The sequence below is a fragment of the Chelonoidis abingdonii genome, chromosome 4, assembly GCF_003597395.2.
Source record: "Chelonoidis abingdonii isolate Lonesome George chromosome 4, CheloAbing_2.0, whole genome shotgun sequence".
In the NCBI taxonomy this organism is placed as follows: domain Eukaryota; kingdom Metazoa; phylum Chordata; order Testudines; family Testudinidae; genus Chelonoidis; species Chelonoidis abingdonii.
This window is the reverse complement of record NC_133772.1, coordinates 22,154,385-22,278,934: the sequence shown is the minus strand read 5'-3', so window position 1 is coordinate 22,278,934 and position 124,550 is coordinate 22,154,385. Positions and strand designations below refer to the sequence as shown.

The following is a 124,550-nucleotide window of genomic DNA, read 5'->3' as shown; positions in this document are numbered from 1 at the left end:
GGATGTGAGGGGAAAGGTCCGGTTCTGGGATCCGATGTGGGGGGTGTGAGGGGGCAGGTCCGGTTCGGGGATCCGATGTAGGGGGTGTGAGGGGGCAGGTCCGGTTTCGGGTTGGGGGGCGCAGATCCGGTTTGGGGGTGTGTGAGGTCGGAGGGGGGGGAACCTGTCCCGTGTAGGTTGGAGGTGGGGGAAGGCTGGTGCCAGGGTAAGGGAAAGTCTGGTTCAAGGTTGGGGTACAGATTGGAGTGAGGATGCAGTTCTGCTCCCCAAGAGACCCTTTTGGCGGCTGATCTAAGGCTTGGTTTGGGAGGGCCTGGACATGAGGGTGGGTAACTGTAAAGGCCTGTGAAGAGGCAGCATGTTCCCTGGGAGTGGGGACTACAGGTCTCAGCTGAGCTGGCCACCTGCTGTGCCTCCTGGGTTGCATTAGGGGATGGGGGAAGAGCAGGAGCCCATGGGATGTGGATGGGGGAGCTGTTGGCAGGATGGGGTGTCTCAAGGTACAATGCACAAGGTTTTGAGGGGAAGGTGCGTGGGGGAGTTGTGATGACCTGGTACAGATATCTGTCAGGAGGGAGGTGCGCAGGTTTGGGGGTTGGTTAGAACTGGGTGGGTTATCTGCTGTGACTCTGAACTCAGGGTCAGTAAGAGGACAGTGTTGCAGTGACTTGGAAGGGTGGATTTGTGGCTGCATGAACTGGGGCATGATAGCAAGGTGATAGCAAGGTGCTGGGTGGCCCAAGGGATGTGATGGAATATTCAAGGGGTATTTAGAGAATACAGCAAGCCAAGCATTTTGGGGAGCAGGGGAGGCCTGCTCCGTGTTTGTGGGTGCCGTGAACAAGCTTGGGGAGCTAATGAGAGGAGAGATTTGATGACAGTTTTGAGGGAAAGACCAATCTGCAGGCGGGTTTGTGGAAATGTAACTCAAGCTTCCTGGAGTGCTTGCTGTGCTCAGCATTCCCCTCTTCTCCAGTCACCCTTAAAGTGACTGAAATTCTCCCATGGGCTCCTTATTGCTAGCAAAGGTGAGAGCCCTCATGTAAACTGGTCACTCTGCTTTTACCGCTCCGTCGTCTAAATTCTGTCCGAGTAGGATTAGACAAGGGGGGTGGTCAACTCTTTGCTACTGCCACCATTGGTAGAGTTGCACTGCTGGTGAATTTCAGATCTTTGCCTGTGTAGATGCAGCTGAGACTCTGGGATTTAGACTTGCTGTGGAAGGTCCCTGCTGTGTTGAATATCATGTTCTCTCCTAGGCTGCTGCCACATGCCTCAGTGTTAGGACTTGAACAGTGTAGATGGGAAAAATGCCAGAGCCCTCAGCCCCTGGAAATGCAAAACCTTCCTGCTGAGAATTTTTTGGTTGTTGACATAGGTGCTGGAATTTTAGAGGGTGGGGGTACTGGTTTCATCTAGAGGCCATTTAAAATCATTTGCATTTGAGACATCTCCTCCTGCCCAATCACCTCAAATAACTAGCATTGTGCTGCCAGTAACAGAGGAACTCAATGGATCTATCTGTTATGCAGACTGTGGATGTAGCCCGGAGGGAGGAGCAGAAGAATGCAGAGGCTAAGAGCTGCTTCTTTCCAGAGGTGGTTCTGCAGCTGTAGTCATGCTTTTGAGAGAACTAAAGCAAACTATTTTCTTTTGTTGTTACCTCCTTCCAGTCTTGCACGATGGATATGAAAGTAACAGTCTGAGGCGTGTGACCACATAAGCTATACTATCAGAGGGGTAGCCGTGTTAGTCTGGATCTGTAAAAGCAGCAGAGAATCCTGTGGCACCTTATAGACTAACAGACGTTTTGGAGCGTGAGCTTTCGTGGGTGACGAAGTGGGTATTCACCCACGAAAGCTCACGCTCCAAAACGTCTGTTAGTCTATAAGGTGCCACAGGATTCTCTGCTGCTTTTATAAGCTATACTGTGGCAGTGATGTGGCAAACGAATATACTGTAATACTTAAGCAGCCCATGGGGCAGGGGGAGTTGCTGTGGTGGTAGTGTGGGAAACTCCTTTAATGTGAGGATGAGGGTATGTAGTGTTTAGCTCAATCCAGTGTTCGTGTGGGAGAGGCTCTGGAAGGGCTGATGTACTTGGGTGTATGGGAGGTAATAGTTGCCCCTTGAAACTACTGCTGTAGTTCTAGGCTTGTTTCATAGCTTGATGTGCAGTCAACAGGTTGCAATGCTGCCAAGGCCCTGCCGGGAGCACTTCAGGACATGCAATGAATGGCCTTTGAGGCGGATAACATCAGTAGCCAGTGAAATCTTGAGTGGCATTGCCATCAGTAAGAATGAATGCTTCAGGCCACCATTTTCCCAGCCCACCCGGTGATTGTGAATAGCACTGATAGCAGAGGCGTTGGCAAAAACTCCAAAGTATACAATGCTAAGTGCCTAGAACTTATCTCAGAGCTCAAGGCATTTTCAAGTTGCCTCATAACAAAATCATAACCATTAACAGGCCTCTTTCCTTCTTGAGACTTGTATTTATTTCTATTAATGCAAAGCTGATGTGACTTGTGTGTCCCTTTTTTGTGCTTTGAAACTTCCTCCTTTCATACAGCTCACCCCACCCCCCCCGCCCCCAACCTTCTCTCCACATCTCAGGCAAACAGCTGAGAGTGACTCCCTGTATTGGCCAGGAGAGAGAGAGTCCAACAGCAGACTTGCTTTGAACAAACCATTCTCTAAAGGCTGGTGGTCATGAAGATCAGACATAGGGGGAGGATGGGAACATCTGCAGGATTTGAGAGTGCTGGTACTGGCTCTGTCTCCTTTGTACTAACCATTCTAGAATAGCTTTTCAAAGAGCAGTCGTGTGTCACTTGCTGAGAAGTGCAGTGAAAGTGCTGACAGGAATAAGCATCTTTCAGTGTTCATTTGAACAGGCTGCAAATGTGTTCAGTTTCCCAGGCTAAGTGCCTCACTCAAGAAGCTGGAGGGATCATTAGCAAGAAGCAACTCTGATAGGAACTGTGCTGTGGGAAGAGTAGATGTGTTCCTCATGTTTGATCAGCCCTTTTCTGGCAGCCTGAAAGAGCCAGGTGGTGAGATCCCTGTTAGCTACATATCCTGGCCTTGAGGAGCTTCTGTTTCTTCTCTTGTCATTGAGTTGGTAAAGGTTAAAAAGTGAAGCAGTACGAGGTAAGTGATTAAGGGATTAAATGTGATCAACTCTGGGTTTAAGTACAAGGCCAAAGAAGGCGAGGTGAACTGGCATTCGATCCTGCACAGAAACTTGTGATCTCTCCCCCCAGTAGATTGGGGGAGCTAGTTTAGCTGAGGCTCCCTCTTGACTGCAGGCTACTTAATGGAACTCTTCTTGCTTTGTCTTTTCTGTTAGCAAACTAACACCAGCTTTGTTCTCCAGTGATACTACCACAGTGCAGTGGGCAATTGAAGAAAGGCGGAGAGGTATACTTAGTCTAGGACATTAACCACTGTGTTCTGTACTGTAGTGCCTGGATGTTAGTAGAAACTTTAGAAACAGATGGATTGCCACCAACAGGTTTCCCTCCAGTGGTAAATTGTGTTGAGGGTTTTATAGATACATCCAGAATGATATTCTTGTAATGGCTCAGGAATCTTACCCCATTAGCAAAGAACCGAAATAATCTCTTCCCCACAGCTCACTGTCAAATCAGGGGCTGTTCAGTATAGGGTGCCTAGTGGTTTGAACTGTTTTCACTAGGAACACCAGTTTCCTCAAGTCCATTCTATTCAGTGAGCAGGGCTTTCTGGGGCTTTGGCTCATAGACTATTTCAGGGACAAGTGATTGTATATTCAGGTGAAAGTGATATCTGCTGTTTGATCTAAGGTGGGATGAATTCTAAGTAGGGAAAATGTGCTGAGACAGTAGTGATGGGTAGAACATCAAGATCAGGAAGCTCTGACCCTAACTAGGGCTGAATCCAAAGCATAATATCTATTCAGGGTTTCTATCATGGACTGAAACAGCAGCAGCTTAGTGACATATCTCTGCAGTATCCTCTTGTCACGCCACCTATGAATAGGGCCCTACCAAATTCAGGGACCATTTTGGTCAATTTCACAGTCATAGGATTTTAAAAATCATAAATCTCATGATTTCACGTCTTTAAATCTGAAATTTCACAGCATTTGTAGGAATTCTGATTCAAAAAGGGGGATGGAGGTGCAAGGTTAGTGTTGGGGGGGTTGCGATACTGCTACCCTTACTTCTGCGTTGCTGCTGGCGGTGGCACTACCTTCAGAGCTGGGCAGCTGGAGAGCAGCGGCTGCTGGCCGGGAACCCAGCTCTGAAGGTAGAGGCGCCGCCAGCAGCAGCGCAGAAGTAAGGATGGCATGGCATGGGTATTGCCACCCTTACTTCTGTGCTGCTGCTGGCATGGCACTGCCATCAGAAGTTGCCAATCTCCAGCTGCCCAGATCTGAAGGCAGTACAAAAGTAAGAGTGGTAATACTGCGATTCCCCCCCCCCCCCACCAACCTTGTGACCCCACTCCCCGAACCTCTCTTTTGGGTCAGGACCCCCAATTTTAGGAACACTGGTCCCCCCTGTTAAATCTGTATAGTATAGGGTAAAAGCACACAAAAGACCAGACCTCATGGGGGGAGACCAGATTTCACGATCCGTGATGCGCTTTTCATGGCTGTGAATTTGGTAGGACCCTACCTATGAAGTGTAACAGCCTAGCTTACACCTTGATCTACCTTGCCAGGTGTGGGCTACTTTTCATCAGGTTGAACTACAGTCAGTTATGCTTATTCATGCAACAGAACTGAAATCTTTTCACATTTTGCAAGGGCTAAAAGCTCTCTCATGCTCCCTGCTCTGTCAGGCAGACTGGAGCTCACAGCACCTGTTGAAGACTCTGTCCTCCTTGGTCTGAGAAACAGGTAAGTGTGGTATTTCTCCCCTCTACTTCTCCCAATTAAACCAGCTGCACTGGCCCTGTGGGTTTTTTGCTTCTGAACCTGTGTATGATGGCATCAGTGGAATCCCGCTGAGGCTGTGTTCCAGGGGTGCCAAGGAGAATACTAATGTACCGCTGCAGCTTTGCAGTGGTACAGACTCAGAGCTACTCTGTGCATGATGGGGGAAGGACAGAGCCAGGGAAGACTGGGGGGTGGGGGGAAGGGAATGAGGCACTGGGAGGACTGAATTTGGGGCGGGTGGGGGGGGTTGGTATAGGCGTAAATGGGATCCAATTAGACATGATTTAAATCCCTCTGGATTGCACTCAGTGCATTCCCTAGAGCTTTTGTGTCTGTTGCTAATTTTTGAGGTCACTTGCACAAGCTGCTCTGGTGCTTTCCCTGGTGCTGGCTAGCCTTGCTAAAGAGGGCCTGTTTGCTCCTGGGACATCAGTCCTTCTGTGGATGAGTTTAGTTATGCCCTTCCCAGGGCAGAATTGCCACACGCTACACAGCCCCTTTCCGTAAATACAAGATTACTCCCAAGGGGTATGATGTACTCCATTAAGCCTGTGCTGGATTGCTGTCTGTCTGCAGGATACCAGTGAATCAAGCTACTCTGACAACCTGGGAAGGAAATGTGTTCTGGAATGCAGTTCTCGGAGTGTCTCAAGTGAACCAGAAATTAGATATGGAAAAGACCACTTAGCTCTCCTGCCCCCTGCCAGCGATAAGATTTTTCCCTCTAGGATCAGTACACTTTGGCGCTTCCTCCTTTGATCCCTGAAGGCTGTCGCAATCTAGCCAATAGATTTCCTTTTCAAATTTTCTTAAGAGTCATTCTGAATTTCTTTCTGACATAGATTTGCTGGGATTAAATTATCACCCATAAATCTTCCCCCACTCTTCAGCTACTTGGAGATGGTTCTGTCTCCACCATAGGTTCTGTCACTTCCATAGGTTATGTCTACACTGGACAGTTAACCCAGGTTATTGGCCTCCACTCTGAGGAGCTGGGTTAGCGTAGCCAAGATGGGAGCAACCTCACTGCAAAGTCCCATCTGCCCACTGTTTGCATGCTTGCCGGTTTGTGGCTGGGAGAATATCCCATGGTTCTTTGTGTTGAGATGCTCTAGGATTCTTTCCTAGTCAGTTGTATTAATTGCGGGAGAACTTGTCTGTCCTTCTGAGGGAATTGTGGGAAGCCATTAAAGGACTGTTAGCACTTGAGTGATTTTTCCCGTTTTCTCAGTGCAAAGTGGGCAAGTTTCAGCCTGACTTAAAGCAGAGCTTGCTTTCTACCCCACATTCCCAGCTGAGTAAGCAAGCCTGAGTTTAAAGTACCTCCAGACCTGTGTCAGAGGTTTTTCTTTGGACTGGTAGGAGGGTTAAGGCTAAAACCCAGGTAAGAGCCCAGAATTAACTCTGCAGTGGAGACATACTATTAGACACTGATTAGCCAGACCCTGCACATTTAACTGTCATTCTTCCTTAACTGTGGGTGGTTTTTGTTGTAGCGGTTGGTCCCAGGATACGAGACATGCAAGATGGATGAGGTAATATCTTTTACCAGGCCAACTGCTTTTGGTCCAATAAAAGATATTACCTCACTCACCTTGTCACTCTTCCTTAAGTAATTCTCTGCTGCCTTCTGAATTTCTTTCTGATCTTCCTGCAATTTGTTTGTTTGTCTGGTGACAAGGTGCCCAAGCCTGGATGCAGTATTCCAGGCGCTCTTCCATGAGAGAGACAAAGAGAGGGGGTTGTCACTTCCCGGGTTCTGTACTGAGATGCTTCCATATGTACAGCCAGCAGTTAGTGGCATTTCTTCTAATTGCTGTCTGCTGTAAGTTGCTCTCAGCGTTACTGCTTTCTAGGTTAGTCCCATTACTGCACAGCTGTATTTTTAGTATATTTTTTCTAAGTATTAACAGCACTCGTCCAAACTGAATCTCATTCTGTTACCTTCCGTATTTCTGATATTGCTAGAACTCTTTATATGTCTGCCAGCCCTGGTATTCACTACTCCTGCTGGTCTGTAGTATTGTCCGGACCTTTCATTAGCATACTCTTTACCTCCTTTCCAAATCTGTAATGAAGAATTTAAATAGGACCGGACCTTGCTTTGATCCCTATAGTAACCTACTGTAGGTTCCCCCAGGGGGCTGAGCATATCCTTCTGTATATCTTTGTTATGTGTGGGCTGAGGTGAGCGGTGATTACTGTTATAAGTCCTGTCAAGAGGCCCGAAGGCTCTTCCTGATGGGATTCTTTCCAAAGGGAATTCTATTGTGTCCCTCCAGTGATAAGAGGAGAAAGTGATCTGACACTTTGGATTCACCAACATAGATTTTGAAATAATTCTACACAAGTTTAGGGGAGGAGGACCGTAGCTGATGTGGAGAACCTGAAGGGGGCCCATTCCTGCACATCAAGATGATGGTGATCTTTGGGGTCCACTTGAATGACACATGCATCCTTTCTGCTTTGTCCTTTGGACTGACATTCCAGGGATCAAATCCATTTGTTCTCCATATATTCTCTGCTGTGGCCTTTGGAAATAGGCTGAGTTTCCAACTTTATGACACTTCAGCCACTAGAAGAGTGATTAAAATCCTCCATGTATTCCCTGTCCTCCTTTGCAGCTGCTCTGGCAGGCTTCTCAAGAGTCTCTTTGTAAAAATGGCAGTTCCAAGTGATTAGGGATCACAGATCATGCAGGTACAACCCTTTTTGAATACTGCAAGTTTCCCTTTCTGCTCCATTACGATTACTGTTACCAAGTCCAGTCAAGAGGCCCTGAGGCTCTTCCTGATGGGAACCTGGTTCTGATACAAGCAGTGCCCATTCTCAAACATAGGAGATCTAGTGGTGATAGTTTTTTAAAACTCTTCCTGAAATGGACGGTTGTTTTGCAATATGGAACAGGCTATAACAATACTTTCTTTGGGATCCTGACAATTCTTTCCACAGTTGGATTCCAGCTTGGACAGTGTTTACACCCCTTTGTTCCCAATTGCTAAGCGTTTCTCAATCTTGCTATGGGAATCTGCTCTCCAGGGCCAGGTTTGAGCTGACTGTTGGAGATAAACGTATGACATTTTTAGCAGCACATTGTCTATTCATCTGTTTTACATACAGAAGATCCTGTTTTCAATGGTTACCCAGCGGAGCGGCAAATCAGTTGCTTAATGGAAGAGATTTAATAAAGGGGGAACAGAATTGTGCAAATAGAACTATGCTTAGTATGTTTCCCTGGTTTTAAGAACAGGATGTTGTCTAATAAAGGATGCCCCTGTTTTTGTACGAGTTTCAGTGCATTATAGTATATTTATGTGGTCTCCAGTGAAGGAGATGTTACATTTTGTGGTAAGGTTCTTGAATTTCCCATTAAGCTCTCTGATCAGTTGAGCATTCATAGGTGTTTTGTAATGGAGAGAATCAAACCCTAATACAAAATGTGCTCCAAACTGAGGGGGCAACCATATGTAAGTGGGATACTGAAAAGATATTCACCTCATTTGAGACCAGCGTGGACTAGAACTTAGCAGGTTTGAACAGTGCCACCAGTGTAGACTTAATGGCTTTATCAGTCCATAAGCCATAAAGCTAAGCAGGGCTTTATGAAAGTTTACTTATGCTCCGACCGTATTCATTTAATTGTCATTAAAAATGTCCCTTTTTCCAAAGCCTAAATGTAGCTCAGTGTTTTCCGCCCAAGAACAGTTGTTGACCTAGACTCCATGGGATACTGGCAATGTGGCAGCAGACGTTGGGCAGAATGTGGAGACTCCAGGCAGAGAGGTGGTTCTGAGCCTTGCAGAGTGTATAGAGTGAATTCTGAGCAGCAGTCGTGGCAAATTTGTTCTTGAAATTGAGGCTGCCTCTGCACTAGGAAAATAGCTTCTGCTGCACCTGGAGTCTTGTGGGATTTGTGCCTTTGAGAAGGCACGACACAGATGTTGCAGCTATTCATGCTTCTCCTGGGGCTACCCAGCTGTCCTGTCACATTGGGCCAGTTGAACTGTGAATTTAAATTACACTATCTGATCAATACCGTGACCTTGGTTACGGGCTCGTTGCTGCTGTAGAATCTGTTTACTGCAGGTTTATAGCAGAGAAAGGACTTTGCTGGCCAGGGACATGGTGTTCGGATTAGTCAAATAGGCAGCATTGTAATGGAGGGTGGGAAGCTTGCTGCTGCAGGGGAAGTGCGTATTGCCTCGGTGCTGCCTACTGTTATCCTTGAGAGAGCCATCAGATCCCAGTGCTATCCTAGCTCTCACTTTGTTTTTCCACAACTTGAGGAGTCCCTCTACCTATTGGGTTCTGCCCGCCCACTGCTTAAGGATCCCCCCCAGCCTAAGGGGAGGATCTACAGGACCTCAAAACCCAACTGAGTTTGGGGGACAACTAGTAAAAGAACAGGGACAGGATAGGGAATAGTTTAGTTCATAAATACCAGAGAGAGGCAGCAGGGGCCTGTACCAATGGGAGGATCTGTCTCTCTTCAGGCTTCTCGGGGTGGGGGAGGTGGCTGGAGCCTGCCTAAGAGCAGCCTGGAGGCAGTGCCCTCAGCTCCCTCTCGCAGAGATTCTCTTTGCGTTCCTTTCATTGAGTGACTTGGACCTTGGTGCTGTGGAAACTCTGCCACTTGACCCTGATGTTTTCAGGAGTTCTCCCCCTCCCTGCCCTTCATCAAAAGTCCAGATCAGAATATTGCACATTCTTTTCTGGTACCACAGGGAGAAGATTAATTCCAATCTGGGCATGTTTGGAATGAGAGCATTTTGCCAATTCCTATTGCACTTGGATCAAGAGACTGTATGCATATAGTGTGGCCGCAGTCTTCCCGTGTAAAACAACCTATTTGCCAATAATCTCCTAGATGCAGTTCCATGAACTATTGTATTTCATTCCGTCATCAGGTGGAGGCAAGATAAAGATTGACTCCTGATGACCCCTTTTACTTAACTGGCAGGAAACCATTCATTCCCCAGCTGGTGGAGGAATTGCAGTGCATGGCTGGTTCTTCTTCGAGTATGTGTCGTTATGGGTGCTCCCCTGTAGCACATACGTGCCCCTGTGTGCTCTTGACTGGAGAATACGAAGCAATGGCCGTGGGCCTCCCCTGAGCAGCACCTTGTGCTCCCAAATGAATCATAGAATATTAGGGTTGGAAGAGACTTCAGGAGGTCATCTAGTCCAACCCCCTGCTCAAAGCAGGACCAATCCCCAACTAAATCATCCCAGCCAAGGCTTTGTCAAGCCAGGCCTTAAAAACCTCTAAGGAAGGAGATTCCACCACCTCCCTAGGTAACCCATTCCAGTGCTTCACCACCCTCCTAGTGAAACAGTGTTTCCTAATATCCATCCTACACTTCCCCCACTGCAACTTGAGACCGTTGCTCCTTGTTCTGTAATCTGCCCCCACTGAGACAGTTTAGCTCCATACTCTTTGTAACTCCCCTTCAGGTAGTTGAAAGCTGCTATCAAATCCCCACTCACTCTTCTCTCCTGCAGACTAAATAACCCCAGTTCCCTCACACTTGCCTCTGAAGTCATGTGCCCCAGCCCCCTAATCATTTTTGTTGCCCTCTGCTGGACTCTCTCCAATTTGTCCACATCCCTTCTGTAATAGGGGAACCAAAACTGGATGCAATACTCCAGGTGTTGCCACACCAGTGGCAAATAGAGGGGAATAATCACTTCGCTTGATCTGCTGGCAATGCTCCTACTAATGCAGCCCAATATGCTGTTGGCCTTCTTGGCAATACTGCTGACTCCTATCCAGCTTCTCGTCCACTGTAATCCCCAGGTCCTTTTCTGCAGAACTGTCGCTTAGCCAGTTGGTTCCTCTAGTGGTGCATGGGATTCTTTCTTCCTAAGTGCAGGACTCTGCATATAAGGAAGCATGGACCTACCACTGCTCAGGTCTTTCTCAATCGCCTGTGTAAGTGGTTTATTTTGATCACTTAGGTCAGCTGCAGCAAGGAGCTTTGTTGCTGAAATTCTGTCTTGTGTGTGGTATCCCACTGATCTAAACAGGTACAAGAGCTGATTCTGGGGCGTGAAAGTAACAAAACCAGAGACGATTTGATCTGCTGAATTAAGTTCGTAAAGATGCTAATTTGTTCCTGTAAAGAGTGGTTGCTGCCTTAGGAGATGGAAAATCTATTCATCGTCCCATAAACAGCAGTGATTGGTGGGAAAACCTGCACATTGGATCCCAATGATGGACCTAGCTAGAGACTCTAGCTCTCCTGAGAGTGAGAAATAGCTGAATGAAGGGTGAGTCAAGTGTTTCAGGGAGAGAGTGTCTACCACAGTGTGGCCATGGGTTGCAGTCAGTCTGGGGTAGTCTTGTGGCCAGTCAGGCTCATGCTCCTGGACTTAAATGTAATTTTCCGGTCCCGATGAGTTGCACCCAGATTGCACTGGATGTGAATGAGACCTCAGCACTAGAACATACCCTCACCTTTGCCTGAACTCTGCGCTGATATTCTGCCAGCCAAGATGCAGTTTCAGCTCTCTCGCCAGAGCAGTGCTCAAATGGTTAGGCCTGGCTGGATTTTACGTTGTGTAACACACACATTAAGGTTATGCTGCTTATCCTGATACTGGCAGGCTGCTGTGGAAGAGCTGCTTGCTTCTAAACTGGCACTTTGCTTGTCTTTCTACAGGTACCAATCGCAGCAGATTGGCCAAAAATCATGTCAGTTGTTGTACGTTTTTCATCTTTGTCCCATTTCAGGCTGCTGATATTGCAGAGCTTTGTTCTCCATTTTTACGTTTATTTTACAGTTTTCCTAAGATAGGAAAAAGTACAAGGATATCATAATGCTCAATGTCCTTTATAGCCTATAGCTACATAGTCAGATGAGGGCCGTTGAAGTCTGCTTGGTATTGAAGCTCATGCAGCTCATACTGCTTTTTGTTCTGTTTGTATACCCCAGGTACTGTAGAGTCCTGGTCCATGACCTTATCACAATACATATAAGGCCTGAAAGGTTACGGTAAATAACTTGTACTTGTGTCTATCCTGTAAGACTCTATGAAGAACTGGAGAACTAATAAGCTTATAGCATCATAGATACCAGGGAAGTGAAGTCCTATTACTTGGGAAAGGAAGTGACTTAATCACACTGTTTAAAACGTTTTTGTTTGTTTGTTTGTTTTGTTCTACCTATGTAACTTAAACACCGAACCCAGAAGGGAGGAAAGTTATTTTGTTAAAGATTCAGCACCTCTCCTCCCTTCATCTAACTTTCTAGCCCATCTCTGGGTCTTCAAAAGAGAGCAGAACCAGGGAGACTCAGAGTTGATATGCTTGAAATCTCTAAAGTGTAATAACAAATAATCAAGTGGAAAAGATCTCTGGTTTTTCAGCCTCATAACAAAAAAGGGCCCAGATGCTTGTGTTTTTTTTCCTTTGCAGGTCACCTTTAAACACACTCTCTGCTCAGGTGCTGATCAGCATTATATTGCAGATACTTTCCACGCTGCTGTCACCATTCAGCCTGAATAAGAAATACAGCAGGTTTGGCAGCCTGAAGTAAATGGTCCCCAAACAGTTATAAATTAAATACTTAAAATTGCATTAATGCAACACTGAAGACTTTACTGCCTCAAGGTAAAGAGTCAATGATTATTGCTACAGCAAACTCAGCCCAACCCCCTGGGATAATTGCAGTGCTCTGTATTGAACTCTGGGGTCTGGGAGTCAGGAGACGTGACTGCTGCTCACCAGCAGTATGACTTTGGGCTCTCCTAGCTTAACCTTGTGCTGACTCAGTTTGCCCACTTGGGAAGTGTGTACTGATGCAGTTGTATGCATGTGTGCAGTATTGTGTAAATGCTTTGGGGGAAACTAATGGTGTGGTTGGAGAGCAAGTGTGAAATCTTCAGTTCAAAAGGCAGCTTTTATAAAAAGCTCTTAGCCCTTGACAGCTGGAGCTTAGTGGCAGCACTTTCCTGGACCTCTCTGACAAGGGAGTTGGTACTGCAGTACGATACTGATGAAGAACTGAGTAGAAGTCCCAGTTCTACAGTCCTTCTGGCTGTGTGTGTAATTTCCAAGTACCATTATTTATTTAAAGTCACTTTGCTTTTAGTATGTGGCATAATGGGTAACAGTTCCAAAAATGACTGTGTAAAGGTAGACATCTAAGGAGCTTTGGGATAGTGAGCTCTCCTCACCCACTGACTTTGGTGGGTGGTGGTTTCTGTTTCTGAAAAACAGACCCTTTATTTAGGGTTGGGCTCTTCCAAAGATCCAGAGGTGGGTAAGAGCCCAAGTCACAAAATGTACACTTCACTTTCTTGGGTCTTGTTGACATTCAAAATTGCACTGGTTTAACTTTAAATTAGTTTAAAAACTGATTTAGTTAGAAGTGGATCCTCTATAGGCTGAGTTTAAATCAGATTAGGAGTTGGCCTACACTGTTGCACTAATTTAACTAAATTGCTTTAAACTCTAACCTGCAGTTACAGCTTGTCTTTGAATATAGGCGAGGTCTCACTCTCCTTTCACAATTCCAGCCTGGGCGTTTAACCTTCAGGCACACTTTTAAAAACTGATCCCTATACGTATAATCTATGCAATCTCCAGCTCTAAAATCCTTCGCAGAGTCCAAGGGCTGTATATTTTATCTCTCCTTTTGGTAGCAAAACTTTGCCTATGCTCCTTGAGGAATGAGTTACTTTGACCCTGAGTTTTTTATAAAGCAGTAATTGTTGTTGTTCTCAGTTACTATTTAACCATCAGACCCTTAAGATCACATTTATTTTATTTAATGTTGTGTTCCGTTTATTATTCCCTTATCCACCTCTTCACATGTATCATTATATGACGATTAAAAAACAGAAGCCGTTTTCACCCCATTAACCTTTGTAACTTGCCTGCTTCGTTCAAGAGCATCTTAATCTCTGTTGGGCTTCAGATTCTTGTGAAAGTCTTTAGACGTTCTCTGAGCAGCTTTTAGCTGCAGTGACACAAAATCAGAGCAAGGAAGCCTTCATGTTAAACACCTAGACCTACCAGTGTCTGAAATGGCAAGTGTGCCTTAGAATTAGCATTATTAGGAATGGAGCAGTAGAAGGCCCCAGATTGCAAAACTGCTAGGCAGTCATCCTAGCTTTGGCTGTGATTTGTCTGAGCAGGGCATTCTCAGACACTTGTAAGAACTATCCAGATGATTCCTTCAGGAGGTTGTGGGAAAACAGAATTGGGTAACCCCGGCTCCACAATTAGGGCAGAGTGGGCCTAAGGACATTGGTGAGCAGCTGAGTCTTTTCGGGGGGAGAAGGGGTATGGCTAAGTGCGAATGGTCAGGAATGCTGCCCTGGCACAGCACAAGCAATATTTCATGTATTTGTCCCTTAACTAAACCAGCTTTGTGGTAGTTGGATGGAAGTGTCATCCATTCAGGGCTCCCACTGACCCTGACAAAGGAAGGTCAACTGCAGTTCTTGTTCCCAGTGCCAGCAGTTAGCCTGGAAGAGTCTAGAGTAGGAAACTTACTAAAGATCTGTGTCATAACGGGTTGCTATTGAGGCTTCTCAGTGTGCTCCATCTGTGTGAAGCTACCAGCCCCCTCCATTCAGAGAACAGCAACTCTGAGGACTCTGTGACAAGTTATAGTTCCCTGTTTTCAGGACTGGGGAAGAAAGCAGCTGATAAATTTTTATTGGTTTAACCTAGCAATAGATACTTCACGTCTGACCCTACTTGGATAGTATTTAATGAACTGCTTTCTGGAGAGACAGTCCCTGTTATGGCATGTAAGGGGTATTGGGACATGCCATGGGCAGGAATTACCTGGAGGACTAGACTCTCCTGGGCAAGATGAATCAATGGTAGGTGTGGGTCATGAACATTATATCAGTAGAAAAGAACAGTAGATGACTATGCACAGAGTGCCTGACACATAGTATTTTAACTGGACTCTCATTCGAAGTGGAGTTAGGATGATCTCAGATCTACATCCTGGGAATTGGTTACTCTGGTATGCGTAACGGTGTCATTGGAGGATGGGAGATGGCCGCGAATTAACCTGCTTGTTTGGTCCTGCTCTTGACCTAGAAAAAGAAGTTGCATAGCAGCCAAATTTCTGCCTGTCTGAGGATTCACTAGGCACTTGTATGCCTGAAATGCATAGTAATATTCCTCCTTCCCTTCCTCCTTGTGGCTAGAGTTAACAAACATGATGATTTTCTTCCGAAAATACATGAATTCAAACCATCACAGTTTAAAAGCTTCTGAACTCACAAGCACAGCAAGAGCCTGCTGCTTAGGAGAAAACAATTCCAACCTCCCAGGAGGAAATCATGCCATGGAAATAATCTTTCTGTAGACTAATTAATCACTGACGGGAGCAGTAGCATTTCAGGACAGTTTTCCAGGCCTGTTAAAATCAGTAACTGTAAATACGAATTACAGAATCAAATCTGCAGTTTTCTAAGCTTGCTGCCGGGCTGTGTGTCATAAAGAGGATGGATGTAGGTTGATACTGAGCTTTTTATTCTTATAAAGTTTACAGTCCTAGTTTTGGAATGAAAAAATAACACGTAAAAGAATAGGTAGTCTCCAGGCATCATGGATGTGACCTCCAGAGCAAAATGTGCAGCCAACAGTCTCCAGATCCACCGAGCTATTGTTAGGGCCAGCAGATTAAGTCAAGGAACACAGTGCTCACAATTGTGTCCTGATCTCTCTGTTGCTGGGTTCATGCAGGGTCCAGAGAAAAGGTCCCAGGATCGCTGATCTTGAGGCAGCAGTTGCCTTGTTCTCTCAAGCAAGTGGAGAAAGTGCCTAATTCACTGACAGTGCCAGAATCCTGGAAGGACATGCAGACCCATTTTCTCCTGGGTGGCGATGTCAATCTGGTGCTGTTTGTTGTGAGTCTCTGTGTGTACTCTTGGTGTGATTAATCTGACAAGCGATTATAGAGGAATTTTTGAGATTCCACATTCGTGTCTTAATGGCATTTTCTCAGCTGATGAATATTAAAAAACACCTTTTTTTGTCTCCCAGCCACACTAAAGCAGCCTGGGATATTACAGACTAGCAGGGTTCTTTCTGGTTAGCATGTTATCACCCGTAATAAACCTACTGACAGCCAAATTTATCCCGTAAGTGTAGGCTTTACCAGGAAAATACGCTTTTTATCACATGGTAGCATCCTAATGTAGCCAAAGCAGTATTTAGTTTTCCTGTGTTAGCAGGTTGAGGTTTGCCCTGGGGCCTCTGTAGAGTTTACCTCAGTCAGCCAACAGATGTGAAAACTTAAAACCCTTGTCCAAACACTGAATTGCCCTCTTGCTAAATTGTCATTGGACACTTGCCGGATATTTTCCCCCATTCCAGTCATTGAAATTGCTGTAGACTCACTTTTTCTGCAGTATGGAACTCACTCAGACTTGCTAGATACTAGTAATTGAGAGTAATCCTGGCCCCCCCCCCCCCCTTTGCAATTGGTGCTTTGGGATCGGTTTGTATTTTCCCTTAAACTCCAGTTTATTCTGGGAGAACGGACGCTGGGGCTGGTTTCTGGGTGCATTTATAAGAACCATGTGTATAAAGTTAGATCTGTACATTGTAGGACCCCTAGTATGTATCAGGGACAAAATCCAGATGGCTTTTAATCCCATGAAGGGTGACTATGTTGCTGGAAGAATTGAGGGGGTCAGTCTGAGTTGCTGGTTGATTTGAGCAGCTAGGTAAAACTGCCAAAGAAACTTCCCAGCCCAGGTACAGAACCTACTTGCTTGCCTTTTGCTATGCTCATGAAAAACTAAGGCCATTTTACTCATCTGTCTGTTCAAGATTTGCCATGAATGACTACAGCACTGGATTAGGCTGTGGCTTACCTGTGAAGACTGTGGGCTATCCATCAGTGCAGAAGCAGTTAACATTGTAGTAAGACTGTAGTGTGCCATTGAGATTGGTCGGTAACACAGCTGCACAATGACCAAGCATGAAAGTATCTAATAGCATAGCTGACCTGTGTTTCCAGCATTAGTTTCAAATGGCTAGGGGCGAACAGGGGTCATTTTGACCTTTAAGTCTTAAGACACAGCACTATATCTGGAGAGGTCAGAATGTCTTTGTCTTCTGTCCTTCTGCCATAGACGGAGCAAAATTAAATACCGTTTGCATTGTTGCACTTAGAAATACCTGGAAAGCATTGGAACTGCTTGAAATACAGTGGAACTGCACTACGTCTCATTAATTGCAAGGAATTGTACCTTTCAGTTATTGACACGTGTAATTAAACTAAGGCCCCAGTGCTGCACTTGAGGTGTGCCTGTGCTCATCGGGGCCTATAAACATTGCTCAATGCTCCATACTAGACTTCTAAATATACTGTGGCAGATTTAAACATTGACAGATAAGAATCTTTCTTTTTAGCAAAACAGTCCCGCCCTTCTCCCTGGAAAGAACAGAGCTTGGTGCGATCCAGTGGATCGATCACTGGAGTGGACCTGGGTTCTGATCCTGACTCTGCCACTGTCTTTCTGGGTGGCGTTGGGCAAGTTGCTTCCCCGCTCTGTGCCTCAGTTTCTCCATTTGTAAAAAGAAGGCCATGCTGATCTTCCTCTGTAAAATGCTTTGAGCTGTATTCATAGAAAGCTCTGTGTAAGAGCTAAGTATTGCGTTGTTCTGCCTACTTAGCACTGACGTGCCGGGATTAAAAATATTTTTCTTGCTATTAAATGCTGTGCTCCACCCAATCGGAAAAGCCACTTCCAGCAGAGTGAGAAGTTTGAGTTCCAATAAAAGACATTTTAAAGATTGCTTTTGGCCTTGGAAGCCCGAAGCTGCCTGTATCCACAATGAAAAGGTGATTAGCTGTGCTTTCCAGCCCTTTCTGGGAAGAACCAGACTAGCTGGCTTGTGAGCCTTACAAGCAAACCTAGCCCATCCAAAGGAGATGGCCTGAGTGGCTGCATTCCACAGCAGTGCAGTGCAGGAGAGACTCTGCATAGTCAATATGTAATTGGAGTTTGAGAGATTATGAAGAGGATTGTCCCCTTAATGCCAGCTAGAGAGCCCGGCACATGAACAAGTAAGATGGCTGGAATTAACTGGAGGACATCACTGAGTGTGCAGTCAGACCTGGGTCTTACCCTTGCTTGGGTAAACTCGCCTCCCCAGCTCCCTTCTCAGCCAGTCAGGAAACACCCTGTTAGTTTGTTGCAGACGGGGTTTGAAGAGGGTTTAATGCTGGAATAATTCATTTGATTAGTAAGCTGCTTGCAATGTTTGATAATATTTTTAGATGGGGCAGATTTTGCTAAGCTGCAGAGTTCAGATGAGCTTCGTTAAAGCCGGCCCGGGGATTACTGTGGTTAATTCAGCACTTGGTTTCTTTAGCAACCAATTTCCCCTGGATCCAAACTCACCTTTTTAGAACTGAAAAATCTTGGTGCACATGCCAGGATGGGAACCCTTTTGCGAATGAAGATGGCGTTTGCCTACAACATGATGCAAAGGCACTGCCAGTGGGGGCAGCATTAGGAATTGGAAAAAGGGGTTGGTTGTACTGGTGGGGATGAGCCGTGCAGCCTTGTTGACTGCAAAGGGGCTGTGTGGGTTAGTGATAGACCATCATGGAACCTCTCCTGCTTCTGGTCAAATCCCAAACAAGCTTTTTTCAAGAGAATATTCATGCAGAGGAGGATTGAATTGGAAATCACTTTTGGACTAGAAAGAGGCTTTTCCCATGACTCTATTGATGACCATGCCATAGTTACAGTGAACTTGGATGATTTTGGGGATGAGAGCTTCAGAAGCAATGGTTCAAGCATATGCCAGGCACTGACTCACAAAATGAAGTAGTTACCTGCTCTTTTCACAAAGTACATGTATGTGCTTTTCCCCAGCCCTGAAAGCCTCTCTTGCCTTTGACTCAGTCTAAGAAAATTCTCAAACTAACATCTTAAGCCTTTTTAATGTCTGCAGCTGCTTTGGGGAGCACCCCCCTCCCATCTTGGTTTTAAATTCTTGTAGGAAGTGGGAGCTTGCATTTTTAAAGCTGCTAATCTTTCTCCCTAAAGTTATGTCAGTAATGTTGTATATAAGTTCCCCCCCCAATTAGCTTGAAAAACCCCACACCTTCTTTGAGGAAGATTGTTGCAGGCAACAGGCCATGAACAGAGTCCAACAAACTGTTCCTGGATTTAAAATTTAGTGCATTCTTTAACACCTGATTGTCAGCCTGCCAGCTCCTGATCTGCACACAGAGTACACTAATTCTACCTGTTTGTTCTTTATCTGTCAGTAACCAAATATTCTAGGACATTGCTGTTGTGATGTCCTCTTTATTATTTTCCACCTGAAATAAATCAGTGTAAAATAACTGCAAAAACAAACTGTGTAAACTGTATTTAACTACTCCAGTAAACCGAATTCATCCTACTGCACGCACGTCACATGATGTCTGCTGGTAAATCCAGACTCGAGGACATACCAAACTGCAACAATCCTGATAAGGAAGAGCAAGCTAAAAAAAGCTACTTTCTGCAATCACAGCTTTAAAACATACAGCCGCCTTGGTTGGGTCTAAGATTGTCTTAATCTGCTTCTAGTACAAGTGGGGTGTGTTCTGGGTTCTGGATGCCAGTACTACTGTTTCACTAGCCTGAGGGTTCCTTCTTAAAAGTTAGCACTCATTATTAAGAGCAGTGTCAAGGTAACTTACAAGAACATAGCACGGAGGTTGGAAATGGCTATTACTAGAGCCCTGTGTGGATACCAAATTTCTTTGTGTCCGATCCACAGATATCAGCATCCGCAGATTTGCAGGGCTTTAGATATAAAATTTAGTTCCTCATCCATCTGCAAGCTGCAAAGATGGTCCACGGTTTGCAGGGCTCTAGCTATTACTTTGCCTTGAGCCCTTGTCTGTTATGGACGAACAGAGGTGGCACGCACTTCATGTGGTAAATGTAAGCCCTGTCTACTAGCCTGAAAGCCCTGGCTGTTAAAAACCACCATGCTGAATACGTTTGTATAACTTAATGGTGGCCAAATTGTTTTCCCTGCTTGTGTGGAGAAAACCGCCATGGTTCAACCCTGGTAAGGAGTGAGCTTTTGTTGTCCCAGTTCCTACTATTGCTAGCACAGCTTCAACTCTACTCGGATAGTAGCAGTGGGAGCCAGACTGTAGATGACATGCTGGTGTCTGCTAACATTTCAAATAGTCACTTAGATGTTGGGCTGAGTGGCTCTGGACAATGTGGTGATTAAAACTCCAGTGGCCAAAGGAGCCCTCTCTTCACAAATGCTCCTGCTCTTGCTACCACAATACAGCCTACAGTGGTAACGACAGAAAACTATTGGTGACAATCCCTAATGTAAACACACTATAGGGCCTAATTCACAGAATCTCAGGGTTGGAAGGGACCTCAGGAGGTCATCTAGTCCAACGCCCTGCTCAAAGCAGGACCAATCCCCAGACAGTTTTTTACCTCAGTTCCCTAAATGGCCCCTTCAAGGATTGAACTCACAACTTTGGTTTAGCAGGCCAATGCTCAAACCACTGAGCTGTTCCCCCCTGATTCAATGACCTTTCTCCAGTCACCTCAAAAGAACCTGCATCCTCTTAGAAGGAACTAAGTTTTAGCCTTAAATTTGATTATGATGTCTGTCCATACTGACAAGAATAAACTGGTATGACATGGTTTAGCCACAACCATGTTTAACCATTACTGTTCTTGTGCAGTCATTTAGAACTTAGACTTTAAGTTCAGAAGGGACCATTATGATCATCTAGTCTGACCTCCTGCACAATGCAGCTACACAGTCTCACCCATCCACTTCTATAGCAAACCCCTAACCTATGTCTGAGTTATTGAAGTCCTCAATTTGTGATTTGAAGACCTCAAACTGCAGAGAATCCTCCAGCAAGTGACCTGTGCCCCATGCTGCAGAGGAAGGCGAAAAACCTCCAGGGCCTCTGCCAATCTTCCCTGGAGGAAAATTCCTTCCCGACCTCAAACTTGTTCCCAAGAAGGCATCCTAAAGTAACTGTACCTACTCGAGGGTTGATTTCAGTTTCAGGAATCTTATCACAAGGTTCTCTCACTGCTTCAAATCCTATTCATTGTAAGTTATAGTCCTGGACAGAGCAATAAGCCTGGCATTTGAGTAATGGTGGCAAATAAATTGCTCAAGTGTCTCATGTATGACAGTGACAGTGCACACTGATCAATCTGTCCCCTGTTACTGTAGCACCTCACAGTATTTTATTTCTTTCATATCACTTAACCTCTCTGCCTCAGTTCCCTATCTGTAAAGTAGGGATAGTAGCAATGCCCTGCTGCATAGAGGGTGATGAGGGTAAATACATTAATGATTGAGAGGCATTTAGGTACATGCATCCGACGAAGTGGGTATTCACCCACAAAAGCTCATGCTCCAATACGTCTGTTAGTCTATAAGGTGCCACAGGACTCTTTGATGCTTTTACAGATCCAGACTAACACGGCTACCCCTCTGATATTAGGTACTACTGTGATGGGGGCAGATAAGTACATATTAGATATTTATCCTTACAACCCCCCTCTGAGGTATGGCCATGCGGTTATCCCATTTTGTACAGATGGGGGATCTGAGGCAGATGGAGACTGAGTAACTTGCCCAAGCGCACCCAGGAAATATGTGGCAGAGCAGTGAATTGAACCCACATCTCCCAAGGTCCAGGGTAGCATCTTTCCCACTGGACCATCCTCTCTCTCTTGGCTGATGGCTTTCAGTCTTCGTTCTAGCTGTTATTAGGGGATTGAGACAGTGTTAGTTACAAAGGATCTATAAGGTCATTTGATCATTTTGATCACATCTCTCAAGCCGGGAAAACAAGCCTTGCAGGAGTTTGTCCTTGTTATGCTCTTCCTGTATTCCCACTTACTGAGAGTGGGATGTTCAGAGAAATTGAGTCAGATTAAAACCGTTTTCAACCAGGGCCTCTTCAAGGAAAGTCCCTTCATGTTGGCCCTGGTACGAACACTTCAGCTGCAACTCTTATCCACGCAACCTGCAACAACATGTACCCTTGCTACTGTTTATTTTCGCTATTTCTGTTCTGTTCATATTCTTATACCATGCCCATCCCCGTGGTATCTGAGCACCTAAGATGCCTTTCCCCTTGGAATCTGGCTGTGAACAGACCAAGATTGTTCCTGCAGAATTTCTCTGGTTAGAGCAGCACAGCTGTTCACTGGCCTGAAGGGCTATGATAGTGTTACTCCCATTGTGTATTTGGGCTCAGTGGGTGGGCTCTCCTTGGGGTGGGTCACCTTGGATTAAACATTTGTTCCTCCCCACGCCTGAGGTCCATCTCAGTTTGTACCTCCCTGCTTCTGAAAGCATCCAAGGAAGCTTTTGGTTTTAATGGTTTTGCAGGTCTAGTTTGCTGTGTAGAACCCCCCTAATACCACCTGTCTCAACTTTTTAATATCCTCTTCAGTACTCTCTTATAACTGTGCTGCACCCTGGCTCAGTGGGGGGCTTTGTTAATCTACACTCAGGATGATATTTCATCCCTGCTATAAGGTACAGTTAAATCACATGCCTCACAATCAATGTAGGGGTTAAACAGGGCCAGGGAACGCTTTGTGGGGTTTATCATCATATATGGGACTCTATGCTCCACTTCTATAGGCTGCAAAAGCAAACTAGTATTTACTGGCTTTTCAAAGCCAGTTTTATTTCCCATTTAAAGAGGTTCTGGGGAAGAGATTTTCAAATACTGTGCCCAAAACTTACACTTATTTCCCTTTCACATCTTTCTTATCACCTCAAGGTATAGAGCAAGAATGTTCTCACTCTGATCATACAGTATGTTCCAAAAGCTGAATTCTGGAGTAGTTTGGGACTAACCCTGGCACTTCCATTCTCCTCTCATACTAGGATTTTATGAGATAGCGGGCAATAGAGTCCTGAATTGAGTCTCGCTGCTGGATGAAGTGGACGGAGAGGCCAGCTAAGAGCTCTGATTACAATTGAAACATCTGTAATAATAGCAAAGGAAACTGAAGACTAATACGTCAACTGCTTTTTGTTGAAATGTTCTTACTTTTCAGCTTTTACCCTAGTGTGCCAGGTCCTCCTTTAATGTAATTTTTGGGATTGCAGTGTTTTTAGTCCACAGGATGCTTCTTCCCTCCTGGGGTAAATGTCTTTTGAGGCCCTGTTCACACTGCTCCAGCTAGTATCTCCCTTCTACCCTGATTCTTGCCATTGCATCTTCACTTGCTACCCAGTCTAACCAAATCAGTGCAGTGTGAAGCTTTAGTTTCAATGCGTAATCTGCTGCACGAGTGACACCTGTACTTTTGTCACCAGCAGGTTTGCCTATAAGGGATGATCACCCTGTGTTCTATGTTTGAAGGATTACTCTAACCATTCTCGGCTTGGGTCTCAGGGAGCCTGGGAAGGGTTCAAAGAGATGTTTCAAAGTTTGCAGGAAAGTATGCAGGATCCTTGCTTAACCTGGGGTGTCGGGTGACTAAGCTGCATTAATCTGCTGCTGCCAGAGATGACTGAAGAGAGAATAGCCATTACTGGGCAAAGTGTGACTTTGGTTCCTTTGAAGGCAGAGCTGTTAGCTCTGGTAAGGGAACATTGTGTAATGCTCCTTTGTTACTGCAGCAGTGGGGACAGAGAAAGGAGCCCATGGGCAGAGCAGAATGAGTCACTAAAGCGTTTCCTGCGAATTTCTGCTGTTAGCTCTTTCTCCTTTGTACTTCTCAGCAAATCCAGTTTGCGGATGATATGCAGGAGTTCAGCAAGTTCCCAACCAAGACTGGCCGCAGGTCTTTGTCTCGCTCCATCTCGCAATCTTCCACTGACAGCTACAGCTCTGGTAAGTGTGGGCCTAGCCCCACTCTAGTTTCCCTGCTACAGTCCCTCCCATCTGGGATTGGAAGCACTCAGCGGGGCTGGAGATGGGGTGCAGTATGCGAATAATTTTGGGGATTGCCTCCAGCTTGGATACTGGTCACATTTCTTCACTAAGCCAGAGAGGCTTTTGTCTTGCCAAGGCTCCTCTTCCCCAGGTACTGACTCAAAAGTCGGTTCGAACACCTGAAACTGACAAGTCTGTCCGCATTCTGGTACATCCTGAATGCTTTGAGTGGCCCTTACCTTCGCTGTTGGAGTGGGCTTTGCAATGAAACCAGACATCCTGAAAACAAGAGCATTTCTCTTGTCTAATGTGCAATTAAAGCCAATCTATTGCTGGGTTAGAGACTTTATGGGCTTCCTTCTTCTCACAACTCAAAACAACCCCTTTAACATTGTTTTGACCATTTTCAAGGCGTTTTAAAAATCTTAACAAAGCAGCTCCACTTATAGAACCTTTTGTTTTCTGCTAAATCGTAAAACCACCTTGTCCATGTCGGCATTTACACTCATGAATGATTAACTTGTTAACAGAGCTGCCTTTAAAAAATTAGAGAATTTAAATGCAAAGTTCTTGTTAGACGTTTGTTTTCCCTTGCAGTGTTGGCAACATAGACATTGCAGCCTTGTGCTAGCTCATGACAGACAGGAAGTGAAACTGACTAAAAATGCAGCTGGTAGAAGGTAATTGGTCTGTTGAGCCTCTGAGATTTTCATGTTGTGTTTCTTTCCTGGTTTAGCTGCATCCTACACAGATAGCTCTGATGATGAGGTCTCCCCACGAGAGAAACAGCAAACCAACTCCAAGGGCAGCAGCAACTTCTGTGTGAAGAACATCAAGCAGGCAGAGTTCGGGCGCCGGGAGATTGAGATAGCTGAACAAGGTAACAGGATGTCTTCCGAGCCAACTGGGCTGTATTCCTGCTTGGTACCATAAACCAAACCAGGGTATATCCTGAAACCTCCAGTTATGGTCAGCAAATATCTTGATGTTCTCCTTGAGGCATCAGCAAGCCATGTAGGAAAGAACTGAACTCCTCTGACAGGTGGTGTGTTAGTGACAAGCCAGGCAGGGTTTTGAGTACCCAGTCTTGTGAGCAGCAGGAATGTTCTGATGGATTTTGATGGGGAAGTTTGACATGTGAAGATCTCAAAGCACTTTCCAGAAAGAAAAACTGATGGCACCAGCAGGGCCCATTTCTTTAGATCTCATGAAAAGTGGTGACTTGTATTTTAAAGTGGGATTTGATGGTGCTTGGCTGGTTCAGGGAATGATGAAGGATGTGCCTTCAAACTCTACCCACCCACCTATTGTCCAAGCCACGGAAAATGGAAAAATTCCCATGGTAAAGGTACTTGCAGGGTGACCGTCTTGGGAGGAAGGACTACATTATAATATGCTCTTACCTTAAATACTTGTTTTAAAAATGCCCCACTCTGTTCCTGGGTGTGTACCAGTCTGACTAGATGGACAGGTAGGGGGGCAGGAGCTGGCCTGGTGTCCTGGCAAAGAGGCCTGTGTGGGGAATAACCACTGGTGGACAGAGACCTCGTTAAAAACCCTGTGTTCCTTTCACAGACATGTCTGCTCTGATTTCACTCAGGAAACGGGCCCAGGGAGAGAAACCTTTGGCTGGAGCTAAAATAGTGGGCTGTACACACATTACAGCACAGACTGCAGTGAGTACTCCTTGGGCTCAGGGCTTTGTGGGTGGAGGGAGGAGGAAGAACAGAGACTGGCTTTTCCTGTTTTCTGTTATCTGTGCGGATAATCTTGGGAACTTTCTCAGCCCTGGGGGAATACGAGGAAGTGTTTCAATATTGCATAAACACACATGAGCAAATTGTCTCCATTTTCACACTTCCTAGAGGGGTGTGTGTGGGTGTATGTAACTGCTCGGCAGCTGCATTTTCCAATATGGCAGCTCCAGGATCCTAATCAGCAGATGTTTTCACTCTTCAGTGCAAATGGTCTATGGTTGAGTAACACTGTCCCCTTCCTGCTCTGTGCTGGAGTTCCCTAAATCCAGACGGCCATTACAGCTTCCGCTTGGGCTGACTGTCGGTTTGCTTCTGTCTCCAGGTGTTAATTGAGACACTGTGTGCGCTAGGGGCTCAGTGCCGCTGGTCTGCTTGCAACATCTATTCCACTCAGAACGAGGTGGCTGCTGCCTTAGCTGAGGCTGGTGAGTACTGTGAGAGCAGCAGGAGGGGAGAGATATAAATGCAACTTACGCCAGTTTCGCATTGCACTGCCAGTGTTTTTGTAAATACCGTGCTCACCCAGACTCCTGACTGCCACTTCGCAGCCCCGTCTGGAGAAACATTCCAGGGAGTCCACAGAGCTCCAGGACTACTTAGGCATGACTAGATTACACCTAAACAAAGGGCAAGTTTGGATACTCTGGACAGCTTAGCAGCACCATCTCTGCTCCTGCCTATTCCAAATTAGTTGGCAAGCCAGAGCCGGTTGCTTTTACTTCATCATATATTTCTCTGGTGCCTTTCGAGGATTCCCAAACCACTTTACAGTCTGAATGTAGGACTCATGCTTCGTCCACCATGTCGGTGCAGTCTTTTCTGGAGTGGGAGACGATGGTTATTCAACAGTGCACTGGAACGTGGTCCAAGAGCTCAGAGCAAGTTTATACCACTGGCTTACCCTTGACTGAGTTTGCTGTTCACCTCTGTTCAGCTGTACCTTTCTCGGCAATGTTAGTGTAGACTTAGGGAGCTGGGGGAGTTCAGCAACACTGGAACCATCTTGCATGTGTTAGGCCCGGGCCGCGGTGTCTGCCGGCCTCGTTCAGCTCCCTCCCAACGGAGCAGCAGCAAATGTCTTTATTTGTCTCCTCCCTAGGTGTTGCTGTGTTTGCCTGGAAGGGGGAGTCGGAGGATGATTTCTGGTGGTGTATTGACCGTTGTGTTAACATGGATGGTTGGCAGGCCAACATGGTAATGGGAGGATTTCCCAGCCTTTCCTCTGCTCCTCCCACACAGAGAATTCCACTGCCTGGCTTCCTCCCCCAGAGCACTACTTTGGTTTCCAAGAACTGCTGTTAATGGAAAATATATTAGATTACCTTGTGGTTTTCACTGGCCAGTCGTCCTCTTGTATGACCAGTCCCTGGGTGTATCAGTGGAGCATTTTTCTGCCTCTGCATTGAACAGGGCTGAATGCTGGTCAGGAAGGGGAGTTCCCAGAGATTGTGTGCTTCTCATGCTGTGTTTTAGAGCCTGTGGCTAGATAGCTGAGGTGAACTGGCTGTGGGGAGGAGAGGAGAATTGCAGGGTGTATGACTAGGCAGAAGTCTCAAGAGGCCTATAGATATTATATGTATTGGGGCCTAAGCCACGCCCCAAATAGTCTGATTTAACTCAGTGACTGGAGTACAAACCAGTCCTTGTGGTCCGCAGCTCAGCAGTACATCCTGGCAGAGTCATGCTTGTGGGTTCTGTAAAACTCACATGGAGTTCATAGGGGTGGCCTGTCCCCTCAAGTCCAGTTTCTTGGGACTGCGCCTTGACTGGGATCTGTCTTCCTCCCTCACCTAGGAAACAAGCCTGTTAGCAAAGCTATATCTAAGCCTTTCCCCTGGGATGATTACCTTTTGAGTTGGGCATAGACTTCTCGGCTCCTGTCTGAGCATGTGCAATCAATGTTTAGATACTATTAATGTCTCTCAGGCCAAAGATTGGAAGTGGTATACAACCAACCCTTCCAGTCCCCTATGAGTCAGTAGTTATCCTATTTTACAGAGGGGAAACTGAGTCAAGTTACATGCCCAGAACCACACAAGAAGTCTCACACTTGGGAATAGAATCCAGGAGCAGAAATCTTATTTTAATGGGGCTTTTCTGTAGCTGACAGTGACCTGGCTTGCTGGCAGTGGAAGGACTGAATGTTCTTTGCTTTTCTCTGCTTGTTCCCTAGATCCTGGATGATGGTGGAGATCTGACCCACTGGGTTTATAAGAAATATCCCAATGTTTTTAAGAAGATCCGTGGCATCGTAGAGGAGAGTGTGACTGGTGTGCACAGGTAATGGACCCAGGGGCAGCCAGAATCTAGCCCTTTCACCGCTCTCTTGCTCATGGCAGGCAGCTGCTGCTGTTTTTATTCTCCATGGTATCTGCTCTTGCATGGTAGCTAGAAGAGACTAGCAGTCAATGTACTTTTTCTGGTTATGTGAGGTAAGGCCTTCAGGTTTCCCTGACCCTTAGTGTTCACACATGCACTATGATTGCCTTCAGGAAATGTCAGAAAATCATAAAGGACCTTAGGCTCTGATGTCAAGGTGCATGCTTTAGCTCGGCAGTCACTTCCTCTGCTGTACCTGTTTGGCCTTGGATTGCATCTGTCCTGAGAACCTGGGCAGCTGTGGAGCTGTGTGTTCTGTGGCAGTTTGCATCCTGGGTTTCCAGCTCCCCATCACTCGTGCTGTGCTAGAAGGTTACAGTGGTCCCATCTTTCTCGGGGGTATGGTGTTAATTTGGATCCCGCTTGCTTTGCTGTATGCAGATCTCTGGTTTGGCTAATGGAACGGTTTCTGAGGTGTCCTTTCTCCCTGCAGGCTGTACCAGCTGTCCAAGGCTGGGAAACTGTGTGTCCCAGCCATGAATGTCAACGACTCTGTCACCAAACAGAAATTTGATAATCTGTACTGTTGCAGAGAGTCCATCTTGGACGGGTGAGTCTGATCCTTAAGGATACACAGCCATTCCCGTCCTTTAACTCGTGCCAATAGATTGGTCTTTCTCTGGCTTCTGTGGTGTTTCAGTCAGACTCTGTCGTGTCCTAGTTGAGTGTTGCAGTGTCTGGTCACATGGTGGGTTGTTGCTTTGGAGTATCACCCTATGCAGACTGCTCTGTCTGGAACACTCGGAGACTGACTAATCCCAACACAGGTCTGTTTCTGTCTCGTAGCCTAAAGAGGACCACAGATGTGATGTTCGGAGGGAAGCAAGTGGTGGTGTGTGGCTATGGTGAGGTGAGTTTCATGCATGAACATGAAGCAGCATCTCTCCCTGATGCATAGTCAAGACCCATCCTTTCCCCAGTGTTCATTATCTGTCTTTGACTAGCAGTGACCTCTTACCCTTCCTAAGAGTAGGAGCATTAGGAAGAGTTCATACATAATAGAAGGAAATAGTGTCTCTCTAGACAGTTTTCCCTATGTCAGTGCATGGCTAACTGCTGATCTTGGAGGGAATTGTTTTCAAATCATGAGAAGATGGATGCCCACTCTGTCATGCTTGTGCAGGAAAGCCTTGCTAGAAGCTGCTGAGACATTATATACAAAGCCTCTCTGTTTCCCAGCTTGCTTGGAGGTTTGTCTGAATTGCTATTTCAACACAGTCATTGCTTGTAATGCTCTTGCATGCCAGTGTCAGAGCCATAAGGGTAATGGTGATTGGATTGGTGTGGAATGGAGCTCTGGACTTACTGCACCCCACACTGCTGTATCTTGGCTTTATAAAGCTGGGCTGTTATAATGAAATGATTCTCTTGTTGAGTGGTTTGAAACTCTCTGATGTCTACAGAATTCCTAGATGTATGTTTATGGGGCGGGGGGGTCATGCATCTTGCTTGTAAATCCTTCTGGAAGAGCCGGCACAAAGCAGGGATCTGACACCTTGCCCCGTTCACATGCTGTGTGTATGTGTGTTTACCTTACAAGCTGTGTCCACTGCAGTGGAGGCCCTGGCAGTAGCAGTAAATGCTCTTCTCCCCAGGAATATGCGTACTAATTTGTTTATACACCAAAGGAGCCCAAACTTTGCCCAACCAAAAGGCTGTGTTGGCAATCTGCCAGGGACTGAGGGTTGCATGTAATTGCCTGTCTGCTCAGAGCAAGCTGCAACATTGCATGCTGGGGGCTGTAGTCCCTCAGGGCGGTTTTGCCATGTTTAAATATGAGATGCCAGAAACTGAACTATGGGGCCATACTGACTACCCCATACATGTGCTAAATAAAATGGGGGGTCTGTTACAAAGCTACAAACATACCCATGTTCTCCTTTTTAAAAAAGTGCAGTTGGAGGTTAATCCTGGCCCAGGTCTGCATTTATTTATTTTAAAAAGAAAAGTTAGCTGTGATCTCTCCTCTCTGAACCCTTGTACCTGCTGGATGTTATGCCCAGGCCATGAATGCCAAGCAGGTGATCTTGGAATGACACTTCTGGGAAGGGAAGACTGGGCTGTGAGGGGCCAAGTGCCTATTGCCATCCATACTGTAAAGCTGATGCAGCACATTTGTGCTCCTGAGCCAGGCTTTGAACTGAACCTTGGCATTCGGCAGGTGTCTGCGATGAGAACCTTGCTCGTAGCGCTGCTATCTGTGTAAATAAACAGGTGCAGCTCGTCCATGGGGACCTACTGGGTCCTGTGTCTGGATGCTCTTCATTGCATTTCAGGTTGGGAAGGGATGTTGCGCCGCTCTAAAAGCCCTCGGAGCCATAGTCAACATCACAGAGATTGACCCCATCTGTGCTCTCCAAGCCTGGTAAGAGATGAACTGTTAAATGCTGCTGAGTGAGCACCTGTTCCTTTCACTGTCTGTCTGGTCTTTGAGCTTCATCGGAGGGCTGACTTGAAGTCAGGCTCCTCAGGAAAATCCTTCCTCCACCCGGAACCTCATAACCCAGGGCTAGTCTCATGAGAAAGTACACGTCTCTCGGAGACCTTCCATCATTTGAGCATGTGTATCCTTGGCCCAGGACATCCAACTGGCCTTAGAGACCTAGGTTCCTTAACATTAGCTAAGATAGAAGAATGGCATGGGACTCTATAATGCTCTGTGCCATGTTGGGTGCCCACTCCCAGGTCTCTCTCACTAGCGATGGCATTCACAACCACCCCTTTGCACATTGTCCATCTTGCACTTACTGCACTCATTGTGGGCGGGAAGCCTGCTATTCTGATGTTACCTGATCAGGGTTGATTTTTAGCTACTCCGTTACATTGCATTCCATCCTGGCTTCACCTTTCCAGGCTGTGCTGTGCAGGCAGGCGGGGGTGTTACGGTCCGTCTTCTCACTCTGCCCTTTTCCTTTCACCAGCATGGATGGCTTCCGGGTGGTGAAACTCAATGAGGTGATTCGCCAGGTGGATGTGGTCATAACCTGCACAGGTATGGAGATTTGGGGGGAAAGGTGGAGGGTGATGCTTGCTTCAGGCTCCATGGAACTGTTCCTGGGCCTGTGTACTCAGAACAGGAATCTCTATAGGACTTCCCTTTTCCACGCACATCAGAAAGTAGGTGATGGGCTCCAGTGACTATGTGTGGAAGATGTACTGATTCCTGTGCTTAGATACCTCAGTCAAAATATTGCACATGCAACATGGGGGGTAGAACTTGTGACCTTGGGCTCCCAAAACTCCCTGCCCTCTATGTGGGGAGCTAGAGCAGCTCCTCTTCTAGTTTAGCTTGTGGAAGGAGCTGATCATGCCTGAGCAGGTCTCTTCAGGCACTTAACGTAGCTAGGGCAGTCATGGGCATACAAGGGAGAAAACTGGAGTGGAGGGTGAGGGAAAAATCCAATCCACTGCTGTGTTGGTGTCAAAATGTGAGCTCCACCTGCTGTCCCCCTTACCTTGGGAAGGGTGACATTGTAGTGTAGGGGGTGGACTTTTTTCTTGCCGTTTTGTGTTCTCATTGCTGCCTGGGTGACCTCATCCTCCACAGCCACCAAAGGGAGCTCATCCTGGGAAGAGGCACTAGGAACTGATCTCCCCAATACCACAGCCAGCTCATGTGCAGAGACCACACCCATGGCCCTCTGATCAACAGAAAGCATAACCCCTCTGCTGCCAAGCACTCCAGCCAGCCTTGCCCTAGTGCATATGGGCCCAGTGCACCAGCTGTTGTGTTGTGGCAGAGCCTATGAACCTTGCGCCTGGCTTTGGGGCAGAAATCTTCAGCACCAGCCATAGAGAGAGGGATCGGGAGGCATAAGTTACAGCTGTTTGGGCTCATCTTAGCTTCCCCCTCTTTCTCTATAGGAAATAAGAATGTGGTGACCAGGGAACACTTGGACCGAATGAAGAATAGCTGCATTGTGTGTAACATGGGCCATTCCAACACTGAAATTGATGTGGTGAGTCTCTGCTACTTACCTGTCCAATCACCCTTTCCAGCAGCGAGCCCCTGGCTCACTGTTAACCTCAGACTAGTCCCAGGCTGCCTACCAACCTACTCCTGACAGTCCTATCCTCCATGCTCCTGGGTTACCTTCTTCCCACTGGGACCCACTTGCCTGGGATCACAGGTAACTGACTCCCGCTTGTTTCTCTCCTGATAGACCAGTCTCCGTACTCCGGAGCTGACCTGGGAGCGCGTCCGCTCACAGGTGGACCACGTCATCTGGCCGGATGGCAAGCGGGTGGTCCTGCTGGCCGAGGTATGTCCTGGAAGTCAGGCCAGAGAGGCTGCAGCCGAGCAACTGGGCTAAAGCATCACATTGTAGGTGGTCCTGTGTCTGTTCGTAGAGTGTCTGCAGCCCAGGAGATAACATTGTGGGCACTGGTTTGAGATTGGGATGTAACTACAGAGAAACCTGCATGGCTGGGAAGGTCTTTGAGCCTGGGGGGACCCTGTAACCACAGACTACTGCAGTCACAGAGCTTTCTTGGTCTGATTTTTTTTCAAAGGGGTGCAGGGTTACCTCATATATACTGGTCTCTCAGCAACACCGTTACTAGCTGGCTTGCTCTTGCCCATCCATGCAAGCCAGACCCAATATCTGTCTTGATTTGGGAAAGACCCAATGGCTACAAAACACTGCATTTCTCTTCCCTTTCCAGCTGGTCACTCCCACCTTCCTGGGCACAGCACAGGCCTTACAGTTGTTGTGACTCTGTCTCTCCCTTTGTCAGGACCACACCGATTCTCTGACCTTTAGCTAAGGACAGGAACTGCTCTCCCTCATTTGGGTGGGAAGTTAAGGTCTCCGGGGTAGCAGGATACTTCACCTTCTCGGATAGCTGAGCTGAGAGCATGACCTGCCCCTGCCCCAGAGAGTGAGACTAGATATGGAGTGTGGACCTCTGGGAGGGGTCAGTAACAAGGTTGGACTTTTTGGCTTCATCAACTAGTAACCCGACTAAATGGGGGAATCTGAAGCATTGGAGGTAAAAAAAAAAAAAAAAAAAAAAAAAAAATTCCCCCCATTTTCATAACTCTAAGCTGCCCCAGTGTAATGAGTTCATTGTTCCCAGCGTCTTCATCCTGTTGTCATTTTAGGGTCGTCTTCTCAATCTGAGCTGTTCAACAGTTCCCACCTTTGTTCTGTCTATCACAGCCACCACTCAGGTATGTAACTGGAACCATCAACACCTGCCCGCCTTGCCCATTGCTGTCTTTCGAGGTGTGGGCGTTAGTGTTTCCGGGCCTTGTGCAGTCTTGGGGTTCGACATAACCACTGAGCATTAGGAGACACTTTCTGTAACATACAAAATTTTAACCACTTGAGTTTGCATTTAAAGCTGTTAGAGCATTTATTTCTTTGAACTTTTCTTTGGGTCAAATAAATTCTCAAATCTGTTTTTGTGGCTCTGAGGTTAAAATGATTTACATCATCCTTGGTAGCAATATCACCTCAAACGGACAGCCATCACACCTCCCCTTGCGTTTCTTGGCACATGGCTGCCTCTGTAAACAGGCTTATAAACACATACAGCTATGAGTTCGGCTCTTTGCCATACACAAAATCAAGGCAGTCCATGCCCCGATCTAAGAGAAATGCAGGGAATGCAATACGCTGGGAAATCCAGACGTGGCAGATGGTTAAACTTGTTTTAAACGAAACTCTACCCATGGGCATTGCAGAAGGGAGTTTTGGTGTTACAGTAGCTGCACGCCTTATCCTTGATGCTGAGTTACTTCATGCCAGTTGGAACACATACAACGCCAGCATTTTGGACCAGTTGCTGTAAATTGGTGGAGCTTTAGTGACTTCAAGGGAGCTTTATATCAGCTGCAGAACTGGTCATTTCTCTTTTGAAGGGACACTGTCAGGTTAAAACGAATGTCCATTTCAAACGAATTTCCTTGCCTGTTACTGACAGTCTTACATTTTTACAAAAGATACTTTTAGCACTGATTTACTTTTCCACCATGTCCGAGGGCTGTATTTTTACCTAGCATTCAGTTGGGGGCACTGAAAACATGCTGGTCAATTTCTCTCTGGTTCTCCAGCACCAGGGATGGGATCGTGCAGTATCTGAATCACATGGCAAGGAGGGGAGGTTATCTTCCAAAGGGAAACACTTATCAGGGATAATATTGTAGAGGGTTTTTACAAAAGCTAGACCTTGGACCTCACTGTCCTGCATTGTGTATGGCTATTCTTGTGTGCTTGCATGTCATCAGTATCACAACATCCACACGTGTCGTGATCTGGCCTCTGGTCAGCTGTTCTCTGGCTCCATGCTGTTGGTGAGCTCTGTACTGGTGACTGACCTGTCCTTTCTGATCTCTGCAGGCTCTAGCTCTGATTGAGCTCTACAACGCTCCCGAGGGACGTTACAAGCAAGACGTGTACCTGCTCCCTAAAAAGATGGGTGAGTAAACGAATTACTTGAGCCCTGGGTTGAAGTGGTCCCCAACCAACAGGGCTGTAGAGAGATCCGATCAGGGCCAGCAAAGCTGTTAGAGCAGTGGTTCTCACCCAGGGGTATGTAGAGGTTTTCCAGGAAGTGCATCAACTCATCTAGATATTTGCATGGTTTTACAACCGGCTACACAGAAAGCACTTCCAAAGTCAGTACAAACTAAAATTTCATACAGACCGTGACTTGCTTATACTGCTCTGTATAGTGTACACTGAAATGTAAATACAATATTTATATTCCAGCTGATTTATTGTATAATCATACAGTAAAAATAAGAAATTTTTCAGTAGTCACCTGCTGTGACACTTTTTTAGTTTTTTATGGCTGATTTTGTAAGCAAGTAGTTTTTAAGTGAGATGAAACTTGGGCTACTAGACAAGACAAATCAGACTCCTGAAAGGGGTACAGTAGTCTGGAAAGGTTGACAGCCACTGTGTTAGAGAAATCACAGTCTCACCAAACTCTGCAGAGATCTCTGGTCCACGTTTACTGTTCCTATAAGGAGCAATTTATGCAAGCTAACTGTGCATGATTGTTCGGCAGGGATTGCAGGAGGCAAGAAGTTTGGGGTGATGCATATGCACTGTCAGTGAGTTGGCTGTTTTGTGTAACCACTTGGATTGGACCTGTTGCCTTTCACACCCAAACCTTTTCCTGAAACCCAAAAAGCTAGTGACTGCTTGTTCCTACCTAGCAGTTCTTTAAGCTAGATGCCCTGTCTGATTGTTCTTCCGACCGAGTGGGAGAGTCAACAAGATGCTTTTAAATATTGAAGCTGAGACTCTTAGCAGTAAACTGTAGGTGATTCCAAGGTCAGGCTGCCTTTCACATCGGCTTAAGGTGTGGTAGTGGAAGTGAGTGAGCTGCTCTGGACAGAGCAGAATGACTTGAGGCTATAGTTCTCCCCTGAACTTGCAGTTTCGATGCGTCAGCCAGCGTGAATGTGTTCGATCAACACTTACCATATTAACATAAACCCAGAAGAATAGTCTCTTTAAAAACAATTCTTCCAGGGCCTATGTGCAGTTCCCACTTGTGGGATTGGTGTCCTCAAGTAACGACACAAGTGGAAAGTGCAAGAGATGACTACTGAAGAAACATTTGCCACTAAGTGGCGTTTCTAGGCACACTTGAGGCTTGGCTAAATACATAATTTCCCGAGTGACCTGTAATTGCCCTGATCAGTCATTTAAATACCCACTTATTCCTCTAATGCATTGTAATGGGGTTGCACCCTGTGAATGCCCCCCTCTGGCTGAATGTGTCTGTGGTCTTTAAACTAGTCCTAACCTTGCCTTCAGGCTGTGTCCCCCACCCCTCCCCAAGCTTCCTCGCTGCAGGCAATGGTTTTGCCCTCTTAGTCTGTTTTGGCCCCAGTCTTCAGCTGGGTCTCCTGACAGTTCAGTCCCCTTCTGGAGGTTTACTGCTGTCTAATTGTAGGCCCTTCTCCAGTGGCCTGTAGGGGGACCTGGGCCCTCCCACTATTCCGGGCCCCGGCCTTCACCAGTGTCTTACCCTTAGCTCAGGGGTCTTTTAAGCTCAGGCCCAGTAGTCAGCCAGGAGCTCTCGCATGCTCCCTCTATCCCTTCTAGCACTGGGCTGTCTATTATGTTCCACTTCCTTCAGCCAGCCACATCATCCATGCTCCTCCAGCTCTAGTGAGGTCCTATGTTTGGTTCTGGCCTCTGTAGCTCCTTTTTGTATGGTCCTCCTGGCCGCTGATTGGCTGTTCCAGCAGCCCATCTGATTAGTTGCTTCCTTGCAACCACTCTAGGCTGCTTGGAGGACCTCTCACTGCTCCTTTCCAGGGATGGGTGTGGCAGGAACCTGAGACCTCCAGCTGGGGCCTTTGGGCCTAGTCCACCCCATCACATGCATATTAACTCTGAGTGGTGATACGGCTTTTCAGAGCTGTTAGTTTATTGTATCACTTAGAGCACAGGGTCTGCCATGCTGGAACACTCCGTTGATCAATCTAATCTGGCAGTGTCCAGTGCTGGCCCCCTCAGAGGAAGGCATAAAACTCCTGTAGTTGAAGCATCACTCCATGGAGCAGTTACTTCCTGACCTTACACTGGTGATGCTTTTATCCTGAAAGATGAGGACCGAGAGCCCTTGTAGTTTTCAGAGCTCAGTCTGCTTGTCTGTTTATATCCCTCTCCCCTGCCCTTCCATCTGTCATGTCTAGATTGTAAGCTCTGCAGGCAGGGATTGATTGTCTGTTACTCTGTTTGTACAGTGCCTAGCACATTGGACAGGTACTACCATAATGAACGTGGTTAATAATAATATAGCTGCAGATGCTTTCTGTATGAAATGTGCATTCTTTTTTTCGATTCAAGCCTACCCTGTTTACCCCATTGCATTAATATTAGATATATTTTGCAGGTGGGGTAGAGCTTGCTCCATGCTAACATTGAAGAGCTGAAAAGTTAGCTTCTAAAATTACTTGAGCTGTGGACACAATCACTTGAATACACTATTTTTTCCTGAATTCATTACACTGGGAATCAGTGAACAAGTTATTAAAATCTGTGCCATTTTCTCCTAGCCTAAGACCTGCCCTGCTAGGATATACCTTGGCCTTAAATTTAATTGCACCTCTGAACTCCTCATTAGATTTTACACTGGCCTTATCCTGAAGTCTAATCCCATCTGTTCTCTCTAGGGTCTTATACCTTGCCCATCACTGTAGTATCGAGTGCCTTCCAGTCGCGCATTAAGTGACGTGACTTACCATGGGTCATGTGTGTGTTTGTTGGTACTGTTGAATGTGCACCCGTGTGTAGGGCCACCAAACTCAATTGCCTATGGCTTCATCTTTACTTTTCCCAGATGAATATGTTGCCAGCTTGCACCTGCCTTCGTTTGACGCCCATCTGACAGAACTAACAGATGATCAAGCGAAATACCTGGGACTCAACAAAAATGGGCCTTTCAAACCCAACTATTACAGGTCAGATCTGTGTGAGGGGGATAAAGAATCCATATTCTGGTACCATCTTAGGCCTCTTCCAGCAGTAGCAGCATGGGTTGTGCCTCTTTATTGCAGTGGCATGTGGGTGTGGAGCTATCGTGCTGCTTGTCGGGGCAGGGTAATGCCATCTAGGTGGTTGGGACCATGGACCAGCTCTCTGCTTAGGTAGTTCTGGGTTGGATGATAGTCAACCAGACTGTGAGTACAGCTAGTGTTTGGCAGGGTGGGGAACACACTGCACAGGACAGGGGCAAGTACTTCCAGATACATAGAGATGATGGCTGCTCTCTGAAGATGCCAGATGTCTCATCGATGGTGTGGCTTCTAGTATGATACCTGTTGCCTGATTCTGGTCTCCTTTCCTTGTGTTTCAGATACTGATGGACCATAACACTGAAGGACCAGACCACACGAGACAACTTTAGAGAAATTATTTTTAAAGATCATTTTATTTTGTTTTATTCTTTTCTTTTTTTAAAAGCTGTTTTTCTTTTATCTGTCTGATTTTAATGTCACTTCATTGTTTTACATTTTCACGTGATCGCGTCTCTCTGTACGTCTGATCTTGGCAGACAATCTGGGACTTGCTTACTGCTTTATGACTGAAACCTGGCCGTGGGGTTTCAGGCTTTCACAGATGGGAAGGGTTTCCTTTCCTGACTATGAAGGGCAATTCATTCCCACAGTGGTTTTTTACCTTTCCAGTGCACCTTAGTCTTCGTTGGGATATTTGCAAACACTGAGATGCTGTACTGTTTTTTTTCTGTGCGGAATTATCTGCAACTTCTAAATTGCCTTAATGAGCCCAGTTTTTAGCTGCTAGATCAATGCACCTATCCTTGTGTTGGAGCAGAGTGGCACCTAGTGGTCAGTTAGTGTAAAGGTGTGTGACCCCAGACCGGGTTTCCTATGTGAACTTGGGATGGTGGTATGGTGCCAGGTTAAGGATAAGCCCAGGTGGGTGTTAACTAGTCTTTTTCAGGGTGCTAATCTAAATTTGAATGGGGATCACCTACCCATCAGACTCCTTGTCTCTCCTAGGTTTTAAACTGCATCTTATTTAACTTCAGACCATTTTTCTTTATTTTCGATTCTAACACGTTATTTTAAAGGAGAAAGTGTTTCTAAGTGGAAACACTGTGGCATAGTTGGGCAGCAGAGAGCATGCTGCAGCCTGTTTAGCCATGGGCAGGCCTGGCCAGAGAGGGGCCAATGTATGGCACCTCCTGTGAACTCCTCCAGGCTTCTGAGCACAAGTGTGTTGAACACAGATGACCCTTTCTGTTCCCGTCCCCTTAATGTGTAGAGTGCAGGGGATGTTCTGATGACATAGCAACTTTTCCATCCGCTTTAATGGCAAGCTCTCCTGTTGAAATCAAAATCCTCCAGTCAGTGGACCATTCTGTAAAGCACTTAGCTCCGCTCAGAGCCAATGACTCTTGGAGGTGGAATCCCTGGCTAGCTGCACTGCTGTCTTCTAAAGTGTTCAGCCAATCACCTCTTCCTTCCCCAGCCCAGAAGTTGGCAGGTTGTCTTATTTCATCTGGTTCCCCATGTTATGGTCTCACTATGGAAGGGCCTGATGCCCTATGGTTTTCAGGCCTGTGTTCCAGGCTTGCTCAACAAAGATCACAGCACAACAATCCAGATTCCAATTCATTGCTCAGTGACATGTAAAAGGGAAGGAGTTTGAGCTGCAGCGGCCTAAAGGCTCAGCTCCAGCTAACAAGGATGTTTCTGCTGAGTGTATGGCATCAGCCCAGCACTTCACGAATGTACAGGTACAAAGACAATCGAGATGCTGCAGTTGGGCATAGCAAACACCCTTAACTGCCAACCTTGTGCTCCCTCGCCCCCCTCGCCCAAGTACACAAGATTCATTCCTAGCACCACCTCTGAGGAACCTCCGTGTGTTTGTTTATGGGCAACCCCGGCTGCTATCCCTCTCTGGGAGCGAACAGCTCCTTGCTGAGGAGAACGGGTGGGATTAAGATTTCATCCCTCAAACCTTGCAGCACTTCCAATAATTCCCCCTTATTCCTCCATGTTCTTCTTCACAACCTTGCCCAGCTCCTTGATCATCTTCTTTCTTTCCCCCTCTCCTAGATAGATTCTTGATTTCTCATTGACTCACTGCTGCATTGGGCTGACTCAGACTGCCAGGGCTGGTTCCCAATGACCTTACCGAGTCCGCCCATGTACCCCCCTCTGCCCCTCATAACCTGAATTTCCAGCAAGATGCAGCTGGGTTTGGAGTGATGAGCCCAGGATCCTTTGGAGGCCCTGCTCTCCTTTCCTTGCTCAGGGAAGAGGACGTGGCCAGGAGCACAGGGAAGCTCCCACTCAATCATTGCTCTAGTCCAGGGGGTTTGCCCCATGCCACAACTCTCGGCTTTTTCTCCCTCTGCACTTCCTGCTCGCACAGAAGTTCTAGTATCCCAGAGCAGGCCTGGTTCTCCCATGCTAAGCCAAACAGTGTCCTATGTACCATCCTAAATGTTTTCTGTCATGACTGTCAGGAGGGGCCCCTCTGTTCCATTTGTCCATCTCAGTGTTACAGTGTCAATAGGAATAGCTTAAGGGCTCCATCTCTGTATAAGCCATGTAACGAAAAGGACACAGGGGAACATTTGGTCTTATGCCTAGAGAAGCCTTGATTCTGTCAGAGGGAGCATGTTAGCACCAATCCGGGTGGGATAGGTTTATTTTGTATATGAATGATTTTTAATGGATGCAATATTAATCCTTGCAGATGAGCAATAAATCGTTAAAGTCTAATTAAAAAATAATTAGAGAAACACTTCTCTTGCCTTGTGAGGTTTTGTTTAAAGATCTAACATGGTGGCCTTCAGATCAGTGAATCAGTTACTATTATTTCCTAAGGCACAAGAACAGAGCTACTTGTCTACTTAAAATCATAGACCATACAAACAAATTGTGTTGCACCTCACTTATGACACCTTAGATGGTGGCACATGACTGCAGTAATTAACTGGTCATGTCCTTGAAGTTGCAAGCTCGTCACCCATAGACCTAAAAATCTCTCCCTCGACAGTTGCTAGATTCATGAAAACACCGTGGAACTCTTCTGTGTATGTAGATTAGCACCAGTGAGAGAGGATCTGACATTGGGCTTTGTTACAATCCCACATAAGGATTTTTAACATCCTGTGTATTGGGCTCATACCATGGCCAGCAAATTAAAACCAGCCTCCCTTTGGGGTTGTCATCTTCTCCCCCTCTCCCGCCAAGGAATCTGCTGTTTAGCTCTGCCTTTGACCCACTGCCATCTGGTTTTGTATTTAAAGGGACAACTTTCAGATCTGTCTTGAGATGCCTGAAGGCCCAGGGCTTTGCAGTACTGTCACATGGGTGAGGGTTGAGCTGTCACTTTCTATGGACCATCGCTGATGAACAGTCTCCCTGAACTTCCCTGGGGTCCTTTCTGCTCTGCTGCTTTCGGTATGGCTCTGAGATGCTGAGGTACTAATCAGTCCCTCGTTTTGGTCTCCCTGAAGACAATGGGTTCAAAATCTCAAAACTTCCTTTCTCCCTGGTCTTGTTTTACATAGAACGGTTCAAATTAATCTGCAAAGCTAACCAACTCCCTGGACCCCTTTTGCCTAAGAGCAATGTACAGAGGGGCAATGTGCTAGGGGAGAAAAAGTGGGATGCGTGATCTGGTTTGTATTCCTGGCTCTGGTACTTAGTGTGCCTCAGTTTACCTGCTGTACAGCAGGGATAACTTTTACCTGCTGTAAAGCACTAATCTGTGCATAGACAATGTTAACGTGTTAACAGGTTCAGACTGTACTATCCCAAGGTAGATATCTAACAGTCTGGCTTACTGGTTCTATGCTTATTTTCCATGATGAAAATATGGGCATCCTAAAGCAACTTTGTAAAGAGGGTAGGAGTTTAGGCTTTAAAATGTTAACTTCAGCTATGCATGTGTCCTCTAAAACTATCAAACTAAACCAGGGCTGCTTATAGATGGAGCACTTAAGGCAACCCCTTAAAGTCCTGTCTGCACCTGAATCTTTTGCTGTTGCAACTGCCTATTGTTCCTGTGCAAAGCTGCCTTGCGTTCATGTGCAAAGCTGCTTCCTGTAGTGAGTAGACATTCCTACCCCCTCTGCCATTGCTCCAAACCAATGCAGTGCAATTAGAGTTCCCCTCTCCTAGGACTACGTCACTGGGTTGATCAGACACATGGTTGGCAGGGGTTAAACGTTACACAGGAAATTACTTCAACTGGAGGGGACTCAAGACCTTAGTTTTAATCCCAGCTCTGCCACTGGCCTGCTGGTGACCCTGGGCAAGTCACTTCCCCTTTCTGTGTTTTTTTTGTGTCTCAGTTGCCCCATCTGTAAAACAAGAATAATGATACTGACAAGTAGAAGTGAAGTGGAGGGGCCCAGAGAACATCCTTACTCTGAGCCTGGCCCAGGCCTGTTGCAGGAGCCCAGAGTATCTCGAGCCAGAGGGGCACTTAGGACAATAAATGAAATGGAGCTTGTAGAAATGATTGAATAAATAAAGGAAAAGGAACTCCCTTCCCTTGAGTTCCCAGCCTACCACTCCTCACAGGAGTGCCTCAGCCAAGCAGGCAACAGAGCCCTAGCACCTGACTACCTGGAGACTGAGGACCTGGGCAGGCTAGTGCCGTGCTATAACACAGGCTAACACAGCGGCTTTGTACCTTTCCAGTGGCTATACTAGGTCTGAGTGCTCCTGGCGCTGAGGTAACAGACCTGCTCCTGTTCAGTCCTGGTAAATGATCCATTCAGAATCAGCGCTGCATAAACCGATAGAGGGAACAAATAAATGTGCAGAGGTGTAAATAGACACTATAGACACCGCTGCTGCTCTAGAGAGAGGCACTGGGAATTTGGGGGTGATCAGCACACCTAGTATTGAATGAACTAAAGCAGCATCCCCCGTGCACAGGCAGTGCAGCAGCTGCCCCCCGGCATGTGGAGAGGGAACTATGGCTGTGGGCTTGGTTCAAAATAGGCCTCTGGAAAGCCTGAAAGAATTCTGGAGTGAGCTGTAACTACCCTCAAGTGTCCAGAGGCATGGATGCTTTACCCGTGTGGATCATCATCTGGAAAGCATCAATCTAACCAAAAGGTAACAATAAACCCCCTTACAGTGCAGTGTATGTGAGGGGAAGTGGCTGGGTGATGCAATGACTGGTGGGCAGCCTCGTCTTAATGTCATTAATGATTCCCTTCCCAAGGCTCTTGGGAAGCTGTATGGTATGAAAGCCACCTCCAACCTCACTGGCATGAACAAATGTAGCTGATGCCTGGGAAAAGGGAGAGGGAGGAAAATCGTGGTCATGTCAACTTTTTTGGAGGGTGATCAAAGGTGTTTAAAAGCTGGGGGGAAGAGTAGAATTGGTGCCAAGGAAAACAAATTCCACCCACAGCTATCTCCTACCTTAAACTGTGTCTGTGAGGTCCCTCAAGGTTAAGTGGTGTCATTACCGACCAAGAGGAAGCAGTGGTCTGAAGTCAACGGGTTTGATTCTCCCGTCACTTACCTGAGGTAGCTCCAGAATCTTCAGCCGTTGCTCTCTGGGCGGACTCCTGGTCCCTCACGTGAAAGCACTGTTGTTCTAGTCTGCAGATACTAGCTGGCAGTAGGACTGAGTAGGTGGGTGGCCAAACCAGAGGATAAAGGATGTATTACTCCCACCAGCTAAGGGAGATTTTCTTTAATGTGTCATTTTTGGAGCTCGAGAAGTAGGATGCTGGGCCTGGCCTGGTTGGAGGTTGTGATGTTTATCCAGTAATTGGCTCGAGGCTGCACTATGTTCCTTACAAGGGCAGCAGTGGGGAAGCGAGGGCAGGACATACATTCCCTTCTGCTTGTTGAGACACACAGAAGGCTGTGATGTAGCGCACGGAAGTGCGGGATTGGTACAGCTCTGTTTATGAAGATCGAGTGGCGTGTGCCTCCTGCCTGATGTAGGAGGGCACCTGAGCCAGAAGTACGCTGAGGTGTAGTGACCTCTCCCCTGTGGGACTCCTGCTCTCCCTCTGATCACGAAGCCACACTCCCTCCTCGTGCTGAGAGTCCTGGGTTGATTTGAACTATAAGGTGGATAGAAACCTGGCTAGATTATCGGGTTCAATGAGTAGTAATCAATGGCTCCATGTCTAGTTGGCAGCCGGTATCAAGTGGAGTGCCCCAAGGGTCGGTCCTGGGGCCAGTTTTGTTCAATATCTTAATTAATCTGGAGGATGGCGTGGACTGCACCCTCACCAAGTTTGCAGATGACACTAAACTTGAAGGAATGGTAGATATGCTGGAGGGTAGGGATAGGATACAGAGGGACCTAGACAAATTAGAGGATTGGGCCAAAAGAAATGGGATGAGGTTCAACAAGGACAAGTGCAGTCCTGCACTTAGGATGGAAGAATCCCATGCATTGCTACAGGCTGGGGACCGAATAGGTAGGTAGCAGTTCTGCAGAAAAGGACCCAGGGGTTACAGTGGATGAGAAGCTGGATATGAGTTGACAGTGTGCCCTTGTTGCCAAGAAGGCTAATGGCATTTTGGGCTGTATATGTAGGGGCATTACTAGCAGATCGAGGGACGTGATCATTCCCTTCTATTCAACACTGGTGAGGCCTCATCTGGAGTAGTGTGTCCAGTTTTGGACCCCACACTACAAGAAAGAGGTGGAAAAATTGGAGAGTCCAGTGAAGGGCAACAAAAATGATCAGGGGGCTGGAGCACATGACTTATGAGGAGAGATTGAGGGACCTGGGATTGTTTAGTCTGCAGAAGAGAAGAATGAGGGGGATTTGATAGCTGCTTTCAACTACCTGAAAGGGGGTTCCAGAGAGGATGGATCTAAGATGTTCTCAGGGGTGGCAGATGCCAGAACAAGGAGTAATGGTCTCAAGTTGCAGTGGGGGAGGTTTAGATTGGATATTATGAAAAACTTTTTCATAATAAAAACTTTTTCACTAGGAGGGTGGTGAAGTACTGGAATGGGTTACCTAGGGAGGTGGTGACAAAGCCCTGGCTGGGATGATTTAGCTGGGGATTGGTCCTGCTTTGAGCAGGGGGTGGGACTAGATGACCACCTAAGATCTCTTCCAACCATGATAGTTTCTGATTCTGTCATTTGTGACTTTTGCAGGGGCAGGTTGGCTTGGCTGTGCTGCATGCTGATGCCACGGTAGCTCTAACCCCAGCCGGGCCTTATGGCAAGACCCTGTAAGGCCAAGCCCCCGCCCAGCACACAGCTCCTGCCACTCCTAACATGGCTGTCTCAGGCGACCAGAACGTCCGCCACTTCTAGCTGAATGCCACACCAGACATGGCTGCCCTGCCGCACCCACTTCTCGCGAGATTGCGGCGCGGCCGGGCAGGAAGGCGGGGCGTGCGAAGATGGAGCCGGGCGGCGTCGGTGGCTGCGGGGGGCCGGGGCCGCTGATCGTGAACAACAAGCAGCGGGGCGGCCTGCTGCCGACGGGGAAGGGCCGCGAGTTCAACCGCAACCAGCGCAAGGACTCCGAGGTGAGCGCGCGGCCCTGCTCCCTCCCCGGTCCGCCGTGGGGGGGGGAGTCGGTTCGGTTCCGAGTGGAGCTGCCCCCCCCCGGTCACTGTGGGCGGGGCGGTTGGGTACCGGCTCCAAATGCAGAAGACCCCTCCCCCTTCTGGGTATAAGTGGGTCTGGCTCACCCCCAGAGGAGGGTCTCAGTACCGGGTCCAACCCCCTCCCCTGGGCCTTGGTAGTGGGTGTCTGGGCCTGGGGCCAGCGCCAGCCTGGATCCTGTGTGGGGTGGTCGGTACCTGCCTAGAGCCCCGCCTCTCAGCGGGCCTGGCCATAGATATACAGGCCCAGCGCCCATCGGTGGGGCGTCTGGGCGCCAGGCCTGCGGGCGGGTTTCTAAGAGGAGTAGGGTGCTCAGTGTTGGCCCGCACCTCGGAGCCACTGCTATGTTTGGTTGGGGGAGAGGGCATCCAGAGCGGTCCCAGACCCAGATTTCGGGGGACTGACCTCCCTGTGTGGGGGGAGTGATGCCAGACTCAAAAGGTGACACAGTCCATACCTGGGAGGTTGAGCCCCCGTCAGAGTAACTCCTTAAAGCAGTGATTCTCAGCTCCCCAGCCACTTGCAGCCCAACCAGTGCATAGCTGTGCCCTGTGGGGCATGCTCAGGGCCATACAGGTAGTATGTCTATGGTGTGGATGTGGCCCACATAACAATAGAGAGAGCTGCATAGGCGGCCCACAGTGATAAATGGGTTCAGACCCCCTGCCTTAAAATGAGTAAATGGATGTTGCGGTTTCATTTGATCCCAGTCCCAAAGGTGAATCTGAAGAAGTGGTGTTGTTTTTTTACCCACGAAAGCTTATGCCCAAAGAAATCTGTTAGCTTTTATGGTGCCACTGGACTCCTCGTTGTTTTTCCAAAGGTGAATATGCATCCTGTCCTCTGCTAGCGATTGGCACAATATTCATGTAAAGTTTAGCCAAGGGAACATATTGATGACTTACATTGCTTTCTTTTAAAGCTACTGCATCTTACTGCAGTCTTGATCATTTTCCAGCCTCAGTAATATTGCCTCTACTCTCTGTATTTATTTATTTACTTAGTTATTTTTTGTATTCTGTTAGTGCCTAAAGGCAAGGATGAGGATTTGGACTGGGGTAGCATCCCAGACTTTCAGAGTGGTTCACATTTATTCTAAATTGACTAAATCTGAGAGCTCCCTGGTCCAGACTAGCCTGCTCCAATTTTAGGATTAAATAAGCATGTGGATATACAAGATTTTACATAGTGCCTTTCACTTCAAAGGATCTCAGAGTGCTTTATAGGCTGTATACAAACAGGGGTAACCCACCATTGAAATGCAACTCAATGGAACATGATTTTTCAACAGCACAGAGCAACATTACACAGTCAGGTAGGAATAAGAAGTGTTGACTATTACACCCATTCAAAATACAGAAGGCACTTTGGTAGGTTACCTTGATACTGTTGATGTGCTGGTAAATTTCATATGTTAGATTGAAAACACTGTACTGAACTTGCAACAGGATGAATTTTGAAAGTTATGGAGACTGAATTTATTTTACTGAATAGTGACTGATTAAAACTGTTTTCCTTCTGGCATCAGGGCTATTCTGAATCCCCGGACTTGGAGTTTGAATATGCAGACACAGATAGATGGTCTGCAGAGCTGTCGGGTAAGGAAATTAAACCTAATGGTTAAATTAACTTGTTTTTTGCTCACTGATCCGTAAAAGAACACGATCAACTCAAAAATAATATATTTTTCATATGATTGTTTTTAGTTTAATAACATTTTGTTAAAATCCTATTAGCTTTAATTAACTAATCATTATTTTTGCCATATACCCTGCTTTTCTTTTTTGTATTTCCCATATTGGACAACCAGGCTAGTCAATTTCATTTGACTTCCTTGTCAGTTTCAGCTTTCAGTTCTCATGCTAGTGCAGGGGTAGGCAACCTGTGGCATGTGCCGAAGGCGGCACGCGAACTGATTTTCAATGGCACTTGCATTGCCTGGTTCCTGCCCACTGGTCCGGGGGGCTCTGCATTTTAATTTAATTTTAAAGGACGCTTCTTAAACATTTTAAAAACCTTAGTTACTTTATATACAACAATGGCTTAGTTATATATTATAGACCAGTGGTTCCCAAACTGGGGTTTGTGAACCCTGAGGGTTTGCAAAATGTTACAGGGGGTTCTCAGGGGAAGAATCCCCTAATGGCGGACAGAGCTGTCCCTAGGGACCCAGATCCCGGGCAGCACGGCACGAGCCCCTGGACTTCCAAGAGCTAAGCAGATCAAAGCAAGTATATCTATCACACTGAGGAGATTTAAACTTCAAGACTCCTTCTAAGAAATGGAAAGGGAGTTTGGATATTTTTTGCTGTTCTTAAAATTAAATAGGCAGCTAGTATAGTTTTTAAAATTATGAAAAAGAACAAGTTTAAGCTTTGTTTGTTTGCCTGGCCTGCTCGAGACCTGAATGCTTGTGTAGGAGGAACTCTTTAAGTTGGCTTCTTAAATATCTTCATGCTGGTTTCACATCTGATACTCCTTGATGAAACATAGCAGCCTTGTCTTATAACAGGCTTATTGAAAGTGATACAAGCTACGAAAGTGAGATCTTGGAACAGTGTTGCCTTTTTCATAATGTAATAAAATACTGTAATGATAAATAATAAATAGTATGTAATAAGCATGTCATCAAAACAAATTTTATATTTCCAAGAACACCGCTTTTATAATTTATACTCAGGTAAAGGAGAAAATCCCTGGATATATTCATTTTTAGGAGGAGGTTCGCAAGATTTGACATTTTAGTGAAAGGGGTTCACGGGTTGTTAAAGTTTGGGAACCACTGTTATAGACTTATAGAAAGAGACCTTCTAAAAATGTTCAAATGTATTACTGGCACGCGAAACCTTAAATTAGAGTGAATGAATGAAGACTCGACATGCCACTTCTGAAAGGTTGCTGACCCCTGTGCTAGTGGATGTAGTCTTTGGATCCCAAATACTTGAGAAACTTACATCCAGAAAACTCTTTTCACTGGAAATAATATTTTAAATACCAATAATAATTTCTGTTGAATTTCATTTATGTAAAACATTGTTCTGAGCATGTTTTGAGCATATATAAGCCCATTCATTTTCAGTTTAAACTGATTTTTATTGAAACAATTTCCAGGTTTTACAAAAAGTGTTATTTTTTTTTTCTGATTTTCACCCTACTTTCAAATATATAAATAACTTGTTTTATTAGGAAAATACAATACATTGCATGAGATATGTATTATGATAATACATTAGTCTGTGTGTGTATATGCAAAGCTGCCTGTGGAAGTAAGACTGTGTTAGTCTAGAAGCTTCACACAAACAGGCGGGCAGGCACAAAAACTCTTAAGTGCGTGCCTATCTGAACCTACTGGTGAATCTCACGCCCATCAGTTACACATTTCAAGCTGTTAGCAGACAGCGGTTTAAAGATTTGGCACGCTAAAGTAGGAAGAAAAAGAAAATCTGTATCCGAATACGTTTCCGAACACAAGGAAGTATTTGAAAGTTTAAAAAAAAAAAACCAAACGGGAAAAAAGGATGAAGTTGAGTCTAAGCACTGCAAATGGTGATCTACTGAATAGTCTTTTCTGTCCGCCAAAATAAACCCCAATATTTACCCAGGAAAATTACTAACATTTTTTGCACTGATTTTTCACCTGTTTTGGTTGCTGTGGTAATAAACACTGATAAATTGCCTGGAAAAAAATAAATAAAATAAAAACTGAAAACAAAGGGCCCTACATGTAGAAAACTTCAGTGATGAGAAATCTTTTTAAAAAAATTAATATAATTAGTATAAGTAACAAAAACCCATAGCAGCAATTTCCAGGTAACAAGCCAAACCATACAGATTCTAATGATCACAGAGCCCAATAAACATTAAGTGTGATATGACTGAAGTGATGTCCGTGCTCCTTAGTTTCACAGCTGAGAACTGGTTAGTTTTTGGGAGGTGTTTTCTGGTTGGATGCAGAAATGAAATTGACAACCATCAGACACCAGTGATGCTCTCTTGGCAGAACTGTACAGCTACACAGAGGGTCCGGAGTTCCAGCTGAATCGAAAATGCTTTGAGGAGGATTTTAGGGTCCATGGTAAGAGAACTGTCTTCTCCCTCCCACATCGTACTGTGGCGATGATGTCACCTGTAGAACATAGACAATAGGAGACAGAAGTATTGATGTGCTGCTATCCCTGTGTCAGAAGGAAGGAACCAGACACGTACATTGATTCCTTGTTTACCTTAGCTAGTGTTTGCTGACAAATGTTGTCAGTGTTCACAGACACCTTCTAATATGCCTCACCTGTGAGCTGGAGGGGAAAGAGTAGGCTCCTGTCTGTGGCCTAATCCGTGCTTAAGCTATCAAAATGTGCTAAGTGGTTAATTGGTGCCGACTGTGGCTGTGCTGTAAGATGTAGAAGTCTCCATTAAGAACAACCATCTCATTTTATGAAGGTTGTTGTCTATACTGACTTCTGATCACTGCTGATATGGATTCAAACAGATGAGTCTGATTAATTCTGTTCTGTACTAGAAGGCTTTAGACCAGAGCCAGGCAAACTTTTTGGCCTGAGGGCCACATCGGGTTTCTGAAATTGTATGGCGGGCCGGTTAGGGGAGGCTGTGCCCCCCAAACAGCCAGGCATGGCCTGGCCCCCACCCCCTATCCAACCCCTGCTTCTCACCCCTGGGACCCCTGCCCCATCCAACCCTACCTGTTCTCTGATGGGACCCCTGCCCCATCCACCCCTCCCTTGTGCCCTGACCACCCTCGGAACCCCTGCCTGCCCTCTGCTGCCCAATCCAACCCCTCCTCTCATTCCTGACTGCCCCCCTGGGATCCCTACCCCATACAACCACCTTCTCCCTGTCCCCAGACTGCCCCCGGAACTCCAGCCCCTGACTGCCCTCCACCCCCCAACTCCCCTGGGACCTCTGCCCCAATTCAACCACCCTGTTCCCTGCCCCCTGACTGGCCTGCCCCCTAGCCACACCCCTGCCACCTGACCACCACTCCGAACTCCTCTGCCCTCTATCCAACCTCCCCTGCTCCCTGCCTCCTTACCATGGTTCTGGTGGCTGGCAGTGCTACAGCTGCACTGCCCAGAGCATTGTGCTGGTGGAGCTGAGGCTGCAGGGGTGGGGCCGGGAGCTCAGGGGCCAGGCAGGAGGGTCCAGCAGGCCAGATGTGGCCTGTGCCATAGTTTGCTCACCTCTGCTTTAGAGTTCCCTCTGCCTGGCCCCTTGATGGTCAGACATACCTATGCTTTGTCCCATGGCTGTGATGAGTGCCCCATCCAAATTGACAGTCTGTCTCTCTCTTTATGCTGAATGCTCTGAATTTTCTTCTCTTTTTTTTTTTACATCCAATGAGAGAATTGCAGCTGTAACTGCTTCATAGTTTCATGGCTTTTGGAGAGGGAAGAAATATACATCCCCTTCCAGCTGTGAGGAGCAACCTCTCACAAAACTAGCTGTTTGGCTTTTCAGTGCTGGATAAAAAATGGACCGAGCTGGACAACAGCCAGCATCGTACCCATGCCATGCGGCTCCTCGATGGGCTAGAGGTCACTGCCAGGGAGAAGAGGCTCAAGGTGGCCCGAGCCATCCTCTACGTTGCACAAGGTATGTTCCAATGTGGGCAGAAGAATTGGTCCTGTTCCGAAATCCCTATTAACTTTTCTGTGTAGAATCTTTATTAAAGGAGCACCCAGGTTAGAAACCATCTGTTTAATACTAGCTTCCCTCATGTCTGTGGTCACACCTGCAGCCGTTAGATCGGAATTAACTTGTTACGATTGCTGCCATCTTACCTGTTGTGCATTTTGCTCGGCTTGGGCAGCGAATTAATGAGTCATTTTCACCTTTATTTCTAGTTGGGTTCCTGCTTAGGGGCTCGATTCTGAAGCATAAGGGGTGGCCCTGGAAGGTCTGGGGCGAAGGTTGATTTAAGCTGCAGAGCTGCAATCTCCAAAAGAGCCTCTAATAATAATAATAATAATAGTAATGTTGTTTAAACCACCTGTAGACGAGCGGACTCACCCCTGTGGCACCTCCTGCTGGTCTCTCAAGGAATTAGCTCTCCCAGCTCCACTCCCGGACCTCCTCTGCAGGCCGGTGATCCACTTGCCGTTGGCCCCTGTGTCCCTCCCAGGACCCCGGTGCCCTTTTATCTGGGGCACTGCCCCCTGGCAGTAACCCCTTTTAGCATCAAGGTCTCCCCTCCCCGGGGAACCCTCACCCACTATTCCCACCTCGCCTCAGTATAAGGCTACTGCCAGTCATCATCTAGCCCCACACCCTGGGGCAGACTGCAGTATCAGCCTACTCGTCACTGGCAAGGAGGGTTTGGACCTGCTGCCTTGGCCTACCCTGGGCTGCCCTCTGCAACCCCCAGTCCCTGTTAGCCCAATGCTAGACCACAGCCTGGGGCTTTCCAGGCTGGAGCTCCCCAGCTCCTCTGCCTCCCCAGCCCTGCTCCACTCAGGTACCCTGTGTCTAGCTCCCTGCAGCCAGGCCCATCTCCCTCTACAAACAGAGAGAGACTCTGCCTGGGCTCCTGGCTCACTGCCTCTTATAGGGGCCAGCTGGGTCTGACTGGGGCTTGGCCACAGCTGATCCTACTTTCCCCAATCGGCCCAGGCTTTCCTTCCCAGCCTCAACCCTCTCCCAGGGCTGGCTTTAACCCCTTCAGAGCAGGAGTGGGGGACCACCCTGCTACGCGGCCAATGCAGTACTGCACTGAGGGCTGCTGTGGCCCCAGTCAAATTAAGAGCAGCTCAGGCTTGCAGCAGCCTCGCTTTGTCTGCCAGTGGAATGCTCCATAGGTCAGAATGGCTGTGGTGCTGAGCACTGTCTCCACTCCCTCTCCTACCCCCAGGCCTGTCCGCTGTGCTGTGGACAGCATGGGGCCATGCACCTGAGCCATACAGAGCTGCCACAGCGAGGGGAATTCTCCCTCTGGCAGTTGTCCATTTTACAGTCCCTATATCAGATCAGCGCGTATGGGCTGGGGCCTGGGCCAAAATCTGGCCCCGGGTTCTCCTGCACTAGCTCAGTGTGGCAAAGTTTGGGTTGCAAATGCTTCAGGGGAAATCTTTAAATCCAAATGGATCATTTTAACTGAAAAATATTTCTCTTAAATACTTTTGTCCAACGTCTAACCCAGTAGATGGGGCACCAGAACGGGAGTTGGGTGATCTGGATTCTTTGCCCAGCTCAGCCACTAATTTCATTTTTTCCCTGAGACTTGGAGCAAACCCCTCCCCTTCTCCATGCCTGTCTTCCTGTCTGTAATCTGTGGATCGGATTCCCGTGGGCTCTCTGAGGCTTGCTTGGATGTCTGTGAAGTGCACTGAGATTCTTGATGGAAAGGTGATCCAGTAATAACGTTATTACAGGCACCTTCGGAGAGTGCAGCGCCGAGGCTGAAGTTCAAGCCTGGATGCGATATAACATTTTCTTGCTACTAGAAGTTGGTACCTTCAATGCTTTGGTGGAGCTTCTGAACATGGAGATTGAGTGAGTACCATGGGGCTGGGGATATGAAAAGCTGTGCCCGAAGAGTTTTGATAACCTGTGCATGAATTGCTCCTCCTGGATCTTTTTCCAGTTTGTGAAAGATGCTCACTTCCCAGCAGCTCTCTGCTCCCAATCCAGTTTCTGTTGGAGTCAGCGGGAAGGCTCCTGTTGACTTCAGGGGGGGTCGGATTGAGCTCTGTCTCCAAGGATCAGGTGCCATGTAGGCAGTAATAATTTTTGCAAGTTTCAGAGTGCTTCACATGAGTCCTGGAGATACTGCCTCTAGGTCAGTCCTTGGTCTCTGTATTCAGGCTGCTGACTGTGGGGATGGATTTTGGCTACTAGGAGCTGAATTCCCCCCCACTCCACCCCCCCAACCAGTGGTTAATTGGTGGCAGCTGGGCTGGATTTGAACTGGAGATCTCCTGTGTGCTGTCCAGAACACTTTTATTCTGCAATGGGAAATGGGGCAGAGAGGTATACACATGGTCAGACACCCATTCTAGAGAGAGTGGTTCTTCCTGGGGATTAGTCCATTTAGCCAGTGAGCGTGTTAGACGTGGCGCAGCTTTAGGTCAGCCCTGAGCGTAGATTGCTAGTGCATTGTTGATGGGCGCCTGGGGGGAGAATCCACTAAGGATGAAGCCCTTTCACATCGGCAGTGGGCTCCAGAGCGGAGACCTTTGCACTTGAGGGAGGGGTTTCCGAGGGTAGGCCTGGGAGCCAGGAAGTCCTGAATGCCAATCCTGGCTCTGGCGCTGACTCCCTTTGAGGCCTAGGGCAAATCACTGCATTGCTGTGTCTGTTTTCCCATCTGAGAAACGAGGCTAAGTTGTGGGGGTGGGGGGAAGGTTTAGTGAGATGTTTAAGAATCGCTGCTGCAGCAAATACTGAATGTGATTTAGTTTCCTCTAGGAGAGAGTCGTATCCTTTCTCTGGGCCTCTGATTAACTGGGGCTAACTTCCTCAGACATGAGGGGCTCTGCGCTTGCTCCCTGTGTTGCTGGATTGATTAGGAGGCTTCCAGTGTTTAGCATCAGTAGATTCTAGTCGTGCCAGATCCCAGTGGCAGTGATCAGCTCTCCTGTGTACTTTAATTGGTTGTTTATGGTGGCGTTAAGCCATCCAAGCTGCGTTTTCCCAGAGGGAGAGGTGGGCAGCCTGATCTGAGGGGTCTGAGTCTCTTTCCTCCTGCAGTAACAGTGCCGCCTGCAGCAGTGCCGTGAGGAAGCCCGCCATCTCCCTGGCCGACAGCACGGATCTGAGGTAAGTAAATGATGGGGAGAGGCTGCTGAATGTTAGGCTTCAGGGTCTAAGCTGAATGCCTGGGGGTTCAGAAAGGAGCTTTGGCAGGTGCATAATGGGATTTGTTTCCTTCCTTTGAGAGGCAGTGCGGTCCAGCAGAGAGGGCTAGAAATCAGGAGATCGGTCGCCATTTCCAGAGTGTTAACTCACTATGGTCTCTTTGTGCCTCATTTACCCCGCCTATAAAATGGGTCTAATGACACCCACCTTTGTTAAAGTGTGTTGAGCTCCGGGCTTGAAAAGCACTGTAGATGTGCTCAGCTCATTAGCATCTCTGCAGGATCAAGTACAGGCTGCTCCTGGAGGCTGGATACTGGACTGATGGACCAGTAGGGTTTGCCATACAGGGTCTGATTGTCTCCTAATCCGTGTACATAGTGAATTACTTCTACTGGGTCAAAAGATGGGGGGCCAAGGGGTGAGAAGTGGAGCACACACTCTCAGCCTTTTCAGGTTGGTGACCCCTTATCTGAAGTTAGAAATTTTCACGATTCTCTTTTATTTACTAAGAATAAAAAGTGTATCAATGATGCCGATGCAGAGCCTAGATAATTGGTTAGTTTGCATGTTACCAGAGAGGGAATCCTTGACCTGTTCTCTGCCTGTGGCACACAATAGTTTCATCTTCTGAGGGCTGTAATGCTTTGGTCTAATTCTTGTTGTTGGCTTGGTGCGGGGTTGACTAGGGGATGTTCAGTGGCCTGTAATATACAGTTGGTCAGATTGATCATCTAGGGGACCCTTCTGGCCATAAACTCCATGACCTTGAAAGACCCTGAGTGGGGAGGGGAAGAAAGTTTCTTTGCTTTGGATTGTAATAAAATGTTCAACATCTCGTGATTTCCCTCCGCCCCTGGAGGCCATGACCTGCCAGTTGGGTAACACTCCTCCAGAAGTTTCTTACCCTCAATTCCGATATCTAGCTCTAGTCCCATTGAGTCTGATCTGTTCCTCGTGCAGGAGTGGACAAATGGGAGCAGAACATGACTGCCTTTCTAAGTGGTGTTGGAGCCAGCAGGTCATAGGCAGCTCCTCTGAGACCTGCTCCCCTCTCGGTCATCCCATGGTCCTGTCTGACTCTCTGCGGTTTGCAGGGTGTTGCTGAACATCATGTACCTGATCGTAGAGACCGTCTGGCAGGAGGCTGAGGGAGACAAGGTTGAGTGGAAGACGATGAGGCAGACTTTCCGAGCAGAGCTAGGTAGGAGTCTCCCTTGGGATGTCCCGAGTGTGTAATGGTGGGGTGGGTAGGTTACAGCAGTGTTCTCTGCAAGGTGATGAGCCGGGGCCTGGAATTTCTGTAGTGGTTCGAATCTGGCCCATTTGGTAGTGACCAGCAGTCCTCCCCTTACAGCAGTTCAGTGGCCTGTGTGGAGTGAATTACTGGGTCCCATTCCAATTCCCAGGCAACATAGGCCCACTCTCCAGAATCCATTCCCAGCGCTCCTCTTGTCTGTCTTGGCAAATCAGCCAAAGCCTGAATGGGCCATGGAGACAGGATCCTTTTGCTGTTAGTGGAGGATTCCTCTGGGGCAGGGCTAAGCCGCATCGGAGGGGGCAGAGCCAGCATTCCCATTGCTTGTGCTGTATCTCTGCTGTGGAATCTGGCCTTGGGGGCCATTCTTGCCTAACATCACAGTTATTTGTAAGCAAATACGGGTAGGTCCTGGGCTTCAGAAGGAAGGAGAGGAGCTGGCTGGCAAGAGGATGAGGGTGGAGGTGAGCAGGTAGGAGATGGGATGGTGAGGTTAGGAACATGCTGGAGCTCTGCCCTGAGATCCCGGGAGGTGGTGATGGGAGGGTAGGTGGCTCCTTAGGCATGCATGGCTGTCATCGGTGTGTTTGCTTCCAGGGGCCCCGCTGTATAACAACGAGCCATTTTCCGTTATGCTCTTCGGAATGGTGACCAAATTCTGCAGCGGCCACGCCCCACACTTCCCTATGAAGAAGGTGCTTCTGCTGCTCTGGAAAACTGTGCTGGTAAGAATACCCTGGTGTGAGCGGGAGAGTTGGAACAAGTTTTCTAAAGCCGTCATCCAAGTGATTCTTTCCTTGGCATCTAATCTGGGGCCGACCTGGCTGGAAGCAAGTGATAGGGGCACTGACTGTCTTGTCCTCTGCTGAACTCGCTGTATTCACCCTGAGACACAGCTGAGTAATTGTAAACAGGGAACTGTCGTGGAGCGGGTGTGTTTCCAGTGGGCTTCTGCAGGGATCACTTCTGGCCCTTCACTATTTTACACTTTTAGCCATGACCTGGAAAGAAACAGAAAATCATCGCTGATAGTTTGCAAGTGACTCACAAATTAAGGGAGTGGTCAAGAATGAAGAGAACAGGTCACCTGATTCTGAGCAATCGAGATCGCTTGGTCAGCTGGGCGTAAGCAAACAAGATGCATTTAAATACAGCTAAATGTAACTGTATTCCTCTAGAAACAAAGAACACAGGTTATATTGACAGGATGAGGGACTCTGTCCCAAGAAGCAGCAACCCTGAGAGAGACTGGCGGTTGTGATGGACAGTGATCTAAACATGAGCACTGGTGCATAAATAGGAATCTCCAGTGGGAGCGGAGAGGTTATTTGACCTCTCTTTGTGATCTCTGGGATCTGGGTATTTGACACTGATGCGACTGCTGCTGATATACTGTGTCCAGTTCTGGCACCCACCATTCAGTCAAGATGTGGCTAAATTGCAGAGGGTGCAGAGAAGAACCACAAGAATGATGAAAGGATTAGAAAACCTGCCTCCTAGTCAGAGACTCAAGGAACTGAATCTATTTAGCTTAACAAAGAGAAGGTTAATTGGTGACTTTGACAGTCCGTAAGAACCTGGGGAACAAAGATTTAATATTGGAGTATTTGATCTACCAGAGAAAGGTCTACTAGGATCCAATGACTGGAAATTGAAGCTAGACAAATTCAGACGAAAATAAGGCATACATTTTTAACGGTGAGAGTAATTAACCATTGGAACAAGTGTGTGACAGCTCTGCTCAAGGTCAGGGTCATGGCCCTGTACCATCCTGGCAGTGAGGAACTGTTTGATAACTGGCTAGACACAAACAGTATGTGAGATCAGCACGGTGTCAGTCTGTAATGTAGACAGTCCCCAGTGCAGGTTGTGGCTTGGAGCCAGTGAAATTTCACAATCTGTTTACAAGGAGCTATTGACAGGGTCGATTTTCTATTAAATTTCCCCCTCCCTGTGTTGCTAAACACATTGCCAGCTGTCAAAGCTGAAAGCACCTTCCATGTCTGAATAACAAGGGTTATGCTGACTTCCTGGAGCCTTTAACTCCCAGCTGCCCTTGTGCTGAATACTGCGGGGTTCCTGTAGCAGATCCTCCATTCCTTCAGAGGAGGTAGATGGTAGGACCCTGGGGCAGTATCCCATTGCGCTTTTCACAGTCAGAGTGCTTCATAGAGATCCTCTCACTCTGTGGTGAGGCCTCTCACCAGTGCTATCACCCTGTTTAATATGGGAGGCCTGCGGTGCCAAGAGTTTTGGATGCTCAGGGTCATAGAGGGGAGATGGTGGGAGAAGTGGGATTAGAGCTTCTGGTGACCAGCTTTGTGCTCCCACCTCTGGACCATACCCCTCTTTCCTGAATGACCTCTTGACCAAATGAAAGTACGCCCTTCACTTCGCTAGATCTGTGATGTCCTGTAGCTAAAACGCCAACGGTGCCTTTCTTGACCATTGGCTTTTCGGCTGTCTTCAGACTGAGCAGTCCAGTGTCTGACATAGATAGACTCTAAATAACAGACCCCATACGTAAGGTTTATGGACAGAACTCTGTCTCGGGGATCTGTTCACGTGGACTTTCTGTCAGATGGTGTGTGGTGCTTGGAGCTCTGATGAGTGAGTGAACCCCGTACACTGTGTGTCCAGTGAGTGCTTGTCCATGCGGTCGCCTCTCAATCACGATCCCGGGTGTCTTTGGGGGGGTCTGTTGCAGTGCACTCTGGGAGGCTTTGAGGAGCTGCAAGCCATGAAGGCTGAGAAACGGGAGATACTGGGCCTCCCGCCGCTTCCAGAGGACAGCATCAAAGTGATCCGCAACATGAGGGCTGCGTCCCCGCCGGCGTCGGCCTCCGACCTGATTGAACAACAGCAGAAACGGGGCCGGCGGGAACACAAGGTGAGGCTGAGTCTGGGCAAAGATTCGGGGGGCGCGGAGGGAACGCCGTCATGGGGATAGTGAAATTAATCAGGGTAACACAGGGCAGCTAGCTTCTTGCTCTATACATGCTGGGGAGTCAGGTGTGATCTTGGGGTGACTTGCGCCCCAGAGTTACTGTCTGCCCATGTTGATCTGACGTTCACCTCCTCCCTACTCAGCCACCTTCTCCCTTGGTTCCAGGCTCTGATTAAGCAAGACAACCTCGATGCCTTCAATGAGCGGGACCCTTACAAAGCTGACGACTCCCGTGAGGAAGAGGAGGAGAATGACGATGACAACAGCCTTGAGGGGGAGACATTCCCCCTGGAACGAGATGAGGTGATGCCTCCACCTATCCAGCACCCTCCAACTGACCGACTCACCTGCCCAAAGGGGCTGCCCTGGGCTCCCAAGGTCAGGTGAGTTGTCTCCTCCGGACCACTAGGAATGACCTCATGCCAGGTTCCTGGCAGCGTTCTGCCATTGGCTTGTCTAATGAACGCTGAGTGGTGATGGTTAAAGTGTGAGACTGGTTTCCGCTCCCCCAATGGATAAAGATGGGACCCTCTAGAAACTGTTCAGCAGTGGGGCTATCAAGATGAACCACCACAGTGTTATGAGCCTCCAGGGTGGTGGCATTGTCTTGGAGCAACGATGAGTTATCGTGTTCCACACTGGAGCTCACCTAGAGGGTGGGGACCCTCCTGGGGTGGGACTTTGGAGTGGAGGCGGGAGCTCTCCTCTCTCTCTGAATCTCAGTTGACCCAGGAGAGCTCTGTTGGGCTGATTCATTCTTCCTGATGGTAATTACACGGGCGCTCTCCAGTGGTAGAAGGCGTGGGCCTGACTGCATGGTAAGTGGTCTCCTCCTTCCCGCAGAGAGAAGGACATCGAGATGTTCCTGGAATCCAGCCGCAGCAAGTTCATCGGTTACACGCTGGGGAGGTGAGTTAAAGCAGAGCTCTGAGGGCTGGGCAGAGCCAGTTTGTGGGTCATCCCATTTTGGCCTCACGTGCTGACACGCTGGCAAGGTGACAGCAGATGGGCAAGCCCCCCTCCTGGCTGCTCTCCGCCCTCTAGGAGAAATGGATCCTCTCCTTTCTGACCAGGAGGAGGGGGCGTTTTCAGCCTCTGTGTCAGTCTGGCTTTTTCCTCTCTCTAGTGACACGAACACGGTGGTGGGGCTGCCCAGACCGATCCACGAGAGCATCCGAACCCTGAAACTGGTGAGTGCCCTCCTCACGGTCTCCCCTCAACGCTGCTTGTGTTGGGGGGTGCCTCTAACCTCTCCCACCAGGTGAGGGCCAGCTGTACCTTTCACCCTCCCAGACTGTGCAACCTGTCCCCGTGCAAGGTGTCCAGCCTGCCCTCTCGCCTGTTCTCCCAGGGCTGCCCTCTTCTCCCCTGCAAAGTTCCCTTTTCTGTCCTAGGTCTCCCGAACTAGGTCAGCCCCTTCCCCTGGTGTGATGGCCACCCTCTGAGTGGTGATCAGAGGAGGGTTCCCACAAAAGTCCATTCGCTTTCCTGTTGGAATTAACCCCTTGTGAGCAGGAAGCAAACAACATAACAGTCAGGTGGAAAATGTTACAGGCACCTGCCTTCACAAGCCTGTCTGTGGCTTTCCCTCTGGGCGGGCTGCAGCTGGTGACGTTTGCGCTGTCAGCGAAGGGACGGGGGGAATCCCCCTGCACTGCTGGCTGGTGGCATTGACCTCCCCTGCTCTGTCTCTGCGCAGCACAAGTACACATCGATTGCGGAGGTTCAGGTTCAGATGGAAGAGGAGTACCTGCGCTCCCCGCTCTCCGGGGTGAGTGCCACAAGGGTGATCCCCTCTCTGAAGAGTCCGCCCGGTGCAGGGAGGCAGATCTGTAAAGTGACTCTTTGGGGAGTGCGAAGAGGAGGCAGCCAGGGAGCTGGCTGTGGGGCCTGTAAAGTTGTTGATTGGGGTTTCCTTGGGTAGGTGCCTGTCCTCAGGGACCCTGCCAATCCTGTATCCCCTGAGGAGGTGACTGCATGCAGGAGCCTGTCACTGTGTGCATTCAGTTAGCCAGAGAGGTTTGCTCAAGGGTAACCTGTGGGGGGAGGTTCCTCCCCCCTCACGAGCTCTGGTCCCTGTGTGGCAGCCTGCTGTGTAACCGCTAGGCTGTCCCTTGCGGGAGGGGAGGGCTGTGCCCGTGTCCTGGGAGGCTGCATTGTGCTCGTGTCTGGTTCTGCAAAGCCAGGAACCAGGCAGGCCCCTGCATCCCAATCCAAATTGGCCACCTTCTGAGGGCTGGAGATGTTCTCAGAGTGTGGTTCTCTTATCTCCTTACTAGGGGGAAGAGGAAGTGGAGCAAGTTCCTACGGAAACCCTGTACCAGGGCCTCCTTCCCAGCCTGCCCCAGTACATGGTGAGTTGTGGCCACACTACAGATCCTATGCCGTCCCTTCCCACTCCCGCTGCTTGACCAGTACAGCTGGACTCTCCTCTCCAAACTTACACTGGGGTGGGCCTGATCTCATGATCTCAGCTCCTTTCCACTGGTATGTGGCAAGTCATACCAGATCATTCCTTTCCCTGTCCGCTGGCGTGTGCTTGATTGTACTCCCTGCTGCTTCAGACCTATCTCCTAATAAGTGCCTGATTGCCCCTGCTTGTGAGTATGTCCCCAGTCACATGACTTCCACCCACCACTGCACGTTGGTATGTGCCCCCTCTTTGCTCATTGGCACATGCCTGGTGGCATCCCCTCGCCTTTCCCCACCGCGTACTGAATTGAGGGCTGTTAAGCTCCTCGGCGTCTGCGCCCGCAGCCCTGTTCTCTGCCCTCGGAGGCCCTTCCTGCCCTCACCCAGGTCTCGGATGCCCTCCACAGATTGCCTTGCTGAAGATCCTGCTGGCCGCAGCCCCCACCTCCAAAGCCAAGACGGATTCCATTAACATCCTTGCAGACGTCTTGCCAGAGGAGATGCCGTGAGTGTCCTTCTCTGATGGCCTGGAGAAGCCCATGGCAGGGTGAATGGGGGGTGAGAGAACAGGGTGACTAGGTTTCTGGTAGGTAGAAGGCCCCTCCTGGCTTTGCATGGCAGCGCTTTAAGGCCTGGCTGCTTATGCTGGAGCTGGGGAGTTTTAGCCAGCACCCAGACTGCGGCAGGTGACTCAGTTTCCTGTGCTGAGAGCAAGTCTGAACTCTGAGCTAGGACATGGTCTGAAGCTAGACTCCCTGGATTCTGTCAGATCTCATGCTAAGCAGGATTAGGCCTGACCCTCACTTGGAGGGAAGATCTTTGGCTCACACCCAAGATTGTGTAGGTAGCAGCGCTGGTGACTGTAGGAGGCGCCCTCTCTCTGAGTCAGGACTTGCAGCGAGCGATGGGGGCACTGCTAGCAGAGGTAATCTCTTTCTGCTGAGATGTCGAGCTTGGTACAGATTCCAGGGCGTGTTAACCCAGCGTCCTGGCCTAATTCCAATTGGTGTGTCAGGCTAAATTGTGGTTTCAATCCGATACGGGATTTGGCCTCCCCTGAACTGTTGTGGAATATTCCCATGTTCTGTTAGCTGCTGCTGCTGTCCACCCCAGAGATGGTCGCATTTCAGCGGTGGGATGGAGTGGCTACAAACTAGGCACAGGGATCAGTTTGTTGACTGGCCATCTTGGGATCTTTGGGGTGAAATGTATCCTGGAAACCTTATTTGTTAATTAAAGGTAGCATGAGAGTTTGGAGATGCAGGAAAGGCCTTCAGGGCTCAGGGAGGTGATGGCTATGGAGAGGGAGAGAAGGGGCAAGAGGCCATGGGCTGTACTCCCTTGGTAGGGTTGTGGCCTGGCTGTCTCTGGCCATCCCCTCTTCTGTGGATTGGTTACCCCTGCCCTGAGACAGGGGGCTGAGATTGGGGCTTTGTCCTCCAGGACCACGGTGCTGCAGAGCATGAAGCTGGGCGTGGATGTGAACCGGCACAAAGAGATCATCGTCAAGGCCATTTCTGCTGTGCTGCTGCTGCTGCTCAAACACTTCAAGCTGAATCACGTTTATCAGGTAAACCTGGGCGGGGACTCACCCTCCCCACCCCCCCGCACACAGGTGCAGCTCACTAGGGGAGCATGCAGCACAGGGGGGCGCTGAGATCTGCTTGCTTACCTGGCTCCCTTATCTTTGCTCTTAGTTTGAGTACATGGCCCAGCACCTGGTATTTGCCAACTGCATCCCACTCATCCTGAAATTCTTCAATCAGAACATCATGTCCTACATCACTGCCAAGAACAGGTGATGGGGGGCCCAGGGTTTGCTGAACCACCAGGCCTGTCGCTGACCCTGCATCTGCCATGGGGTGGGATCACTGCACAATGGGGTGCCCCTACCATCACTAATTCTGCAACAAGTTACTCAAGTGGGTTGTGGGGTACCTTGAGGGCTCCCATCCCTGGCCCTGCAGTGAGGTACCCAAGCACCTTTTGGGGTGCCTGATGGGGTCCCTCACATCACTAACCGTGTCACGGGGTATCTGGTGGGGGCCCCCCCTCTGGTCACTGGCCCTGCATGAGGTACCTGGTGGGCGCCCCCCCGTCACTGGCCCAGTGTGAGGTACTGAGTGTGTTGTGGGGTGCCTTGAGGGCCCCCAACACTGCACCCACAGTGGAGTACCCAGCGCCTGCTCCCCCTCCCCAAGTGCCGCTCCTGCTGTGGGGCCCGTAGGAAGGGAGCTGTTCTCGAATCTTTCCCGTCAGGCTCCTTCCACGCTGCCTGAATCCCCAGCAACATCCCCCTTCGGTTGTGGCCCAGGCAGCGGGGCTCATTCTCAGTAAATGGACATTGTCAGCTATCCCCAGCATGGGATCCTTCAGGAAGCTGCCCCGGGGGGTGCAGGGGACTCCACAGAGATCTCCCCACACAAGGCTGGGGCTGTGCCTTGGCAAACAGGAGAGGCTGAGGCCCTCTCTTCTCCTTCCAGCATCTCGGTCTTGGATTACCCTTACTGCGTGGTGCACGAACTCCCAGAGCTGACGGCAGAGAGTCTGGTGAGCTCAGCCCTCCGCAGTGCCCTGCACACTGCCCACCTCCCTCCTGCTGTCGTGTCCTTTCCCTGCTGGGGCCAGAGCAGAGGGGGGCTGCAGGGGAAAATGAGGCGAGCTCTCTGCAGCACTGGGAGGCCTAGCAGGTGGGAGCAAGCCTGTAAACACCCAGCAGACCCACTCTTACCCCAGGGCAGGTTGCTGCTGCTCAGAGGGCTGGGGCAGTGCTGGGCTCTGTGCCTTGCTATGACAGCCCAGGCTTTCCGGAAATCAGCTCGTTGCACATGTGACTGAGCTCCAGATAGCGATAGGGAAGGGCTGGGTGGGAAGGGACTCCTGGCCTTCAAGTTGGCCCTGTATAGCATGAGCCTCCTCCCCCAGGCAGCCCTGCCCATCCCTGTGCGGCGTACCCCAAGCCGGCTGCTCACCCTCCCACCCGGCTCTCATCTTCCTGCAGGAAGCTGGGGATAACAATCAGTTTTGCTGGCGGAACCTGTTCTCCTGTATAAACCTCCTGAGGATACTGAACAAGCTGACAAAGTGGAAACACTCCAGGACCATGGTGAGTAGGAGCCCATTGGGCATGGGGATCATGAAGTGCAGAGATCTGGGGGTGGGTGGGGGCTGTGTAAGGCTCTATATGGCCCTAAAAATCTCCGTGTGTGGAGTGTGGGCTGAGTCTTTGATCCAGCCCTTGTCCTGGTGCCAGGGAGGGGTGTGGATGGGCTCGGTGTACATGTGCCTGGCACAGCATTACGCACTGCGAGTGCCGAGGGAGCGGGTGCCCCATGGCGCGGTGTGACCGGTGTGCCTCCTAGATGCTGGTGGTGTTCAAGTCGGCTCCCATCCTGAAACGAGCCCTGAAGGTGAAGCAAGCCATGATGCAGCTCTATGTCCTGAAGCTGCTCAAGGTACAGACCAAGTACCTGGGGCGGCAGTGGAGGAAAAGCAACATGAAGACCATGTCTGCGATCTACCAGAAAGTGCGGCACCGGCTCAACGATGACTGGGCCTATGGAAATGGTACCACCCCACCCCCTGCCCTTGGCCTCTCACGTGCCTGCTTCATCGGGGTTGGGTTGAGCCCCATGGGAGTGCTTATCCCAGGGGGCATCCGCTCACTTTGCCCAATAGCAGACCAGGCTGGCACCTGGCCAGGAGCCCAAAGGGCGTCGCTAATTGGCATAAAACGTAACAGGTCTTTAATATACCAGATGGAGGCGAAGTATTGCATGCTGGGACCTGTAGTCTCCAGGAGGCCATCCCTCCTTATTACAGATGAGGGCAGCTGCTTGGACAAAGATGAAGCACTGCATGCTGGCAGAATGGTATGGGTGGGTGAAGATGGAGCACTGCAGGCTTCATCTCCACCCTAAAGACATGGGCAGCAGCATTCGAACTAGCAGCTGTGGTTATGCTGCTCCCGTTTATATCCATCTGCTATCAGGAACTGGCAGCTGTAGGAACTCGCTCCCCAGGGCAGCTGTACCAACCTCCCATTATGGGAGGTGGCATCCCAACTGCTATATCCGAGCAGCTCAGTGATGCAGTTAGCCTAGTATCCCGTCTCTTGGCAAAAGCCATAAAGCACCTGACTGCCCAGTGCCCTCCCTGACTCCCACTGGTGACGGCTCAAGCCCTGAAGCCTGGGCATTAGGAGCCCTGGTCGTGGGGCTCCTAATCAAAGGGGCTTTTCCTCTTTAACACTCCTGGGCAGGGACAGCTGCCTGTCCAAGGAAGGAGAGCGTAGGTAAGGTATGACCAGGAGACCACCTTCCCCAAGCTATATGGGCCTAATGTCCTCCCGCCTCTGCCCTAGATCTGGATGCGCGCCCCTGGGACTTCCAAGCGGAGGAGTGTGCCCTGCGAGCCAGCATCGAGCGCTTCAACTCCCGGCGCTACGACCGGGCGCACAGCAACCCTGACTTCCTGCCCGTGGATAACTGTTTACAGAGCGTGCTGGGCCAGAGGGTGGAGCTGCCAGAGGATTTCCAGATGAACTATGATCTGTGGCTAGAAAGGGAAGTCTTCTCCAGACCTATCTCTTGGGAAGAACTGCTGCAATAACGTAGTGTGACAGTAGGGGGCCCTGCAGAGACTCGGAGCTGGGGCTAACATGCCAAAGGGGTGGTGCCAAGAGTGGCCGAGCTCCTCTTCCCTAAAGGCATGTTCCAGGTGTGGCTTATGCTGCCTGGAACAGCTGTTCCTCCCTTCTTCTCCAGATGGCAGCCTGGCTTCATCCCACGTGCTCAAGGACACAGCAGCACCAGTCACGGGTGTTTGCGGGGACCCGACAGCCACTGCAGTTCCTGGTGAAGCTTGTGCCGACTGGGTTGCTGGGTCACTTGGCTTCCACACTCTTCAGTGAGGTGTCTGCGGGGAGGACAGATCCCCTCCATTATCCCCAAGACACTAGAGTCCAATCCCAAGCAAGGTCCTTGACCCCGTTGCTTGGCTCAGGCAGGGCTCTATGCTCTGCCTCAGTGCCGGGGGTTGGATGTGGCTGCCGGTTCTGGTCCCAAACCAGTCACTCCTGCTCACTGAGTGTGGTGCTCTGTCCCCCTCTAGTGGTGGTTGAGCCTGCTACAGCTTTGGCCAACTCACCTGGGGTCTCCATTCAGGCTGCAGAGGCTGCTGCTTTTAGAACTGGAAGTCCCGGGTTCAGTCCCCACGGAGGATGACTCACCCAGGGGCATGGCATCACTCTAGCCACCTGCCTTTTCCTACCCTCCTTCCCTGGCCAGAGGCAGGGAGGGCAGCCTCGGGTAAGGCAGAGGTGTGGGGGGCATAGAGAGGGGCTCAGGAAGAGGGTGTGGGGAGCAGCAGGCTTGGTACTGCCACCTAGTGTGTGCAGGAGGTTGGTGGAGTAGGGTAGCAGCTGCCTGTGCTCTTGCCAAGGCCAGGGCTGGGCATAGCAGAAAAGACCCCTAGCAAGCAAGGTGGCTGATGCGAGGATGCAGGGGACATGGTGGAAGTGGAGAAGGGACCTTTATTTGGAGCTGGGTTGCTGTCCTGCCTTGCCCCGCTGGGTGGCGCAGGGGAGCTGTACATATCTATAAATAGCCCTGTAACCATTCCTCCTGCGTAACTCCAAATGCCAGGTTTTTAATGTCTTTGTGACTTTGCATTAAACAATCTGTCGCGCTTGGACTTGGCTTGAGCTAGGTATGGGGCTCCTCCATCCTGTGGAGCAGCTGCTCCCTGTCGATATCCAGCAGCTGCTCCTTGCTGATATCCAGCAGGCCCTTACAGCTTCCCCAGTTGGGCCTTTTCTGCTCTTGAGGTCACCCTAGTCTCCCCTTCTTCCATCAGGCCTTGAGCCCAAGGCTCTGTGGGCCAGCCTGTCTCAGTAGCTGTGCCCGCAACCTGCTCCTTCCTAGCTTGTAGCTGTGGCTGCTCTGTACTTAGCCCTTAGACACACAAGGTTTTTCTCCCTGGCCAATGACCGTGGGCCAGGCAGGGTTTCCAGTGTACTCGGCTCGCCCCGGGTCTGTTCATACAGCTGGTCCCTGTGCCGGGTGCTAGCAGAGCGGGTGAGGTGGGGACAAGGGCAGGCATTAGAAGATTCAGCTCACAATAGTTGGGGGTGAGTTATTGATCCCTCTCTACACAGCTCTGGTGGGATGTGCCCTGTCTTGCTGTGTCCATGGCTGGATAAAATGGTAGTTCCGACCAGAACACCACAGGTGATCGGGGGCTGCAGAGATTGACAGATGAGAGAGGCAAGGGACATAGCTGGGCACTACATGTACCCAGTGATGAGGAGGGTGAGGTGGCCAGTGGGCTGGTGTCTCAAAGGTGCTTAGCTAATGTCACAGGTCAGAGCCTGTAGCAGAGCCAGCCCTGGGCAATGTGATGACCGCTGGCCTGCAGTAGGCTGCCTGATTGGTGGCAAGAGCCAGCAGACCAGCTCTTAAACCCAGCAGCTGTTTGGTGGCTGCTCAAAGCATTTACCCACGGCTGAGAGAATTTCTGGGTGGCCTTGTTCCCAGCCCTGCTCCCGCTTTGCCTCATCCAGCTCTGACCCTGGGCTCTTATTCCTGGCTCCCAGCTGCTGTACTAACCGCTACGTGTGACTCTCACTCCAACCAGTCGATCACGCACAACAGACAATGTGGGAAGCAGCTGTGGGAAATCTGCTTGCTCATGAAACCTACAGGCCTGTGGAGGGGCCTCCTAAGGGAAGCAGGGGAAGCCTTGTAGGGGCTGTTTGTGGGCATGAGGCATGAGAATGACGAGACTGCGGGGCACTGTCCCGTCTTCTCAGGACACCCGGGCTGGCTCCCCTTGTGGTCGGGTGCTGCTGTTGCTGCACAGCCTGTGCCATTGACGCAAGTTCCCTGTTACGTCTGTAGCCAGCAGTTCATGGCGTGGAACTCATATCCTGCTGTCCCTTCCGTTGTCAGTGCCGGGGGGCTGGCGGGGCTGCCAATTGCCTGCCTCTGGCTCCTTGGCCTTCTTCCTGTACCACCCCCACGACTGAGGCAGGCTAGAGCCAGCAGGGATTAAAAAGATCGGAGGGGGGAGTCCGCGGTGCTAGTGAATGTGGCTGCTAGTGCTTTGAAGTTGACGTTATAGGCTGAACCAGGCTCTCTTCAGAGCCCCTCTGCTGCAGTCCCACTACCTGTCCTGGATCTTCCAGCGTATGGCTGCTGGTGCGGACCAGCCATTCCTGCTCCTGCTGTCTCTGCAGAAGCTGCTGCGGCTGGGGGACGTGCGAGGAGGCATCACTTCTGGCTCAAGCAGCGGCTGGGGACGTGGCAGCCAGCACAGGCTTCCAGAATATTTTGCTATTGGTGAAACAGAGAGAATCAGTTTCACAGCCCGGCTTGTGCTGCTTTGTCGTCTAGCCAGAGCCCTTTTGAGAGGAGGGTGAAATGGGTGTGGAAAGGTAGGGTCGCTGCCCTCTGAATGCAGGGGGCTCCTGTTTTAGAGCAGGGAGGGTAGCCTCTGTGCACTGCATGATGGACCATGTTGGGTGTCTTCTACATCCCCTGGCCGGAGAAATCACTGCATACCCCACAGCTCCACCCATGTGCAGCCTGCACAGCCCATGTGGTACAGCGGCACCTCCTGAGAGCAGAGCCCCACTGTGCTAAGTGATGTACATACATGTGTAAAGAGTCGGCCCGTGCCCTAAGCAGCTGATTGTACAGACAAAGAGTGGGGTTCCTGTCCTTGACAGATGGGAACAGAAAGATGAAGGGACTTGCCCAAAGTCCCCCAGCCATGGTTAAAGTTTGAACCCAAATCTCCTAGGAACAGGAGATCTCGTGGTTCAGGGTTTCAGCTGGCCACCAGCAGGTGGTCAGGAAGGGAATTCCCCCCCCCCCCAACCCATATGCAGTGTGGAAAGGCTTTTTTTAATCCTTCCTCAGAAGCAGCAGAGATGGACACCGCTGGAGAGGGGACGTTGGGTGGGGTGGGCCAGGGCTCCCAGGTGCTTGGCTGGCTGGTTCTCGTTCACAGGCTCAGGGTCTAGCCAATCGCTGGGTGTGGACTTGGGAAGGAATTTCCCCCCAGGTCAGAAGGGCAGGGACTGTGGAGTTTTTCGCCTTTCTCTGCAGTGTGGGGTGTGGGTCACTTGCTGAGATCATCTGGATCAGGCTCACTCAATTCCTTGCCGTTGCAGGCGCCTGGACCACTAGTGCATCTTGGTCCCTCTTCTGTCCCTGTGATGCAGCCATCTGCTCACCTGCAGGCTGGGAAACGGTCTCTGGCTGGTTGGTGGGGCAGTGTGTGGGTGCTGGTGGCCTGTGATGTACAGGAATGAGCTCGTCGTCACTTTGGGCCTTGAACTCTATGACTCTGACTCCTGCACCCAGCCCAGCGCTCTATCCTGCTAGCCCTTCCTATCTGTGCAGATGGTGCTAGTCCCCTCGTGCATGCCAGTGTGCCCCATCCCATACAGTGCTGTTTGGTAACCTCCCACTATGCCTTTTTGTGGCATATGCTCTTTGACCTACCCCTCAGCCCTGCTACTAGGCCTTCGAGCCAAAGCCCCTCCCCCAGCAGCCCTCAAACATTATCCCCATATTACAAAGGGGGGAAGCAGAGACAGCAGGGAACCATGACCCCAGGCAACCATCTTTGGCACAGCTAGACAGAAAGCCCAGCTGTAGACGCATGAGTGCTAAGTGAATTAGATATACAGTGAGATGAGCATTGGCCTGCTAAACCCAGAGTTGTGAGTTCAATCCTTGAGGGGGCCATTTAGGGAACTGGGGTAAAAATCTGGGGTTTGGTCCTGCTTTGAGCATGAGGTGGGACTAGATGACCTACTGAGATCCCTTCCAACCCTGATATTCTATGATTCTATCTAGCTCCCCTGCTCTCTATCCCCACCCCCAGCCCACCACAATGGCACAGGCTGGCAGAGCAGAGGGGCATGGCCAGGCCTTGGCAACGGCTGTCCGCAATAAATCGGTGGGCTGGCTCTGGTAGGAGCAGGGATGCACTCTGTCCCCTTAGCAGGTGAGAGAGGGGTTAGTAAAACAAGCCCTTAAATCTCCAGCTGGTGACTGTGTTAAAAGCAAGGCTAAACCAGGCTGGCATGAGCTCCTTGCCCTCCAGCACAGCTGGGTCAGCGTGGGGGTTAGTTTGGGAGGTTTCTCTGTGGGCTGGGAGTTCTGGGGCTGGATTCCAGGAGTGGCTGGCTGCATGCATACTGCAGCCATGCACCTGTTTTTCTTGTGGAGTTCAGGGCTCAGAAGAGCTGGAGACAGTCGTGCCTAGGATAAGGCTTCTGTGATTAGGTTCTTCCCTCAATCCTGACCCACAGGTCTCCCTCAGTCCAGTTCTGAGCTACATGCACACAGCTCTGCCAGCGCCCCTCTGTCCCAAGTGGCAGGCCCAGTGCCGGGCGTCTCACACTGCTCTGTGGATGCTCCTCATTCATAACCTGCAGCTCCTCCGCTTCTGTTCCAGGACTGCTCCCTCCTGCTCTGCCCATATGCCTCATTCCCACTCACAGCAGCTTGCCCGGCCCACTAGTGCTTTGCCAATGCACCTGAAGCCTGACCTGTTGATTCCGCACCAAGTGCCCATTGCAGGCCCACCACAGCCCCCTGGCTTGGGGCTGCACAGCTGGCCTCCAGCTCTCTGCAATTCCAGCCATGGCCTCTTTCTCAGCTGAGATTGCCAGTGATGCCAAACTCCGGTTTGGGCAAGTGCCCAGCAGGGGACACTTGTCTCTTGGGATCATGCTCTGTGGCCCAAGGCAGGGCTATGAGTGCAGTCTAGCTCTCAAGGCTGGGATTTGTTTCTCACTGAGATCCGAGGGAGGCTCTTCCAGCAGCTGGCTCTACTCCCTAGTGTCTAACAAGATTTCTGCACCCTTCGCTGCATCTGTCAAACTGCTGGCAGAACAAGGAGCCTGGCACTTCACAGACTAAATGGAAAGATTGACCGTCTTTGCAACTGGGTCTTTTCCAGCTTTGCGATCGCTCGAGCTCTAATCCAGCTGGGAGATGGAAGAAATGGGAGTGGCTGGATGGGGAGCTAAGGACCAGCTTGCGGGAGAGAAATTGGCATTTTGGAGCTGCTGGAAAGGAATTTCTCTCGCTCCCTGACAAAGCGACACCCGGAGATGCTTGTTTTTCTCTTTCCATTCAGCTTCATCTGACGCACCTGGTGTAGGAGGGAAGCTGCCCCAGGCTGCATGTTATGGGGTGTGTCCATCTCATGCATAGCATGCCCCTGCCCTAGCCTGCAGCACCTTGCAGGGGTGTACTCCCATCCCAGCTGCATCTTGCCTCGTCAGTGGCTGTCACTCCTGCCCATGCCACCTCTTGCTTTGATCTGGCCCTGCTGCCAGGATCATGCTCTCCCTCTTCTCCTTGGTGCACCCCAGCCCTCACCGGCGAATTGCACCTTCAGGGCCAGCGTTTCCATCTGCTGCCCCCGGAACCATCACCGTGATGCTGTCGGCTGCAAGCTGGGGTTCCCGGCACGGTGCCCCCAGCAATGCTCCATCAGTGCTGCGGACCATGTGCACCAGCGAAGGGCCCTGCCCTGGCTGTGGAGCCGCTGCACAATGATTGATGGTGACCAGCTTCTCGGGATGATGACTGTAGATGTTGGTTTAGTTCAGCAGTTGCCTGTAAAGGAAATTAGCCGGCGGAATAAAGAATGGCTCGACACAAGTCCACCCCTAACCAAGTGTTTGAGGGTTGTTATGAGCAGGGACATCGATTGCCAAGGGACAAGGGGGGCAGTTGCCCCCTGACCTTTGTTTTCTCCTTCCCCAATTTTTCACCCTCCCCCAGCCTTTGCCAGACGTAATTGAATCCCAGGTAATGTTCTATGTAAGCTGACAAAGCTTTGCCCCGAACCAAATTTTTCTGAGACCACACCAGGGCAGGAGAGGCCTGAAAACCAGAGCTCAAAAGGATGCTAGCAGTATATAAAGGAGGGGGTGGTGGGGTAGGATTGTTGAGGACTTGGAGGAAGAGGAATCTGGCTGTGCCACAGGTACCTGTAGGGGTGTCTGAAGCAGTGTCTGAAGCGGCTCCAGGGTTTTTGCTGCCCCAAGCGGTGGGGGGAAAAAAAAGCCACAACCGCCATCAGCGTCTGCTCCACCACGCCGCTTTCTTCTTTGGCGGCAATTCAGCGGCAGGTCCTTCCCTCCAAGAGGGACTGAGGGACCCACCACCAAATTGCTGCCAAAGAGCCCAACGTGCTGCCCCTTCCCCTTGGCCGCCCCAAGCACCTGCTTGCTGAGCTGGTGCCTGGAGCTGGCCCTGGTCTGAAGAAGCTAAGCCTACCTAGGGCACCACTGTGGGATGGTTACACCTTGGGGAAGACATGTTTGTGGACTGTCCAGTTCCTAGTGATAAAATAGGCCAGACATTTGTTTTCAGAAGCTGGCGGCATGGACACTGCTCACCACTGCCCACAGATGCCATCAGGTGTCTATTCCAGCTGGACCTGCTGGGTAAGCAGGGTGCTGTGGCCCAGGCTGAGAGTGGGAGACTCTGGGATTCCACCCCAGGAAAAGTGCCAGCATGAGGCGTGCACTCAAAGAGACTAGCTAGGGGACCAAGGCGGTGGGTGCAAGGAGCCCTGTAGCTGTCACAGGCCCCACTTCCTTCCTCTATCTGCCCTGCTGGCTGACTTGGCTCTTCTTCCTTCAGCTGCTGAGACAGGAAAGATCTCGTTGGGTTCTGCCCCAGGCTGTGCCAGCCCAGAGCCCCGGCTGGAGCTGCTCCCAACCCCGGGATATGTGTGTTAGTTCCCATGACAGAGCCTTGTGACTGGCCTGTCGGCAGGGCGTTTGCTAGTGCAGGCTGCAGAGGAGGCCGAGGAGTTGCAATGGGTCTAAGCTGCTCCGCAGTAATTCAGCAAGGGCTCCAGTTCTCTAACAAGCAGCAGTTGGCTGCCTGGTGATGCCAAATGCAACTGGCCAGAACATACCATGGCGCCTGGGATGCTAGGTAGATGGGGGTGGGGTGATAAATATCCCTGCGCTGGAGGGAACTGGGGCCCAGAGTGCCTGGAAGAAACATCTGAGCTCAGCATTAAGCAGGGCTAGGCCAGGGAATCACAGAAGGCTCCTGCGGGGGGATCAGGGCTGCTTTGTTTTCCCCAAGGGATGCTCATAGCTCAGCTGGGCTGGGGACCTTAGGATTGGGCATGGATGCTCAGAATAGGGCCGGAAGCAGGTTCCCAATGTATTTGGATCCCAAAGAGGCTGGCCTGCGGTTGTGAAGTGCTTTGGATCCAGGTCTTGTTATATCAAAGCTCTGGGGATCAGTTGAACAATTCTGGGTTTGGGGCCAACTCCTGTTTCCCAGCCACCAGAGCTGAGGGAAGCCAGGTGAGATCTGTTAGTTTCTTGAAACCTGAGCAGCCGGATTCCCTGGCTCCAGGCAAATCCCCTGGGGCAATCCCTTCCTGGAGCTGTTTCCAGCCACCAGACAGTAGGATGGCCTAGCTGAAGGTTTGGGGACAGGTCATGTTCAGCAACTGATCCGGGAGCAGGATTTTGAGCTGCCTCCTAAAGGGTCTGCACAGATGAACATTCCCAGCCACAGACCCCACACCCTTCCTTTCCCCTCCCCTGGGCCTTGGAGGGAAATGCAAGTGTGCCTAATTCCATCCCCATCTCCAGCCTCACAGCTACTTCCACGGATATCCTGCAGCTTCCACGGGTGCCATCAAAGCCAGTGGAGTCTGTGAAGTACTGAGAGATGTCAGCCTCCTGGACGCACATTGCTGTGGGTTGGAGACACACAGCCTGTCCCCTTTGTGTGGGATGGGGGGTCTCTGGAGTTTGGGGGTACACAGCCTGTCCCCTTTGTGTGGGATGGGAGCTTCAGGGTACACAGCCCATCTTCTCTCAGTCTGGATGGAGTGCTGGAGTCTTGGGGTGAGCTCTGCAGGAGCGGGCTGGGAGGAAGGCTAATGGGAAACAGGTGGAGGCTATACAGCCAGCCAGCCCCTCTTAGGCTGGTTAATGGGGGACAGTTTGAAGTGATGGGGATGCCCTGATAGGGGGGAAATCTGTCAGGTTTCAGATAAGGCTGAGAAGCAGGTTCTGGGATTACCATTAATATTCATTAAGTGTGAACCGGGCAGTTGTAAAGTTAGCTCTGTTCATTTAGCTGTCACTGCACAGAGAAATATGAGCTGTTCCAGAGCCATGCTGGAGCTTGGCCAGGAGCAAGGCCCCTCTCCTCCCTTCTAGCACGGAGCCAGTGCCAGGGAGTTTCTGCTTAGCCAGAAACACTCGAGCTGCCTTGATTTCCTCCTAGCTGGCTTGTCACCTCTGCTCACTAGAGACAGGACCTGGACTCGATTCATACCACCACCCCCGGGTGGGGTGGTCCAGGTTAACAGCAGTCACTTCTCAGCTATCATGCACGCAGTAAGAGCGCACCCTTGCTCCCAAGAGCTTAGTTGAAATAGACCAGACTGCATTGTCATCCCCGTCTTCCAAAGGGGGAAACCAAGGCACAGAGCGATTCAGTGAGTTGCCAGGGGTCCCAGAGGGAGTCTGGGAGAGCCAGGAACTGAATCCCGGTTTCCTGAGCCCTTGCCTTAATCATGAGGCTACCCTCCTTCTCCGCCTAGATCCGTGGCCTGAGCTCATCTCTGCTGCTCACCCAACACAATGATGATCTTGCATTCCGGGGTCTCCCAGACGATTCCCTGCACCGAGGCTGCATTCATCGATGGGCCCCGGGTGGTACCCAGCAGCTTGATGAGAGAGGGAGGGGCGGAGGCAGATGACTTTTCACGAACATTTGCACTCCCATTCACACTTTCCCAACTGGGCGGCCGCGTGCAATTCCCACCGTGCCCGATAGAATTTGCACATAAGTGGGCTCGCCTGATTCTCTGCTGTTGCCCTGCACATGGGGGCCGCTCTTCTTCTTCCTGCGTGTGGCGGGGTCAGGAGGGGAGTGCATGTGAGGAACCTGCCCCCCCCCCCAACGTCGGGAAGCGGCCCATTGGTCTCTGCTCTGCCGAAACAGGAGGAGAAACTCCAAAAGCAGCTCTGCCCAAAGTGGCAGGAGCCTGCCAACACTTGCATGGCTCCAAACAGGGTCTGATCTATGACCATGAGCTTGTGATGAGATGTGTTAATCTGAAGTGCAGAAGGAGATTTCCTTCTTCGATTGAGAGTCACCCAACTCCACTAGAGACACCCCCCGAGGGCTGGAAGCTGCTGCTGCTTCTCTCTCTCCCCTGGTTGGAGCTAAGCTGCTGATGCCGCCCCTCCACAGCTGCTTTGAGTTTCTGCAGTGTTCCAGGCAGAGCTTTTGTATGTTGGAGGCTGGGATGCATAAATGGCTTTTAGGGAGATTGGAGATGATTCAGTCGGTTATTAATTCTTGGAGTCGGGCCTAAGGCACTCGGCCCGCTTCTCCCTGCTGAATTCCCTAGCCTGGCCGAGATGACACAGCCCCACTCTCCAAATTATCCAGCTCTGAGCTGGTCAGGGAAGGTTAGGTGCTGTCCATCTGGTACAGATCATTAAACCATCCGGGCCTCCGGTAATGGGGAGGAGAGGGCCCCTTTATCTTTCACGGGATGTGCCAGGATACGGAGCCTTGGGATGTGCAAGTGGGATCCCAGGGAGTATTTAACCCAGCGGTTCTCAAAGTGTGGGTCGGGACCCCAAAGTGGGTCATGATATTTTAATGGGGTCACCAGAGCTTCCTGGGGCTGAAATTGAAGCCTGAGGGTGTCAGCCCTGGGCAGCGGGCCTCGGGCTTTGGCTTCAGCCCTGGGTGACAGAGCTCAGGTTACAGGCACCAAGGCCCAAGGCCATGGTTCCATCCCCCAGCCTGGGGCAGTGGGGCTTGGGCAGGCTCAGGCTTTGATTCCCTGCTCCTGGGGTTGTGTAGATATTTTTGTTGTCAGAAGGGGGTTGCAGTGCCCATATGTGCCACCAAGGGCCAGTACTGAGCCAGGGTTAGCACCGTGGAGATGCTCCACCTGTAACTACCATGTGCAGCAAAGGCCTGATCCAAAGCCCTCTCACAGATTGTCGCCTGGGGTTTTACCATCATCTTGTCTGTCCCTGGTGGTTAAAAGGCCCCTCAACACCAGCGTTTGCCCCATTGCTAATAGGCCAGGCTGCTGGCTGAGTCATTGGCAGAGAGGATAGATCCAGAGGGCGCAGGGTGAAAAGCTATGAGCATCTACCGCCCTCACTAACACATTCACCTCTCTCAGCCAGTGCTATAGCAGCCAAAGCTGGGAGAATAGCTGGTGTCTCTCTCCACTAACTGAACTGAAAATGTCCAGACAACATTTGGAGGAGCAAAATGTTTTGTTGCATTTAGTGGTTATTTTAAGCCTTTTTACGTAACAAAATAAAACTGAAAGAAAACTTGAAATGACGGGCTGTTTTGAATCAAAAGAGAGAGTGTGTGTGTAACCAGGAAAACAGCACAAATTCACAGAATGTTTCGGTCAACCTCAATCTGGATTTTTTTGGGGTGAAAAACGTTTTAGTTGAAAAATATTGCCCAGCCCTCTTTCTGGGGTCTAGATGGGCGTGTTCACACTGCACTGTAAACCTGGATGCGTGGGACCTGCGCTTGTGGGCTCAGTATTTCCAAGTCTGCCCTTGAGCATCCACGCTACATTGTAAACCCGGGTGTACCGTTGCTGCACCAGATCTCACAGCCATGCTAACACGTCCATACTGTGTTACACAGACAATCTGACTTGGGTCTATGGCTTGACCTGTGCCCACCCTGCAAAATGACAGGGCTTGGACCTCAGGCACAGCAGGACTTGAGATCTGACCCACCCCACTAGCAGGGTCCTAAAACCCTAGTCTTGAACGTTGGCTGATCCAAGTCAGACTGATTTCTGTGTGGATGGAAGTGGGGGGCTTGGGCTCAGACCTGAGTCTGGGCTTAATGTGTAGTGTAGACATAACCTGTGTGGCCCTGGCCACCTCTACAGGGGGACAGAGTGCTGCGCTGAGTGGATGTGGATTATGCTGCCATCACTGGAGCTGCACCAGGAGTGAGTTAAGCATCTGAATTTCCCTAGTGCAGATGTATAATAGTGTGTATTACCTGATCCAAAAAGGAAGTGAGTCGTTTACTGCTGCCATCAGCAGCATCTGGTCCTTTACTTTCAGCTGGAGAGACTCTGGTCCTTAATTTCTTAAAAGGCCCCAGTTTAATCCTTGTACTGTGCATGGTGGCAGTGGTCTTGGAAAAACATATAGAAGTGGAGTGATAGTCCCACTGAACTGCAAGGACTTTCACTTGACTTCATGGTACTCTGGGGTCTATAGGACTGGAGCTCCCCACAAGTGGGTGCTTCTGTCTCTGGGTGTCATTTTTCTTTCTGAATTTATCTTCAGCTCTTTGAATCTCTCTTAATCCAGCCAAGGGCTCTGCTCTGAAATGATGGCCCTCTCTCCAAGGCAAGGTATGGAACAGAATCTTCTTTACCTGGCCCGGAAGTCCAGACCAGCCTACAGAGTGAAGCAGCACATTTCAGGGTGGAAGGGTGGATTTGGGGTTAAGGGTCTGGCCTGGGACTGAGGGGATCTGGGTATAATTCCCAGTTCTGCCACAGACTCGCTGTGTGACCATGGGCAAATCACTGATGCTTCCTGGACCTCAGTCCCCATTGATAAAGTTGGTGTTGTTTGTATTACCCCAGTCATGGACCAGGATCCTGTTACGCTAGGTGCTATACAAACACTGAACAGAGAGATAGTCTCTGACCATAGAGCAGCTGACAATCTAAGTAATGGAAATTTCCTTCCTCTCACTCAATTAGAGTGCAGTAATCTCTTCAGAGACCATCTCTTACTATGTGCATGTGCCATGCCTGGCACAAGGGGGCCCTGATCACTGGTAGGTGGGACTGTAGTGATTTATTTTCAATAGAAGGAATAATTTGGGAGTGAGGGGTCGTCAGGACTTCTGGGGTCTGTTCCTGCCACTGGCTTACTGCCTACTCTTTAGGTGTGTTGCTTCCCCCTGTTGGGCCTCAGTTTCCCCCATCTCAGTGCTACAGATGGGCAGAGGTTTGGTATTTACTGCCCGTGTTTCTCCTTGCCACACAGAGTGATTGGCCAGGCCTTGGCTAGTGGTGCCAGAAGAGATTCAGTTCCTCGACTGACCTTGTATTTCTCCCAAAAGGGAGAGATTGGTGGGGGTGGGGGGAGGAGGGTCAGGGGGCTGCTGATCTTGGAGAAATGTGGTTGTGTTTATTGGGAAATGGAGCCCTGTGCAGCTTGAATTTATTCCCCTTGTAAAGCCTGCCGGGGTCCTGGCAAGATAAGGTAGGATTGAGTAGTTAATGCTGCAGAAACCACAAGAAAGAGCTCTGGCTTTCATCTCAGCCCAGAGGCTTAGGTAACGTCAGGGGGAAGTAGACAGGCTACCGGGAGCATTTCTGACACACAAATCCGTCAGGGGGGCTCTGTCCTTGGGAATTGCAGTTGCAAACAACAACTCCAGCCCAGGCCCACTGCACTTCCTTGTGGCATGTTAGTCAGTGGGCCGGGGTCCTTCCCTGTCTCCTCTCCTTTCCCGTCTGGCTCTGGTCGAACTCCTGGCCTGGATCTGCTGACTCTGGGCCCCGAGGTCCTGTGGAGAGACGAGCGCCCCTGCCCAGAGGGGTTACGTAGGAAATGGAATGCTGGTCTGGCTCCCAGGCCTCTGTTCTGACCACTGCTTTCCAGGTCCTGAAATAGCTCCCAGGAGGCCTAGTGTTAGAGCAGGGGGCTGGGAACTCCGATTCCTGGGCTCCACAAAAGCCAGCGGTCCTGAACCCAGCGTTGACCCCTAGACCACAGTCAGGACTCCTAGGGTCTATTCCTAAGGTGGTTGCAGACTTTGCTGTGTGATGCTGAGCGAGTCATGTCGCCCTCTCTGTGCATCAGTTTTCCTGCCAATAAAATGGGGACAATGATATTGGCGTACCACCTAGGGGGCTGTGAGTCATTAAGTAACGTTTGCTAAGTGCTCTGAGAGCCTCAAGTGCCCATCTGTACAATGCGGATAACAGCAGTGCCTTTGTCTGTTTAGAATGTAAACTCCGTGGGGCAGGGACCGTCACCATGTGTGAGCTATGACAGCATATGTATGTACAGCGCCTAGCACAATGGAGCCGATTGCAGCCAAGTACTCTAGGTGCTACTGTAATACAGGTAATGTGCGGGGGGAAAGCAGCAGAGGAGGGAGCTGTGTTTTATTGGGGTTGCCATGGGTTGAAAGGGTTGGTTGTGCCCCACTTGGCAGGGAGGGGGCGAAGCTGTTTTACAGTGGGATTTGGTTCTGTGAGGAGGCGCTGGATGGGAACAGGGACACTCTAGGGAAGGTGAAGGCTGCTTCGGTGTGTATCCTGAGGGGCAGAGAGATGGGGGAGCCTGGCGCAGCGTGAGGTGTTATCCGCCTTTCAAATAATATTCCGGGAGCAAGAGCAGAGTTCACCAATTCCTCTCCTCTGTAATTGATCCCCCGGTGCTTTGCGTGGTGACTCCATGTAACACAACCTGCACTCCTCTCTCTAGCTAAGGGTCAGGCTGCGCTGTGGGCTGGGGACAGAGGAACCCTGACAAGCTGAGCTGCCATAGATGGGGACCCTAAAGCAGGGAAAGGAACTGAAGGCCAGACCCTCAGCTGGTGGGAATCACTGTCCCTCTCCCCATCTCTGCTCCACAGTCTCTTCTATATCCAAAGCAGATCCAGCATTTGTGTGGAACACATGATGCCATGAAACAAGTTTGCTGGTCCTCAGCCAGGAACAGAGACGGGTGAGTGGTGCAGAGCAGCCCTCAGGAACATTCCCTCAGATAAAACAGGCTCGTTTGTGTCAGCTCCTTTGCTTTCCTTTCCGTGTGTGCGCCCACAGATGACTGCTCTGGGCCTTCTGAGAAGGTGCGTGGCAAGAGAATGTCCTTGAGAGAGCAGGCCAGTTTCCACAAAGGAATCGCTGGCACCAGGATTGACGAGGGACGTACCTGCAGGAGTACTTGCCAGGGCAGCTTGACAGCTCTTTGGGAGCCATGCAATCAGGGCATAGACGCGCCAGCAGAGAATGCGGGTGCCCTGTTGCACAGCACAGCTTCCAAAGCCCTGCAGCAAGAGGTGTGATAGTTGCCTGATCAAGGGAACAAACACGCTGCAAAGATCAGCATCAGCAGGTGAGCAATTCACCAGCCCCAAATGGGGCTCAAATGAGGAGGTTCATCCCACTCTAGTGGGGACACCCCCTCTGAGGCTGTGTTTTCTCCTCTCCACCGTCATGCTGTGTGGGTAACATGCTCCTGTGGTATGAAGCCCTGGCACCATCCCTCTGCAGTGCGACCCTGCCCCAAGCAAAACCAGGCCGTGCCTGTTCCTCATTGTGCTCAGAGTGCAGGATGGACCCAGGACACACTGCGGGGTGGGTGACATAAATTGGAGCTGTGTGCAGGGTGGGGAAGGAATTTTCAGATTGGCAGTGACCTTGGGTTGGGGGCGGTTTCGCCTTCCTCTGCTGCATGTGGGGGCAGGTCACACGCCAGGATTGTTTGGGTATCTCTCGCTTAATCAATTCCCTGCCATTGCGGGGGGCCACGGGCACTGGTGCTTCTCCTCTGCTCTGCCTGCGGCATGGAACATGTTAATCTCTGTGACACTTTTGGTCTAGTTTCAGTTGTTGGGTTTAGTGTGTGGGCACTGGGCGGTGGTGGCAGCCTGTGATTTACAGGCGATCAGACTAGGTGATTTGGTGGGCCCTCTGGCTGTAAATGCTACGACAAGGTGATACACGAAGGGCTGGGGTAGACACTCTCCAGCTAAATCTACACTTGCTTCTTTTTTCTCAAACCTCTGGAGCGGTTCCAGCAGCACAGACCAGTGAAGACAGGGCTGTGGCAGAACCCCCATGTCCTCTACAAACGCCTGCCCCAGCGACACCTTTGCCACCAGCTGTGGAGCTGTGTGGCTGGAGACTCGCAGGGCCCGTTTTTCACCGGAGATGACAAGGCTGGCCTGGCTGAACGTGCGCCTGCAAAGGGAGCCGGGCACCAGGAAAGGCTGAGTGTGAACGCAGAGGCCTCCTCTAGATGAGGTGTCAGGAGAGCCGAGCACTTAATCACACCATGGAAACCCTGCACCCTGATCTCCGACTCGCTCAGAAACATTCCCCAGCTGTGGGGCAATCGAGCGCGGCTGCTGCTGCCTTTATAGCGCCGTGGGAGCCATAAAGAACTCATTGAAAATGTGCTTTATTGTTTATGAATGTATCGCAAAATCTTTGCAGATGTATCTGTACAAAATGGGTGTGCAGCGGGTGAGCCCAGGCCAGGGGGGATTTGAATTCCAGGCCCCACCTCTGTGGTGATGGGGTTGCTACTCAAAGTTTTAGACAATAGATGGCGGGTGCTAGGATGCATCAGCCTTGAGGTTACCAGAGGGTTTTAATGCTCTTGCTGTAAGTGGTGCTCACCATGTTCTGTGTTGAGAAGCCTGCAGGAGCCAGCCAGAGCAGTGGCGTGTCTGGAGCCAGGCCTTGCCTATGTGTGTATAATTAGTAAACATGGTTGTTTGGGACCCAGCTGAGCTTATGCTCTGTCTTCGTATTATGTCTGTTGTCTGAAAAGTAAAAGACACAGACCTGTATAGACAGTAAAGTCAGCAGCTCTCATCTGAGGTCTCCTTTATGGGATCTGTTGCAGCTACAGACTTGAATCTCCAATATTGACCATCTCCAGCATAGTGCTTACTATATGGGCTTTCCTATATGGATGTCCAGCATAGACAGTGTGCCTATCCATAGTAGGGGGTCTCCTATATGGGTCTCCCCTATAGAAACTAGAACTGTCTCCCATATAGAGACTTTACATCTCCTGTAAGAGGTCTCCTGTTTAGAGAACGTTGCTGTCTTCTGTAAGGGGCCTTCTCTAGGCCAGAATATAGGATGACCCACAGTGTCATTGGGAGTGCTCCTTCTGGCTTGTGTCCTGAGATTGCTCTGAGGCCTGGTCTACACCTAAAACTTAAGTTGACCTAACTACATCGCGCAGGAGTGTGAAAAATTCACAGCCATCCCAAGAGATGCAGTTAAGCCAATCTAAAGTAAACCCCAGCTCAGGCAGTGCTAGGTGAATGGAAGAATTCAGCACGTGCCTCTCAGAGAGATGGGTTTACTACAGTGGCAGGAGCCCTCTGCCATTTCTGGAGTGTCTACATTCCAGCAGCGCTGCTGTAGCATTTCTAGTGCAGACGTACTTCCAGTGTGGCACGTCCATATATGAGATAATCTCACAGAGACAGCTCTGTCTAGTTGGAAGGGTCTCTCTTTAGTCAGTACGCTGGTACTCCCAGGTAGAGGTGAGCTCCAACCAAACATCTGGGGCTGAGCACCCCCAAACTTCTGGGGTTGGAAATCGGGAGCTGGAATCCAGGGTCATGTGTCATGACCTGGATGCATCTCAATTTCTGGATCTGAGAACTAGGGAAATCAATAAATCCAAAAGAGCAAGAGTTTGTTTTCAAAGCAAGAATGGGCTCAGAAGGTTCCCAAGCTCGGCATCATTCAGGTTACACTGAGGGACAGAGGGGCTGACAAACTACTTTGGATGCGATGATAATATTAGACACTTACTGTCAAAATAACCCTCCCAGCCCCCAGTGGAGGTAGGACATTGTCACGATCCCCCTGGCCCAAGTGCGGAAAATGAGGCACAGAGCAGTGACAAGGCCAGACAATAAGACAGTGGCAGAACCCAGGAGTCCTGATTCCCATTTCTGAACACTGGTCTGCGCTTTCCTGCCGAAGATCTGCCAGAGCCTTTGCCCCAAATCCAAACCAAACCTCTCCAGAAGTTCCAAAGAGTTTAACTAACTATCTCCCCCACTGCTTTTTGTCATTTTCATGCTGCCTGGAGGAGCGGGGCTGGACTGCGGCCACAAAGACTGTTTGTGCTGGCATTCCTGACCTGACTGGAAGCAGAGGAAGCACTAAAAATCGGGTAAGGAAGCCTCCTATGGTGAGTTTTCCAGATCTAGACTCCAGTCTTGCAATGAGATGCTCCTAGGCAGCAGGTCCTTGCACGTACACAGGGTCTGCCTGCTTGCATCTCCATGAAGCGTCTGTGCCTCCTTCTGTCACCTCAAGGGTTTGGAGGAGACAGAATAGGTTGAGATGCATTTCTTCATCTTCTGCTGCTCACCAGCCCACGCTCCCACATCCATGAAGAAGGCCTGAGCCAGCTCTGAATTTTGAAGCACAGGTAAGAAGCCTCTGAGAGTTCAGCACTTCCTCCCAGTTCCCCACCTCTCCAGACCTCTCTGTGTTCAGAATCTATTAGCGCCGGATCGGATGTTCTCATGAGTTTAGTGCTCTCTGGTTTGAGGTGGGCTGGAAGTGCCACGAGAACGGCTTCCCAGGGGATATTTTAATCCTGTAACACTCAGGCACCAACAATTACAAAACCCACAACAAGATAATAATGTGACTTGCACCAGCCCTTTCCATCTGAGGATCTCAAAGCACTTTTTGGCAAGGAAGCTTGGGCTTATGGAGAGTGCTCGGGGTTTGTACTCAAGAGGTCTGGGTTTACATCCCAGACTCCCTAAGTGGCCTTGGGTAAGTCACTGAGGATGGGCTTTTCAAAGAGAGTTAAAGAAAAAAGAAGCCCCACTGAAAATCAATGGTGTTTAGGTGCCTAACTTCCTTAGGTGCCACTGAAACTTGCAGCCCATAAGGTCTCGGTACCACAACATGGCAACAATACTTCTTCTTGTAGGGGGCAAAGTGCTGTCTCTCATTATACACAGCGCCTAGCACAACTGGGCCCTGATCTTATCCTGAGCCTTGAGGCGCTGCACTAATATAAACCATTATTATTAATAATAACTTTACAAATATTTATTAACCTTGTGACAGCTTAGTTCCCCAATCTATACAATGGGGAAAACAGAGGCATGGGTGAGGTTAAAGGAAAAATACGTTAGGTTAGTGCCTGCTTTTTGCCTCTTTATGATTTTTTGCTTCTTTATAAAGAAGCCTGGAAAGCTCCCTGAAGAGGGGAGAGCGGTTGCTTTGTTTTTTACATTTCCCTGTTTTTCCTGGAAGTCTCCATGGATGACTAGAGAACTGGTGGTGACATGTTATCACGGGTAACAAGGGAGAGAAATCTGATCAGAAAAGACAGAAGTGTTCAATAAATATTTCTGTTCTGTATTTGGGAAGAGAAAGAGATGATATAGCTGTATCACATGATAACACTCTTTCCATTCCACTGGTATCTCATAAGGATGCTAAACAACAGCTATTAAAATTAGATATTTTTAAATCAGCAGGCCCGGATAACTTGCATCCAAGAATTTTAAAAGAGCTGGCTGAGGAGCTTGCAGGACTGTTATTGAAAATCAACACTATGTTTTGGGGAACTTCCAGAAGATGGGAAGAAAGCCTTAACGTTGTGCCAATTTTTAAAAAGGGTAAACGGGATGACCTGGGTAATTATAGGCATATCAGCATGACGTAGATCCTGGGCTAGCTAAGGAAGTCGCTGATATGAGACTTTAATAAAAAATGAAAGGAGGGCAATATATTAATGCAAATATCTCCTTTGGATGAGATTACAAGTTTGGTTGATCTCATATATGAGAGTTCTGTAAGTATTTGATGTGGTACCACACAACAACTAAAAAGATATAAAATTAATATGAGACAAGGTGGGTGAGGGAATTTCTTATTGGACCAACTTCAGTTGGTCTCATCAATAAAAGATATTATTTCATCCATCTTGGCGCTCTAATATCCTGAGACTGATATGCAGGGCTGGCTTTAGGCACTGCGGGGACCGATTCGAAGGAGCTGCCGCCAAAGTCCCGCTGCTGTCATTGGCGGCAGCTCAATCGCTGCCGCAGAGGAAGGTCCCTCCGCTGAAATACTGCTGAAGACAGCGGCAATGATTGAGCTGCCACCGCCGACAGTGCCGGGACATCAGTGGCAGCTCAATTGGCTGCCAGTGCCTTCAGCAGCATTTCGGCAGAGGGACCTTCCTCTGCAGCAGCAATTGAGCTGCTGCCAAAGACAGTGGTGGGACTTCAACGGCAGCTCCTTCGGGACATTGCGGCGCCCTCTTAGGGGCGCGGGGGCCAATTCTGGGGAATCGGCTGAATCGCCCTAAAGCTGGCCCTGCTGACATGACTACAGCAACACTGCATACATAAAATTAACATGGCACACGCTGAATAGGTTAAAAACTGGCTAACTGATAGGTCTCAAAATGTAACTGCAAACGGTGAAAGATCGTTTAACAGATGTGTTTCTAGTGTGGCCCCTCAGGGATCCAGGGCCGGCTTTAGGCCTATTCCACCAATTTCCCCGAATCGGGCCCTGCACCAAAGAGGGCCCCGTGCCCAGTGAGAATCCCTTTCCTGGCTAGAGGCACCTTTTTAATTTGTACTCACCTGGAGGCACTCCGGGTTTTCAGTGGCACTTTGGTGGCAGGTCCTTTGCTTGCTCTGGGTCTTCGGTGGCACTTCGGCGGCGGGTCCTTCAGTGCCGCCGAAGACCTGGAGCAAGTGAAGGACCCACCGCCGAAGTGCCACTGAAGACTCGGAGCACTGCCCTGTGAGTACGAGCCCCAGGTGTTTTTTTTACATGTGTTTTTTTTATTTTATTTTATTTTATTTTTTTAAGTCATCCCTGCCAGGGCCCTGTCGAAACTGTTCGAATTGGGCCCCACACTTCCTAAAGCTGGTCCTGCAGGGATCGGTTCTTTTCCCTATGCAGTTTAACACTTTTTTATCAATGACCTCGAAGAAAACATAAAATCATCACTGATCGTGTTTGCAGATGACACAAAAATTGGGAGAGGAAGTGGACGGGTCACTGATACAGAGCAACCTGGATCGTTTGGTAAGCTGGGAACAAATAAGCAAACAATATGAGTTTTAATCTGGCTAATTGTAAATGTACCCTTCTAGGAACAAAGAACGTGGGCCATAGATATAGGATGGGGGCTCTACCCTGGGAAGCAGTGACTGAAAAAGCTTTGGGGGTTGTGGTGAACAGAGCACCCAGTGTGATGCTGTGGCCAAAAGGGCTAATGCCATCCTGGGATGCATAAACAGGGGAATCTCAAGTAGGATCAGAGAGGTTATTTCACCTCTGTAAATGGTACTGCTGGGATCCTGTGTCCAGGGCTGGTGCCCACAATTCAAGAAGGATGTTGATAAATTGGAAGCAGTTCAGAGAAGAGCCATGGGAATCATTAAAGGATTAGAAAATTTACCTACTAGTGATAGACTCAAAGAGCTCAATCTGTTTAGCTTAATAAACAGAAGGTTATGGGCTGACTTGATGACAGTTTATAAGCACCTATACGGGGGGAAAATATTTAATAACGGGCTCTTCACTCCAGCAGAGAAAGGTCTAACATGATCCGATGGCTGGAAGTTGAAGGTAAACAAATTCAGGCTGGAGATAAGGCAGTACTTTCTCGCAGTGTTAAAAATGTATCATTGGAATAACTTACCAAGGGCCATGGTCGATTCTTCATCAGACAATTTTTAAATAAAGATTGGATATTTTCCTAGAAGATCTGCTCTAGGAATTATTTTGAGGAAGTTCTCTAGCCTCTAGTTATATAGGAAGTCAGAGTAGATTAATACAGTGGCCCATCTGTCCTTGGAAGCTATGACGTACAAGTGAGAGAAGGAGTGATTTTATTCAGACTGCTTAACATTGTGCTTTTAGCGATACACGTTTACCTCAAACACTTAAGGAACAGCTGGGAGAAAACTCTTGTGAAAGGTTCAGAATTAAGGGCTGAGAGAGCTTCAGGTCTAATCTCTGAGTACTCCAAGGAGACTCCCAGCAAAACTTGGCATTTCTGATACTTCTCATGTAAAGAATTGGGTGGGAAATGAATTTTTTTCCCGTGAAATTTTTTGACTAAACCATTTGTTGTCACATCTTTTTTTCTGAAATTTGTTCAGTTTCAATCAAAAAGCCATTTTTCTGTGAAACAATCTTTGAAAACTAAAAATTGTTGATGAGTTCTAATAAAACAAAAGAAAGTAGAAATTGGGGGGAAATAATTTTAAAAACCCACTGTTAGATCAAAGCCCCTCACAAAAAAGAAAAGGCTGAAACTCATTTTTCCTTTTTGAAGTTTACCTTTAAGTGATTTATCTAAGACCACATAGTGAGTCACTGGCCATGCCAGGAGTTGGTGACAGCGTTATTCAGGAGGTCAGATGAAATAATCTAGAATAGATAATGGGCCCTTCTGGGCTTGTAATCTAGAAGTAAACTGTGCCCTGTGCCCCATCACTGTGCTAGAACCTCTAACCCAGTTCTCTCTGTAAAGTAACCAGACTTTTGTGAACTTCTGTAGTAAGGGTTTGTGGTTTGGTAGGCTGTCTCTGCAGTTCTTCTGCTGTGCCTACTTCGAAGCTGCTGGCTCCCCTGGGAATGGATGATTAGTCGGGGATGGTTTCTGGGGAGTCCCTTCTGAGGGTTGTGGTGGCAAACTGCTCCAGACATGAAAAGAGCTCCTGTTCTGATAATACAGTGAAGTATACCCAGTGGGGTGAATCTTACTGGAATCTTACTCCAGGAACCGCCTAGAATGCATATGCCTTAACCAATGCACCATGTTAGCATTTCCCCTCCCAGTGGGTTGTTTTAGGCCTTGTCTACACATAAAACTTAGGTCGACCTAGCTGTGTCTCTCGGGGCAGTGAAATAGTTCATGCCCTAATATAATTCATAGAATCATAGAAGATTAGGGTTGGAAGGGGCCTCAGGAGGTCATCTAGTCCAATCCCTGCTCAAAGGGGAACCAACACCAACTCAATCAAGTAAGTTCACCTAACCCCTAGTGTAGACACAGCTAGGTCGGTGGAAGGATTCCGCTGTCAACCTAGATACTGCCTCGCAGAGAGGTAGATTAACTACATCAACACCGATGTAGGAAGTGTCTATGTTACGATGCTACAGGTGCACAGCTGGAGCACTGTAGCTCTGCTTTTGAAGTGACTGTAGTGTAGGCACACCCTTCACTTTCCCACTGCATTTTTATTATTGTTGTGTTGGTGGCTGCCAGGAAGCATGTCTTTGATCCATGGGCAATCACGGACCTCCTTGAAGCCAGTGGGCATGTAGCTACCTTCTGTTCAGGCTAACAGAGGGAGCAATTAAATACCCTTTGTTTAGTGATAGCTGAAGCAATAGAAGCCACTGCTTAAGGCACTGACCAGCATGGCAAGGCCTGAGCTAAGCCACACAGCTGAGGGGTTTCCCTGACGACTGATTGCAAGCACAGGGGCTGGGACATTGATGTTGGTTACAGCTGCATGTGTGTGAAAGGAATGAGAAAGCAGGGAGAAGGTGAGCAGACAGCGAGTGGCACAATAGGAGTGTGGCCCCGGGAGAAAGCCGAGAGAGAGGACAGCTTTTGGGTGGAGGGACAGATGTGGAAATTCTGAGCAAGAAACATTGCCCGCTGCTGTTTGTTCCTGCAGTGTTCAGGACAACAGGGCTCTGTGCATTCTTAGTAAGCAAACAGGATTGCACCAAAGAATATACCTGACTCATAGCATCAGTTTTTCCTCCTATTGGAAACAACCCTTACCCAGCAAGGCCTCAGACCAAAGGGAAACCAGTATAATAAGGAAGTTGATGTCTAATCTCCATCTAAAGCAGCTGCAGTTTGGGAGCAAATCCCCCATCCAGCCCCTGCACACATGATAAGGCTCTGCTCTCCTCCTCTCCTTCCTGGGCTGGATATATTTTTGTGGGGGCCTTTGGTGAGGTTATACTTGGGAGCCCCTTCCCCTCCTGCTAAGACCAGGCACAGGTAGCAGGGCACAGCTCAGTAAATGTGAATAGCAGCAGACTCCACAGTTCCATGATAAATGGGGGATCATCAACCCCCGTCAGCTTTTGCCTCTCTCCTTCCCCACCCCCACCCTGTCTCTGCTCACAGAAGTGCTTGCAGGAGGGGAATCAGGGCTCTGCAGAAGTGCCACAGTGCAGTGGATTATGCAAGGAAAATCTAAAGTGGCTTCTCCCACCCAGGCTCTGGCAGAAGAAGGGGAGAATGGGGTTGGGTAGGAGCTAAGGGGGCAGCTGACTGTGCCATTCCTGGTCCCTTTTCTCTGCGGATGGGTGTGTGGGTCTGCACTGGATGTTTCCACCCCCTACAATGTCTCACTATTGCTGCCAGTGTCTCAGCTCCACCAATGGTGGCCACAGCGCAGGTAGGGCTTTCCGGCCCACTGGCATTTTTCCCTAACAGAGAAGGTCTATGGAACATGGTGATAAGGTCTTGTCTACACTAGGGCTCCTGCAGTTGCTACCACTGCTTTTGGGTCCCCCTGGAGGCAGCCTGGGTGCGAAGCGTGGGGCAAAAAAATCTCATTGCAGAGCAAGCCTGAGGGATTCTGGAAGGAGGGAATCAGAGTTGGAATAAGAGATTTCCAGCCGCCGCAGAAATCTCTTGGCGGTTGGCTTCAACATCTCAACGCCAAGACAAGGAGGAAGACGGCCGCTGTGCTCCTCAGTTCTCATCAGCCCTGGGATCCTGTCTGAGGTGCCAGCTGCTGGGTGTGGAGTGCAGGGAGGTTGAAGGGAAAGGAAAAGCACAGGCTGGGATCTCTCTCTACCCCTTGTGGAAAATTGGCTTCAAGGAGCTACCTACCACCTCCTGGGTGGGTTGTGTCCTCAGCCCAGCTCCTTCCAGCGTGATCACGTGGTCCAGTTAAGCAGGCTGGCTGGCTCTTTGGATTTCATTCTCAGCGTGACCAGGCCCGGGGACTTATAGTCATTGTCTGGCGGGGGCTCAAAGCCGTGGCTGCCGAGGGAAGGGGGGAAGCCGTGGATGGAGTACAGGTTGTTGATTCCGGGGTGGTGGTTGGGAGAACCAGAGATGCCCATGAATCTGGTAATGTTCCCATGGGAAGGCGGGTATGGAGACACACAGGGGGAAGGGATGCTCTCGGGGGGCATGAGGCAGGGGCCTGCAGGGCTCCCTGATCCTGCACTTGGCCACAGGTTATTCTGCAGCTGAAACAAGGGAAAACAGAGAGATGAGGCTGGGTTAGCAGCTACTGTCAGGAGGCTGCGCTGTCCCTCCTGCATTCCTGCTGCAGGGAGTGGCATGCAGCTGAGTGCAAATCAGAATTTCCATCCCGAGGCAGGAGAATTTTGCTGTTTCAACATCCCAGTTTAATCTTGAACTGACCTCAAACGAAATGTTCTATTTCCCTTTTTCCTAAAGACTATTTACATTTCGAGTCGGAAGTGTCAAAATGAGTCCATTCAACATTAAGCTGTATTCCTATGTGGGGTGATTTGCCTCTTGGGCTTTGCCATTCGGGTCTGAGGATGACCCCAGTCTCTCCTGGATGGACTACATTTCACATGACACCACTCCACCAGTCGGGAGACAGTGTGGTATCATGGGAGATTGTGCAGAGGTGTATACTCCCTCCTGGCTTTAAAAGGGTTAATGTGGGCCTCAGAGGCAAATTAACCCATCTGGCTGCACCTGCAGGGTGGGCTGGGCCTTTTTTAAGATGAAGCCCAGCTGGGGGTGGAGCTGGGTGGTAACTAAAGAGAGGAAGCCCAGATCAGAAGGGGCAGCAAAGTGAGAGGGAAGAACTGTGCGGTCACTCCCTGGGATTTGAGTGGGGAGAGACTGGAGAGTCAAGAAGGAAGCCCAGAGGGGAAGAGTTGGACCTAGGATCCCTTCCTGCTAGGAGGCTGAGAGCAGGCACAGGGGTATAGCAGGCTCTGGTGATGAGCCCTGATAAAGGGGCAGGAGATCTGGACTTCCAGGGGTCAAGCCCAGGGAGGCATTCCGCTGAGGAACTGAGCAAGGGAAACTTAGGAGGATGGAAGGTCAAGCCCGAGGAGGGCAGAATTTGGTTTAAGTTTGGGATTTATTGAGGGATTCCCGAGGAGAAGCCTGCCCTGAACGAAGAGTGACTTTAGAGAGGCTGTGGGAGAGGACAGCTGAGAGACTACAGTAGGACAAACTCCAGAAGGCAGCAGCAAGGAATCTGAAGGAGCAGACCTTGGCTGATGGGATAGGGTCCCTGGACTGGAACTCAGGATAGAAAGTGGGCCTGGGCTTCCCCCACTAGTCACTGAGGAAGGTGGGGAAGCGCCTGAGAAGGGGATATAGATTCCTGGAAGTCCTGAGAAACAGGTGTATACACCACGTGGCCCAGAGTTGGGGGGCAAAGGCCTTTTGTAAAGACATTGGACTGTCCTGTGCTGAACTATCTGTTCCCCTGGAAAGGGTGGAATTAAAACATGACCTGGCTGGAGGGCAAAGCTGCAAGAAGACAGACCCTGCAGGACAGAAGCAACTCTCGGCAGAGGCGCTAGAGGGAAAAGCATGGCTACACCATGCTCAGCCACAAGGGGGCACTCCAGCAGTGAGTTGACCCTCCTACAGAGATGTCATCTGTCCAGGAAACCTGGCCCATAGGAAAGCATGGGGGAGTCAGGCCTTCTAACTACAATTCCCATGAGGCAATACCCCACAATAGGAAAATGCTGTTTCATGTTGAATTGACCCCAAATAATTTGTCTCCATTTTTCTTAACCAAAAAATTCAGCAAAAAACAAAATTTCCCTGTGGAAAATGTCAATATTGTGGAAACAGCATTTTCCATCAATAAATTGTTCGGAGGGAAAAGGAGCTGTCCATAAATTACATCACACAGTAAAGGGTGGATGGGTCCTTAATTTTCCTCATTTGTTTCAGTTTTGCAAAATGTTACAAGGGCTGGGTGGGGCTCAAAAATCACCAAAAATGGTGTTATGTAATTTATGGACGCAGTTGATGTCTGGTGTTCCCAGGGCATAGGGGAGCCCCAGGGATAACAGCTGCAAAGAGCGGTGGGCTCCTTGCTGCATAACTCCCAAATGCCAGAGCTGCACATTCTTCTGCCCTGGGAGGTAAGACCCGAACCTGTGAGTGCCCTTAACTCCTACCAACTTTGTGTGATCAGGCACCTACTGAGAGGGCAGAGAGCAGAAATCTTAGAGGATCCACTAATTACTGAGTGAAATTCAATGGTAGAAATGGTCTTAAGTGGCCAAGTACTGTCAGCACTGTCTTTCCAATGCCCTAGAGTTCCAGTGTGTTTGGCTACATGCATTTGGCACTAGAAAGCTAGGGGGTCACTCGTAAAATTGATCATGCCCACACTGTCTGGGGCTCCAGAGAGAAATCACCACACTCCCAAAGTCCTGCTCCAGCGTGCACAGGGGTTAGTGTAAAATCTGGGATGGAATTTCTGAGAGGGGCCAGACTTCTCTTTAGTTGACTCTGGCCAGGAGCACTGGTGGACAAGGGAAGTGTCCCTAGGGCGTTAGAAAATAGAACTATGTCAGTAACTGATTTTTTTGTTGTTGTTGTTCCTGGTTAGTTGGTTGAACTGAAAAACAAACCAGAAAAATTGTTTGGGGTCAAATGAAACATTTTGTTTCATTTTGAGGTTTGTTTGTTTTTTAACCTTTTAAAATAATGAATAAAAGTAAAATTCGAAAGAAAACATCATTTTTGCATCAAAAAAATTCATTTAAAAATGTTGAAATGAAACGTTTTGACTTTTTCAGAAGAGTTTGTTTTTTCCGACTGAAACAATTTGGTGAATTTAATACAAAATGATTTAGCCCACCCAAATCTGCATTTTTCAGCAAAAAATGTTTAGTCTGGAAAAATTTCTCCCAGCTGTCTTAGAAATATGAAGGGTGAATGTGAAGGCAGCATCAAATCAGGTATTCTATTGTGTTGATCTCTGGTCTGTGGAGCCAAGTGCATAGGGGATTATTGGGGCAGTGTGAGATTCCCCAGTGAAGTGATGCAAAAGGCTTGGAAATGGGGTGCAATATGCTGTAGCTCTGATCTGCTGCATTATTCTCTGTCGTCTTCTCATTTACATGGTACCAATCTGAAGTAACTGCATTGACTTGAGTAGAGCTAATCTAGATTTACGCCCATGGATGTGAAATCCTAATTTGGCCCAACATGTTCTGATGGGGGTGAGGTCTGACCAATGTTCCTGATTCTGTCTCAATACCTGAGGGTAGTTTTCAGCTCTGGGCAGGACAGAGATGTCGTAGGTGGTTGCAAAGGAATTTCTTGACTCCTGGGTTTTCCCATAACGTTCCCGTTTCCGCCACTTTGCTCTCCGGTTCTGGAACCAAACCTGGGGGAACAGTGCAAATCCCAGGTGACCTGAGACTGTCGATCAACACAGAGATGCTGAAACAGCCAAGGGTCAGACCCAGCAGGGACCCAACTGAAAGTGATCAAGTTTAGACATACCAAAACCTTACAGGGGGCAGGAGATTGGAGACATCCAAGGAATATGGGGCTTATGTTGACATGTGGCTGGGCCTTATAGGCACTGCAGCGTCCGGGGGTTCCACTGGCATATGGGGTTTGGTGTAGCAGACTCCACCACTTTATTAGCACAAAGTTTACTTTGGCTGGTAAGTGGGTTTAGGGGACCCTGCAGTGGAATATGGGGTACTCACATGCATTGGTTCCTATCTGAGTTATAAATGGGTCCATATGGTACATGTGATTTTTAGCAAGGGGATAAAGGCCCTGGCAGGGTGAGCGCTAGGCAAGCTTCCATCTGCCAGTGCACCTTTGTCCTCGCCTGGCACTGCAACTGCTCCATCCCTATTGTTTTCATTTATGGAGACCATTCAGAGCTCTAGATTCTGTGGTGGTCTCCTGGGTTCATTTCTGGTCCCACTCGGGGTTGGTACAAGACCACCAAACACATTTCCACCCGTGACCTGACAAAAGGATTAAGCCCAAGTCTTATCTTAGCCCAGATGAAACCAGCTAGTCCCAGAAAGTCACCTTCCATTGTGGTGTTGGTGATGGGGAGTACAAGCCCCACACCAGGCAAGAAGGGGTTGAAGGAGCAGCTTTGGGCTCAGCCATGCCAACCGTGGAGGAAAGGAGCCTGAAGAGGGAAGAGCTCAGTTGAGAAGGCCCAGGGATGAGGATGGATCTCTCCCCACTAGCTCCCTGCAAGAAGCACCGCGGAGCCAAAGCTAGCAGAGGGTTACTGCAAACGCTGCCTGGAGGATGCTGAGCAGGGCTATGGCTCATCCAGTATCCCCCCAGAGGAAGGACACCAGAGATGTGTTTGGGCTATTTTTGCATTGTCTCTGTGTTACTGTTCCTCCGAGGGCTGGGGGGAAAGGCCTAGACACGGGCCACAGTAGGAAGAAGCCTGAGGAAGAAGGAAGAGGTCAGAAGAAGCAGATCGTGGTCATCTGCTACAGAGGCCTGGGCTGGAACCCAGGCTAGAGGTAGGGGAATCCAATCTCTATAGGTCACCACGGAAAGGCCTGGGCAAGGGTCATAGCGGGCCTAGAGTCAGGCTGGAGCCCTGGCACAAAGCTGCTGGACTGTATTGGACCGGTCTCCCCCTTAACTCAGAAGGGGTGAAACTAGAAATTGACCTGGCTGGAGGGCTGAGTCACGGGACCAAGGGCCACTGTCCAGGGGTGGCTCCAGGCCCCAGCATGCCAAGCACGTGCTTGGGGTGGCAAGTCGCGGGGGGCGCTCTGCCGGTGCCACAAGGACGGCAGGCAGGCTGCCTTTGGCGGCGTGCCTGCAGAGGGTCCACTGGTCCCGTGGTTTCGGCAGACCTCCCACAGGCATTCCTGCTGAGGGTCCGCTGGTCTCGCAGCTTCGGCGGACCTCGTGCAGGCATGCCTGCGGGAGGTCCACCAAAGCCACAGGACCAGCAGACCCTCCCCAGGCATGCCGCCAAAGGCAGCCTGCCTGCCATGCTTGGGGCAGCAAAATGCCTAGTGCCGCCCCTGCCGCTGTCAGACCTAAATGGCTGGTCAGTGAGGCTACAGAGAGGGAAAAACTGCCAACATGAGACCCAGCCACAAGGCAAAGCACTGGCTAGTGAGTCACTTTGTCAAACTGTTCCTTTAAGAGTGTGCACTGTGAGCAGCTGCTTGCTAGTGAGGCATGGGGCCCTTCATCTTGTGGCCAGCAGATCCAATGCTGTGCAGGTCGGCAGTGTCTGAAAGCCTTTACCACGATGTGTCTGGTGGCTGTCGGTTCGGTTCCTAGCTGACAAGCGTCTATAGCACACAAGTAGCCCCCACTACTGTTGCTGTCTCGCTCCCTTGGTGGCAGTCTCAGAGGTTGGTCGTTCCAGTTCATCACTGAGGCTCATCTGTCAGATGGAGTTTGGAGCAAGCTTATGCTTGATGTACCTGCTCTCTGGATAACAAAAGGACTTCAGTCTCCAGGGCTGTCTGCCTTTTAACTGGCACCGAATTCACCTTAAGAAACAACAGCAGAAAGGGGAAAGATCTCCTTTCTCTCTCATAACATACAGAGCACAGGTTGCTGGGGTGACTACTTATTTTATATCCTCATTATGGCCTTGTCTATGCCTACAAATGAAGTTGACCTAGCTCCATCACTCAGGGCTATGAAAAAATTTCACCCCTGATGTGACATAGTTAGCTTGATCTGACCCTCACTGTAGATGCAATGAGGTTGATGGAAGAATTCTTCTGTCCACCTAGCTACTCCCTTGCAGAGAGGTGAATTATTTACAGTGGTGGTAAAACTCTTCCGTAGGAAGCATCCACAATGCTGTAGCTGTGCGACTGTCGTATGGACACACCCTCTGGAAGTAGTCAGATGCTTCATACCAATAGCTGCAGCCTACAAGTGGTTACCACACACACAACCTCCATTCATGCATTCCTGGGTCTCAGATTTCCCCAAGCTGCTTCTATTCTGATGTACTCCAGTACATTAACAATGAGTATATTCACAGGGGAACCACCTGCGGGTTCTCCATCTGATGGTCCAGGCATCACTGTCCTGGGATGTGGTGACGGAGCTAGCCTCAGAAGATGACTGCAGTTTGGTGATATCTAGCAAGAGGCTGGCAGCATGTCTCTGATGGGCTCTAGAGATGCTGAGGTTTCAGTGGGGCTGTCTCAGGCGGTGCCTCTCTGAGGTTGCTAGCACTTTAGTTACCACCTCAAATAACTGCATTAAGGGGAATTTCCCAAGATAGTGTTACAGTTATCTTCACAGGGGCTTGATGCAGGGAATCAATCTCTGCCCTTGGCTATGCAGAAGATCAGACTAGATGGTCATAACGGACTCTGCTAGGCTTAACATCTGAGTCTGTATTTAGGAGGGCTGTTCCTTGGCTGACCTCTTTCTGACTCTTCGCTTATATCGCTAGCTGCAGCACTGGGTGTTAGAGATGGACCCAAGCCCTAATTTGGGATCCAGGTGTCCCTGAACCACTCAGATCCAGATTAGAACTTTCTGACCAGCCCCTAATTGTGTAATAGGCCAAACCAAAACCCTGGGACCAAATTCTGGGCCCTTTCAGATCTGGCCCCCCATGCCCATCTAACAACGTCCCATTCCTTTAAAGTCTACATCCATTTCTGCCCTGAGCTGGCAGGTCACTTCACCCCCCAGTGCCTCAATTTCCCCACCTCTAAAATGGGATTAATGATACTGCCCTCTTCTGTAAAGTGCTTTGAGGTCTCGATGAAAAATGCTGTATAAAAGCTAGGAATTATTATTATTCTGTCCCCAAACCAAACAACCGCAGGCTCCTTTCCATCACACAGATGAGTAAAACTATCTCCAATGCTTGCTTCAACTCTTTCCTTAGTCTCCTACGAAGGCTGCCATCAGGGGATACCACAAGCTTCTCCCCAGAACCCATCGTGCCTCAGAATGTGCTTTCCAGCAAACCCTGTAGCTGTGATGGGCTGGGTGACAAAGTACATCCTGGTGGAGTCCCCGCATATGAGCGCTGGCTCAGGCACAGTGGAATGTTTCAACTCCCTGTCTGCGTCTCTCCGCTGACAGGACATTCTTCCTCACCCAGCATTACATTTGCACACTGGCTCGTCCTCTGCAGTGATATTTAATAACCAGAGCGGCGCGGCTGTGTGGATTCCTGTCCAGATGTGTGTTTGTAGCTCTGAGCGCCAGTCTCTCCTGTTGCTTTTGATCATCACTTGCACTCACTTCATTTTGCACATTCCTGTGGGCATTCCTGCAAGCCAACTTTTCTGGCTTTCCAGTGTGAGACTGAAACCACAGGCCAGCACCTCTGGGGAGCGTTAACCCTGCTGATGTAAAGGGGGTGCCAGGGGAAAGACTGGGCTGTTCCAGGCCGTTTGCCCAGGTCTCCTTCCATTCAGAGACTGGATAAGTTATCCACTCCAGTTCAGTCCCTATGAATGTCCTGGGGATGCCAGTGGTAGAAACCCTTTAGATGGGTTGAAAGGTGCTATACAGCGGCATCTCCAGGCACCAGCGCTCCAAGCACATGCCTGGGGTGGCAAGCCGTGGGGGGTGCCCTGCCAGTCCCTGCGAGGGCGGCTGTCAGGCAGCCTTCGGCAGCTTACCTGCGGGAGGTCTGCCGGTCCTGCGGATTCGGCGGCAATTCGGCAGTGGGTACACCGAAGCCGCGGGACTGGGGACATCCCATAGGCCAGGGCCGGCTTTAGGAAGTGCGGGGCCTGATTCAAATACCCGGCAGCAGTCCGGGTCTTCAGTGGCACTTTGGCGGTGTGTTCTTCACTCGCTCCCGGTCTTCTGTGACACTGAAGGACTCGCCACCGAAATGCCGCCAAAGACCCGGAGCGAGTGAAGGACGCACCGCCAAAGTGCCACCAAAGACCTGGACCACCGCCAGATGAGTAAAAATTAAAAAGTTAGGCTCTCTTCTTTAGGGTGCGGGGCCCTCTTTGGTGTGAGCATGGGGCCCTCTTAGGTGCGAGGCCCGATTTGGGGGAATCAGGGGAATCAGCCTAAAGCCTACTCTGCCGCAGACAAGCTGCTGAATCTGTGAGACCGGGGACATCCCACAGGCAAGCTGCCGAAGGCAGCCTGACTGCCATGCTTGGGGCGGCAAAAAAGCTAGAGTGGTGCTATATAAGTGCAAGATCGTGCTGTTATTAAAAGAAAAACCTTGAACAAGAAGACCAAGGCTTAAACTTTGTTTGCAGAGTTGTTGTAGCCATCTTGGTCCCAGGATATGAGAGAGACGAAGTGGATAGGTGTAGTATCCTTTATTGGACGAACTTTTGTTGTTGAAAGAGACAAGCTTTTGAGCCACACGAAGTTCTTCCTCAGGTCTGGGAAATTTTAAGTTTCACAGCTAAATACAAGATAGAACAGCTCGGTAAGCATAAGCATTTAACGCATGTTGCAAGTGACCGTTCGGGATGAAGTGGGCAATTAACACCTCTACAATCAGAGAACAAAGGAAGGTTAGTGAGTTACGGATTTTTGTAATGAGACCTAAATCCCGTGTCCATGACTTTTAGCATTTTCCAAAGTTATAAATATAAGCTCACAGGCTTGTCTTTGGATGGTGTGCAGGTTTGAGGACAAGGACTGAGAGGTCACCTATAGAGTGGTCGTTTTGTGAAAAGTATTCACCCATAAGTGACAGGGTGTGTTTGTCTCTTATGATTTTTCTGTGTGAGTTCATTTGAGAGCATAGTGGTTGTCTGGTTTCATCCACATAGTTGTTGAGGCATTTGATGCAACTGAGGTATGCTCCATGTTGTGATAGGCATATGAAGGACCCAGAGATTTTGAAAGGTGTGTTGAGGGAGAGGGGGGATTTATCATTGCAGCAGTAGAGAAATGTCTGCAGGTTTTGCATCTGTTATAACAGGATCTAGTGCTGCTTTGACTTGGTGTGTCTTGGTCTGTGGGAAGCTTGCTTCTGATAGTGAGCTTGGTGAGTCTGCGGGTTTTGAAGCCAGAGGAGCGGGTTTAGAGAAGATTTCTTTCAGGATGTGGTCCCCATCGATTAAGGGGTTGTAATTTGACAATACCTTGTAATGGGCTCCAGAAATTGGTCGAGAAGAAGATATTACAGGAGTGGAATGTGGCAGATGTTTAACAGCAGACACTACAGCAATGCTTCTTGGCCTTCTCGGAGAAGAAGTAAAGATGACTTTCAGAGCCATATGAAAATACAGGAGGACTTCAGGGAGACAGACTTGTACCTAGAACCTGCACAACGCCAACCATTTCAGAAAATGAGATGATTGCTCGAGAAAGATCAGTTAGAATGTAACTATCCAGACTGGAATTTGCCCTGGCTGCTGGGATTAACCACCCTCCTCTCAGCCAAAATACCACAATGGGATATTTAATGAGCCCAAATGGCTGTGGCCCCTCGGTTTTCCAAAGCTGGCAGTCCAGTGCCTTATTGCACCAGGCTGAGTTCGTTGCAGAGATAGAAGAAGGAACACCGACACTATGTAAGCATCTCTTGGCAATCTTCCAATCCAAGTACCAACCTGACCTGCCCCTGCTCGGCTTGTACAATCCCAGGTGAAACTATTAGGAGGGAGGCAAAGGTCACTGTGGTTTGTGGAAAGGACCTTGCAGAAATGACCCTGCTCACCTCTCATTCCCTTACCTGAACCCTGGCTTCTGTTAGGTCCGTCCTTAGTGCCAGCTGCTCCCTGGCATACACATCGGGGTAATGGGTTTTCTGGAAGACTTTCTCCAGCTCTTCCAGTTGGAAGGTGCTGAAGGTCGTCCTGTTCCTTCTCTTCTTGTTCTTGTTCTTCTTGGCTAGCTCCATAGTGTCGTTGAGCTCAGGGGAGATGTGCTCCCTCAAGCTGCCCAGAGACGCAGCCGGGGAGCAGCTGAGATCAGGGGCTTCTTCCAGCGGGGCTCTGCAATCTGTGGGCATGGGGTAGTACCCCTGCTCTTTGGCGCTTTTCTCTCTGGCTGCAGTGGGAACACACAGAGCAGTAGGTTAAAGAATCACAGAGCCATGCTGTTGCCCACTGTCCCCACCCCTCAAGCGTTGCTCTCTATGGGTGTGCTAAACTATTTCGGATCCAGGAGCTTGGCTGGTGGCTCTGAATAGATTAATGCGCCCACGTTTTTCCAAGTTCCCCATTAAATACTGAAACAGCACCGCAAGTCTGGGGTGGGTGCAGAGAGATTAGGGCCTGTATCTCTGGGGGAAAATCTCTTCTGTGCCCCATCAGGCAAGAATTAAGCACTCCTGGCAACTGAATGGCTCAGTCTTGGGGCGGGGAAGGCAGGGCTGGTGGAATTTTGTGGATTAAATCGCTAAAAGGGGGAAGACACACAAGGACAAATAGTGGGTCCGAATCCATCTTGCCAACGGTTGCAGCATACCCAGAGGGGAAAGACTACTCCTCTGCTGGGGAATAGATGAAAGCTCAGAGCCAGCGAGTGGGGCCTGGGTTTTCTCCCGGGAGGAGCCAATGAAGGGCTAGGTTTTATACCACCTTTTAAGTTAGTAGCCAGGGACTCAGGAGACCAGAGCTCAGTTCTCTGCTCTGCCACTGACCTCTATGTGTGACCTTAGGCAAGTCAATCAGCCCTGGGTCTCAGGTCCCCTTCTGTCAAATAGAGATAATAGCCCTTAAAGAGCGTGAGGCACTTGGGTACTAAAGTGATGGGAGCCACGTATGTACCTAAAACAGAGAGAGTCTGTTACCTGCATTGGCCTAGAGCACGGTACATGTGCATCTCCTGTCAATTTAACAGATGGGATTAGAATTGGAAAACGTACAGAGAAGGGCAACAGGAATGATCAGGGGATGGAAAAAGCTTCCACATGAGAAAACATTAAAAAGACTGGGACTGTTCAGCTTAGAAGAGAAACGACTCAGGGGAGGATATGAGAGAGGTCTATAAAATCAGGAATGGTGTGGAGAGAGTGAATGGGAAAGTGTTATTTATCCTGTCACATAACACATGAACCAGGGGTCACCCAATGAAATGAATAGGCTGCAGGTTTAAAAGGAAGTACAATTCTTCACGCAACGCACAATCAGTCTGTGAAAGTTGTTGCCGGGGGATGCTGTAAAAGCTAAAAGTATAAGTGGGTTAAAAAAGAATTAGATCAGTTCATGGAGGATTGGTCCATCAATGGCTATTAGCCAGGATGGGCAGGGATGCAACGCCATGCTCTGAATGTCCCTAGCTGCTTGTTTGTCAGAAGCTGGGACTGGACCACAGGCAATGGATCGCTATAATTGCCCAGTCTGTTCATTCCCTCTGAAGCACCTGGTGATGGCCACAGTCAGAAGACAGGATACTGGGCTAGATGGACCATAGGTCTGACCCAGTATGGATGTTCTTATGAATATAGGACAATTATTTATGATCCCCTTGCCTCCAACAGGAATTGAGGGCACAGAGAACCATTCATTCCAGGGCTTGCCCAGCTGTGTGCTGCTGCAGGGGTCTCTGAGTCTTTAGCAGTGGGATGGGTGAGGGATACTGAAGCAGGAGGCCAGGGGTGTGAAATGAAGAGTGAGGGGGGTAGGTGAGATGAATGGAGGCTAGGGAGCAGGATGAATTAGGCAGAATGCACCTGCAAGGCCAGATCCTCAGCAGGCATAAATCAGCAATGGTTTCAATGGATCTGCACTTATTTACACCCACTGAGGATCTGTCCCGAAGCACCAGCAAGATGAAATTGTCCCAGCGTGCCTACTGAGCTTCCCCCAACCCTTTCTTCATCTCCAGGCCAGCTGGACACAATATCTGTCTTGCCACCGATGGAGCAGAATCTTGCCTGGTGTGGCGGCAAACAGACACGCTGTACAACCCTGGCTCATGGAGACAACTCTGTTCTTGCATGCCCTGGGTTTACAGCCCCTGAACTACCGCCGTTGAAAATGTGCTGGAGGCCAGGGGCTCCCCAAAGATCTAAATCTTTCTCTGGAAACTATTTGGAAAGAACTCCCCCATGAAAGCCATCCCAGCGCCTTTGAACGGCACCGCCCTGGGGCGTCCATTTCCCAGCCTGCATCAATTGTTTGAGGAATTGCCTTATAGAAAACAGCCCATGGGGAATCTAGGGCAATATGTTTGTGTTTCATTTTTTCTCCCCACCCCATGTCTGGAATTTGTACTGAAATGTGTTGGAGGGAATAAATCAGAGCCACATACTGAAAGAGGAACTCAGGCTGCCTTTTCCAGCCGCAAGCCAGGAGTGTTCTCTTTCACACGGATTTGGCTGCTGACGGTGACAAGCAGAACACAAGAGGGAACCGCACCAGTGGGGAAGGTCTTCTGGGACCAGCTCCTCAGCGGGTGGAAATTGGCTTTGTAGCCATCAGTGGAATGTTGTTGATTTTCACCAGCCAAGGACCTGGCTCTTGGTCAGAAGCAAAAGTCTAAAATACCAGCATGAGGGAGGCTGCAAAGGGGACAGCAACCAGGCCTGCCTATTCCAGGGAAAGGCTAGTGTGTTGAAGAGTCAGGCCTGGAATGTTCTGGGTGCTGAACCTAGACGACTCTTCAATCCCTGCACTGTTACCAGTGTGGGCAGGCAGAGCTTTCCCAGGTTATTCAGGGCTCTCGGTGGGGCCCACCCTGAAGCTGCAATATCTGCCCATTTAACCTACTCTGTGCCGTTTCATCAAGCTTTGCAGGGCCCGGGACATTTTACCCCATCTGTGCCCCAGGGGAAAGGAGTTAGTAGGAAACTGCTTTCCTCACACCTGGTTCAACTCACCTGCAGGCTATGACTCTCAGCAGGTGAAAATGGGATAAAGGGGCCCAGGGGAGGAAGAGGACCTGGTCTCAGCAGCTGTGGAAGCCATGGAAGTTGGGGCTGGGGATACACAGAGGAAGCCCTGGGGTTGAAGTTCCTGTCCTGGTTTCATTCTAGGGAATGTTTTTCCTTTCTAGTGGGATCCAGCCTTCCGGGATTTCTTCTCCACACCATGGTCTCTTTCTCCAGCAGATGGGGCACCAGGGCGCAGAGTTTTAACTGACCCGTGCTTGCTTTCTTGATATTGGGCCTGATCCTGCACCACTGGGGGCAAATGCGGATTTGGGTCGTGGGCTTCAGTGATGTCAGGATCAGGCCCAGTATTCTTTGGTTATCTGGGTCTCGTATAGGTTGAATGGGATGGACCCTGGTTCCTGTATAAACTGTATGGGATTGATCCTGTACAGACTGAATGGGACAGACCGTTGATCATGTATAGGCTGTATGGGATAGATTGAATGGAACAGAACCTTGACCCTGTATAGATTGTGTGGGATGACCCGGTATCCTGTATAGACTGTATGGGATGGATCCCGTGTAAACTGAATGGGACAGACCCTTGAGCCTGTATCGATTGTGTGGGACAACCTGGTATCCTGTACGGATTGAATGGGAGGGTCCCTGGATCCTGTATAGACTGTGCGGGACGGATCCTGTACAAGAGTCCGGTCTGGTGCCTGGTTCCTTCCTTGCGGACTATCCCTATTCAGTCTCAGTGCTTTGTTTTTTAGCTGGGCTCACACAGGACTCAGCCAAGGGGAGGGGGGTGCTGCAAGGTGGCCGCTGGCCCTAGGGTTAGCCGCAGAACAGCCTGGCTGAGCAGCTTGGAGCGAAGGGGCGGGAGAGAAAGTTCCTTTCAAATATCTGCTGGAAAGTGATTGACCCCAGCCCGCTCCGAACCATCTAAGCAGAAAGTTTACCCTGAAATACTGCACGAGATTCATTTAACTGACCCATTGTAGCCTTTTTCTGTCTTTTCTTGCTCCTTTCCCCTTCTCTTCTTTTTCTCTCTCATCGCTTCTCTCTTCCTTTCCTGGCTTGTCAGCGGCTGGTTTGTTCATTCCGTTCTCAGCACCCTGCCCAAATTCCCATTTCTTTCCTCTACCTAATTTAACAAATCAAGGGCATCCGAGAGTTTCTGGAGAACTAGAATGGCCTTCCAGGGTCCGAATTTACACCAACCAGATCCAGGGTCGGGATCTTGCACCTAAACCTGAAAAGGGAAGGTCGACTCTTTCGTTTAATTCGATGTCTTGAATCAGTTTACAAAACTCGATCGATCGGAATTCGTGCACTTAACTCTCTGATAGGAACCCAGCGCCTTCCCTTTTTCTCCTTCCTCTTCAACGGTTTCTAATTCGAATCGGCTCCTTCTCTCCCCGGACTAGGAAGTGGGTTTATTTAGGGATTTTTTCCCCTTAATTAAACCAATTTGGGGTTTATCCCAACAGCCGAATCTGAGTCAGTTTGTTTTGATTAATTCCCACCACGGGAAATATTTTCTCTGGAGGAGACAAGAAGACACTTCAGAGATCTTTCTCGCCTTTCTCCACAGCTATGTTTACCTAACTATTTCAAATAAATAGCTACAGATATAGCAATGAAATTAGATACCTGGGATGGCTAAAAGTAAAGGTAACGGCTTTTCTCCATTTTATTTCCCAAGGTAGGGTCAGAGGCAAACATTCATGAGATAAAATTTAAAAATGCCCTTAGCTGAGATTCTATTTATAAATTCAGAACGAGGGGATGACCCCCAACTGTTATGTAAAGAGATGGGAGATTGTTCTGTTGGGCAGGGAAAGATGCTTGGGCTGAACTGATACCAAAAATTAGGTTCATGCGGTGATGCCTTCCCCCACAAAATCTGATCAACAAAACGATCCTGCCGGTTTTCTTCAGCTGCCTCTATTTAACATGCATCCCATCGTCATGGGATCTGCGGGTTTATACACAGCAACATACTCTAAATCAATCAATCAATCGGCTAAAAGAAAAAGGAAGGAGGAAGGGTAATAAAAAAAATCACAGATGAGAGAAGTGGCTAGATCGTGCTAGAGGTTTCTCCTTGTGTGTTCGATGGGATATCTGACCCGGAAAAGACAGACACGCTGTGAAGCTGGCAGCGTTAGCCGCTGGGGAACAACTGCACAATTCTTGGGTTAAAGTGGAAAAACTTGGAGACTATTATTCAAGGGATGGGGGCAAGAAAGAAACTCTTCCGCCGTGATGGGGGTGGGGAAGGGAATGTGATCAGCTGCACAGGAAGTGTGAGACGGCCCTGTATAGGCAGCCATCAGCGCGGTATCTGGGCGCATAAGAGACCTCGACCTGCCCACATCTAGCCTGTGAACTAACCAGGCATCAAACCTTGTCAGTTTCACCTAGTCAGTTTCTCATGACTACTGAATTCCTTCCTTGGCCGAAGCAACAATCAGAGAGGGTTTTTGTTGTTGTACGTCCCACCCAATCTCATGGGTGGCTGGGAAAATAAACGGAGCAGAAAAGTCATCAGGGGCTGAATGATTTCTGCCCAGGACTCTTGTGGGCGCTGGAGCTTTGCGTCTGTCCTTGCTAAATGCCAGGGACAGCTGTAATTCCCCGACTTGCTTTTGTACCAAAAAGATAAGCAAAGAAGCCACCACGCATGAGAGAGATCAGCTCTGGGGACAACTAGGAGAGCAGAAAGCAGGAGACTCTCAAACTTTCTCAATCTGCCTCACTTTAAATCGCTCGCTTGTCCCTCCGCACTGGAGGGCCCGTTTCTGCCCCCCCTCCCCCGGGCCCTCCTCAGCGGCAAACCCCAGCGAGCCTGGGCAGAGGATTCGCCTCTACCAGAAACTTCCCCCGTTTTAAAGGGGGAGCTGAGAACATGATTTGGGGGCTCAGCGTTGCAACCGCTGGATAAAGCTCTGACTACAGTTGTCTCCTTACAGCGGGGAGGGGGCTGCCATTTGTCTTCCATCCGGAACTTTTCTCTCCTGCCCCGTTTGTGGTACCTGTTTCCCCTTTCTCAGGGGCAGAGTTGTTTACACAGCCCGCTGCCTGCGAGTCTACAGGAGTCCTTCCATTCCAACTGCTTCTAATTAAGCTCAAACTGTGTTTTTTATCAGGAGGGCTAGATTCAAAGGGTGCAGACCTGAAGGGCCACGTAGTAAATAGTTTCCTACAGCTGACCCTGTCTCGCAGGGAAGGAAATCAAGGGCTGGGGATTGCCGCACATTTGCCTTTAAGAACTAAATGTTTCAAGACAGTCCATTGGAGACTCGCGGAAAGATTCCTCCCCGCCAGAATTTATGTTGTGCTTAGAGAAGCACGGGGGTCTTTCATTTCAGGGCTGAGATTTTAGTAATCCTCACCTAGGCTAACTTAGGAGGTAAGTGTCAGGGTGTTAAGTGAGTCCGATGAAAGAGAAGGCGGAAAGGACAGTAAAATGAAACAGATTTAGTGTGCACTTGGGATCAATGTGAAACATACAGACGGAGAGCTGCCTTTCGCAGAGAAGTGCCCCTGTCTATAAATCAGCAGCTGGAAATATTTTCACTGAACCATTTTCCCCCCACGAAAATTGATTTTTTTTAACTGAAACTAAAATGATCATGCGAAATGTTAGTTTGGGTTAAAAGAAATCTGCTTGGGCTCCCCCCCCATGAGAAACCCCTTACTGAAACTTTTGTTTTCAAATACCCGCCCCCAGTTTTTGCTTTATCAAAAACAAGAAAAATCCCCCCAAATGATCAAATTAAATTAAAATGTCTCGTTTTGTTTGATTATTTTTTTGGTGGAAAAAAAAATCAGCATTTTTGACCAGCACTAATAGCTACCTAATCTATCTATCATTTGAGATGGATCGCTACGCGTACACATGTATAGATAAATGAAAGTGTGGGCACACAATAAAAGATCAAATCCAAATAAAATTCAGCCGGAGCAATGACAGCATTTTGACTCTATAAACACGAACTAACCTCTACTTAGAATACAAGGAAATTTCTGCCTTTGCATGAGCCATAAATTATTTTCTGCTGAAGAATTATTTATCCCTTTACATATATTTGGTTGGCTTTAGACCGAGAGAGATTGAGGCTTTACAGAATTGTATGTGTAGATGTGATATAAATATGGACAGACATTCCTACACGGAAATACATAATATATAGACGTACATAGAGGTTTGAAATTAATTCAGCCGCTGAAAAATCGTTTCTAAATAGCGGAGCCGCAGAAACGGGAAGGTTTATATCCAAAATATTGGCACTGCTCTTCCAAATGGGATTCGAATGGTCTCTGATTTGCATGGATGTCTTTTAGACGCACAGATGCTAGATCCTACAGCAAGTAACTCATTCTACGCTAGGAGAGAGTGTTGATTTGTGAAGTTTATAGCCCTAGGCGAGCATACAACGCAAGGAGAAAACGCAGACTGAAATACTTGCTTCTCTGGCCCAAAGAACGGGGCTCTCCTCCCCAGCTTTGCGGATCAGCGTGGGGACAATAAGTCCGAGCCGCTTTTGTATTTTGCAGACTCTAGGTCGGCGGGGAGCGGCTCCTGCTCCTCCGCTTCGGGCCTGATAAACGAGCTTTAATGAAAGATTCAACAAATGCCCCGTTTTCTTCCTTTGATTTCAGCAGCGGGGCCAGGATCTATGACTGGGCCCCGGGGATGGGAAACGGGCTTTAAAACTCATCTGAAGGGGAAAGCATTTACTGGGGGGCTGTAGGAATTGCAGGTAGGGCAGGCTGGGTAGACGTGTGGGAACCCAACAACACTGACACACCTGACGCAATCTCAGGGCAGTCCTTTCGGTAAGATGTAGAAGTATGATTTGATTTTATTACGCTGCATTTTCACCGCGATCTAACCGTTGGAACTCACTGCCACTTTAATAATAACAATAACTGATCATTAACCGTTGGAACTCACAGCCACTTTTTAAGCACAACAGTAATTAATAAGTGACAGTGAAGTCCAGAGGTTATTTAAAGGTGAAAATGGAGTGATAGAATAAGGGTTGAAACTCATGGCTGATGTTTTGTTATTCGATTATTTTAACATCAGTGCAATAGTCATTGTTATAATTAATTAGCATTTGATTATTATTATATTGGATAATGATTTTAGCAGTGTAATATTTTGTTTATTTATTCTGTTCTTATTTTCCTGCTGTCAAAAGCATCCTCAAAGTTCGTTGTGTTGGTAGGTATCATTATATTATCTGTTATTTGCCCTTTATTAGGTTGCACTGGTAGCATTACTGTCCATAGAGTATTATCCTTCATGTATAGAGTGTTTGTGTTTTGTCAGTTTCAAGTCTGGTTATTTTTAAGAGCTAGGTATTAGTAAATAATAATAGGATAAAAACAATCCTATCGTAGATTAGATGATTATCCCCCAGCGGTGTGTTTTGGCTTGCACACTGGTAGGCTTGGATTCCTCATTATCTAACGCTATAGATCACCAGGCATTAATATCCAGAATGGTTTTCAGGCCAAAGGATCCGAAGGGGCTTTGCAGATTTTCAAAGCATTAGAACGCCGTTTAGTCGTCTTCCGTGTTTTAACCTCTCTCTGCCCGAATCCTCTTGGGCAGTAAGCTGAGCGTATAAAGAGAGGGATTTTCAATGGAGCCCCAAATGCCTATTATCCGGGGAAAAGACAAGGCCACAGACGCAAGTAACGAATTGGCAGAACAGGAAAGTAGCTTCTCTTCTCTCGACAGCTTAGTGCGATTGCCAAGAAGCGTGGAACTTTTATAAACTTTTACAACCCACCCCGCCTCCCGCCTCAGCTTTCCCCATTCTTTATTTTTTGCACTGATTTCCCCCCGTCTCCTTTTGCCCTGCTCAGCTCCTGGAAGGGCCCTCTTTGCTGGTGGAGAAAATCATTGCGCTAAAAAAAAAAAGCAGCGCCCGGGTTCACACAGGCTGCGGTGAAATCCTGACTGCATCGAAGCCGATGGTAAAAATCCCATTGACTCCAGGGGAGCCAGGATTTGACCCCATAAGGCTTCTTATTCCCATAACCTTCAATAACAGTTTGCTTGGCTGAGCGAGGAAGACACAAGGGGTTTATTACATGGGAACAAAGGACCAGCAATCGCCGTCCAGTTCCTTCCAACAGTTTTCAGTAGAAATTATAGGCACTGTACGTCTATAGATGTACACTATTCCTTTCTTATTTCTCCGGGTAAAGCCCGCGCCAACACGGCCAGATTCTCAAAGAAGTCCGAACACCTACTCGCTTTGCCCACTGTTTCATTGACTTCAACGGAGCGATTCGCCAAATCTGACCCTGTGCTGCTGAAGTCAATGGGAACTTTGTGACGCGGGGGCCGGGGCTGTCCTATGATGGAGAGATTCTGCCCTCGCTGAAGTCAATGGCCAAACTCTCGGTTGATTTCACTGGGATCAGGATTTCACCCGTTGCGTGTAAAATTAAGCACGTGCGTAAGTCTCTGCGCACGGGCAGCTAGTAGGAGCGCAATCCCTATTGAATTTCGATAATATTTGGCTGCATGATTTATGCAGCTTTGCAAATCACAGATGATTATCATGATGATAATAAACCCCAGTACGTTCACACATTTACTGTTAAGCACCATTTTGATCATGGTGATGCTTAACAGTGGAATAGTAAAGAATTTAGGCTAACCTGGCTGCTGCCCTGGGTCCATAAAACGAAAACTGACCTCTCGATATATGATCTAGCTCATTTCGCCTTGTTAAATCATAGGCAACATTCGGTCACCAAAAGACATGTCTCTATTTTCCTTTGTTTCCCAATATACCTTTTGCCAATTTTAAAATTGCGCAGCACATTGGGGGCGGAGGGGAACCTTTTGTGTCTATGACCGATTATTTTTAAAATCCAACAAATATGTAAACATTTAGCTCGACAGATAAAAAGGAAAGAAAATCACCATTCAGGGATAGATAACTAGAATTAAATATAAAGATGAAAGAAAGAACTTTTCCAGCATGTCAGGAAGGGCTTTTAAAAATAGTTTAGACATTTTAAAAAGTGAATTTTAAAACACACAAATAAAGAAATGAAAAAGAAACAATTGAAGTCCGCACAATATGGAGAAAAAAATACTTTTGCTTCAGTTCCTTCGATTTCCCAGCTAGCTGATTACAGAATAAACGCCTGGACTGTATAGAAGCCAAATAGAAAAAGACAAAAGAAAGAAGAATAATCCAGAAATAATATGTAAAATATCTTTCTTTGCAATGCTTTTTCTAAAAAGTATACCTTAATAAATTGAGTAAGTTTGATCCCCTGAGGATTATAAAATTTGGTGCTTGCAATGCTAAGGAGAATCGGTGGAGAACATAGCTCTCCTGGGAGTATTAGGGGGAATTTCTGCGAACTGCCAAACAAAGTTTATTTTTCAATTTTAACTTCAAATACATCCCCTGTTCCTCTGCCACGCATCCCCCCATCCCCTTTCAAACTAGCGGTGGAAATTTGCAACTTGTTCGGAGATCCCTTTGAAACCCCGACCTGGTAGGTCTGACTCAGGGTTGGCTTCAACGGGAGATTTGCCTGGGGATGCAGGATGGACTCTTTAACCGAATGAAAAGAGGAGAAAACGGGACAGTTCTACCATGCGGGGGGGGGGGTGGGGGACAGATTGCACATGTTCATATGAGCTGCTTATTGCTCTAGAAAGCAATGAGAGAAAAGCGTAGAACCTTTGTATAGTGCCTGAAATACAATCACTTGGCTCCGAGGGAAAACGCAAAAAAAAAAAAAGAAGCATGAGAGAAAGAGAGAGAGAGAGATGAAAGAAAGGAACATACAAGGAAAGAAAAAAAGAGGCGTACAAAAAAGAAACAAAGAACGAAAGAAAGAAACTTACAAGGAAGGGAGGAGAGAAAGAAAGAGAAAGAACGAACGGAGGACAAGAAAGATGAGGAGATAGCGATAAGAAAGAAACGCATACAAGAAAGAACGAGGCAGACATACAAGAAAGAGAAACGAGAGGAAGAAACAGCTCAGAAAAGAGAGACAAGATAGAAGGAAAAAAACAGCCATACAAGAAGGAAAGAAAGAGAGAGAGAGAGAGAAGGGAAGCGCTGTCCCAGGACGGAAGGGGAGAGCGGAGAAACAGATGGCCTCGCGTTCAATAAAAGGCTCTCCCAGCCCAGGAGTGGCCCTGGAGCACCGTTCAGGGGGATTGGTTCAGGTCACACAGTCCCCCTCTCGCCAAGTCCTGCTGCCCCAGCTCTGGCCCTCGGTGCTTGAGCGCAAGGCCACCTTAGCTCCCAGCACGGCCCATTCGTACCCACTCCTGGCTGTTCCGGCCCCCGGGAGGCCAGTGCAGGTCCCGGACCCCCCTTTACCTTCGGCCACGGCCCGGTAGAAAGCCTTCTCGTTGACAGACAGCGCGTGGTGGCCCGGGCTGGGGGCCTCCAGGTATTTGTGGGCCACTTTCTCCTGGGCTGGAGGGTAAGTGTCCGGGTAGCGGCCCGGCCTGGGGCTGAGCCGCTGCTGCTGCGAGGGAAGCGGGTGATGCTGAGCGGGGGTCGGTAGCTCCTGGTTTCCCTGGAAGATGCGCCGCTGCAGGCCTGGAGCTGGGGGGGCTTTGCCTGCGGGAGGTGGCGGGGGTGCGGTCGGGCAGAAGGAAAGGCAGCCCTGCGCCTCCATGGCTGGCAGATAACCGGGCTGCGGGGACTCAGCTGCGGCGCTCATTTTGAGCCCAGAGTGGGGAGGGATAGCACCCCCCCCCCCCGGAAAACTCGGCTCAGCCTGACTAAACCACTAGGGATCCAGTCACGTGTGTCTCCCATCAAGTTTATTAACCCTTTAATCCCAGTCCAGCCCCTTGGGCTAATAGAGAGAGACCAGGACTCCCCCTGGGCCTGTCCTGCCTTCCCTATACAGCCCGGTGGTCCTTATTACAGCCCGCACGTGTGGGAACTCAGTGCTCCACCGCTTTCCCTTAGCTTTCCTGGGACTGGCTGGAAATGTGCGGCCCAGTCACCCGCGCCAGGTCTGTCTTTGTTTAACCCTTCATCCCAGCACAGGAAAGCACCCAGAGCTCCCAGCAGCTTTCCCTTTCAAAGGTATCTGCTGGATTTGGCTGGAAGAGCTGGGCTGAGGGTCCCGTTATGACTTTCTCTGGGCTCGTGTCAGCGGCTGGTGTTTTAATTCCACGATCATTTTTTTTTGTTTATTTAATTAACAGACGCCAATAACCGAACCAGCTTCTGCTTGGCTCCGCTCCACTGGATCTCGGAGATGAGATTTTTGGCTTTTCTTCCCCACATCTCCCCTTGTCCTTTGAGTCAATCAGACCAATTTTCTTTCAGCTCACTTGCACATAATTAGCCTCCTGGTTTAGCTAATCTACGTAGTAGATATTCTAACCGACTAGCTCACGTGCATATGGCACACACAAGCTAGATGGAGATGCTCTGGTATAGTGTCTCTCTCACACAGTCTATGAAGCAGATGCCTATGGGAAGCGCTTGCATTATTCCACATTGTATGCGGCAGGTACAGAGAGGATTGCGGTCCCAATGAGAAAATATCATTTGCAGAATTAGTTCTTTTTCAAGGGGGAAAAACAGCAAAACAACCCAGTGGTTTGTGGAATTTTATTTCAGAGGGGCCCAGCGGCGAAGCTCCTTCCTCTACCTGGAGCGACTGAAATTGCCCCCCAGTCTGTCCACTGTGCCTTAAGGGGCGCATTGTGTGATGCAATTGACACGATCTACGAGGGACGCGGACACAGGTAAATCACCCGCTCCCATTCCCCGACTGCCGCACCGGCCCTCGCACGAGACACAGCCGGGGAGCGCCCTGAAACAGACACCAGGGCTTGCAAAATGGGGACCGGCTGGGAGCGGGGAAGACGGAGATCGGAGGAGGACAAATGCTTCCTTTAAACTCCATCAGGGACACGCTGGTCCTTGCCTTGAGGGCGGCTCCCTCCTGTGCCCTCTTCAGGCTGCGGGCGAACTCTTGGTCCCGTTTCAGTCACTGCCATGGGCTCCCAGGGAGCCCGAATTTCCCCCGGCGCCTGTGCTTACCCCACACATTCGCGGGGCAGGTGAGAAGTCGAGTTAATCCTCCCCTAGGCACATTTCTTCTTTGCCGAGGGCGATCTGTTTTAGCCAGGGCCTCTGCCTGGCCCGCACTGCCCATTCGGTGCGCTCCGCAGGCAGCAATCGCCGGCCTGTCTGGCTTCGCTGTATTCGATATGTTGATAGCCTGCTTCCCTTACGGGGTCACGGTCTTCCTGGGACAGGCTCCGCTGGGCTGGGGAAGGCTGAGTTCAAGGCTGAGTGTCTGGTTTTCAGTTTTCACTGCAACCCTAACCGTCTGTCTCCTGTTTGATTCCGAACAAGATACAGTTTGGAAAGTGAATCCCTGAGAGTAAAAGAGACTCGCCCCCTAAAATTTCAGGGTTTAAAAGGTAAAAAACCTGCCTTGATATGAACAAAAAGCCAAACAACCAATGCTCACCAAAACAAACGCCAGCCAAACATCCCCCGACTAACCAATCAGCCAGAAATAATAATACTAATTCATAATATAAAAAGAAACACAGAACTTCCCAAGGAAACAAATACAAATCGTGCCAACAAAACAAAAATATTCTCCCAATCCAAACACCCAGACACGAAAATCAAACCAAATAAAGAAAAAAAACCCAAATGGAGAGACATCCAACCAACAAAACAAACACTTTTTGTTATATGTACAGCGCCGAGCGTGACAGATCCATTGACTGGCTCCCAGGAGCAGCTATTGCAATACAATACATTTCTTCTTCTTCTTCTTCTTCTTCCAAAGTTCTCCAAATCCCCCCCTCAAAGAACATCAAGAAAGAAAAAAAGAGAGGAAAAAATGATCATCAAAAGCAGTTCAACCAGAACAAGAAACAACACCCCACACTGCTGTTTTCTTCCCCCATTTTATAAACATCAGGTTCTGATCTTCCAGTCCAAGCCGGCATTCAAATGCTTGTTGGGAGAAAGGGCAAACGCCTGTGAGCAAGGATGAGTAATGGTTGCAGGACAATAAGCTTCAGGTGTCTGGGGGTGCGGGATGCTCTTGCACATTGCTCACTAGTCTTGGGGAAAAACACAAATCAAAGCGCTGACACCAACGTGAAAGAAGCAGGTGGGGGGAGGGGAGGAATGCAGCTCCTTACACACTCTGAGAGGCGGGAAGGGAAATATTTGCCTGACTCAACTGCGGCAAAAAGTCTTGTGTTAATTACACCTGGAGGGAAGGATATGTGCTCTGCTGGCCATGTGTCTGTGCCTTTAGCCCATTGAAGTCAATGGAAAAGCATGCCACTGACTTCAACAGGACTTTGACTCAGGCCCTGTGCTGGTACCAGGGGCTGGGCCAGGCCCTTAGCAGGGAGCTGAGAACAGGTGGGCTAGACAGGCAGGGGTTGGAATCCAGGTTCCTCATAAACCAGAGAATATAATGTGTATTTATAGTTTCATAGGCATTACAGGGTTAATAGGGTAGTTACAGCACTGTAAACACAAACAGCTGAAGGATGTAGTGAAACATGGCCTGGTCTACATTTTAAACAGACTGGCGTAGCTATGTGTCGGTCAGGGGGTGAGAAAGCCAGGTAAGTGGCAGAGCTAGTGGTTGGGAGGTGGTGCTAGGGGCTAGGCCAGTGTGAGTATACAACACAGGCTCTGTAGTGTAGCCCTGGCCTAAAGCAGAAGAAATGAATAAAGAATAGCTGGGGTACAACAGAGGTAACACACTCGTACTTAGATCCCAGGCAATCTTATTGAAGCCCACTGTGATAGGTAGAGGCAGCATTAGGGTCTGAGCCCGCAAGCCTCCCACAAGTGAGTCATCTTTACTCAGGTGAGTGGACCCGGTAAGTAAGGGTCCTAAGAACCTTCTGTAAGAGATTTGGAGAGTTAAAACTCAGCCTCAGCACAGCACTTCAGCATGTGAATCAAGTCCAGGGTGTGCTTTAGCGCTTTGCTGAATTGGGGCCTGTGTTAAGGAGCGTCAGTGAGAAATAGATAGAGTGCATGAGCTTTGGGTGTGAGGTATTAGATCTAGAGATACTTTCCTGAAAGGCTTTAAATAGTATCTTTCTATCTATCTAATCTTCCAGTAAAATATAGCTGCTGGAAGAAAGAGTTTTATATTTATTTTTTACTTGACATATATTTAACTCTCCAAATACTTTTTCTATTTCATCCATTATTACCCACTTAACTTTCCAAGCTGGATTCCTTCACAACAGCTATAGTTTCAGAGATTTCCCCCACCTCCTGTCCTGTGTTATAAATCATTGCTAAATGGGAAGGCTCCTGGCAACAAATCATTACGTATTTTTAAACCTAGTATAACTCCTATCTAGCCTTATTGGTTTGAATGAATGCTTCAAAGGGTTTACTGCTAGTATTTAAAGCTCTTTATTAACAATCTACATATGGAAGTGCCTTTTGCATCTATGGGTTCCTCACAGAAACCTGTGATCAGAGGGATTGGATTGAGACTGTCCAGGATTACAGCAGAATATTGTGTGTCTGTGTGTGTCTACGTAAGGAGGGATGGCAAAGGGGGAGGGTTGGTGAGGTGCTTTCTTTTAGGACTGGAGGATCTGGCATTCTCTCGCCTATAAATCAGAGCACATTTTTAGAGAGACAGGTGGGTGAGGTCATATCTTTTAGGAAACTGGTCCAATAAAACATATGACCTCACCCACCTTGTTTCTCTAATATCCTGGGACCAACATGGCTACAGCAACACTGCATAGAGCACAGTTTGGTCTGGTTTTCCATTTTCATTTTGCCATATGTGTGTTTGTTCTGGTGTGCACCAAAGCTGCCATGGTTTGGAGGACTGAGCCGAGGCTGGGAACCAGGGCTCCTGGGTTCTTGTCCTGCTCTCTCTCACTGGCCTTGGATGATTTGTTTAGCAGGGAGAATGATACTTTATCTGTCTCATGGGTGTGCTGGGGGTTAAATAAATGAATGTTTGTAAAGCGCTTTGAGCTCAGCTGCAAGGGGACCCTGGCCAAGCAGAGAGAGTGAGGACCGCTCTCCAGGCAGGGAGGCCTGGGTAGGATCCTGCTCAAAGAGGGAAGAGACTGGGAGACCCAGAGGTGAGGTTAGGAAGTGGCCCAGCAAAAACTGCAATGCATGTAAAAGAGCTGACTTAGGTGTGCAGCACAAGGTCAGAACCCAGAGTACAGAGCGGGATTGGATTCCCCCACCGGCCCCAAGGAAGGGGCAGCAATGGTTGTCAAGCCCAGCAACGGGGGTCAGGCTGACCCAAGGACTGACTGAAGGCAGAAGGGTTTGTTTTGTATTAAAGACATTTTGGAGATTTGTAGTTTGGAACACAGTGACCCAGGAAAAGGTGGACTAAAGACAATGACTTGGCTGGTGGACTGAGTCACTGGATGAGTTACGGACAGAGAAACCACCTCCAGAGCCACAGTGACTGTCAGCAGGGGTGCTGAGCCCCACAAGAGAGCTGATGCTGTGCCTGGCCACGAAGGGGTGCTGAGTGGTGAGTAGACCTCTATACCCTGAGTGAGAAGGGCAAAGATTTTTAAAAAGTGACCAAGAGGTTGGGAAGGGCTATAAACCCTTCTGCTTCAGGGTGTGAACCAGCCTCCAGCTAACTGCTGTCAGGGAGGATCCTTCCCTTGGGAAAGGTTATGCCATCAGTGCCTCCTGCCAGGTTTCCTGCACCTTGCTCTGAAGCAGCTAGCACCGGCCAGCGCTGGAGACTAGATGAAACCCTTGGTTTGATCCAGTCTGGCAAGTCCTGTGTTCAGTGGCAAATCGGGTGGCCAGCTTTGCTCGATGGAAATAAGGGAAAAACCACATGAAACATAAGGGACGATGCTTTATTTTAAGGGACATTTTAGGGAAACACCATTCCCTTAGCAGAGCATGTATTTTTCACTGAAGTGGACATATCCACTGCTCTCAAGTATACTGTGCAATCGTCATGAGCTTCAACCAAATGTTTAAAATGGTACTTAAGATCAGGTTTGATGCATTTCAATACATCTTCAAAGAAGGGCCTGGTGGTCATCCTACTGGCAAAATTCCCATTGATTTAGCAGAGCTGGGTGCAGCACTGGGAGGTCAGTCTGACTGTATACACAAAGGAATTCACTCCATGAACGGGATTCATTCTCTTTTTTTCTGCCCTTCTCGCTTTCCCCTGCTCCTTCCTGTAATGCGTTCAGTGTTAGTCACTCCTAGAGGGCAGCCGGAAAGACCCGTGCAGTTCACAGCAGGTCCAGGGGATAACATCCAGCAGATGAGTCTTTTCTCAAGCCACTGTCAATTTCACTGTACTATCTCAAACCCCAAATGAAATCACAGTTCCTTCAGAGCCCACTGAGAACAAAGCTGCAGCCTTTCCCTGATGCTTAGCGTGTTTATTGTCTCTGCTGGGAAACCTGGAGCCAGACTGGTTTGTCTGAAGTGGTTTTGCCACATTAATTTTAAAGTGCAGGCGGGGAGGAGAGAGTCCTAATTTAATTCCTCCAGCTTTTTGTGCTGTCCTTGAATCAGCTCAAATCCCAATTCTCTATGAACTATGATTGCATCAGAGCATAGGCTCAGGGTGAGCTGCATTGTGATGGGAACAGAGAGAGGCCTGAGCTGCATAATTCAGCTCCAGATCCCAATGATCCTTAAATTCAGGGCTGTTGGGATCCAGGTTTTTGGTTTGATCCCGATGAAGAGAGAAGGGAATTTCTAAAAGCCCTGGCCTGACCCTACTCCTATTGACCGCCTTGGTAAAACTCTCACTGATTTCAATAGGAGCAGTGAGCACCACTGGATGTTCTGCCCAACCGAACCATTGGCCCCAGCTGTGACGTTCAAGTCTGGGTGCGGAGTTGAGCATGAATGTCTCCTCAAGGTCCGGAGTGTTTGGGTTAAGCTTCAGTCCTCTGTAGGAGAAGGGAGTTGCTGCAAAGTTTGGATCTGGAATCAGCACCAGCTCCAGAGTGGAAGCCAAACATCCTCCAAGTTAAGAGGTGTTTGGATCCAAGATTTTGGCTCAGTCTCCTTTCCAGATGGGAAGGCATCTCAGCTGGCCTGGGAAAGGCTAACAAAGAGGTGTATTTGGCCAGCTCTTTGACTCAGGTCTTGCTTCTGCTCCTGCTCAGAATAGGAAGGATGGGGTGTGGGGACATGAAGCAGTGAGAAGAGGGAAGGTTTGCCTTCTGCATTTCATATATCTTCTCTTCCTTTGTCTCAGTGAGGTCCTCTGAGCACCCTAGGTATCTCTCGGGTAAGCTCTGGATCTGGGGTGCAGAATGAGGGACAAATGGCATCAGAAGTTGTGGGGCCTCCAGAGAACCATTCAGGAGAATGGACAATATGTCCAATTTGTGATATGTCTAGAGGGAAAGCCACATTGTAACAGACACGATGGTTCGCATAGGCCTATATCCTGCTGCTGACCTAGGCTTACATCAGATGGTCAAAATACGGCGTAAGACTCCATCCCATAGTGTATCCAATTGTGTAGTTCTGTACCATTGTGTACAGTGGTGTTTCTTAGAGGGGAGTCCCAGTTAAAGATCGTTTATACCTGGAAGCGATGAGGATTGATAGCTCTTATCAGTGTATCCTGGCTTCTTCTTCACAGAAAGTGCTAAATTCTCAGCTGCTGCAGTTCAGCAGGGCTCTGTTGAAATCAAGCTGAGTATCTAGCCTGTGCAGGAAGATGAATGGCATCAAGCTAGGGTAAAATGACAGGGGCTGCCATACCGCATGCTTCAGGATCTGGCCCATAAATGTTTAAACCATTTTTTGGAATCTTATCAAATGATTTGCCTGCCTGAGAGGGGAGGCAGATGTCAGGAGACAATAGTTCTCTTCCTGGTGTGTGACCCTGGGCACATCACTTGCCACTTCTAGAACCTATTTCATTAAGCACCTTGAACTGCCAAGATGAAAGCGCTATGCGAGGAAGGACCCATCATTTTGTAATCATTATTGCTATTATGTATTATTATATGCACAATGAGGGATATATCCCACTCAGGCACTGAAAGGGTTAACTGGAGCTTGAGAGCTCACTTAAGGCACCTGGCTGCAGCTGGAGAGTGGGTGAGGCTCAGCTGAAGATGGAGCCCAGCTGGGTAGGAGCAGAGAAGGAGGCTGCCTGGAATGAAGGGAATCACTCTGCAGTCCTGCTCTGGTTGCTAGGGAGTGGAGGAAAGGCCTAGAGGGAGGCAGAAGTGCAATAAGCTTAGGGAGGAAAGGACCTGAAGGAAGGAGTCCAGGGAAGCAGTGAGGAGTTGGAGGGAGCAGATCTTAGCTGCTTGCCAGAGGGTCCCTGGCTTGGAGCCTAGAGGAAAGTGAGGGCCTGGGTTCCCCTTATGGCCACCAAAAACAGCTGTGTGGAAACAACCTGGCACCAGGGGCAAAAGGACCATTAAGTCTGGAGCTGGGCCTCCTGGGAGATAACCCTGAGAAGTGGCACTCTGTACCAGAGCCAGAGGACAGCCCTGAAGAGCCCCAGAAGGGGCAGAGGGTCTGCAGGTCAGTAAGCCTGGTAGGGATAAAGAGCTATGTTTATTGGAGTTTAGTTTATTGGGCTCTTTTTTTACTCCAGAAGAGTGCGTGTGTGTGTGTGTGTGTGGGGAGAACTAAATGTGATCTAGAAGGAGAGCTCATTCATAAGGAGAGTCAAACAATTACCGGACCAGAGTGACTGATGGCCGGGGGCACTAGAGGAAAGAATTTCCAGGCCACACCCAGATGCAAGGGGGTGCTGAAGTGGTGAGTCTTCCCTTCTACATGTTTTCTACTAATATCCTGCAGCAGTGAGTTCCAGAGGTCAATTCTCTATAGATTGTTTTAAAAGGTATTTTTAAAAATCTCTTTTAAGTCTATTGCCTTTTCATCTCAGAAAGCACATTCCTGTCCTCCTGAGTCAAGTTTCTGGTCAAAGGCTTAGTTTTCTCTGTAGCAATGGTTATTTTATAGACCTCTGACCTGTCCTTCTGTCCAAACTAAATAGACTGAGTCTTTCTAATCATGGGATCTTTTTGTGTCCCACACGAGTACATTTAGGTACCACAAAATAAAAACTCAGAGATAATAGAAAAGCTGCCTACAGTCTAGCCTGCAAATATACATATGTTTCCTCTATTTGAACTAAGCTTTGGATGAAGAGTTAGAGACATTTTGGGCCAGACCTTCAGCTGGTGTAAATCGATGTAGCTCCATTAGCATCTATGTTGCATTTTAGAACCTCTTTCACATGGAAACATTGTATTACAAGCCCCAACAACGACTGGAGGTGATCTCAGTCTGCTGTTTCTCTGCACATGCTTAGCCTTTCCCTGAAATAAGATCCCCTCCTGGTACATGTGTTGAGGGCAGTAAAAGAACGCTATTAATACACCCAGGGAGACTTTTCTCAGTGACTGTTTGTAATAACATGTCACATCACATTGTGACTAGAAGAAGGAGCCCCTTGAGCTGATTTCAGCAGGAAATCCATTGGTTCCAGAAAGCTGAGTCCAGATTTGTTGTTTAACAAGGCTGACAAGTATGTAATTATCACATTTTCAGAGCTCAGAAAGAAAGCACAAACATACTCCTTATAATTTCAGACAAACATCCATGTATGCTATAGCTAAGCACACACACATGAATTTGTGTGTGTGATTATAATATATTATCTCACAGCTATCCACACACATATGATAGCCATGTGCATGCACATAAACACACATGTATACTGTAATCACGTGTGTGCACACCTATTTTATAATCAGATGGATGCAAGTGGACTCAGCACTGGACTGGGACTTAGGAGATATGTCTATTCCAAGTTCTGTCACTGGCCTGCTGGGTGACCTTCAGCAAATCACTTCCTCTCCTTGTGCCTCAGTTTCCCCATATGTAAAATGGGGATAAATATACTGACCTCCTCTGTAAAGCACTTTGAGCTCTATGGATGAAAAGTGTTATATCAGAGCTAGATTAATCACATGCACACGCAAAACAAACACACTCCTATCTTATTATAACAAACACTTGTGCATTATAATCATGCCTGCCCCATGTATATTACAACTATACCCAAATATACTATAATCATATGCACACACACACGTTATACACTCGCTCTCTTAACTTCCTCAAGGAGGTGAAGCAAATGAATCCACTCAAAGTAAAATTTCCACGTTCTATACATCAGAGCTTCTTGCCCCTGGGACTCTGTCATAAGAATGGCCATACTGGGTCAGACTAAAGGTCAATCTAGCCTAGTATCCTGTCTTCAGACAGCCAGGTGCCCCAGACGGAATGAACAGAACAGGTAATCAGCAAGTGATCCATCCTCTGTCACCCATTCCCAACTTCTGACAAACAGAGGCTAAGGACACCATCTCTGCCCGTCCAGGCTAATAGCCATGGATGGACCTATCCTCTATGAATTTGTCTAGTTCTTTTTTTGAACCCTATTATAGTCTTGGCCGTCAATATCCTCTGGCAAAGAGTTCCACAGGTTGACTGTGTGGTGTGTGAAGAAATATTTCCAATTGTTTGGCTTAAACCTGCTGCCTATTAATTTCATTTGGTGATTCCTAGCTCTTGTGTTAAGAGAAGGAGTAAATAACACATCCTTAGTTACATTCTCACACCTATCATGATTTTGTAGACCTCTATCACATGCCCCTTACTTGTCTCTTTTCCAAGCTGAAAAGTCACAATCTTACTAATCTTTCCTCATACAGAAGCTGTTCCATACCCCTAATCATTTTTGTTGCCCATTTCTGAACCTTTCCCAATTCCAATATCTCTTTTTTGAGATGGGGTGACCACATCTGCAGGTGGTATTCAAGCCTTTTATCCCTGGTGGAGACCTAGACTGGCCTGGCAGACACTGGGAAGTATAACTGATCAAGGTCCAGTTCCTGAAAAGTCTTTACTCCAGGCCTGAGCCTGTTCTCTGTTATGCAGGTGTGTAACTGCAGCATCTCCACTGGCTTGTTGACCATTATGGCTACAGATGGACCAAAATGATAAAGATGGATGTTCTGAAGTGCTGAATCCAAGACACTGGCTTTGGTCTAGTTCGAACAGATACATGGAGGTCTTAAATCCCTTCATCTCAAGGATTGCTGGGTGATCCCACTTCCAAAACAGAGTCCAAAGATTCCCAGTTCCCTAAACGAGTTGCCCTTCACCTTTGGAGACAAATGGAAACATTTCCAGCATGACCCAGTGTTTTCCCCCTCCTTTTACTCCCACTTTCCAGTCTCCTTTCAACTCTAGAGCCAAAACTCAAATGCTTGTTCTACTTCGCGTTTACTTGGGCAAAACGCCCATTGGAAGAACTTTGCCTGAATAATAACTTGGAACCAGGTTCCGATGTCAGTCTCACCGGTGAAAATCCAAAGTGACTGTCCTGAAATCTGTGAAGTGACTTCAGATTTACACCTGCATCACTGAGAACAGAGTTAGCCCTTCATCTTCTGGCCCTTGACAAACCATGCTCTCTAGAGGGCCAGTTCCTCAGCTAGAGTAAACCAACACAGCTCCATGGAGGTCAGTGCAAGCTATACTGATTTACACCAGCAAAGGATCTGTCCCAGTGGCTGAAGTTAATGGAGCTATGCTGGTTTATTACCAGCTGAAGAGCTGGGTCAGTCTAATGCCTGTCTAGCTGGATAATTTGGACCAATAAACTCTGCTTTATGTTGTAAGACTGAATTAGATTCGCCACACTGAAATTTGTTGGCTGCACCTCCGCTCCTCAAAGAACATCTCCTTCTCCCTCTCTTTATGTAAACTGCACTCAGCAGGATTCCAAAACTGAAAGTTTAATGCCTACAAAGCCAACAGTGTTTTCCCTGAGAGTTTCACACTCTAACAGGGAAAGATTTGTACTCAGTACATGAAATGTGGGAGACTGCCAGGATGGTTTGGAAAGGGTTTGGTCATGCCATCATCAGTCTTTTCAATTTCTTTTTCCTTAGAGTTTTTCTCTTTCCCTCCACCCTCTCTCTCCCTCCCCCTTGCTCCCCCACCCCAGTAAAAGCTTGACATGCAGTTTTAAATCAGCCATGGCACGAATGGTAAGTTGCACAAATGGCCTGGCTTTAAGCCAAAGGCAGTCAGGGTTAACATGGATACATCTCACCTGGAAGACTGTGGGCTGAATGGACTCCACTGATTTAAGTGGAGTCATTCCAGATTGACACCAGTGTTGGCATGCATACACCATCCTGGGCCAGGTCCTCAGCTTGTGTAAATTTTGTAATTCCACTTACTTTAATGGAGCTATGATGACTTATATCACCATGAACAGGCTCTCAGTTGGTGTATGCTACGTACTGCGGCCAATCTGTCCTATACTGGTGTAAATCCAGAGTAACTCCACTGATTTCAGTGGAATTGTTCCAGATTTACTCTGTTGTGACTGACAATGGAATTTGGCTTCCAGGTGTAAGTTGATCAGAAACTTGGGACTCTGTCTGTGGAAGTGACAAAGCTGTGTGCTGTACTGATTTGATGGTCACTGGGTGTATAGAATGTGTCAAATTTGGTTGCAGTGTAACCAGGTACGGCTCCAGTGGAGTTACATGTATAGGGCCAAATCAGGTCAGGTGTAACTTTTGTACTGGACTGGAGGTTAGAGGAAGGAAATCAGTTAAACAGGGGCAAGAGGTGTCTAGGATAACTTAGTTCCCTCCCCTTGCAACTTGATAGTAATAAAGGGCCTGATTCCCTTCTCACTTCTCCTGGTGTAAATCAGGAGTAACCCCACTGACATCAATGGGGTTCCACTGGTGTAAAACCAGTGTAAGTAAAGAATCAAACTTATATGAGTAATCTATTAAGCCGAATTCTCCTCTCCCTTACATTGATGCAGTGACACCAGTTTAAAGTCAATGGGCCAGATCCTGGCTCTGTGTTGAGTTAGACCAGCTGAGGACTTAACCTACTGACTTCAGTGGAGCTTCTCCTGATTTACACCATGGTAAATGAGAACAGAATCAGGCCACCTAACTATGTTGTTCCATTATTCTGCATAGAATCCCATACAGCGTACGCCCACTCTCACCTGCTTCCTGATGAGCTTTCGCCCAACATGCAGCTTACCCTGTCTCCTACAGCATTGCTGAATTTCACTTGTTGTGGGCCAGATCCTGAGCTAGTGTAAATTAGTGCAGCCTCATGATTTCACTAGAGCTATACTGTCTACCCCAGCTGAGGATCCAGCCCATCCCTTGTTGGCTGGTGATTCTCCAAAGAAGGAGGCACCTGTGCTGTGTGAAGAAACAGGGCTGGTTTGGAAAAGGCTTTTTTCACCACTGGGGATGGACAGATTTATTCTTCCCATCACTAACAAGGCATTTTCAGAACCCAGTGAATTATACACTCCTGGACAGAAGAAATCTCGCTCCATAAATCACAGCCCGTGCATCTCTAGTCTGGTGAGTGCCATTTCTGAAATCCTAGGGACAGAAACCTCCACCGCAAATCCCTAATAAATCTGGGAGTAATCATTCCCAAAAGAGAGCCAAAAAAGTGCTGGAAAATATTCCCTCCACCACCTTAAAATGTAAGTAGAAAATTGATGGTGTTGAGGGCTAGGTGAGGGGAAGAGGTTTCCACACCAAACTGAAACATATATGGAGATTCTAAGGGATTTTATACAGAGCTGCCTGGTTTTCCTTTTCCTCCAATTGGTGTAAATCAGGTGTTGCCCTTTCAGGGGTCTTTAAGCATCGCACCAAACAACAATAAAGGGTTCAGGTGAAATTGAAAGGGTGAGCCTGCTGTCTTCTGTTTTGCGTTTAGCCCTTACAAAAACTCCTTCCCTTTTTAAGGGGGAAGATTTATTTTACAAACTAGCTGACACCTGAAAATGAGTGACCCCTTTATGGTTGTGGGTGAAGCAGGTGGGGAGCAGTTCCAAAGGAGCCTCTGGATGGTGGGATGCAGACACACCTTGCTCCCTGAGCTGCCCTCTCTGTCTTGTCAGTGCCTTTTCTTTGTCTCTACTTGAAGGATCATCTAGCTGCAGACTATGGAGCTGGGACCTTGATGTACGCAGGACAGATTGACTGCTAGCTTTGAGAGGTCTCTGAGTTCAGCCTGAAGAGCTATTCAAGCAGCCCAGTTATGGCCCTTTTGAAACCAGGAGCAAAATCCCCTTTAATCTAAATAGGGGCAGAACTGGGGCTTGCACTGTTCTTCCTCCCCACCCCATCTGCTGCCTGAATACACCAATGGGTTGATGATCCAAAGCCCATTCAAGTCAATGAGAATCTTCAAGGACGTTGGGTTAGGCCCAACTTCTAATGGATACAGGACTCCAAGCAACCACTGAGGCTAGAGCAAATCTGTCCATCATGTCTTCCTCAAGACAGACCGCTGTCCTTGTGTCAATTTGTCCAGATCCCCTGAGCCCCAGGGAGAGCAGAGAAAGAGGACCAACCAGCCATTCCTAATTATTTGTATTGTAGAAGGCCTCAGCTGAGACTGG

At 48.9% G+C, this 124,550-nt stretch overlaps 3 protein-coding genes across 3 annotated transcripts; 2 read left to right on the top strand and 1 right to left on the bottom strand.

Moving 5' to 3' along the window:
• Positions 1–4,824: 4,824 nt before the first annotated feature.
• On the top strand, positions 4,825–40,204 carry AHCYL1 (adenosylhomocysteinase like 1). The gene is made up of 17 exons (XM_032795601.2): positions 4,825–4,888; positions 23,664–23,775; positions 24,554–24,697; positions 25,393–25,493; positions 25,897–25,999; positions 26,674–26,768; positions 27,748–27,854; positions 28,387–28,503; positions 28,740–28,803; positions 30,230–30,318; positions 30,875–30,945; positions 31,818–31,912; positions 32,117–32,215; positions 33,058–33,126; positions 34,298–34,376; positions 37,263–37,383; positions 37,779–40,204. The coding sequence occupies exons 2-17, from the start codon at positions 23,685–23,687 to the stop codon at positions 37,783–37,785; spliced, it is 1,452 nt and encodes a 483-aa protein (XP_032651492.1). The 5' UTR covers positions 4,825–4,888; positions 23,664–23,684; the 3' UTR covers positions 37,786–40,204.
• Positions 40,205–44,784: 4,580 nt separating this feature from the next.
• On the top strand, positions 44,785–66,138 carry STRIP1 (striatin interacting protein 1). Its single transcript, XM_032795600.2, has 21 exons — positions 44,785–44,943; positions 46,551–46,620; positions 49,023–49,097; positions 50,495–50,629; positions 52,405–52,525; positions 53,723–53,791; positions 54,925–55,031; positions 55,683–55,810; positions 57,793–57,975; positions 58,198–58,415; positions 58,876–58,941; positions 59,159–59,222; positions 59,732–59,803; positions 60,312–60,386; positions 60,852–60,949; positions 61,888–62,014; positions 62,142–62,242; positions 62,928–62,994; positions 63,446–63,550; positions 63,807–64,011; positions 64,808–66,138. Exons 1-21 carry the CDS (start codon positions 44,815–44,817, stop codon positions 65,053–65,055), a joined length of 2,463 nt encoding a protein of 820 aa, XP_032651491.1. The 5' UTR covers positions 44,785–44,814; the 3' UTR covers positions 65,056–66,138.
• Positions 66,139–89,175: 23,037 nt separating this feature from the next.
• ALX3 (ALX homeobox 3) lies at positions 89,176–110,708 on the bottom strand. Its single transcript, XM_032795599.2, has 4 exons — positions 110,405–110,708; positions 98,928–99,244; positions 92,526–92,654; positions 89,176–89,493 (listed from the first exon to the last, which is right to left on the bottom strand). Exons 1-4 carry the CDS (start codon positions 110,706–110,708, stop codon positions 89,176–89,178), a joined length of 1,068 nt encoding a protein of 355 aa, XP_032651490.1.
• Between the last annotated feature and the right edge of the window lie 13,842 nt (positions 110,709–124,550).

Bases quoted from the DNA above. Each gene is read 5' to 3' on its own strand.
- STRIP1 (XM_032795600.2), top strand. From the start codon at position 44,815: ATGGAGCCGGGCGGCGTCGGTGGCTGCGGGGGGCCGGGGCCGCTGATC. The intron at 62,243-62,927 runs GTGATGGGGGGC...TTCTCCTTCCAG, and splicing joins TACATCACTGCCAAGAACAG to CATCTCGGTCTTGGATTACC. The intron at 62,995-63,445 runs GTGAGCTCAGCC...ATCTTCCTGCAG, and splicing joins AGCTGACGGCAGAGAGTCTG to GAAGCTGGGGATAACAATCA.
- ALX3 (XM_032795599.2), bottom strand. From the start codon at position 110,708: ATGGAGGCGCAGGGCTGCCTTTCCTTCTGCCCGACCGCACCCCCGCCA. The intron at 99,245-110,404 runs GTAAAGGGGGGT...TTCCCACTGCAG, and splicing joins CTACCGGGCCGTGGCCGAAG to CCAGAGAGAAAAGCGCCAAA. The intron at 89,494-92,525 runs GTATTGAGACAG...CCCTTGTTTCAG, and splicing joins GAGCTGAAAACTACCCTCAG to CTGCAGAATAACCTGTGGCC.
- AHCYL1 (XM_032795601.2), top strand. From the start codon at position 23,685: ATGCAGGAGTTCAGCAAGTTCCCAACCAAGACTGGCCGCAGGTCTTTG. The intron at 23,776-24,553 runs GTAAGTGTGGGC...TTCCTGGTTTAG, and splicing joins CACTGACAGCTACAGCTCTG to CTGCATCCTACACAGATAGC. The intron at 30,946-31,817 runs GTATGGAGATTT...CTTTCTCTATAG, and splicing joins TGTGGTCATAACCTGCACAG to GAAATAAGAATGTGGTGACC.